General features: G+C 50.1%; 6 protein-coding genes, 2 non-coding genes and 1 pseudogene across 11 annotated transcripts; 5 read left to right on the top strand and 4 right to left on the bottom strand.

Annotated features, from left to right (window-relative positions):
- The first annotated feature begins 11,720 nt into the window (after window positions 1-11,720).
- S1pr2 (sphingosine-1-phosphate receptor 2) lies at window positions 11,721-22,601 on the top strand. The gene is made up of 2 exons (XM_032911034.1): window positions 11,721-11,859; window positions 19,988-22,601. Exon 2 carries the CDS (start codon window positions 20,028-20,030, stop codon window positions 21,084-21,086), a length of 1,059 nt encoding a protein of 352 aa, XP_032766925.1. The 5' UTR covers window positions 11,721-11,859; window positions 19,988-20,027; the 3' UTR covers window positions 21,087-22,601.
- Window positions 22,602-27,491: 4,890 nt separating this feature from the next.
- On the top strand, window positions 27,492-31,937 carry LOC116907285 (annotated as a pseudogene).
- Window positions 31,938-38,324: 6,387 nt separating this feature from the next.
- On the top strand, window positions 38,325-82,999 carry Dnmt1 (DNA methyltransferase 1). The gene is made up of 38 exons (XM_032909689.1): window positions 38,325-38,492; window positions 48,592-48,628; window positions 49,326-49,433; window positions 49,555-49,765; window positions 50,630-50,702; window positions 53,138-53,213; window positions 54,077-54,108; window positions 54,458-54,545; window positions 55,967-56,004; window positions 58,151-58,235; window positions 59,745-59,785; window positions 60,926-61,004; window positions 63,357-63,421; window positions 63,672-63,717; window positions 63,809-63,889; window positions 63,964-64,073; window positions 66,398-66,516; window positions 66,727-66,819; window positions 67,675-67,826; window positions 68,121-68,308; window positions 68,402-68,582; window positions 70,257-70,354; window positions 70,493-70,640; window positions 71,859-71,974; window positions 72,087-72,288; window positions 72,365-72,501; window positions 72,908-73,081; window positions 74,623-74,844; window positions 76,597-76,789; window positions 77,924-78,008; window positions 78,272-78,400; window positions 78,536-78,818; window positions 78,975-79,116; window positions 80,428-80,594; window positions 80,872-81,049; window positions 81,464-81,940; window positions 82,287-82,377; window positions 82,657-82,999. The coding sequence occupies exons 1-38, from the start codon at window positions 38,413-38,415 to the stop codon at window positions 82,695-82,697; spliced, it is 4,866 nt and encodes a 1,621-aa protein (XP_032765580.1). The 5' UTR covers window positions 38,325-38,412; the 3' UTR covers window positions 82,698-82,999.
- Window positions 83,000-90,395: 7,396 nt separating this feature from the next.
- On the top strand, window positions 90,396-94,498 carry Eif3g (eukaryotic translation initiation factor 3 subunit G). The gene is made up of 11 exons (XM_032910525.1): window positions 90,396-90,485; window positions 90,604-90,650; window positions 90,845-90,928; window positions 91,038-91,126; window positions 91,268-91,327; window positions 92,740-92,844; window positions 92,937-93,126; window positions 93,644-93,751; window positions 93,880-94,016; window positions 94,107-94,213; window positions 94,409-94,498. Exons 1-11 carry the CDS (start codon window positions 90,466-90,468, stop codon window positions 94,422-94,424), a joined length of 963 nt encoding a protein of 320 aa, XP_032766416.1. The 5' UTR covers window positions 90,396-90,465; the 3' UTR covers window positions 94,425-94,498.
- A 1,786-nt stretch (window positions 94,499-96,284) lies between these two features.
- On the bottom strand, window positions 96,285-100,265 carry LOC116907690 (suppressor of SWI4 1 homolog). The gene is made up of 12 exons (XM_032910796.1): window positions 100,150-100,265; window positions 99,888-100,058; window positions 99,119-99,220; window positions 98,878-98,928; window positions 98,616-98,786; window positions 97,847-97,923; window positions 97,558-97,665; window positions 97,346-97,469; window positions 97,187-97,265; window positions 96,964-97,093; window positions 96,718-96,884; window positions 96,285-96,636 (listed from the first exon to the last, which is right to left on the bottom strand). The coding sequence occupies exons 1-12, from the start codon at window positions 100,165-100,167 to the stop codon at window positions 96,422-96,424; spliced, it is 1,413 nt and encodes a 470-aa protein (XP_032766687.1). The 5' UTR covers window positions 100,168-100,265; the 3' UTR covers window positions 96,285-96,421.
- Window positions 97,734-97,813, bottom strand: LOC116908431. Its single transcript, XR_004388962.1, has one exon. It is a non-coding gene; the product is annotated as a small nucleolar RNA U105B (small nucleolar RNA).
- On the bottom strand, window positions 98,989-99,072 carry LOC116908427. Its single transcript, XR_004388959.1, has one exon. It is a non-coding gene; the product is annotated as a small nucleolar RNA SNORD105 (small nucleolar RNA).
- A 3,699-nt stretch (window positions 100,266-103,964) lies between the features above and the next one.
- Window positions 103,965-109,962, top strand: Angptl6 (angiopoietin like 6). 3 transcript variants are annotated; one of them, XM_032910059.1, is made up of 6 exons: window positions 103,965-104,075; window positions 105,084-105,638; window positions 107,410-107,587; window positions 108,147-108,334; window positions 108,413-108,683; window positions 109,694-109,962. In XM_032910059.1, exons 2-6 carry the CDS (start codon window positions 105,093-105,095, stop codon window positions 109,882-109,884), a joined length of 1,374 nt encoding a protein of 457 aa, XP_032765950.1. In that variant the 5' UTR covers window positions 103,965-104,075; window positions 105,084-105,092; the 3' UTR covers window positions 109,885-109,962. The 3 variants fall into 3 exon arrangements, 2 of the variants coding, with proteins under 2 accessions (XP_032765950.1, XP_032765951.1); XM_032910060.1 differs by lacking the exon at window positions 103,965-104,075 and having other exon boundaries at window positions 105,093-105,641; XR_004388804.1 differs by lacking the exons at window positions 103,965-104,075; window positions 105,084-105,638; window positions 108,147-108,334; window positions 108,413-108,683; window positions 109,694-109,962 and adding an exon at window positions 105,655-105,769 and having other exon boundaries at window positions 107,410-107,480.
- Window positions 109,498-115,345, bottom strand: Shfl (shiftless antiviral inhibitor of ribosomal frameshifting). Of its 2 annotated transcripts, none has more exons than XM_032910062.1 (8): window positions 115,050-115,345; window positions 114,510-114,633; window positions 114,335-114,384; window positions 112,688-112,726; window positions 112,408-112,557; window positions 110,862-110,965; window positions 110,569-110,761; window positions 109,498-110,221 (listed from the first exon to the last, which is right to left on the bottom strand). In XM_032910062.1, exons 1-8 carry the CDS (start codon window positions 115,068-115,070, stop codon window positions 110,099-110,101), a joined length of 804 nt encoding a protein of 267 aa, XP_032765953.1. In that variant the 5' UTR covers window positions 115,071-115,345; the 3' UTR covers window positions 109,498-110,098. The 2 variants fall into 2 exon arrangements, with proteins under 2 accessions (XP_032765953.1, XP_032765952.1); XM_032910061.1 differs by having other exon boundaries at window positions 110,569-110,723; window positions 115,050-115,343.
- Between the last annotated feature and the right edge of the window lie 21,366 nt (window positions 115,346-136,711).

Genomic DNA, 136,711 nt, shown 5'->3' with positions numbered 1-136,711 from the left:
GTTGTGGAGCTGGAACCTACCTGGTTTCTGAGTGTCCATCTGTACTGGCTGTGGGCATCACAGCTTTTAGGGGTCCTAAATCGAAGATGGATGAACCCTCCCTCCCAACGCCTGGCCTCTCTAAGCTCCCTATCTCCCATCCTTTCATTAAAACCAGAGATTAGAGTTGAGACGCTGGGGGAGGTTAGTCACTCGGTGGGAGGTGTGGGTCTGATGGGAGACAATTTCACCTAAAAGCTCCCTTCCCCCACCAATCACAAGGAACACCTGCTGTGGGTTTGTTCAGGGCTCAGTTTGTGGGTAACTTGCTAAACGTGGGGAGAGGCCTCCTGCAGGCCCAGGAGTTAGGGGGACCTATTTGCATAATCATCTCCACTGGCTACGGTTGTCTGAGCAGCTGGCAAGGCAGAGAGGGGACTTTAAAGGCTCTGCAGTTTTGGGCAGCCAGGTGTCTGCACACAGTCAGACCTAACTGGTTCCAGAAAGTTCTTCTGTGGTACAAGTGCCCACACACCTACACAAATACACACAAGTAAAAATTCTCAAGTGCGTTAACTTTTTTTTGAGACGGGGCCTCGTTGTGTGATTTTGGCTTGTCTGGAACTCACTATGTAGCCAGAGCCCGGCTGCCTCAATCTCCCAAGTGATAGGATTAAGGGGATACACCACCACGTGGTTCCCAACTTCAGCTTTTTCTGCCTTTTGTTTTCTGTTTTGTTTTTTTTTTTTGTTTTGTTTTGTTTTGTTTTTTCTTCAATTTTTAAGACAAGGCATGAACTTGAATACTGTATGTAGTTCAGGCTGGATTCAAACTCACGATCCTTCCTCAGCCCCATCAGGGCTGATGTGCGGCTATACTCAGCTCAGTTGTTTTTATTGGGTAAGGATGGTGGGGATTTACTGGGAACTATGTCTCTGCTTCCTCCGCCGCACCCGCCTCCCTGGGATTGAACACAAAATCCCACCCTTTCCAAGCTCCCAGGGCCAAGATCACATCTGGTGCAGACGTGGCAGCCTCATCTCCACCCGGACTCTCCCCTCCATCCTCTCTTCACTTGAAAATGGGCACCAAGCCCACAGCCGGCTGAGAGAGGCGTCTTCGGCTCTGTCCGCCAAGACCAACATCTGGAAGGTTTCTCTGGAGCCCCGGGCCTCTCTCCCCAAGCCAAGGCTGGGAAGACCAAGCACAGTCTCATCTCCAACCAGTTCCTCCCACCAGAAAACGGAAAGCAGGGGCAGGAGCGCGGTGGAGGCCCACGGATGGAAAACAGACATAGGTCTCATGACTTGAAGGCATTTGTGATATCTGAGCGAGCGTAGGAGGGGACCTGGGAGGCCGAAGGGTTCCCCACCATTTGGTATGTTAGTTACTTTACAAGTCCCAGGGGAAATGCCTGACAAAAGCTTCCTGAGGAAGGAAGGGTATATTTGGCTCCCAGATCAAGGGCATCGTTACCTATGGTAGGTAAGGCATGGTGGCAGGGACTTCGGCAGCCACTATCAGGAAGCAAAGGCAGAGCCAGTGCTCAGCTTGTCTGCTTCTCACCGGATTCAGGATCTCAGCCAAAGGATGGTAGCCCTGACGTCTAGTTCCGGTCATAGGCAAGCCCAGAGGTTTGTCTCCTAAGTGATTCTAGGTCTGGTCAAATTGGCAAGATTCACCACCAGCTGGGCAGTGGTGATATACACCTTTAATCCCAGCACAAGGAAGCAGGGGCAGGCCCATCTATTTGTAGGAGTTCAAGGCCAAAGAAGTCTATACAAGTAAAGCTCCATAAGCAAACAACTTAAAGTAGCTTCAGGAAATCCCTAAAACTGACCAGATTCACTAGGTCAGAGTAAGTAATAAAAACTGCCTAGAAAAGGGTTAGAGCAACTGGGCACTTGGGAAAGACATTGTTTAACCTGCTGAGCTGCCTGTAGGCTGTGCAGTGTGCACCAGTCCCAGCTGTGTTGCCACCCATGCTGGGGTGTGCCTTGGAGATGCAGCTGTCTTTGAGTCACTTTTGCTCCTGCAAATGCCCCTCCCCCCGTATTCCTGTAAGGAACCCCAGTAGAACTCATGGTTCACCAAGGTGACTTGATGGTACTGTATTTTGGTCTGTTGTGGGCTCCCTATCTGGGGAGAGTGGATGTGTGTTCTGCTTCTTTCAGGGAACATTTTTACTCAACATAGTGAGCTTCAGGACAAGGATACACAGTAAGACCCTGTCTCTAAATAAATCAACAAATCTATTAGCCATAAAGCTTAGATTATGACGAACATCCCACAGCTAGTTTAACTCCTGCAGTCCTGAATGTTAACCATTACCTTCCACAATCAACTGGAGACAGACAGGAGCCACCAAATGGGACCAAGGTGGGAAGCAAGGCGGGAAGACAGCCAGCTAGCTGGGGATGCCTGGTGGCCCTTCTAATCCAACACCTCTGTGACACCCACTGTACAAATCACCTGGGACAGGGTGACTTTTTTTTAGGGCCTTGTTCAATTAATGCAAATGCCCTTTCATGCAAGAAAGGGGGCTCATTCTGACACATAATCAGGCCCAAGGCCTGGGCTCTACATGGAACGGCAGCCTTCTCTTCCTTATCTTTCTATTATTTTTTAAAAGTTATTTTATTTTATGAGTATCTGCCTGCACGTCTGTATGTGCACTTCGTGTGCGTGGTTCCCACAGAGACCAGAAGACAGCATCAGATTCCCTGAGTTCCAGATGAACCTCAATCTTCTGCAAAATCAGAATTTGTGAGTATGTGTTTGTGCTATGGTGTGTGTTGATGTCAAAGACAGCAGTAAACTTACGGAGTAGTCTGACTTGGCAGCAAACGCCATACCCGCTGAGTCATGTTGACAGCCCCTTCCCGTCTTATTTTTTTTTTTTTTAAAGATTTATTTATTTACTATATATGAGTACACTGTAGCTGTCTTCAGATGCACCAGAAGAGGACATCAGATCCCATTACAGATGGTTGTGAACCACCATGTGGTTGCTGGGATTTGAACTCAGGACCTCTGGAAGAGCAGTCAATGCTCTTAACCACTGAGCTATCTCTCCAGCCCCCGTCTTATTTTTTGAGACAGGATCTTACTACGTAGCTAGACTGGGATCCACCTCACAGTCATCCTCTTCAGCTTTCCAAGCACTGGGATTGCAGAGTGATGCAGTCCTAGGACATAGGGACTTGTCACACACGCTAAGAGCATGAGTGTGTGTTACCCTTCCTCCTCTTCCTCTTCCAGTTTTTCTCCCTTCATGTGGCAGATGAAGCCCAGGAGTTAGCACAAGCCAGGCCTTTCTACTTTACAGCCGAGCACAACCCCAGCCCCTCGGTGGGAGGTTCTGCGCATAAGTTCTTCTGTTGAGATATTGCCTGTTTCTCTCTTTCCATGAAGTCACTCAGTTCACTGATGGGGACCCTATCCTAGTCACCTCTACAGGTCCCACCTATAGACACCTCAGTAGGACTAAGTGTCTACTCTCTCCACAACTTCTGTGTGTGTGTGTGTGTGTGTGTGTGTGTGTGTGTGTGTGTGTGTGCATTCGAGCTCACCCCGTGCAACTGCATGCCTACCACAGTGCACACATGGCTTGGTGGACAGTTTGTGGGAGTCTGCTCTCTCTTCTTTTCACCAACTTGGTTTTGGTGCTGGAACTCCAGTGTTAGGCTTGAGGTAAGTACCTTAACTCCGAGTCATATCACTACCTCAGAATTTTATTTTATTTTATTTTGTTTTTTTGTTTCTCTGTGTAGCCCTGGCTATCCTAGATTCGCTCTTTAGACCAGGCTCTCTAACCGGCCTCTGCCTCCTGAGTGTTGGGATTAAAGATGAACACCACCAGGCCCAGCCTGTTTTCCTCATCTATAAAGTGGAGTGATGGCTGAAAACATGAGGGGAAGAGGCTGGGCATGGTGATGGTGGCTCAGGCCTTTAAACCCACCACTGTTGAGAGAGAGAGGCAGGTGGACCTCTGTAAGTTCAAGGCCAACCTGGTTTACATAGACAGAGAGAGTTTCTGAAAAGCCTGGGCTACATAGGAAGATCTTGTCTCAAAAAACATTAAAAAGTGGGCTGGAGAGATTTTCAGGGGTTAAAAGCACTGGCTGCTCTCACAGAGGACCAGGGTTTGGTTTTCAGTACCCACATGGTGGCTCAAAATCACCTCTAATTCCATGTTTTGGGGAAATCCCATACCCTCTCTGACATCCGTGGGCACCAGACATTAAAGAGATGCATATATATATAGATATAGATATAGACATAGACATAGATATAGATAGATATAGATATAGATATGCACACTAATATTTATATACAAAACTTAAAACAAACACATATTTAACAAATAAACTACCACATAAAATAAACAAAAAAGGAGATGAGGCAGACATGGCTTCCCACATGGTTCAGTGAAAAGTACTTAAACCTCAGGGTCAATAGTCAGCACCCCATAAAGTAGGCATGGTGCAGCCACCTGTGACCCCAGCACCAGGATATGACGGCAGAGGAACGACGAGTTGAAGATCATCTTTTTTTTAAAGATTTAGTTATTTTATGTATATTAGTACATAGTTGCTGACTTCAGACACACCAGAAGAGGGAATCAGATCCCATTACAGATGGTTGTGAGCCACCATGTGGTTGCTGGGATTTGAACTCAGGACCTCTGGAAGAGCAGTCAGTGTTCTTAACCACTGAGCCATCTCTCCAGCCCGAAGGGCATCCTTTGATACATAACAACCTACTTCCTGATATCATTGGTGATCACTTGATTAGTAGAAGCTTCTGGAAGCTCTTCCTGATTTCTATTGCTCCGTCTGAAAAGTCTTCATGGACAGAGCCCTGCTTGCTTCCCTCTCCTTCATCAGGCCCCACCCGAAAGGGCCCTGCTGCCCCTCTGTCCTTAAACTACCGGAAGTTCACTCAAGTCTCTTCCTGGTGACTTGTGTGACACCTTGATTTACCTACAGGCCACATGAAAGGTGGGGAAGGTTACTGGAGGAAGTGTCTGTCTTCCCCTGAGGACATCACCTTTGTCTGAAAGTCTCCTGACAACCAGCCAGAGGTTGCAACCTTGACATCACCCCTACCCGCTCTAGGCCTCTAGGGAGATAGTAAATTGCTGAGCCAGCTGAGGCTAGCATTGGGGGGAGGACGTGTGTGTGTGTGTGTGTGTGTGTGTGTGTGTATTTCCTCCCTGCTACAGGTTCCGCAGACTATATTTCCGTTCAAATTGTTCTTCCTCCAATGACAGGTCCCAGGGTTTTTGCTTTTGTTTTTTTGTTTTTTTTTTTCTTTTCTTTGCATACCTCTTCCCTTTAGTTAACACCTGGATCCTAGACCCTATCCTGGTAGCACATCTGCATTGGCAGGGGCTGCCCATGTCCAGGGACATGGAAATATGCATAAGAAGTTGTCATCTGACCTTCATGCATGCCATATGCTGAACTACACATGCCCACATGCACACACACAATGGAAAATAAATACACATTGAAAAGAGAGAGTTTAACTTCTCTTGTTTTTTCTAATTTCCATCCTTTCTTTAACAATGTGTATGAACGTTTTGCTCACATGTATGTCTGTGCACTGCATACATGCCTGGGCCAGCAGAGGCCAGAAAAGGAGATCAAATTCCCTAGAACTGGAATTATAAAGAGTTGTGAGCTTCCGGAAGGTGCTGGGAACTGAACCTGATTCCCTTCTAAGACCAGGAAGTTCTCTTAATCCTACAAGCCATCTTTCTAGACCCCTGTCTTTATTTTCTTGAGGCAGGCAGGGCCTTGTGTAGCCCAGGCTGCTCTGGAATGAGCTGAAGCTAATGGACCTTAACTTCTGATTCTTTTGTCTCTCTCACACACACACACATTCACACACATATTCACATACACATTTACACACACACATTCACACACACTTTCACACACACATATTCACATACATATTCACACACACATTCTCACACACACACACACAGATACACACACACACACACACACACACACACACACACACACACACACACACACACCATAAGATCTTACTGTGTATCCCAAGCTGACCTCAAATCCATGGTCCTTCTTCCTCTGCCTCCCTGAATGCTGGGGTCTCAGGGATAACATAACACACTCAGCTTGAAACTCTACCAGGGTAAGGATTAAGGTCTAGAGAGCCACTAGATCCTCCCCCCTCAACAGAAGGATTCTAGGCATGGGTTCTCCCACTCAGCCATGTCCCCAGCTCCTTATTGGGAGATCCATACTGTTAGTGGTGTGTGTGTGTGTGTGTGTGTGTGTGTGTGTGTGTGTGTGAGTAAGGAGGTCCCCTGTCATATATGTTGACACTCTCTCTCAATAGATGCCACGGTCCCTGGCTCTCTCAGTCTTTCCACCCCCTTCTGCTCCCAGAGCTTTCAGGGGGTAGGGATTATATATCGAAGATGCATGGGGGGTTGGGAATTTAGCTCAGTGGTAGAGCGCTTGCCTAGCAAGCTCGAGGCCCTGGGTTCGGGTCCACAGCTCCGGAAAAAAAAAAAAAAAAGAAGAAGAAGATGATGCATGGATTGAAGCTGGGCACCCTGAGGTCAGTTGTTCTCTGCCTTTTGACCAGTTGTGGTTTTCTGTGATGTGCTACGCCTGCTATGAAAAGAAGCTTTGAAGACGGTGAGAGCTTCTCCAGCTTCTCCGTAGGTGGAAGGATAAATGTTTAGAAAGCAGTTAAGGCTGGATGGTGGGGGCTCACACCAGGCCCTTGATAGGTAGAGGCAGAGGCTTCTTTGAGTTCAAGGCCAGCCTGTTTTCCAGAGTAAGTCAGGGCTACACAGAGTGACCAGAGGAGGAGGAGGAAAGCAAGCAGTTAGGAATTACACTATTTTAGGAACATGGTGGTGGCTGGCAGCCATAGGTTCTCCTCTAGAGTCTGAGTCCTCACCAAACACACCAATCAGGTGAGAAGTTAGGTTAGAGTACCAGGCATGAGATCTCTGCTGTCCAGTGGTCCTTAAGACCAACTGGATGGGTATTGGTTATCCCAGGGTAGAAGTGCCACATTGCACCTTGAGGAATAGCTTGCTATTCTGGTCATTGCTGTGGTCCACAGGCTTTACTGCTGGATAGGACTCCGATTGCTTTTCCCTTGGCAGCTTACATACCACCTTCCCATACTGTGAAAACCCAGTCCTTGGGAGGAAACTTCTAGATCAAGCCTTTTGATTCCTTCAAGGCCTGTGTCTGAAGTGCATGGTACAATAGGGACTTAACTTTACCGTCTGGGCAAGCTCCAAGGGACATGACAATTGCTTGTATTTGGGGGTTTTGGACTCCCCAGACCAACAACTTGAAGGGAAGTTTTCCACATCTAGGACTGTTTTTTTGTTTTGTTTTGTTTTTTGTTTTTTAGTCTAGGGCTGTGTCTTCATTTAAACCACATACATAGGTACACGCAGACACATCCATGCACACATACACACATATACACACACGTAATTGTAAGTAAACATAAACAGTATGATTCCCTATGTCTCTTCAAATATCCTTAGAGTGTTTATCTGCCTCCTCCTTCTGTCCTTCTGTGTTGTCCTCCCTCCCAACCCCCTGGGTAAATATCCCCAGCCCCTCCTCCTCCCTGTCCTTCTGTGTTGTCCCCACCCCCTGGGAAATCTCTCCAGCCCCTCCTTCTGTCCTTCTGTGTTGTCCTCCCTCCCAACCCCCTGGGTAAATCTCTCCAGCCCCTTCTCCTCTTTGTCCTTCTATGTTGTCCTCCCTCCCCACCCCCTGGGTAAATCTCCCCCAGCCCTGTTTTTCTTAATCTCATTTCCTTATTGCTTGTTTAATTTTGGGATGTTAAGGACAGACAGAACTCAGGGCCTTTCTTGTCCAAAGTCAGCCTTACCTCAGTTCTTTCCTTGTTAATTAAAGTGTTCTTACCACAGCAAGACCCTGTCTTGAAAATACATAAAATGGATATTCAATTTAAAGGAAAATCCGTTTGCATGTGAGTGTGTGCTGGTATCCTCCGAGGTCAGAAGAGGCCACAGGGTTCCCTGGAACTAGAGTGGCATGTGGCTATGATCTTCCTGATATAGTTGCTGGGCACTGAGCTCAGGTCCTCTGTGAGTACTCTGAAGCACTGAGCCTTCTTTTCAGTTTTAGTACTAGGCTTGGTGGTTGCTCAATGGTAGAGCACTGGCCTAGCATGTGCAAAAATCCTGGGTTCCATCTCCAGCACTACCGAAAAGCTATTCATTAATGTTTGTTATTAATCATAATTGCCACGAATATTTTATAATCGCGTTTTATCTTTTATGGCTTCATAATTTTCATTGTCTACGAAGACATTTTTTTTACACTCATTTACTTATTTGTGCACCTGTGCATGCCCATACATGTACCATTTCATAGTTGTGGGCGTCAGAGGTTGGCTTTTAGCAGTCAGCTCTTTCCTTCAACCACATGGGTCCTGGGCATGGAACTCAGGTTTGGTCACAAGCACCTTTACTCATTGGGTCATCCCGTCAGCCTGTGTTTGTAAAGTCTGGAGTTAGTATACAGAGGTGACCACGTATGTCCTCAGGAGAAGAGGCTCGTTCTCTCCTGGTTTCCGTCCCCAGCGTCCGTGAGGTGACATGTGTGGCAAATGTCTGTTGCAATTTCCCTCGCATGGGTTCGTAGGCAAATGTGGATGTATTTATACCATCCTTATAAATACTCTGAGAAGCGAGGAGAAACAACGCGTATTAGTTTACAGCTCGCTTTTCCCGATATAGTCCTCTCTGCCAGTTTCACTTCGCTATTTACCCTTTTGTGCACGTGAGGATGGAAACTAGGACCCTGCACGTGCACAGCACACGATGCTCAACTATAGTTATTTGCCTCCCAATAAAAAAAACATTTTATTGACTGTTTTGAAAGGTTTATTTTTTTCATTCTATGTGTGTAAATGCATGCATGTGTATGTCGTGTGTGTGTGTGTGTGTGTGTGTGTGTGTGTGTTTGTGCAAGTGTCCTTGCAAGCCAGAAGAGGGCATCATCGGATTCCTTGGAACTGGAGTTATAGGCAGCTGTGAGCTGCCTCGGGGATGCTGGGAAGTGAATAGGTTCCTCTGCAGGAGCAGCCGGTGCTTTTAATGGTGCTTTTAACGGCTGAGTCATCTTTCCAGCCCCTCCCAGTCTTTCTCTCTTTCCCTTTGTTCCCTTCTCCACACACACTCTCTCTCTCTCTCTCTCTCTCTCTCTCTCTCTCTCTCTCTCTCTCTCTCTCTCTCTGTAAAGGTCAGAGGACAGTTTGCAGGAATGGCTCTCTCCTTCTACTATGTGGGTCCTGGATCTAGAACTCAGGTCGTCAGGATTGACAGCAAGTGAACAAATGCCTTTACTCTCCTTCAGTTATACAGCCGGCCCTGCCCATATTTTGGAGACAGGGAATGAAGGTGCCTGGCTTCTAATAGGTTTGGAGCCTAAGATAACCTTGAGCTCTTGGCCCCTCCTCTCTACCTGCTGAGCACTAGGATCACAGGTGACCAAGTCCAGCTTCAGATATTTGGTTTTTTTTTTTCACACCTACATTTGGGAGTGGGTTCATGGCTTTACCTGGATCCCAGGCTGCCTTCGATTCTTTAGTTTCATTTGTTGCTGGAATAGAACATGTATGTGCTTGTCAGCAGAGCAAGCCACACAAAGGATTTCCACAGTGCGGACAGAGCCGCCTTCCTCCCATCCTAGCACGAGCTCTCAGTTCCTCTTCCAGGAAGTCGAGTACTTTCTTTTTCCTGTGCAGTTGTGGACTCTCCCCACTTAAACATTTACACAGGCTCTCGGATCCATGGGGAGAGGAGTACCATGCTGTGCACTGATCTGCCTCCAGCCTTTAGTGTTTGAAGCATGGAGTGCCTGGATGGCCGATGCGGCGACTCTGTTCCACTTGAACTCTGGTACCTATCTATTTTATTTCGTTTTATTTTCCAGGCTGGGGACAGAATCCAGGGCATTGCAGGCAGGTGTTCTATCCCTGAGCCACACCCCCAGCCCTTCAGCTGGGGGATTTTAGTCCATTGTTCTACCACTTCCGGTACCCTTGAGCCTTAATCCATCTAGCAAGTCATAAACCTAGAACCTGCTACGTAACAGAAGATGGCTTTGGACTCCAGATCCTCCTGCTTCCACCCACTGAAGTGCAGGAGACAGAACATGGGCCCTGTGCCTGAGGGGCAAGCACTGTAGCGCTGAGCCACTTGCCCCCACAAATAACTCCATGCCGATATCAGGCACAGAATTAAACAAGCCAAGGAAAAACATTCTTTGCTTTCGTGGAGCTTATGGTTGGGCAGGCAATTTACCCTTTTGTTTTGTGTGTTTAATTTTTCTGTTTTGCTTTTAATTACGTGCAACTGTGGGTATGTGCACGTGAGTGCAAGTGCCCTTGAGGCTGAAAGTGTTGGATCCCCCAGGGACTGGACTCATAAGAGGTTGTCAGGTCTGAGGATGCTGGCGAGTTCTGTCCTCGCAAGAGCAGGAAGTGCTCTTGACCATTTGAGCCGTTTCTTTGGCACCTTTTAACAATTTACTCACTTTAACTTCATATCTCTGAGTGTGCACGCAGGCGTCAGGGCAGCAGTCCTTGGAGGCTACAGGACAATTTGCAGGAATTGGTGGTTCTCGCTGTCCACCAGGTGGGTCCCAGCAAGGCCTTACCCACTGAGGGCTCAGCAGCCTGTTACTCTTTGTTTTTTAATGCACTTGTTGTGTATGTATCGGTGTGCGCATGCAGGTGTAGCAATGCCAGTGTGTCCTGTGGAGGTCGGAGGCCAACTTTGTTTCCAGGAGCTGAACTCAGGTCAAGCTTCCAGGCAAGCAAGCACTTTCCCCTCCCTGCCTCGTGGAGCCAGACAGCTGACCTTCTGTTACTCTAATTTTGGAATTTTTTTCACTCTGACTCGTTTGGAGGGCCAGAGCCAAAGATCATGTGATCAAGACTGGCCTTGAACTCTAAAACATACCTCCTGCTTCTACTTCACAAGGGCTGGAATTAGACGTCCAAGCCACCATTCCATATTCCATATTTTTGCAGCGTTGGGGATGCACGCTAGGCAAACACTCAACGGCCTGAATCCACGGCCCCGCCTGTTGTTTTTCAGAAAGGGTCTTGAGCAGGCAGTACTGGCTACGGCTGCTAGGTACATTAAACTCCTGATCTTCCGACCTTCTATGTGGCAAATGCCGGGATGACAGGTATTTGTGCCACAAACATCCAGTTCGATTTGATGATTCTTACCAAGTCAATGAACAGTTCTATTTTGAGGACAGGACATGGCACAATGTAGGAAGTAATTTCTTGTAGAAACACAAAGTAGGTGCTTAATCCTGAATTGCTGAGTCCTCACATAGTAGGTAAGCGTGATTTCCTCCATTTGCAGGTCCCAGGCGTCAGCCTGGAGCTAAGCCAAATGGAAATACAGTTGTTTCAGGACTAGGCCACCTGGGTTAAGAGAGCTGTGACGTCACGCGGCCGTGACATCATGCGACGGCAGTTCTCACGAGTGGGGGCTGGGAGGAGCAGGGCGGGATGGGGGGGGGGCTGGTGCGGACAAAGGGACCATGCTCTTCCCCCGTGCACGCCCAGGCTAACTGGCGGGCCACATCTGGAATTCATTGCAAGTCGCCGCCGGAAAGAGGAGGGCGGGGCGAGCAGGGAGTTGGGGCCGGAGGCGGCGGCTCTGCCCGCCTCTCTCTTGTCCTGGGTCCCCAACTCCGGGACTTAGACCGAGCACAGCCAACAGTCACCAAAGTCAGCCACTGGCTGTCCCGGGGCGCAGAAGCCAAGGCCACTCAGGCCAGGGCAGGGACCCTGGCCGGCCTAGCCAGGTGAGCGCGCGGGGCAAAGGGGAGGTTCCGATCTGGGCGGGCCGCGCTCCACTGAGACCCAGGGATCCCAGCTTGGGGGCCTGGCCCGGGGTCAGGCGCTCGTACAGGCGTTGCACGCGCTGCTCCAGGTTCTGCTGCACCGAAGGGACCGATCATCCACCATGCGCCCCTGCCCACCACTCCAGGCAGCTCCCCACTAACTCTGTGGCGCACCCCCAGACTGAGCTCCCCGCCTTCCTTCGGGCAGGAAGTTGGCGCTGTAGAGAAAGGCGGAATCCGAGCTTTTTGGGCTGGCGACTTTGCAAGACTGGATGGGGGTTCTGAGGAAGCAGAGTTTGGGGCAGTGAGGTTGTTAGGGAGAGGTGCAGCATCCCTTCTTTCTCCGGCTTGAGCTAGGATGAAAGGTGCTACATACAAGCCGCGGATGCTCGGAGGTCATGGGTGGGGTCCCCGGTCAAGACCATCGCTCTACCGCCAGTGAGACTAGTTTTTTGTTTTTTGGGTTTGTTGTTTGTTTTTTGTTTTTGTTTTTGTTTTTTTTTTTTTGCCTCAGTTTCCCTTAGTTGCCCCTCTCCTTCAGTCTACCTTTCGGGAGAATCACTTTGTTTCGAAGTAAAGGGATTTGAACTGCAAAGTCCTGGTATCTCCTCCTCTCGTCCTAGCCCAGGGATGGGGCGTAGGAGTGAAGGAAGGCACGCGTGGCGTGGAGTCCGCGTCGTCGCGGGCTACACAGCGTTGGAACCTCGCCCCCTTCTACAGCACGGGTTGACTCACCCGGGGATTTCCATCTCCCCCACCCCCGTCCCTATCCTTGTTAGATACCCGAGGCGACACCCGCTGAGCCTACTGTCCCCTGTGGGGCAACGTGGGTGCATCACTGATGGGGGAGGGAATGTAGTTGCTGGTAGCTACTCTCTCCTTTGCCCCGGGAATCTAGATGTGGGGGCCCTCTGGTGGGATGCAGAGTGTCGCCTCCCCCTATTGCCTTGTGCAGGATAGGGACATTCTGCGCGCGTGTCCGGGTCTCGGGAGAGAGATGGCGCCGCCCCAGCGCGAGCGAATGTGGATACCACGCATTCCTCGGCCTGATAAGGAGCCCAGAGAGTGCTGCCTGAGCCGGGCGGGTCTTACTGTCGTCGCTATGGAGACGCTCCTGGCTTCGTGTAGTGGTTGGGTAGGGGTGCTGCCAGGGGACTGATGTCCTCATGCTTTACATGTTAGCCCTCCAATTTGGGGCTCTTTCATTCATTCATCACGGCACGGGAGGCTGAGGGTGAACTTGGTAGCTGGCCTCACAGCGTACTGTGGAAAACAAGATAATTTCCGATGATAAAGCCAGATGCTCTGATAGAAATTGGGGCTGGGCTGTGCTGGACAAGACGCTCGGTTCTTTAATCCCTGTGCTCAAGAGGCCGAGTTAAGGGGGCATCTTTGTGAATTCAAGGCCAGCTTGCTATATGTGAGTTTCTGGTCAACCTGGGATACCCAGTAAGGCACTGTCCCCAAAACGAAAACAAAATGAGAAGGTAGTTCCTGAAGGCCTAGACAGTGACGGTCAAATGAAATCCAAAGATAAGATAGTCTGCCAGAAAAGGTGTTTGTGTGTGGGCGGGGTGTGTGCGTGTGTGTGTGTGTGGGTGTCTGTAGGATATACCAGAGGCAACTATAGCGGGTCTGAAGGCCCTGAGGTCCAGATTCAGATGGGTCTTGGGAGGTTAGTGTGGTGTACACTTGCGCCGTAGGGAGCCCTCGGAGAGTGTGGCGGGTGGGGTGAGGATGAATTTCGGAGTTCTGTCAGTTCTCCCCTGCAAGCTTGGTGGGCAGCAGCCAGGTAGGAGGGGCTACACCCACACAGCAACCAAAGGGGTGGGGGGAGGCTCCTGCAGGGCTGAGCTTCCCCAGCTGCTTGGGAGGGATGGGTGAGCTCTGGAACTGGGAGGGAGTGGAGGGGACCCACCAGGCCTTCCTTCAGCCTTCCTCTCCACTAATCTTTCGCTAAGCAGTCATGTCTGGGTCTATCTCTCTTCCTTCACTCCAAACCCTTTCACTTGCTCCTCTTCCTCATATCTTTTCTGCAGTCCTGGGAACCCAGGGCTTCAAAATGATGCAGTGTCTCTAAGCCACACCAAATTCTCTTCCTTAATTTTATGTATTTATGGACTGGGTCTCATTGGGCCTCACCAGGTAACTCTAACGCCCTGAAACTCACTACGTAGATCTGGCTGGCCTCAAATTCACAGAGATTTGCATGTCTGTCTCCCAAGTCTGGAGATTAAAAGTGTGCACCCCAACACAGTGCTTTTTAATACACATACATTTTAAACTTACATTTATTTATTTTGTGGGCATGTATATATGTGTGGGCATGTGTGTTTCATGGCATGGGTGTGCAAGTCAGAAAAAAATCTTTTGTGAGTCATTTCTCTATGGGGGTAGTGGGGCTGGATCAAGTCTCCAAGCTTGGTGACAAGTCGAGCCACCTCAACATCTCCCAGCCCTCCCATTTAACTTTTACTTGAGTCAGGGTCTCCCTGTGCTACCCAAGCTAACCTCCAACTCATTATGTAGCCTAGGCTGGTCTTGAACTCTCCATCTTCCTCAGCTCCCTGTGTTGCTGGGCTTATAGGTATGAACCAGTCAGGCTCATTTCCGATCGAGCCTAGTCTCTATGGCAACTTCCCCTGCCTCTAAGAGGCAATCTGGACCACTGTGTGGAGGTGGGGCAGGAGACAACACTTGGAGTTTAGCCAGGTCTCGGAGTCTGCACAAGGGAGGAGGCCAGGCCTCTATCCCCCTGTAGAGTGACTCTTCCTCCAAGGCGCCAACCCTTTGGGCTAGCTTCCTCTTTCTGGAAGTCCTTAAACCGCTTAAGCTCCTGTCTTTGGTTAGAAAGGTTCTAGGAGGGAAAATGAGACTGGAGAGAGAGAGACAGCCTGGACCCCCCCTTACCCTCCAGTTTCCCTTCCTTAGCAGGACAGTGTGCCCGTGTGTTATGTGTGGTGTGGTGTGTGTGTGTGTGTGTGTTGTATGTGTGTGGTGTGTATGTTTGGTGTGTGTGTGTTTCTCTGTGTGTCTGTGTTGTGTGTGTGATATGTATATGTGTCTGTGCATGGGGGTGTGTATGGTGTGTGTGTGTGTGGTGTGTGTGTGTGTGGTGTGTGTGTGTGTGGTGTATATGTTTGATGTGTGTGTGTTTCTCTGTGTGTCTGTGTGTGTATGGTGTGTGTGTGTGTAAATATATATATGGGTGTGTGTGTGTGTGTGTGTGTGTGTGTGTGTTTGGGGGGCGCACACAGAGTCTCAGCCTTGGTATAAGCTGTGAGTGTAGCTAGCATTCACTGTCTTCCCCCCCTAGGAAGGCAGACTTTCTGGTTAGTCCCTGGGGTGCCCTGGCGGGGCTAGTCACAGTTATTTCTGCAGGAAATGGCCGTAATTCTTTCTCTTCTACCAGACCAGACTGGAGAAGAGGTGGGAGTCTCAGAGGGGGGTGGGTAAGGACACACCCTGGGCTTCTCATCCACCAGGCTTGGAATTGGAGGAGGGGTTGATTCTCAAATAATGAACCCCAAGAGGGGCCCAGATGATCAGGGCAGCCTGGAGGCGTCTAAGGGAGGGTGACCCGGCGGTCAGGCTGTGGTTCAAACAGCCCCACGGGGACAATCACACAGCTCCTGAAGAGCAGAGCCCCAGCAGCTTCCAAAAGGGAAGACTGTAGGATTCTTCACAGAGCACCCCCGCTCCCAGCTGGGCCAATCGGATGTAGAGGATGCACAGAAATGAGCCAATCAGGCTCCTGGCCACTTCGGCTTGAAGACCTGGCTTGGTAAAAAGGCTGTGTGGCCTAGGCCAAGCTGGCCTGGGACCGGCTGCAACGAGCTGAGGGCATTGGGGCGCCTGGGGCTCTGTCCAGGCTAGGGAAACAAGGAGCCTCTGTGTGAGGATCTGGGTGGGGCAGCTGTCCCCGAGGACACGTACAAGCTCTTCTCTGTTCCCAAAGTAGGACGGATGTCCCCTCGCCCAGGGGGTGGGCAGCAGCTGTCTCTGTAAACCCCCTCAAAGGCTAGGGTGTCCAACCAAGGGGATATCCGGGAAAGGAGATAGTTGGTTGACCCCGGAAGCCCCCCATCATTCTCAGTGTTCACTAGGAACCGGCTCAACCAGCCAGCTTCTGGGACGGCGCTCTTTCTGGGAAACACGTGGCTCTTGTCAGGCCTCTTTCCAAGCCCAGGCTGGGGAGACTTCTTAACATGTGGCCCCTCCCTGTAACCAAGAACTGGAGCATTCTCCTACACTGCTCCAGCCCCTCCGAGATCCCCCCTACCCGACTCTAGCTGGCCACGGTGTATTCAGCATCTCATGTTCTCTGCCCACACAGATCCCCTCCCTTCCTCTATCCCTTCCCGGGATCAGCGCAACCTCCCTTGCAAAGGAGGGGTGGGTGACTCAGACTTCTCATGAAAACAAATTTCTAACCTCTCTCCCTCCCTCTCTGCACAGACTGCTCCAGGGGGCCCCTTCACAGTTCATATACCCCTTCTCCCGGCCCCGCTGCACAGGCTGCTCCATCGGGGCCCCTTCACGGCTCACGTGACTTTAGCAACTATCCCATCTTCCTAGCCAGGACCTCCCAGACCGGATCACTAGTGACCCTCCTCATTATCTCCATTCCCACCCCCAGACTTCCCCCACACCGGATGTGACAGAGGCTCCGCCATGTTTGTTCCAGGGGCTTGACACATCTGGATTGCATCCTGGCACTGGAGGGGGTGCCAGCGCCCTGCCCACCCCCCAGGGACCCAGTGTCCATGGGTATGGTGGGGGATGAAACCAGCTGCTCGAGGGTGGTTTTTTTTTTTTTTTTTTTTTTTTTTTGGCTAAGTCAGCATCTTTTCCCAGAAGATGGAGCGGCTGGTAGCCCAGCGCTTGTGTGTGTTGAGAAAGGAGGCACTGACGACATTAGCTAACACTTGTTGGATATTTCCTCTGCTCTGTGTGTGTGTTGTGTATGTAGGTGCATGTACATGAGTGTGTGTACACACGAGTGTGTGTGCCAGAGCACATACTGCTTCTCAAATTATGTCCCATCTGTGTTTTGTTTTGTTTTTTGAGATGGGGGTTTCTCAGTGGCCTGAAACTGTCCAAGAAGATTAGATCGAAGGACCAGTGACCTGGGGATCCTCCGGTCTACTTGCCCAGCGCTGGGGTCACAGATTTGAGCCCTCACCCTTGGCTTTTTTGTTTGTTTGTTGGAGACATTAGTTTCTCTGTGTAGCCTCGGCTGTCTTGGAATTAGCTCTGTAGACCAGTCTGGCCTCGAACTCAGAGATCATTCTGCCCTGCTTCCTTAGTGCTGGAATCAAAAGCATGCGCCAGCCCCACCCAGCTCAGTCTAGGCCTTTCTGTGTAAGTGCTGGGGACTAGACTCAGGTTCAGTATTTACAAGGAAAACATTCCACCTACTGGCCCAGTATTATCTTTTTCTTTTCTTTCTTTCTTCCCTTTTTTAAAAAAATTATTTATTTATTATGTAAGTACACTGTTGCTGTCTTCAGACACACCGGAAGAGGGCATCAGATCCCATTACAGATGGTTGTGAGCCACTGTGTGGTTTCTGGGAATTGAACTCAGGGCCTCTGGAAGAGCAGTCGGTGCTCTTAACCACTGAGCCACCTCTCCAGCCTCCCTCTTTTTCTTTTCTTTTTAAATTTCTTTCCATTGAGTTTCTAGGGAGCCCCGCCTGTCTCAAACTCCCCGGTTACCACTGTTACCCTTATTACACGTGGGGATCCAACTCAGCCCTCGCACTGAGAAGGCCAGTGCTTTACTCACTGAGTTGTCTCCCCAGCTCCTGTGCAGCCGTTCCCTTCCTTTCTCCTGGGCCTCCCTCCTCCCCTTTTTAAAGTTTATTGTGTTTATTATTATGGGGGGAGGCATGATGTGTATGTGAGTGTGGGCACACCCTTGCTACTGGCACCCACTGTGAAGGTCAGAGGACAGTTCCAGAGAGTCAGCCCTCTAGCTTTGGGGACTAACTCATGGTGTCAGGCTTGGTACATTTACCCATCCAGCCATCTCTCACACCCCTTCCATCTGTCTTTTTCTGCTCTCACTCTTGTCCAGTCATGAACTCCTGGGCAAAAGCTCACAACACCTTGGGGGTGGGTGCTGTGATTGCAGGAACACAGCAGGTTTCACCCACCCTTGAGAAAGATTTTCTCATCCTTTCTGGAAGTATCTTTGTGGCACCCATTGTACAGGTGGGTATGTTGGGGATAAGAGGCTGAGCCTTCAGTAGCTCACTCTCTGAGTGTCGGAGATGGAGTGGGAATAGATGAACGATGCCGTGCTGCCAAGGTCTCTGCCCTTCAGGACAGTACAGCTCTGGGAGACTTGGACCTTAGGGCCGTCCTGGTGTCTCCCCAAGTCCTTATCTTTGGGTGTGCCCATGGCCTCAAGCCTTAGACCCAGCCTGGAATCAGGGCAGTGGGTGGTAATGACCAGGGTTTGGTGCTGGTGGTAATAAGAATCTTGCTGACCCAGGTCAGCAGACAGCATGAAGCCTGAGGCTCCTGGGTGTAGGACAGAAGTGACGGGCTGTCCAAGCCCTACCCGAGGCTTGTTCTATGGGAAGGCAGGTAGATTTCTAGAAGTCCAGAGAATCTTCTACGTGTTCCTTTTTTTCTGAGACAAGATCTAGCTATGCAGCTTAGGCTGCCTGGAATGTGTAGCAACTCTCCTGCCTCTGCCTCCCGAGGCCACCACGATGCCGGGCTATTTTGTTTGGTTTTTGTCTTAAATTTTTTTTTTTTAAGATTTATTTATCTTATGTATATGAGTACACTGTAGCTGTCTTCAGACACACCAGAAGAGGGCATCGGATCCCATTACAGATGGTTGTGAGCCACCATGTGGTTGCTGGGAATTGAACTCATGACCTCTGGAAGAGCAGTTGGTGCTCTTAACTGCTGAGCCATCTCTCCAGCCTTGTGCCTAGCTTTTTAAAAAAAAATAAAATTTAAATAAATTTTTACTTCTTTAAATAAAAAATTATATCATTTCCCCCCTTCCCATTCCTGTCTCCAACCCTTCCGCTGCAACCCCCTGTTCTCTCTGAACTTGATGGCCACCATTTCTTTCTCTCTATATATATTACTAAATATATAAATACAACCTGTTCGGTTCATACAATGTCTCTTGTATGAGTATGATTTCAGGGCTAACCACTTGGTATTGGATTTATTTTTTTCTTTTTCTTTCTTTTTTTTTTTTTAAGATTTATTTATTTATTCCATGTATGTGAGTACACTGTCACTGTCTTTGGACAGACCAGAAGAGGGCATTGGACCCCATTACATATGGTTGTGAGCCACCATGTGGTTGCTGGGAATTGAACTCAGGTCCTTTGGAAGAGCAGTGAGTGCTCTTAACCACTGAGCCACCTCTCCAGCCCTCTTTTTTTTTTTTTTTTTTTTTTTTTTGACAGACGCCTGACCTCAGACTCACAGAGACCTGCCGGCCTTCCTACTGCTGAGCTTAAAGGCACATTTTGTGTAGCCCAGGCTATCTTCCCCAGCTTCCTTCATTCTATAGCCAAGATGACCATGACCTCAATCCTCCTGCCCCACTTCCCAAGATACGAACTACCATGGCTTGTGTATGCTCTCTACCAAGTGAGTTACAGGCCTAGCACTCCGCTTTTTTGTTTCTGAGACAGAATCTCACTATGTAGACCTCACGGGTTTAACCCCCCTTTGATCCCAACACTTTGGGAGGCAGTGGCAGGTAGAACACAGCTAGTTCCGGGCCATCTGGAGCTACCCAGGGAGATTCTGTTTTACAACCAAATGAAGCATCAAAAGATAACCACAAAGACAGACAGACAGACTGTTGCTCGGGGCTTACTGGCTGCATACCCTGCCACTTGGTAGCTTGGTGACCTTGAAAAGCTGAGCTGACTTCTCTAAGCTTCTGCTGTCACATGGAGGGATGGCGATGGCTGCAGCTTCCCCGGGGTCACTCCCTGAGAACTTGGAGTTAGACCCTGAAGCTCTGTAGTCCAAGTTCACAGTCCCTGCAAAAGCCACAGCCGTGACCTACTGTCCCTTTTCTGTCCCTCTCTCCTCTGCAGTGCTCAGCCCCATGGCCCCGGCCGGCCACTGAGCCCCACCATGGGCGGTTTATACTCAGAGTACCTCAATCCTGAGAAGGTTCAGGAACACTACAATTACACCAAGGAGACGCTGGACATGCAGGAGACGCCCTCCCGCAAGGTGGCCTCCGCCTTCATCATCATTTTATGCTGTGCCATCGTGGTGGAGAACCTTCTGGTGCTAATCGCAGTGGCCAGGAACAGCAAGTTCCACTCAGCCATGTACCTGTTCCTCGGCAACCTGGCAGCCTCCGACCTGCTGGCAGGCGTGGCCTTCGTGGCCAACACCTTGCTCTCCGGGCCTGTCACCCTGTCCTTAACTCCCTTGCAGTGGTTTGCCCGAGAGGGTTCAGCCTTCATCACGCTCTCCGCCTCGGTCTTCAGCCTCCTGGCCATCGCCATCGAGAGACAAGTGGCCATCGCCAAGGTCAAGCTCTACGGCAGCGACAAAAGCTGTCGAATGTTGATGCTCATTGGGGCCTCTTGGCTGATATCGCTGATTCTGGGTGGCTTGCCCATCCTGGGCTGGAATTGTCTGGACCATCTGGAGGCTTGCTCCACTGTGCTGCCCCTCTATGCTAAGCACTATGTGCTCTGCGTGGTCACCATCTTCTCTGTCATCTTACTGGCTATCGTGGCCTTGTACGTCCGAATCTACTTTGTAGTCCGCTCAAGCCATGCGGACGTTGCTGGTCCTCAGACGCTGGCCCTGCTCAAGACAGTCACCATCGTACTGGGTGTTTTCATCATCTGCTGGCTGCCGGCTTTTAGCATCCTTCTCCTAGACTTTACCTGTCCCGTCCGGGCCTGTCCTGTCCTCTACAAAGCCCATTATTTCTTTGCCTTTGCCACCCTCAACTCTCTGCTCAACCCTGTCATCTATACATGGCGTAGCCGGGACCTTCGGAGGGAGGTACTGAGGCCCCTGCTGTGCTGGCGGCAGGGGAAGGGAGTGACAGGGCGCAGAGGTGGGAACCCTGGTCACCGACTCCTGCCCCTCCGCAGCTCCAGCTCCCTGGAGAGAGGCTTGCATATGCCTACATCGCCGACATTTCTGGAGGGCAACACAGTGGTGTGAGGGGAAATGTGAACTGATCTGTAACCAAGCCACAGAGAGCTCTGTGGGGAGAGACCAGGTGACCTCATCATGTCCCTCAGCGCCACAGGTCTGGAGGAACTGACCACGGCTCATGGGTCAGGTGGCCAGCGGAGGCACTGACTAATCAGATTGTAGTACTGTGACTGTGGGGACCATTAAGGGTCTAGGGGGACAGCAGGCTGGAGTTTAGGGCTAGACATTTGCCACTTGGTACATAGGGTGTCGGCATCCTGTCTGTCCTATCTTCCAGCTTCCTGGTTCCCTTCCTGCCTCCTCCTTTTAAGGGCCTCTCTACATAGCCCCGGCTGGCTAGAGCTTGCTGTGCAGACCAGGCTGACCTGGACCTCCCAGAGATAGATCAACTGTCTGTGTCCTGAGTGCTGGGATTTTAAAGCCGTGTGCCCCCACACCCGGCTCCTGCCACCTTCCAGAAGCAATCTTAGGCCACTTGTTGAGGAAACACTCTCCCCAGAGGACCCAAGGCTTCTTCCCTGTCTCTCTGAGGCCTGAATCCACAGCTTCCCCATTTTATCAACTGCTGCTTCTTCCCTTTCCTTCTGTGTTCAGGGGAAACCACTGTGGGGGCAGGGAGGGGTCCTGAGATCCCAGTTTTTATGCTCAGATCTCACTGAGCACTTGCTTTATTGGGGAGCAGAGAGGAATCAGCTGAGGCAGTGTGGGGCAGATGTTGAGGAGACTTTGGGCTTCCTGGTGAGAAAACTCTAGGGGAGGCGTTGGTTATTCCTGGAACCCAGCCTCTCTCCCCAGAGCTCTTCGCACCGGCAGCCTTGAGCTGGATGCGGCTGCTTTCAATTTGTCTTTGTAGTTTTGTTTTGTTTTGTTTTGTTTTTTTTTAAATTGGGACAGGGTCTCACGTACCCCAGGCTGGCCTCCGACTCACTATGTAGCCAAGGCTGGCTTTGGACTTCTGACCCTCCTGCCTCTGCTTCTGGAGTGCAGGTATCACAAGGGTGTACCACCACCACCACCACAACACCTGTCTTGAAAACTATCATGAATGACATGGTTCACATAGCCTTGGGTGACCAAGGACATCCCTGATACTCTTACGGCATCTTCCCTTGAAGGACTTTGCTAAATCCTGTGGAGAAGTAGAAAATCCAATACGGTACAAACTGAATTTATGTGTGTCTGTGTATCAGTGTGGGGTCTGTGACCTCCTATCCCAGTGTGGGTGCTGTCTGACCTCTTATGTGCACATCCGTATCCAGACTGCTAGAGAGATGGACGGGGGGGGTGTGTGCTTGTGGGGGTCTGGCCATGATCAGGCCTCCTGGGAATTGCTGAATCATCTCTCCCACACACAGACACAAACCTCCGCCTTAAAGAAATGTGTGAAAGAAAAGGCTGAGGAAGGGGATTTGGGAGGCAAGGAGCCAGTCGGGAGTGTATCTCCCCTCATACAGCTTCCCAGATGTCCCCCTTGTGCTGGAAACCCAGAACTGGGCCAATAAACAGTTCAATTTCTCTTGCTTCTGGTGGTTATGGGTTTTGTGTATGTGTGAAAGGGGTGTAAGCAGACTTTACCCCGTTAGTGTCCTGCCAAGGCACCCCAGCCTTTTCCATTTCTCTATCCATCCCCCACTCTTAGCTCTGTCTGAGCTGGAATTGTATGCTGTGGCTTCTGGGAAAAATGGGTCAACCTTGACCTTTTCCCTGGGCCTGTTGGGAGGCTGTCTGGTTTCTCACAGTGACTCATTAGGCCCAGGGGCACCTTGTTTTCCTTCAAAGGTATACCTTAGCAGGTGACTTTCGACTTTTCTCCATTCCAAGTCTGTGCACAGTCTGGGGAATTGGAGAGGTGGTCTTAAGGGGATAAGCAGGCCCAGCCACCCCTACAGGGTCACCATTTCCCAAAGTTATGGGACCACCATCAATACTTTCTTTTATAAGATTTATTTTATTTTAGATTTGTGTGTGCGCTCTCTCTCACTCTCTCGCTCTGTATGTGTGTACGCGCATGCGCACGTGCAGTGCCTGAGCAGGCCGGGGGCATCGGATTCCACGGCGTTGATGTTGCAGGTGGTTGTAACTGCATCCTGTTGTGGATGCTGGGGACAGAACACAGGTCTTCGAAAGAGCAGCCCATGCTCTTAACCATGGAGCCACCTCTCCAGCCCTCAGGGATTCAACCTAGGATATCAATCAATACACACACACACACACACACACACACACACACACACACACACCACACGTGCGCAGATCAAAGTGGCCTCAAATTCACTGTGTAGCAGCTGAGGATGACCTTGAACCTATGATCCTCTTGCTTCCACCTGCCTTCACCTCCCAAGTGCTGGGGTTTTGCCACCAAGCAAGGTTTATGTTCTCCTAAGGGTGGAACTCAGGGCTCCCTGCGTGCTATGCCATTGCTCCGTCTGCTGAGCCCCGCCCCAGTCTCAATTGTCCAGTTCTTTGTGTTTTCCCTAATTGGGCTCCAGGTGTGTTCTTTCCTTGCTGCTGCTGCCGCTGCCGCTGCCCAGAGGCAAGGGTCTCTAAGAGCCTGTTCTAGGGCTGAGGTTATGGCTCGGTGGCTGAAACTCCTGCTGGGAAAGTATGCGGACCAGACTTTGCATCTGCAGGAATCACTTGATGTTGTAAAAGCTGGGTGGGCCTGGAATCACTGGGGTTGGGGGAGGAGTAGAGACAAACAATCTTGGTGTGGGGGTGGGGAGTCTAAGAAAAAGACCCTGCTTCAATAAAGAGGGATAGAGTGAGATACCCGAAGTCAACCTCTGGTCTCTACACAAGCGTCTGCATCTGTGAACTCAGCTAGTACACACACACACACACACACACACACACACACACACATGGTCTTTCCAGCCTGGCCTCCAACACAATCCTGGTCCCAGACTGGCAGACTGGGTTCAAGTTACCCAATAGTGGTCATTTCTGAACTGTCCAGAGAAGGGAAATTCCAGTAGGGTGAAGGCCTGTGGCTTGTGTCCTCGTGCTGATGTCTCTAACCTTTGGATGCTGCAACAGACCATTGACGGAGTTCATGCACTACAATCAAGCCAGCAGATTAAAACCCATAAATAACTAAACAAACAACGAAAGCCCAAAACAAAATCTGTTTTAATTAAGTTTGATTTTTGAAAAAAAAAAATTATTTAAAGTTTTCTTTTTTGTGTGTGTGTGTGTGTGTGTGTGTGTGTGTGTGTGTGTGCATGTGAGTGTAGGTGTCCAGGAAGTCAGAAGTATCCACTCTTGTGGGAGCTGGAGGTGTAGGTGGTTGTTGTAAGCCGCCTGATGTGGGTGTTGGGAACCAAACCCGTGTCCACTGAAGGAGCAGTAAGTTCTCTTAACCCCTGAGTCATCTCCCGAGGCATGTTTCTGATTTTGTGTGGGTCCACATCCATAGCTAACTTGAAATGCATGCAGCCTTCAGGTCACATATGCCTGGGACCTGCCATCTTGCCTTCCACTGGCTGCCTTTGTGTGTGGGTTGGGCCTTTAGCCCCCAGCGAGAATCTTCACCAAAGGTCTCTCTCTGTCTAGTGCTTGGAGTCAAGCCCAGGGCGTTTGCACATACTAGCTAAACACACACAGAGCAAGTTTAACATACTGACCTCAAACGAATTTTTTCCCAAATACCCACGTTTCCTCTATTTAGGCCCTGGTTAAGTGCCACCTCCTCTGAGAAGCCTGCCCTGACTACACATCCTCTTCAAGATGGCTACTCGGCTCATTGCCTGTCTCACCCATTACAATATGAGCAGCTGGGGCTGGGCGGTGGTTCAGTGGTTGAAAAAGGTGCTTGTTGTCCAAGCAGAGGGACCTGAGTCTAGATCATCAGCTGAAATTCAGTCTCAGACCCGGCTCAGATGGTGGAGTGCTTGCTGGGCAAGCACACTTAAAGTCCTGTACTCCATCCCAGCATTGTAAAAAACAGCCGTGTTGGCCCACACTCTAATCTCTGAACTCAGGAGGTGGAGGCAGGAGGATCAGACGGTCAAGGGCAGCCTCAGCTACTCAGTGAGTTCAAGGCTAGCATGAGCTATGTGAGACCTTGTCTCAAAACAAATGTATATGGCTAAGCTCTTGCTGTAAAAATTTTAGATCAAGAGGGTCTAAGTTGACCCAGGAACATGCTTTCACCAAACATTCCCAATAATTAAAAAGACCAAGGGCTGGAGAGATGGCTCAGTGGTTAAGAGCACCCGACTGCTCTTCCAGAGATCATGAGTTCAATTCCCAGCAACCACATGGTGGCTCACAACCATCTGTAAAGAAATCCAATGCCCTCTTCTGGTGTATCTGAAGACAGCTACAGTGTACTTGTATATAATAAATGAATAAATCTTTAAAAAAAAAAAAAAAAAAAAGCACAGGCTGCTCTTTCAGAGGACCTGGGTATGATTCTCGGTACCCATATGATAGCTCACAACTGCCAGCCGCTCCAGTCCCAAGAAATTCAAAACCCTCTTTTGGGCTCCACAGGTACCAATCACCCACGTAGTGCACAGACATAACATGCAGGCAAAGTACCCAAACACATAAAAATAAATAAATAAATATTTTAAAATAGCTCATGCCTTTAAACTGAGGACTTGGGAGTCAGAGGCAGGCAGATCATCAAGTTCAAGGCCAGCCTGGTCTACCCAGAATGTTCTGGGATGACATGAACCCCTGTTTTGAAAAAAAAAAAAAGTAAACTAAGTAATTAATGAATAATAATTCCCGGGCTGGAGAAATGGCTCAGCGGTTAAGAGCTCCGACTGCTCTTCCAAAGGTCCTCAGTTCAATTCCCAGCAACCACATGGTGGCTCACAACCATCTGAATGAGATCTGGTGTGTCTGAAGGCAGCTACAGTGTACTCCTATACATCAAATAAATAAATAAATAAATAAATAAATAATTCCTGGTGTGGGGGTGGCTCCTTAGGTAAAGGTGGATGGCATCAAAGCCATGACTCACATGGAGGAAAAAGAGAACCTACTTCCACCAGTCCTGTGACTTCATTGTGTATTGTGACACGTGCTCATGTGCACACGCAGAGTGGATAAGTCAGAATGTCATACCTTTCTGAAGTTAATAAATTCCATGGTCTCTAAAAGTGCCTTTAGCCATAATAGCACACCTGTAAGTGATCTTGGGCTAGGATGTGATTCCACGACAGCTCTGAGCACACCCAGCCCCGGGGTCCATCACTACGGTGGGGGTGGACAGCTCTAGAAAGGCTTCAGAGAACCTAGTTCTGGTTCCTAGCACCCACATGTGGTTGGCAAATATCTGTAACTCCAGAGAGACTGACAACTTCAGACCTCTGCGGACCCCTGGTGCACGGGGCACACGTCCTGGCAAAGCCCTCTGCACACAAAATAATAAATGTAAGAGTCCTTTAGTCCTGAGCAGTGTGATTCATTGAGGCTTAAAGCGCTTTTAGCGCAAAGCAAAGGCTGGGTTTTAAATTTTAACTAATTAATTAACTTTTTAAGTCTCGTGCTTGAGACACGTATCCTGTGTAGAACTCACTGGCCCGTGTGCACTGTTTGTCATCCTCTACACCAGAAAAACCGATTCCTTCCGCTCACTCAGCTAGGCCGGTGTCTGTCTGTCTGTCGTGTGTCAGTTGTCTGTCCGTCCCCTCTCCTTTGGAGGCTGCTATTTCCTGATTCATAATTGTGAAGGCTCCTGCGGTGAGATCTCCTGACGGTGCAACTTCCTGTATGATTCAGCCCTTTCTCACCAGCTTCGGCGTCTTCTCACTCACTAGGAAAAAAAAAATCAGCAACAAAACAAAACATGAGAAATGAAGTAATTTGTCAATATTTTTTTTAATTTTTTATTTTGTGTATATGAGTACACTGTCACTGAGCATCGGATCCCATGACAGATGGTTGTGAGCCACCATGTGGTTGCTGAGAATTGAACTCAGGACCTCTGGAAGAGCAGTCGGTGCTCTTAACCTCTGAGCCGTCTCTCCAGCCCCCAACCTTTTTAAAATATCTCTAGAAGATAGCCAACCCTGGGAGAAAAAGAAACTTAACCTCAATACCAGCATCATGGTTAGTATGATCGGAAGTGACTGAGGGGATCGCTAGGTAGAGGCACTTGCCACCAAGGCTGATGACCTTTTTCTGTTCTTAGAACCCACATGCCAGAAAGGAAGAATCGACTATGGTGGGGTGTCCTCTGATCCCCATACCCCCCACACAATAGACAACTTAATTAAAATAGTGTTTGTTTATTCTGTGAAACAGGGCCTCTCTGTAATGCTGAACTCACAGAGATCTTCCTGCCTCTGGAGTGCTGGGATTAAAGGCGTGTGTCACCACTCTGGTCCTAATTAAAATGTCTTTTCAAAAAGCATCAGAGTTTTTTGCATCGTCTGGGTTCGGGTGGTGGCACTAATCATGGGGTCGTCAAAGAAGCACCGTGGAGAAGAGGAGGCAGTCAGGATCATGGCTGTGGCCGGTACCGGGGGCATTACCGAGCAGCCACCACGGCATCGAGAGCATAAGAAACACAAGCACCGGAGCAGCGGCGGCGAACGACGGAAGCGGAGCCGCTAGCGTGGGGCCGAGCGCGGGAGCGGGACGCGTGGGACCGAAGCTGAGGCCTGCAGCCGCCCGCACGGTCGTGAACGAAGCCAAGCGGAGCCCTACGAGCAGGAGAAACTCGATGAAGGCTGTGAGGCCACTGCCAGCTCCAAAACCAGCTCTGGAGATGCCTCATCTTTTAGCATCGAGGAGACCAATAAACTCTGAGCAAAGTTGGGGGTGGAAGCCCTTGGAGGTCACCAAAAATGGGGGAAAATAAAGACACTGGAGGAGGATGACCCCTGACTCGATGACACTGCAACCTGGATAGAGAGGAGCCAGCAGCTACAGGACTACTCAAGCAGTATTACAGAGCAATAGTAATAAAAACTGCATGGTATTGGTACAGAGACAGACAGATAGACCAATGGAATAGAATTGAAGACCCAGAAATGAACCCACACACCTATGGTCACTTGATTTTTGACAAAGAAGCCAAAACCATCCAATGGAAAAAAGATAGCATTTTCAGCAAATGGTGCTGGTTCAACTGGAGGTCAACATGTAGAAGAATGCAAATCGATCCATGCTTATCACCCTGTACAAAGCTTCAGTCCAAGTGGATCAAGGACCTCCACATCAAACCACATACACTCAAACTAATAGAAGAAAAAGTGGGGAAGGACCTCGAACACATGGGCACTGGAGAAAATTTTCCTGAACAAAACACCAATGGCTTATGCTCTAAGATCAAGAATCGACAAATGGGATCTCATAAAACTGCAAAGCTTCTGTAAGGCAAAGGACACTATTGTTAGGACAAAATGGCAACCAACAGATTGGGGAAAGATCTTTACCAATCCTACAACAGATAGAGGGCTCATATCTAAAATATACAAAGAACTCAAGAAGTTAGACTGCAGGGAGACAAATAACCCTATTAAAAATGGGGTTCAGGGGGTTGGGGATTTAGCTCAGTGGTAGAGCACTTGCCTAGGAAGCGCAAGGCCCTGGGTTCGGTCCCCAGCTCCGAAAAAAAAGAAAAAAAAAAAATGGGGTTCAGAGCTAAACAAAGAATTCACAGCTGAGGAATGCTGAATGGCTGAGAAACACCTAAAGAAATGTTCAACATCTTTAGTCATAAGGGAAATGCAAATCAAAACAACCCTGAGATTTCACCTCACACCAGTGAGAATGGCTAAGATCAAAAACTCAGGTGACAGAAAATGCTGGTGAGGATGTAGAGAAAGAGGAACACTCATCCATTGTTGGTGGGTTTGCAGACTGGTACAACCATTCTGGAAATCAGTCTGGAGGTTCCTCAGAAAATTGGACATTGAACTACCTGAAGACCCAGCTATACCTCTCCTGGGCATATACCCAAAAGATGCCCCAACATATAACAAATACACGTGCTCCACTATGTTCATCGCAGCCTTATTTATAATAGCCAGAAACTGAAAAGAACCCAGAAACCCTTCAACAGAGGAATGGATACTGAAAATGTGGTACATCTACTACTCAGCTATCAAAAACTGACTTTATGAAATTCATAAGCAAATGGATGGAACTGGAAAATATCATCCTGAGTGAGGTAACCCAATCACAGAAAAACACACATGGTATGCACTCATTGATAAGTGGCTATTAGCCCAAATGCTTGAATTGCCCTAGATGCATAGAACACATGAAACTCAAGAGGGATGACCAAAATGCGAATGCTTCACTCCTTCTTTAAAAGGGGAACAAGAGGTTGGGGATTTGGCTCAGTGGTAGAGCGCTTGCCTAGGAAACGCAAGGTCCTGGGTTCGGTCCCCAGCCCTGAAAAAAAAAAAAAAAAAAAAAAAAAGGGGAACAAGAATACCCTTGGCAGGGAATAGGGAGGCAAAGTTTAGAACAGAGGCAGAAGGAACACCCATTCAGAGCCTGCCCCACATGTGGCCCATACATATACAGCCACCAAACTAGATAAGATGGATGAAGCAAAGAAGTGCAGGCCAACAGGAACCGGATGTAGATATCTCCTGAGAGACACAGCCAGAATAAAGCAAATACATAGGTGAATGCAGGCAGCAAACCACTGAACTGAGAACGGGACCCCGGTTGAAGGAATCAGAGAAAGAACTGGAAGAGCTTGAAGGGGCTGGAGACCCCATATGTACAACAATGCCAACCAACCAGAGCTTCCAGGGACTAAGCCACTACCTAAAGACTATACATGGACTGACCCTGAACTCTGACCTCATAGGTAGCAATGAATAGCCTAGTAAGAGCACCAGTGGAAGGGGAAGCCCTTGGTCCTGCTAAAACTGAACCCCCAGTGAACGTGATTGTTGGGGAGGGTGGTAATGGGGGGAAAGAATGGGAGGGAAGCCCAAGAAGGGAGAGGGAGGGTTAGGGGGGATGTTGGCGGGAAACTTGGAAGGGAATAATCGAAATGTAAATAAGAAATACCCTAGTTAATAAAGATAAAAAAAAAATGCGTGTGCTACTAGAGAGAGAGAGAGAGAGAGAGAGAGAGAGAGAGAGAGAGAGAGAAGGACCTGGCAGAGAAGCAGGCCAAGCTACTAGAAGAGGTGAACCAAGAGTTTGCTGTGAGCACTTTAGTGGAGGAGGAGTTTGAGCAGAGGCAACAGGACCTGTACAGCGCCTGGGCGGGACTTGCAAGGCCTCACCATGAAACATGCCGTCGATTCCTTTCGAGAAGGGGAGACTGTGGTCCTCACCCTCAAGGACAAAGGGGTACTGCAGGAGGGGGAGGATGTGCTAGTGAGTGTGAGCATTGTGGACAAGGAGCGAGCAGACAAGAACGCTGAGCTTCGGAAAAAGAAGCCTGACTACCTGCCCTATGCGGAAGATGAGAGTGTGGACGACTTGGCACAGCAAAAACCTCGCTCTATCCTGGCCAAATATGATGAAGAACTGGAGGGCGAGCGGCCACATTCCTCCCGTTTAGAGCAGGGTGGGATGGCCGATGGCCTGAAGGAACGAGAACTAGAAGAAATCCAGACCAAGCTATGGCTGTAGGCTCAGTCTCTGAATACTGTAGGGCCCCGGCTTGCCTCTGAGTATCTCAGTCCTGAGGAGATGGTGACTTCCAAAAAGACCAAACGGAGAGTGAAGAAAATCCGAAAGAAGGAGAAGGAGATAATAATACGGGCAGATGACTTGCTGCCGCTTGGTGAAGATCAGCGGGGGACTTTGGATCCAGGCTTCAGGGCCGGGGTCGGTGCCGAGTTCCTGGGGTGGAGGAGGAGGCTCTTGAGGATGAAGAGAAGGACCCTGTGGCCCAGCCGCCACCATCAGATGACACTCGAGTAGAGAACATGGATATCAGTGATGAGGAGGATGGGGGAGCTCTTCCATCAGGGTCCCCAGAGGTGCTGGAGGGAGATGAAGCAGGGCTGGAGCTGCAGAAGCAGCTGAGAAGGGGCGCCGGCTGCGGCAGCTGCAGCAGCTGCGAGGCGGCGGTGAGAAGGTGATTGTGAGGAAACTGGAGTCTCACAACGTGGCTGGGAGGAGGAAGAGAATCCTGAGCGGAAGTGGACCATCGTGTTCAATGCCACTTCTGAGTTCTGTCGCACTCTGGGGGAGATCCCCACCTATGGGTTGGTTGGCAACTGAGAGGAGCAGGAGGAGCTCATGGACTTCGGAAGGGATGAAGAGTGCTCGGCCAGTGGTGGCTCTGAGTCAGAGGGCAGAGGGAACGTTGGCTGGAGCACCGTCAACTTGGATGTGGAGAAGCAACATCAGGATTTCTCTGCTTCCTCTCTCACCATCCTGGATGAGAAGCCCATTGTGAACAGAGGGCTGGCTGCTGCCCTGCTCCTGTGTCAGAACAAAGCACTGCTGGAGGCCACCATACAAAAGGTGGCCCGGGGAAAGGCTCCCAACAAGTCACTGCCCTCAGCAGTGTACTGCATAGAGGATAAGATGGCCATTGATGACAAGTACAGCCTATGGGAGGAGTACAGGGGCTTCACCCAGGACTTCAAAGAGAAAGATGGCTGCTACAAGCCCGATGTTAAGATTGAATATGTGGATGAGATGGGCAGGAAACTGACTCCCAAGGAGGCATTCCGGCAGCGGTGCCACCACTTTCATGCAAAGGGTTCAGGCAAGATGGAGACTGAGCAGCAGAAGAAGAAGCTGGATGAGGCGCTCCTGAGGAAAATGAGTTCCAGTGACACGCCCTTGGGTACCGTGGCACTGCTCCAGGAAAAGCTGGAGGCCCAAAGGACACCGTATATTGTGCTCAGTGGCAGTGGCAAGAGCATGAATGCGAACACCATCACCGCCTTCTCTGTGTCCCAGATGTAATGTTTAAAAAAAATTCTCGGGGTTGGGGATTTAGCTCAGTGGTAGAGTGCTTGCCTAGCAAGCGCAAGGCCCTGAGTTCGGTCCCCAGCTCCGAAAAAAAGAAAAAAGAAAAAAAAAAAAAGAAAGAAAAATTCTTGGGCTGGAGAGATGGCTCAGCGGTTAGGAGCACTGACTGCTCTTCCAGAGGTCCTGAGTTCAATTCCCAGCAACCATATGGTGGCTCACAACCATCTGTAATGTGATCTTGGCGCCCTCTTCTGGAGTATATTCAGGCAGAACACTATATACACAATAAATAAACCTTTAAAGCTTAAAATAAAAATTCTCACCATTAAATAAAAAAATAAATAAATAAAAAGCATCAGAATTGAAAGCTCCCTCCCCCACCTCACCTCTGTCCCTGTGGGGACTTCTTGTGAAGGGGAAATGGAGCTGGGCATGGTGGTCACATATCTGTAATTCCAGTTCTTGGCAGATAAAGGCAGGAGGGTCAGAAGGCTCAACTGGTAGAGAGTTTGCCTTGAGTGTACAGGTCTCTGGTTTCAGTCTCCAGCACTGAATGAACCTAGCATGCGGCAGGCTGGGTGGTAAAGTAGCTGACCACCAAGGAGGACTTAGGTTTCATTCTTCATGGTGGAAGGAGAGAACCAGCTCCCAAAAGTTGTCCTCTGACCTTCCCATGTGCTCTGGGCTCGTGGAACTCCCACCTCTCACAAGTGAGAAGTAAATGCTTCCTTTTTAAAGTTTAGGGGCCGGAGAGATGGTTTGATGGTTTGAGTACTGGCTGCACTTCTGGACAAATCAGCTTCGGTTCCCAGCACCTACACAGTGGCGTACAGCCACTCGTAACTTCAGTTCTAGGGCATCCGGTGCTGCCTTCTGGCTTCCGGGGGCCCCAGGCTTGTATGCAGGTAGGTAAACACACACACACACACACACACACACACACACACACACACACACACCCTAAAAATAAGTCTTTCTTTTTAGAAAGTTGACTAGATAAACCTGGAGAGGCGTGTACCCTAGACATCCCACAGAAGATGGTAGCAGGAGGGTTAGGAAGTTTGTCTCATGTGATTCATCCCTACAGCCATTTGCGGTGTAAAATTGCCTACAGCCTTTCGAAGCCCAGTAGTGTTAGGCAGGCTACCTGACAATGGACAGCTGTTTTCCCTTTTAAAAGAAATGAAAACAACAACAACAACAACAAAACCTAGCTTTATTGTGTTGTTAAGGCTGGCTGGCCTTGAACCTGTAATCCTCCTGCTTAGCCCCTAAGTGCTAGGAGGACTGCCACACTTAGCTTGGCTTGTTTTATTCCCTGTTCCCAGTTCATCAACCCCTTGACCCCACCCCAGACCAAGGGTCTCACGTAGCCCAGGTTGACCTTAAACTCACTATGTAAGGGAGAATGCCCTCCCACTGTACCTGCCTGTCTCCAGCTCCTCAGAGCTGGGGTGACACACGCCACTAAACAGGGCTTGGGACAGAACACATGGGCTTGGGTATCCTAGGCAAGTCCTCCATCAAAGGACCTACATCCCCAGTTCCCATCCTCTTTCTGTTTGCTCTTGAGATTCAGGGTTCCCAATCTAAGACTGGAACAGAGGAGGAAACTTCTAGAAACATCTCCAATGCCCTGATTACAAAGTATGGCCCTCATTCTCAATGATTGGTGACTGCCTTGGGCTCATCTGCTGGGGTTGATTGAGGATCGTTGGAGAAAGGAACCATCAGGTGGGAGCCCTCTCATTTGATGGCCAGGGTGGAGCCATTCCTTATATCTACTCGCTGCTGCTCTCAGACTGAGCCACTCTTTGATGCTCGGGACCAGACAGTTGCGGCTGCTGCGTCTTCACGTTTTCCAAAAGGTGAGCCACTCTCCATTCTCCGAGCACCCATGGCTACTCCTCTCCAGGGCTATAAGTGGGGGAAGGGGCATGGCTGTGGGCCCAGGTGATGGGAGAACAGCCCTGTGTAAGTAGAAAGGAATGTCACACTTAAAGTGAGGAAACACTGGGGTCAGTACTGGAGATTTAGAGCAACACAGCTCTGGGGTGCGCTCTCTGCCCTAGTTTCTCCCCTGGGCACCGCGCATTGTAACTCTATCTTTGATTTCTGCTACTGGGGTTTCCTATGTGCTAGGCAAGCACTCTGTCACAGAGCTATGTCCCCAGTACTGTCCGTATTTCTGACTGAAGCTGTAACATAGTCCTTTGTCACGCTGCCATCCATGGGTCAGATCCACTCTGTTGCTTTGGTTGATTGGTTTGTTTTCACAGCCTAGGCTGGCCTAGAACTCCTGGTGTAGTCAAGAATGACTTTTACCTCCTGGTTCTCCTGTCTCCAACACCCACTTCAGTGAGCTTCTACACTTGTGGTTTATGTGGTGCTGGGATGGACTCTGGGGCTGGCTGCATGCTAGGCCAGCATTCTCTTCACTGAGCTGCGTCCCCACCCCTTTTAGCTTATTGTCACAGAGACAGTAAACTTAACTAGGAATGGTTATTCCATTTTTAAGTTGTGGAAAAACAACCACCACCCCACAGTCTTTGTGATCCCTGGGAGCAGCATGAGAAGCAGGTCTAAGTGCTTACAAAGTTTGTTGGCACATAGCGCTCTCTGGTTGTCTCGGGGCTTTGGTATCCTCATGGACAGGGTTGGTATTTGAATTATAACAGTACCTGTGGCTCCCACACATTGTAAAATACTTGCTGCTCAACCCCTTTGTGAAAAGTTCCGTGGGGCTGGGGCTCAGTAGGTGCTTGCCCAGCATGCACAAAACTTGAAGTTCCATCCCAGAACTGTATCCACCAGGCACAGTGGTGCATGCAAGTCACTGACGCCCTGGGAGGTGGAGGCAGGAGGATCAGGAGTTTAAGATCCTCTTTGGCTGTGTAGCATTTTACATAGTGAGCTCCAGGTTTCCCTGTGCTACCGGAGGAACTATCTCCACCCTGAGATACCACATTCCATTGAGCAAAGTAATTGGCTTGGGTTTGGGGCTGCTGTAGGGAAACTGCTTCGAACATTTTTGCATATTTCATTCTGTTACTAGGCAAGTGCTCTCTGTAATTGTTGGGTTCTAGGGTGAGAGTCTACTGCACGTTAATAAGTGTTGCCAAACCAACTTCCGAAATGGTTTATTAACATTTTCAATTAGGAAAATTGATCACTTTTTTTGAGTGTACACGCAAGTGCATGGGTAAATACATGTCATGGTGTGTGTGTGTCTTGGTCACAGGACACTAGGAGGGAGTCAAGTCTCTTCTTCCGCCTTGTGGGTCCCAGGGATTGAACTCAGGTCTTTGGGCTTGGCAGCAAGCCCCTTTACCTGCTGAGCCATGTGCTGGTCCTCACTTTTCAGTTATATGTATAGGTTGTGGTTACCATGGCACACACCTGTGGAGGTCAGGACACCTTTAAGAGTTCTCTTCCGCCTGAAATTGTGTTCCAGGGTTCAAACGCAGGCTGTCAGGCTCCTGTGGCAAGTGCTCTTACCCACTAGACCAGTGGTACCAGTTTTTGACTTGTGCTAAGTATTCTGATGTTGCTAACATTGAAATTTCTTTTTAAAATCTGACCCATCCTGTGGTGTGTATATGTTAAGAGACTGAGAGAAACAATATGGAGGTTTTAGTCTGTGTCTGAGATGGCTGAGCTTGGCTAGTTTCTTTCACCATCCTTGTGAGTGAAGGTCTTTTTATACCTGACCGTCCCCACAGGCCCATATCTATGAGTTTGGAGTTCTGACTGAAGGCTGTAGTTAGCTTTTTATCGGGCCGGTTGGCCGCCATGGAAGCTAAGGGACCCCCATGAGCTCTGAGAAGCCATTCAGGTGTTCTGAAGCGTCTGGCTTTTCACAGCTTTCTCTCTGTGCCTAGAGATGAGGCCAGGCTGGCATCGAGGGAAAGTCAGGAACCTAGGGATAGGGAGAGCACCCAGAGGGGCAGTTTGCCAGCTGCTTCAAGGGCTTTGATTAAAATTGGCAGGTACAGGAGCCAGTCCTGGTGATTCCAGGCAGAGTTCTGGGCTTTGCTCAGATAGTGGTGTCAAGAAGGTGGCTCTGTCTAGCATACTCCAAGGTACTTGGCTGTATTTGGGTTCCTGACTTGGACAAGTTACTTGAGCCTGGAGAAAGGTGCAGGTGCAAATGACATCATAGCCAGCTTAAAAGTATCTTTTAAAATTACACTTGTTAGCCAGGTGGTCCTGGCATGCCTTTGACTCCAGCACTGGGGAGGCAGAGGCCAGAAGTTCTGAGTTCAAGGCCAGCCTGGCTTACAGAGGGAAGCTCCAGGATAGCCAAGGCTACACAGGGAGATCTTGTCTTGAAAACCCAAAAAAACCAAAGCCAACCAACCAACCAAAACCCATTTATTTGGGAGTGTATGCTGTTGTATTTGTGTTCTTTGGTGTGCTGGACACAGAATCGGAGGCAAGGGTCTTACCACTGAGCCACACACAGTCCTTTGTGCGATTTTTAAATATCCATCAATTGATCAAGTTGTATATACTATGGACTGTAGACTGTAAACCTACTTTTGCATCTTGATCCAGTTTGGGCCCCCCATCTTTCTTTGTAAAATGTAGTGACACTATGGTGAAACAAAAATCTTTATTTTGGAAAAGCACTTTTATCACTGACTTATCTAAGTATCGGGCACTTCTGGTGGTCTTTGTGCTGATTCAGCAGATAGCTGTAATTGGCCCACCATGTGTTTGCACTAATAAAGTTTTATTGGGACAGCTCTTTACTATGTGGTTCACAAAACCTTCAATATCCCCTTCTCTATGAAAGTTTGACCTCCACTCCAGTGAGATAGATGGTAAGAAAGAGTCTCTGGCCATGGCTACCAAGAATGGCATCTGGTAGGAGTAACAGGTGGTTTCCATGTGGTCCGAGGGAGTTTTGGTGGAAGTATTTGGGGCTGTACAAATCTTCCCAGAGAAATGTTCTGTAGAAACAATGGAAGTCCTGGGGCACACAGGCTCGAGAGAAGTGGTCAGTGGGGCCGTGCTTGGTGGAGGATGTGTTCATCCAGATAGCGCTCGCTCTGCAGATGAAACAAATGCTTGTCTGATTCCCCTTTATTATATGTATTTAAATCTGTTGTGGGAGGGCTCATAACACATGCTATGGTGCATGTGTGGAAGTCAGAACAGGTTGGATGGAGACCTTCCTCTCCCTCTGCCATGGAGCTCCAGGACATCAGGATAGGCTTGGCAGCACCTTTACCGATAGGGCTGTCCTGCCAGCCTGGATTCCACACTTCTCTCTCATCTAGGTAGCAGTTGCTAATAAAGCAGATGTCCCTGAAGTCTGGCTTGGAATATGGCTGGTGAGGGACTGGGGGGCAAAGCTTAGTATTACCATTCTCTAGCATGCATGGAGCCTCATTCCCAGGACCCTGTTCCTTGACTTGAGGCAACTCAACAGGGAATCTGCCTGTCTGTCATCTGTGCTCTTTGCTTCTTTCCGATTCGACTCATGGGTGGCAGGGCTAGGTTCTGGCTGGTTGATGGTTTCCCTCTGAGATGGCTGACTGTCCTGTTCCTGTCCTTTTATCTTTCCTGCTTTCCCCAGAGGTGTCCCTGTGGCCTGTGATAGGCTGAGGAGCATCTTGTCCAACCTGCAATCCAATTACCCATTATACACGAGGTGGCACTGCCGTAGAGATCTACATTTTGGGCCCTGGAACCTGTTCGTCTCCGTTTCTCTCTGGTATTTTCTTTCTCGTTGGTGCTGCTCACTCTTTGGGTCTCTTTCACAGACAAGCCCACCCTTGTTTTGTTTTGAGACAGGGTTTCTCTGTATAGCCCTGGCTGTCCTAGAACTCGCTGTATAGACTTGGCTAGCCTCAAATTGAGATCTGTCTGCCTCTGCCTCCTCAGTGCAAGGGATTAAAGGCATGTGCCACTGCCGCCTGGGTTTTTTTTTTTTTTTCCTTTTTAAAAAGACTTTGTTTTTAGACCAGGCTGAACACACAGATCCTCCCACTTCTGCCCCCAGAGTGCTGGGATTAAAAACATGGTGCTACAGACTCCACCACCTCTGCCCGACTCAAAAGATCACTTTTTTAAAAAAATTGTGTTTGTGCATGTGAGTGCGGTGCCCATAGAGACCAGAAGAGGGCGTAGGATCCCCTGGAAGTGGCTTGGAGTGCCTAGATGTGGGTGCCCTGTGAAAGGGGAGTACTACCTGCTCTCAAGGGCCGATCCACCTCTTCAGGCAAGGGGGAGGTGAGTGGCTCCAGTCACAGTACGGACGAGCCCACTCCAGCCAGGAGGTGTGGGTGCCTCCGTCCTGCGCATGCGCACTCCCTTCGGGCATAGCATTGTCTTCCCCCACTCTCTTGCCCTGTGTGGTACATGCTGCTTCCGCTTGCGCCGCCCCCTCCCAATTGGTTTCCGCGCGCGCGAAAAAGCCGGGGTCTCGTTCAGAGCTGTCCTGTCGTCTGCAACCTGCAAGATGCCAGCACGAACAGCTCCAGCCCGAGTGCCTGCACTTGCCTCCCCGGCAGGCTCGCTCCCCGACCATGTCCGCAGGCGGTAGGTGCCACACAAAGTGGGGGCGAGGGGCGGGACCGATGCAGAGGCATTTATTGGGGTATCTCGGGGTGGCCCTGCGGCCGCTGACAGCCAGGGCGCGCATGCGCGGGGCAGCGTTTGGCGCGGGCTGTGCTTCCGGTCGCGCGCGCCTCTGGCTGTTGGCGCCAAAATGGGTGGGGGCCTGGTTGCTGGCAAGCCCATTGACTGGGAACTTGAGGGAGGAAGGGGATGGTCCCTTCTAGCCTTCTGGAATAGAACAAGCTTGGGGACACCTTCAGGGTTTCCCCTCTTCGGCTAGCCAGGCTCCTGGGTTGCAGGAAGTGCCCCTCTCAGGGCCTGTGGACACCCTGAAGCCCCCACCCCTCTCCAGCCTTCACTTCCGGTGCCCTGCAGATCCCGCCGCGCCCACCCGAGGGTTCCTCTGCTGGGATCCCGAAGGCCCTCGTGCAGAAGGGCTCTGCATTTCCTCCGTTCGAGCCCCGTTGTCAAGTCCTAGGAGCTTTTCTCTCATGGTGCGGTGCTGGGCCTGAGCAGCTTGCAGCCCTCGTGGGTTTTTGTTTTGTTTTTATCCTAAAGGAGCTCCTGCGATCCTGGAGCTATCAGAGACTCTCTGCCTGGAGAGAGGTGGTTCAGAGTGGGCCCTCCACTTTGGCAGTGACATAAACTGTCCCGAGATCCCAGAGCAATCGAGGAAACCTTTTAACACTGTCCAAAGTGTGTATCACAGGGAGGGAAAGGTGGATGATAGTAAGATGTCTCCGCCCCCGCCCCGTTATTTTAACCCCTGTGAACCAGTTCCTTCGATTCTGCCGCCATCGAGGAAGCTTTTTACATTGTCTAGTGTTTATTCCGAGGAGTGAGAGATGGCAGATAAAACTCCCATTTCAGAACATATGAATTCCCCCACACTCCCGCCCGAGCAGTCAAGGAAGCTCTTCAACTTTCAATGTTGTGTCACTGGAAATGAGGGATCCTACCACTAGTACCTTCCATGCCTCCATGGGGAGGTCTGTGTTCAGGGATTGGCGGGAACACCGGATCTTGCTTCCTGTTCCAGAAGGGCATCGTCCATCCGTTCAATCCTGAAAGCTTGTCCCACGTGTCACTGTGCGCTAGTTAGTCATAGGTTCCCTGACTTTTGCTGCACATATTCCAACCCGATAATGAGTTTACTTTTGGTATTTCCATGGGTTAGTTTGCTGGGGTGTTGCCAGGCCGGTTGCGGTTTGAGGTTTAGGGGGATGAAGTGGGAGGAGAGCCTGAATTCCCCCTTGTCAAACACTCCCCACCCCCAGTTTGCCCCCGGGATTGGACCTGAAACTCTGTGAACGGTTTCTACCACTGAGCTATACACCTCCAGCCCTTTCACTTTTTCTTTTCTTGGAGATGGATTCTTGGTGAATTTTCTCAGACTGTCCTAGAATTCTCCATCTCCCTGCCTGTGACTCCTCAGTGCTGGGGGTTACTGACATGTACCACCATGATGGTTTGGTTATTGAATGCTGGCTTTTTGATTATATAGACACAAACATTCACAGCCTTTGACACACCTCAACAGATTTTTTTACCTTTACAATTTACTACCAAAAATACATACCTATTAAAGTATTTCGTTCTTTGAAGTTAGACAGTGCTGTAACCTGCCTTTCTGTCTTGTTTTTTCCTGTTCTTTGGTTGGTTTGTTTACGTGTGTGTGTGTGTGTGTGTGTGTGTGTGTGTGTGTGTGTGTGTGTTTTGTTTTCATTTCCAGGAAAGGATTCCTGTAGCCCAAGAAGGCTAGCTTCAGGCTGACTGTATAACCCAGGCTAGCCTTGATCTCTTGTATCTACTCAAATGCTGGGATTACAGGAATATGACCCGGGTTAACTTTTGATTTAGAAAAACTTAGTTGCAAAGTATCTACAGTGTGAGATAGAGAGGTACTGACATTTGGTGGGATAGTCCAGGAGCTGACTTAGGCCTTGTTGCAGCTTCCGTCCACGCTGTTTTGTATTTAAATGGCAGTTTAAATAGAAATGTGCATAGTTCTGCCAGCTGTATAAAATACAGGATTTTTCAACCTGTGGATTTTAAGTCTTAGTGTGTATGAGGGGAGGGTATGTGCTACAGCTTGAATGGAGGTCAGGACCCCTTGTAGGAACTGACCTTTCCACAAGGTCCTGGTTATGGAACTCAAGTCGTCAGGCTTGGTAGCTTCCCCTCATCGGCTGAATTCTCTTGCCAGCCCCAGACTGACCATTTCTTTGAAATACAGTAAACCCTGCATCTTTGAGGAATTCAAATCATGCTTTTTAGTGAGATGTGGCGGCCATGGCCTATAACCCCAGCCTTTGGGAGGCAGGAAGGTCGTGAGTTAGAATTCAACTAAGGCCTCATTTCAGACATTCACACCTTGCAGGTGAGGGATATCTTTTCCTGAATAGGTGGCATCCTCTTCCATAGGGAGGTTCCTTTGACACGGGTGTCTAACTTCTTTCCATTTTTTACAATTGAAACTCGTTTTCAAGGCATGGTCTGGTCTCTATGTAGTTCGTCTGGTCTCGGTCTTGCTGTTGTTCCTCTTGAGTGATGCGTGTTACGTGCCTGGCTGACTCATTTTTGTTAAACTTACATATATATAAATGGTGTGTGATACATATATATGTATATACACATATACACACATATATGTATACACACATATATGTATGCACGCTGGTATGTGTTAAGGGGACAACTTTTTAACTTTATGTGCATGTGTACCACAGCGTATGTGTGGCAGTTAGACGTTTTCATGGTGTTTGTTACACTTTCACCATGTGGATTTGGGGTCAAACTGAGGTAGGTGGTCAAGGATGTGGGACACGTGCCCGTCTCCCCGAGCCATTTATCTGTCTGCGTCTGCATGTGCATATTTAGCAGTATATTATGGTGGTCAGAATACTTTTCCCGAGTCAGTTCTTGGGCAGTACTGGAGATGGAGCTCAGGCCATCAGTCGTGGTAACGAGAAATGGAGCCATTTCATCTGACCCTATAAGTTTTATTTCATTTTGAGACAGGGTCTTACTATGTAGCCTCAGCTAGCCTGGAACTCTGTGGACCAGGCTGCCCTCGAACTCTGATATCCACTTGCCTTTGCCTCTTGGATACTAAGCTGCCACCGTGGCAAGTTAGGAAAGCTGCTGCTGCCTTTTTAATTCCATTTGAACTTTTTGGAATTGGTTTCTTGCCTCCCCCCTTATGCTGAGGGAGAGGGAGAGGCAGGTATAGGTGCTGGTGAGTGCCTCTGTGCCCACATCTGTGCCTGATGCCCTTGGAGGCCAGAAGAGGGCATTGGATCCCTGGAGCTGGATTTTCACTTTCAACCTTAATTGCTTTTTTGTTTGAGACCAGTTTTCACTCCTCAGCCCCCTGCTACTCTAGCATTTGATATGTAAACTAGGCTGGCCTGGAGCTAACCACCCCTCCTCCTACCTGAGCCTCTGAGTAGGAGACTAGTAACCTTTCCTTTGAGACCACTTGCTTATAACCTTGTAACTCGCTGATTCATTAGTCCGCCTGGCCAGCAGGCGTCGAAGTCCTTTTCTACGTCTTTGAGATCCAAACTCCGGCCCTTGTGCTTCTGTGACAATCGCTTTACTGACTTCCTCCGTCCTTTTTTGATTTTTTTTTTTTTCCCCTTAGGCGGTTGGGTAGCCAGGGCCGGCCTCACATACCCTGTGTAGCTTTAAGATGACACGGACTCCCGATCCTCCTGCCTCCACTTCCAGGTGCTGGCGTCCATGTGTTCACACTGATTCCTGTGGTGCTAGCGATGGAGCTGGGAGCCTTAGGTGAACGAGGCAAGCCCTCTAGTTGCTGACTTTCTCTCTTCTGTGCACTTACGATCACTCCTCAGAAAGATGACACAGCCTGGCTTAACTCAAGTAGGAAGTGTGAGTTCTGTGACTTAAACTTTGTTTTTGCTGTGCCGAAGTTGAACCCAGGCCTGTGTCCGTTTGCTCTATGTTGGAATGGGTGGAGAACTGGGGAATACCCCTCATTGCAGCTGACCTGGAGCACACTCTTCTTAGGACAGGTGTTTTGTTGTACACTGTCTCTTACAGCTCTGTGAATGCCGTCTTAATCTTAGTACCCTGTCCATGTCCAGTTTTTGCTATTTTTGTCTTTCCAGAGCTGAGGACCACACCCAGGGCCTTGTGCTTGCTTGACAAATGCTCTACCACTGAGCTAAATCCCCAACCTAACTTATCTTTGTCTATTTGTCTATGAGTCATGTGCGTGCATGTGCCCGTAGAGACCACAGGCGTCAGACCCCACAGAGCTGGAGTTACATGGGGGGAGAGGGGTCTTGTTGGCTGCCCGACCCGGTGTTGGACAAAGTCTTCTGTAAGAGCAATGCGTGCTGATAACCTCCAAGCCGTCTCTCTAGGGTACTGGGGGGAATAGAACTCAAGGCAGATAGTTTACCACTCAATGTGCTATCTGAAAAATGGGGCTGGGGCTGACTGCTCCTTGGGGTTCTGTAGGCTATACTCATGTTAGGAGTAGGTTAGCGCTCCATTCTGGTGGTCTCTACTCTGGGCCATCATGGCATCGAGGGGGTAGGGGTGAGGGTGGGGGTTTTACCATCCAGGGTACCAAATACTCAGGTACTCTGTGGAATGGGCTTTAATTTCAAGCTTGCTTGTAGAATCATCTAGGGTTGTTCTCTCTGCAGTTTGCCTAGGCATTTTGTATGCCAGGTCTCAAGTCCCCCCTTCTGTTTTAAAACCGAGTCTTTGTAGCCCAGGCTAGCTTTGAATTCTGTCCTTCTGCCTCAGCCTTCTGAGTGCTGCTGGATCGCCAGCACAAGCTGCCAAGCCTGGCTTAGCTTTTAGATCTTTCTCAGGTTGAGGTGACCTTCTGTGTATCTTCTTAGGGCTGGCCATGGATCTGGGGCTCTTGGACATGCCAGGCAAGTGCTGTGTCTCTCAGTCCCACCTTGGGACAAACACTGCTATTCTCTAGTACCATTCTATAGGTCAGGAATGAGGGATGGGATGGGATGGGTAGAGAAGAGACCAAGGTTTCTTCTGGAAATGGGTAGGGAAAGTGTCCTCTCCGGGAACTACTTAGTTTTTTTTTTTTTTTTTTTTCTTTTTTTCTGTTTTTCGGAGCTGGGGACCGAACCCAGGGCCTTGCGCTTGCTAGGCAAGCACTCTACCACTGAGCTAAATCCCCAACCCCAACTACTTAGTTTCTTGCTGTCGTGTGTGTAAATTTTTTGTTGTTCATGGCAGTGTTTCTCTGTGTAGACCTGACTGACTATGTAGACCAGGCTGGCCTTGAACTCAGACTGCCTGCCTGTTTGCCGCTGCCTTCCAAGTGCTGGGATTAAAGGCATGCACCACCAAGCTCGGCCCTGATTCTTGTTTGTAATTTCAGTTGTATACTTCTGGGTGATCTTGAGCTCAGTTTCCCTTCTGCAACCTTGAGTACTCTGATAGGTGTGTATTATACCTGTCATACATATGTATACGTATGAATGCGGGTGCACTCCTCAACATGCATACAGACCTCTGGGAATGATTAATTTTTATTCTGTAGTGGTTATGTGTGACAGCAGAGGTCAAATTGTTGGCATTGATACTCTTTCCACCTTGGTGTGGATTCTGGGGATCAAATTTAGGTTTCTAGACGTATGGTAAATTCTTAACTGAGCCATCTCACTGGCTATATATATGTATGTATGTGTGTGTGTGCGCGCGCGTGCGCACATGTATATTTTAAATACATTTGTGTGCACAAGTGCATGCGTGTGCGCTGGCAGGCCAGAGGTCATTGTTGGTTGTCTTCCAAAATTATCTCCATTTTATTTTTTTGCGATCTTTCTTTGCTGTATACACAGTAAATCAATAAATCTGTAAACTCTCTCAGGGAGCCTAGAACTCCTCTTCGGTCCGATCGGCTGGCTAGCAAGCCTGGGATTGTTCGCTGCACTTGTAGCTTTTCCTGTGGGTCCCAGGATCCTCACTTGGACCCTTGCTGACTCATCTTGCAGCCCTCCCGACAGAACAGAACGGTGGCTTCAGACTTGTTATGTAACTGGGGGATGACCTGAAACTCGTGATGTTCCTGCCTCGGCCTCTTGAGTGTTGGAGTTGCAGGTCCCACACTGTCTGGCTAAGGCCGGACTGAGTAGTCTCCAGCGTCTGGAACGGTCTGACGGGTTGACTCCTACCCTCTTGGTCTTCCCTGCCGCCATGTCCACTTTTAAAGCCAGCCTCCTGGGCCAAGCCTGTACCCCTGACCTTCCCTCCCAGGCTCTGTGCTGAGGGAGTTAAGCGATCAGCTCCTGCCGATTGCCCCTGATAATCTTCTTCCCATCTTTCACTCGAAAATGCTGGAATCTTCGTCACATCTGCAGAGTCGCTGTTGCCAAACAAGTTAGTCACAGGTCCTGGGGTCAGAGCAACAGCATCTTGTGAGGAGGGAACAACATCATTGTGCTACCCAAGACATTTGATTCATCAGATGACCTCGCCCCGTCTTCCTGGTCAGAGGCAGGGAGCTGGGTACAGCTGGGTGGGAGAGTTGTGCCTTCAGCATGGCCCTGGTTCCATCCCCAGCAGAGAGAAGGCAGGGCTCTGGAACAGGCCCTGGTGTGCTGCCAAGTTATATTTCAGACCAGCATTTCTGGTTTAGGATGTTGAAATAACTTAACCTTTGCAGTCTCTCTAGTTCATGTCAGACAAATTTTCCCTAAAAGTATGGCTCTGATATCGTGGTCTTTCCTCTCCCGTGGTTCTTTTGATGGCCTTGGAACAAGACGAATGCTTCTGAGCACCTCCCACTGTTGCTGGCCCCTCTCTGGACTTACCTTTTCTGGCAACTGTTAGGGCTGTTTTGGGGGGGGGGCGGTCTTAGAAGCAGCTTCCGCACTGGAAGGCTCCCTCTGCCTAGGTCCCCCTTCATGCTGTTGGGCTTGCTCTCCAGGGAAGAGCTCAAGTTTGTTTTTTTTTTCCTCTTGAGACAGGGTTTCTCTGTGTATCCCTGGTTGTCCTAGAACTCGCTCTGTAGACTATACTGGCCTTGAGCCCAGATCTGCCTGCCTCTGGCTCCTGAGTGCTGGGGTCAAAGGCATGCGCCACTGTGGCCCTGCTGAAGAGGAGTTTTAACTGTTCATGTGTTAGATGTGTTAAGATTAGGTCTGTCGTGTGCGTGTACGGTGTGCATGTGGAGGGTCAGGACTGCCAGTCCTCCCCACACCCTTGGTTGCGCTTTGGTCAGGCTTGATGGGAGGTGCCTTTACCCACTGACCCCTCACTGGAGCCCTCCGTTGTCTTGTTTGAAATAGAGTGGAGCCATAAAATCCAGGCTGGTCTGGGACTTGCCATCTTCCTGCCTCTACCTCTTTTGAGTGTTGGGATTCCATACAGCGCTGTGCCTGGCTAAGTTTGCCTACTTTTTCAAGGTTTGTGCATAGTTTATCTTCCTCAGACGGAAGCTAAGCTGTGGGAGTAGTTTCAAGTGAATCGTAGCCCATCGGGCTAGCGTGGGGCGGAGGTTTCCAGTTCTTCACTGGAGACCTGGGCTTTGTCGTTTCGCTCACTTTGTTTGAGACGCGTTGGTTTTTGTAGCATGGGCTAGCCTGTGAACTCTCCGTTCTGAGTGCTAGCATTCCAGGCCTGTCCTACCACACCTGACCGAGTCTTCCTTGGAGGAATGTCGGGATCTAGAGACTGTCGAGCGGTGGTCACCGTAGCTGTGGCCCGTCGTGATTTTAAGGGAGCATAGCTGGGTTTGGGAGTGTAACTCCGTAGTAGGCCTCTTGCTCAACACATGGTGACTCTCTGATTCCATCTGTGCTCAGGTGGGGCACAAAAGGGACAAGACGGTCACGTGGGCTGTGGGCTGTCGTAGCAGCTGCGTTTATGCCTCTGGCTACAAATGTCCACTTCTGCAGCTGCCTTTCTTTGAGTCTTGCCTTTGGCTAAGTTACTGTAGGGTAATTTACTGTAGGGGGATGACTGTTGCCGGGATAGCCCTCTGAGTTCCTAGAAGAGTTTTCTTTTTGTTTGAGTGCTGGGGTAGGACTCAGGGCTTTGTGTATGTTAGGCTCTGTCATACTCCAGCCTGAGCTTAAAAAAAAAAAACAAAACACCATTCCAGAGCCGTATTTATTTTTAGTTGTTTATATGGAGCCAGGCTAACCTTAAACTCGTTATGTAGTCTAGGCTGGCCTTGCACTCTTGGATCTCTTACCCCCTAACTCCCAAGTGCTGGGCTCACGGTGTGCATTATGTGGTAATTACCTGGGTTCCTGGGTGCTGGGGTTGGAACCCAGAATGTGCATACCCAGTAAGCATTCTCAAGGCCCCAGCTGCCAAGACCTTGAGTCCCTGTGGTACTGTAGTTAGCTGTGAGTACATCTGCAGTGTGTAGGGCATCTTTCCTAAGCGAAAAGCCCCCTGAGCTGACTGCCAGGCTGGTAGGCAGGTCCCTTTCTGCTAATGTTAGTCTCCTTACCCAGCGTGTTGCCTGGGACAACAGTGTCTAGCTCCTCACTGTGTTTGCCTCCTTTCTCAGGGTTCTAGCACGCGCGTGTAGGCACCCATGTATAGGAGCGGTGCTAGGAGGAGGAGACAGGGTCTGCCAGTAAGAGTAATTGGAGTAACCATGGTGACCCTAGTCCTGCAGCTGCCGGGAAGACTGGATCTGCCCTCGAGTTACTGAAACCTGAGAAGCCAGACTTGGGAGCTGCTGGGATGAGGCAGAGATGCACAGGCCAGACTCCCGTAGTGCCCTGGCTTCTGACACCTACCTAGCTGGTTAGACCTGTTCACCCTCCACTGCCCCCAGGCTCTCACACTGAGTAACAGGTGGCCCCTTCTGTGTCTTTTCCTTCTAGTCTCTCCCTGACCAGAGAGGTAAGGACATCTTCAATAATCTGACCAGTTCTTTTCAGACAATTCCAATAGAATTCTGTGCTTCTGAACTTAGATACACATTCTGGAGGTTGAGATTTCCGCCTGCTGTGTTGTCACTCCCCATGTAGTGCATGGGATTCAGGGCCTTCACATTCCAGGCTGGAACTCTACTCCTGAGCTTCGTTCTCGGCTCACCAGTTCACCTCTCACTTCATGTCCAGCTCCTCCTCAGGCTGTGTGGGCATGCCTGATCCCCTGGACCCCTCACTGCTCCCATTTCTTCAGTTCTTCAGTGAAAGGTGGCCAGCCATACATGGCCTTCAGGAGCCATCAGCTGGCTGATCCCGACAATGCAGCCATGACTCATGCTGACATCATGCACGCTGTGGCAAGCCTTTTAGGAGCTTACCCAGTTAGGGAAAACAGTTGTAGGTCATCCAGGGTATAGGAGGACCCTGACTGACAGCTCCCCACTTTTCTTGTATATTTTCCCTCTGCTTGGAAATAGCTTCCTCTAGTCCAAGCTAGCCTCAAACTCACATTGTACAACCCGATGACTCTGAAGTCTCGATCCTCCTTCCTCTTCATGCTGAGTCCTGGAATTACAGGAGTGTACCACAATACCCAGGAACCCAGTGCCTCATGCATCTAGGCAAGCAGTCTGCTGGCTGAGCCACATCTCCAGCCCTGTTATCTGAGGTGTGGTTGCACTATGTAACCCAGGCTGTCAGTAGGGTGCCGGTCTGACGGTGTGAGCGGCTCTCTGATGCAGGTTTTTAAGGACATCGTGGGAAACCATAGTAGAACATACTAGAAATTCAGGCGGGGTGGGGCATGGTTGTAGTATTAGCACTTGGGAGGTGGATGCAGGAGTAGGGGTTCAAGGCGTTCTCAGACACCCAGCCGTGGGAGACTCTTCTCTCTAGAAAACAGCCAAAGAGAAAGTTGATGCTACACACCGGGGCCAGGGGCCTAAGAGGTGCTGTGTTTCCCCAGTACTCAAATACTACATTGATTCCCCCTCTCCTTTCTTTTTCTTGAGGATACAATTCTCATTGCGTTGCCCAAGTTGGCTGCAAAGTTATGGGCTTGAATGATCTCCTGCCTTAGGAGGCTAATACTATACCACAATTCGAACCCCCTCCCTCAATTTTTGTTTTAAAGATTCTCAGATAAATGAAATTGCTCATTTATTTCCTTTACGCAGGCTCAAAGACTTGGAAAGAGATGGCTTAACAGAAAAGGTAACTGCTCTTCCTTCATATTAGTTGTGTGTGTACTTGTGTGTGCTTTTGCATGTGTTCACGTATGTGTGAGTACCTATGTGCATACATGCAGAGGTCAGAGGTTGACCTCAGACAGCAGTCGCTGTGCACTTCATTTACTAATCTAGAACTCACGGGTTCTAAAACCCGTGTTTAAAGTGTTGGTTTGGTCTAAGAATCCTGTCTGCCTGAGTGCTGAGATTGTAGGCTGGCTACTATGTCTGCCAAGCTTTTATGCTAGCACTGGGCATCTGAACCCTCGTCTTCATGCTTGCATAGCAAGTGTCCAAGCCAACTCCCTAGTTTAGTTTTTGTTTTTTTTTTTTTCGGAGCTGGGGACCGAACCCAGGGCCTTTCGCTTGCTAGGCAAGCGCTCTACCACTGAGCTAAATCCCCAACCCTTTGTTTTTGTTTTTAAAGGCAGGGTTTTGATCCATAGCTTGGGTTGAACCTGAACTTAGTACATAGTTCAGACGGGCCTTAAATTTACAGCAGCCCCTGCTCCTAGGCTTCCTGAGTTGATCTTGGGCATCCTACACTATGCCTGGCTTGTATTTAGTTTTTAGCAGAGCCAGGGCTGCCTATCACCCCAGCTCCTGGGGCAGTTAGGCGTCTTTGTCCTGTATTTTAATTGCTAGCTTGGAAGCTTGGTTCCTCAGCCATGTCCTTCCCACAGGAGTGTGTGAAAGAGAAATTGAACTTACTGCATGAATTCCTGCAAACAGAAATAAAAAGCCAGCTATGCGACTTGGAAACCAAACTACATAAAGAGGAATTGTCTGAGGTAAGTCTGCTCTTTCCAAGTTTCCAGAAAGCTGTCTGCTTCCAGGTCTGAGGAAGGGCAGCAGCCCCTGTGTCCTACCTACCGTGATGTCTTCCTCCTAAGTTCTCCTTTCCTGTTGTAGGAAGGCTACCTGGCTAAAGTCAAGACCCTTCTAAATAAGGATTTGTGCCTGGAGAACGGAACACTCTCTCTCACTCAGAAAGCCAACGGTTGTCCTGCCAACGGGAGTCGGCCAACCTGGAAAGCAGAAATGGCAGACTCAAACCGATCCCCAAGATCCAGGCCCAAGCCTCGGGGACCCAGGAGGAGCAAGTCGGACAGTGAGACCATGAGTAAGGACGCGAGACCTAGTGACCTACGGTTGGTTGTTTTGGGTTTTCTGGCTGTTCTTGAGACGGACACCTCTACCTGTCCGTATAGCTCAGCCTACCTTAGTCTGTCCTGCTTCTGCCCCGAGTGCTGGCATGATAGGCTGTGCTGTCTGACTGCTCTCAATAGACTGTTTTGCATCTTGGAGGCTGTGGTTCATTTGAAGAGACAGTCCTCTTGAACCATGGTATGCACCACATGTATTCTGGTTGTTTCTGGTGCTGAAAAGGAAGCTTGAGGCCTTGTGAGCACTAAGCCCACACTGACACTCCCCTGCACCCTTATTCTCTGGTTTCTTAACTTCCCTTTCCTTGTCCATCTGTCCCTGCCTCTGGAGTGCTAGGGGTGTAACCCAAGACCTGCGTATGCTAGGGAAGGGCACATCATCTGTCAAGCCAAGCCCTGGCTGTTTGTTTCTCAAGGGAGGAATAGTGGTGCTGGAGAATGGAGCCCAAGTGCACAGGTGCTCTGCCAGAGAGCTGTGCCGGGCCTCTGGCTGCTTTTCTGTGCATGTCTACCTCGATTAGACTGCCACAGATGGTTCCTACGTGAGGTTTCAGTTTAGGGTTTTGAGTTTTATAACGGTGTAGACATGGTACGTGGTCGCTGTAAACCGTTCTTGGATTCTGGGCTGTGTGATGCTGTTGCCAGCCGCTAAGCAGTGGGAGTTCTAGGGGGTATCTGTTGCCCTGTGTAAGCTGGTACGCAGTTCATAATCCAGACTGAGAGCCAAGAAATGTGCGTTCTTACAGCGCCTGCAGTTACTTGTTCCTGAAGTGACTTGAAGTGTTCCCGAAGCCATGTCCTTTTCTCTTGTTTTTACACAGTCGAAGCTTCATCTAGCTCGGTGGCTACGAGGAGAACCACCAGGCAGACCACCATCACGTCTCACTTCAAGGGGTTAGTAACGAGTGGCTGGCCAGCATTCCTGGGCCTAGTAACCTTGGGGAAACAGTGAGTCCAAGTGAACTTCCCTGCCTTCCGTAACTCATGTATCTTTCTTGCCTCTGTTTTAGTAGTGAGGACAGAACTCAAAGTCTGGTTCATGTTAGGAGCTCTACCACTGAGCCATGCCCCCGCCTTCTTCTCCCTTGGGGATTCTAGGCAGAGGATTTCCCACTCTGCCACGCTTCGGCCTCACAGACATTCATTTTGCAGGTTTTTGTTCACTAGACCTTGACAAACATTACTTGTGAGCTTTTTTCACCTTGTGAAAAAACTTAAAGCATACATAATCACAAAGCTCTAGGATACAGCCCTCAAGAACCCTTACGCTGAGTTGGAGAGATGTCTCGGCACTTAGAGCACTGCTGCTCTGGCAGAGGACCCAGGTTTGATTCTCTCCCCTGACATGGGAGGTAGCGACCCTCTAACTCCAGTCCTGGGTCTGCTGCCCTCTTCCAGCCTCCTTAGGTACTGCATGCATGTGGTGCACCGTCATACATGCAGGCCAAGGACCCTCCTCCTCGCCACCACGCGGAAAAATAAAGCGTAATGCTACTCTTCTGCCTTCAGCAACTACTTTGTAGCAGGACCTGGCTCTATAAAGCCGTGTCCGCCAGCTTCACAGCAACATCAACATGTAAAACATACGCTGGGTTTTAAAAAAGATTTAATTCCATGCGCACAGGGTTTTGCCTGCGTGTGTGTCTATGCACCACATCGTGCAGTGCCTCTGGAAATCCGAAAGAGGGTGTCAGATCCCCTGGAATTGAAGTTACCAATGCTGGGCCCTGAACCCAGGTTCTCTGCAAGAGGAGCAATTGCTCTCAGGCACCACCAGGCCATCTCTCCAGCTGCACACACATGTTCCTATACATACGGTGTGTATATGTCATCCGTATACACTTGTGCAATGTGATCACCCACCCGGCCTAGGTGGAACTCAGGTCTTTAAGAGCACTGGGCGCTCTTCATCAGTGAGCCATCTCTCCAGCACACAGTGTTTCTCTGAAGCATTAGACATCGCAAAATTCAAAGACATGAATCTAGACAGCAATGGCTTCTTACAAAAATAACAGATTTTTGACAGAGGTAACTGTTCTTTGAGTCAGCCTCAAAGTACGAAGCTGGGCAGCTCTTTTAAAGAAGACCTGGTTTTAATTCCCAGAACCTACATGGTGGTTCACAACCGCCTGCAACTCGGGGATCCGACGTCCTCTTCTGGCACCAGACACACACAGTTCATAGATTGCATACAAAATAAAACCTCCTCAGACCCTTAAAGCTGGAAACAGGGAGGCGACCTGGTAGGCAGAGTGTTTGCACAGAACCTGTGTTCAGATCCCCAACACTCGTGTTAAAAGCCAGGAATTCCAGTGCTTGTTTGCAGTCGTAGCATGGATCAGGTGGACACAGGTGGCACTGGCTGGCTAGGTAGTGTGACCAAGCCAGTGAGCTCTAGGATCCGTGAGAGACAGTTGTCTCAATAAAGTGGTGGGCCATGGCGGTGCACACCTTTGATCCCAGCATGCAGAGGCAGAGGTAGGTGGATCTCTGGAGTTTAAGGCTAACCTGGTTTACAAGAGTTCCAGGATAGCCAGGTCTACACAGAGAAACCCTGTCTCCAAAAAAAAAAAAAACCCCAAAAACACACACACAAAAAAAACCCCCACCAGCTTCATCCAGTTCCAGGTGGCAGTGCTTAAGAGCACTTGCTGCTCTTGCAGAGGACCTGGGTTCAGGGCTCAGTGCTCCACAGCCAACTGATAACTCCAGTTCCAGGGGATCCTACACCTCTGACTTCCACAGGCACTGTACAGTGTGGAGCATAGACGCACGTATAAGCAAAGCACTCATAGGCATGAAATTAAATCTAAATTTTTTTGTTTAAAAACAAATATATGGATGTGTGATCATTGCCCTAACAACTGCCTGTAACTCCAGCTCCAGGAGACCTAACTCTCCTGGTTTCCCAAGAGCACATGCACACATACATTAAAATAATACAAGTAACTATTAAAACCCTTCACGAACAGGCTGGAGGGATGGCTCAGTGGTTAAGAGCACTGACTGCTCTTCAGAGGTCCTGAGTTCAAATCCCAGCAACCACATGGTGACTCTCAACCATCTGTAATGGGATCCGATGCCCTCTTCTGGTGTGTCTGAAGACAGCTACAGTGAGCTCATATACAGAGTTCTTTTAAAAAACAAAAACAAAAAAAAACTTCAGTCCTGGATGGATTGGCCTCTCCTGGTAGGGAGGATACCTGGACCTTTAAGATGTCTTTTGGATACCTGGACCTTTAAGATGTCTTTTGTGAGAGAAGGGAAGTTTGAGGGCCACTGGACCACTGGGGACTCTCAGATCTAACATTCTCCTCACTGTGTGACAGCCCCGCTAAACGGAAACCCAAGGAAGTCTCTGAAAAGGGAAACGCAAATGAATCTGCTGCAGAGGAGAGAGACCAGGTGGGCCAGCCCTGTCGACTCCGGACACTTACTTTGATTTATTTGCTGACAGAGTGAACAAAGGTCGTCTATCTAAAGTTTCCTTATAGTAGGGGCATTTCAGTGTGGGTCACAGGAGGGGGAGGAGTGACCTGTTAGAATGTGTTACATGGTGGTGGAACCTGATGGGTTTGAAAATGGTAGCCCAGCAGGCTGGAGTCCTGGGACTGCTGACGGTAGTTCTTGTCTGACAGCACAGGGAGGCAGTTCTGTTTTTTTGTTTTCAAACCCAGGGCCTCACCCATTTTTTTTTTCACACTGGGCCCCAGTGTTTGAGATATTTTGAGACTTTTTTTCAGAGCCCAGGCTGGATTTGAACCTAGGGGCATGTTGTGAGCCTAGGCTTGAAGTCTTGATCTTCTATACCACTGAGCTAGGATGAAGGTGTGGACCACCAACCAGCTGGCTGGCATTTCTATGTATGTTTTGGAGTTTGTGTGTGGGTGTGCGCGCATGTGTGCAGGTGCCCAAGGAAGCCAGAGGTGCCTGGTACCTGGAGCCAGAGAAGTTAGGAGCCACATGAGATGGAACTGGGAACTGAAGTCTGGCTCTCTAGGGAGCGATATGCACTCTAGTGGCTGAGCCATCTCTCCACACACTCTGCCCCTCTTTGAGACAGGATGCCACTGTGTAATCCAGGCTGCCCTGAAACGGTAGTTCAGGGCGGGCACAGTCTTATGGTGGTCCTCCTGCCTCGGTTGCTTGAATACCAGGTTGCAGGTGTGGGCTAGCACGCCTAGCTCTCCCCACTTGTTTAATTTGCGTGTGTTGTTGATCTGCCTTTCGAGCCAACATTGTCTTCTTGTCTTCCTCCCTCTGCCCAGGATAAGAAACGTAGAGTCGCAGGCACAGAGAGGTAAGAATCCATAGTCTCGTCTTGGGTTTATCTGTTATACAAATCGCTTTCTGAAATGTCGAAAGGGGCTCTGTATTAACTATAAACCCGTCAGGGTGCTGAATTTGGGGCCAAATTATTAGTGTTTCAATCCCTCCCTCTTCACAAAAGGAGGCGAGGTCTCCTGGTATATTAGAGGCCTGGGTTGAAAGCCCTCTCAATTCAATACTTGATGGTAAGAGAACACTTGACTGTCAGAATTCTGGGGTTGCTGCTGGTGTAGGAAGTTGGATTCATGAAGCCCCTGGAACCTGAGCTGCCTGGGTCTTGCCAGGTCTTGCTGTGTGTAACATTCTCCTTTGCCTGGCAGTCGTGCCAGTCGTGCCGGAGAGTCTGTGGAGAAACCAGAACGAGTAAGGCCGGGAATCCAGCTGTGTCAGGAAGAACAAGGTGAACAGGTAAAGCCCTCCCCTGCTCTTTCCTTGAGCATGGCACTCTGGTTCTAGGAGTGAGGTAGGGGTGGGGAGAGCACAGGGCCGACTTCGGAAGCCTTGACTGAAAGCCTCTATGGAGGTCTCCTTCGTGAGCATAGAGGCGGTGCTGGTGGTACCATAGCAACATCCAGACACAGGGCTGCCTTCTAGGCTGGGCTGAGCTCAGTGGCAGAGTATTTGTATAGCGTGCTTGACGCTCTGGATTCCATCCCCGGTGTCCTCAAAGAAAGCCTACCTAATGTTGCCCCCTTGACTGGGATGAGGTCTGTTCTTTCCGTCGAGCCAGCACTGCCAAGATGTGAAGGCTCTGAGCTGCACAGCTACTGTTTCCCTTTAACAGCGTAGCTTGGTTGTGGAGTACGGTTGCCTGCCGTGCATATGTAGCCTTGGGGCTCATCGTCTTCAGGAACAATAAAGATTTCTAGGCACTTAGTCCTAGTACTTGGGAAATAGAGGTCCTCCTGTTTTCTACATGGCAAGTTCAAGACCAGCCTGGGCTACATGAGACTTATCTTAAAAGGCACCCAAAGAAACCCAAACAAAAACCTGGGTTACTACATTTATTGCGTCTGTTAGGGTCCACACATGCGGATGTGAAATACAACTTTTAGGAGTTCTTTTTTATCATGGGGCCCAGAAACTCAGGTCATCACTCTAGATGGCAAGTGCCTTCAGCCACAGAGCATGTCAGTGGCCCTGGGTTTGGCTTCCTGTGTTCAGGAAACTCCAGCTTGGGTCATTAGGCCTGTATGGCAGCCTTTGTGCCTGCTGAGCTATTTGCCTAACCCTTGAAACCTTACTTTTGTGTGTGAACTGCAGCACCTCCCCAGCCAGGGGTTTGCTTTCGATTTTCCTGCCCCCCAGGGTTTGCCTCTGCTGTCTGCTGACTCCACCAAACAGTTTTGTTTTGTTGGAGATGGGGTTTCTTTTGTGTAGAAAAGAACTTGGCTATCCTAGAACTGGCTCTGCAGACCAGGCTGGCCCCCTGAGTGCTGGGGTTAAAGGCCTGTGCCACCCACGCTGGGCTTCTTAAATATTTTTAAGGAAGCAGAGTTGGGATTGAATAAAGGTATTTTAATGTAGGCTTATGTGTGAGTTGAGAAAGACAGCCCCAAGAATCAGAGCAAGACAAAACCAAGTGCGGCCTGGGCCCCAGGAAGAGGCACCCTTCGGTGACAGCATCCACCTTACCGGTCTTACTGACTAGAATCTAGTAGGGCTACTGTGGGTCTGTCAATTCCATAGCAGGAATTCAGGACAAATTAGGGGATTAACTTTTTTTGGTGGTGGTGCCAAGGGTCTCGGTATGTATGCATATGTGGCTGACTCTGACTCCATATGTAGACCAGACTGGCTTCTTTATCAACTCTTATTTCCTCTCTTAGGAAGATGACAGGAGACCTCGACGTCAAACCAGAGAGCTGTAAGTGCAGCTGTCATGCCTCTGTGCCTTACAGTGGTGCCTGGTTGCAACATCATTGCTGTCAATAAGGGGCTGGGACTGAGTTACTAGTGTGTAGTGTGTAGTCTGGCAAGTTCTACTGAGAAAACCCAGACCAAGCCGGGCTGGAGAGATGGCTCAGCAGTTAAGAACACTAGCTGCTTTTCTAGAACATCCCGGGGTAGGTTAACTCCAGATCCCAGGGGGTCAGACAGTCAGTCCTCTGGCACACTCGTGCAGATACATGGTGACTAAGCACCCATATGCCGAAAAGCAGACCAAGGGCCAGTGCAGTGGCTCACTGGGTGAAAGGGCTTGCTGCACAAGTCTGACAGTTTGAGCTCAAGCCCTGGAGCCCACATGATGAAGGTGGTCTCCTGACTTCATACATGACTCATAGTTAAACTATAGTCAAACCGAGCTGGCCATGATGGGGCACATCTGTAACCTCATCTTGTATTGGAGGCTAAGGTAGAAAGGTTTCCATGAGTTCAGGGCTAGCCTGAGCTATAGTGAGCCACTGTTTCAAAAAGAAAAGAGAAGAAAAATCAGTAAGAAGTATGAGCATTGTGGTGCACTCCTTTAATCCTAGCACTCAGGAGACAGAGGTGTATCTCTGAGTTCTGAGTCAGCCAAGTTTCAGGCCAGCCAGGACTAGAGACGTGCTTCAATAACAAAAGGTAGTCTGCCTACCCTAGCAAAGGCTAACACCACTACTAGCCTGTGACCTTCTCTTTACTCGGACCTTGCCTCAGTGGTCACACTGCCGTCCATCATGTGACTGAGTGGTTGTATAAGTTAACTGACACTTCCAAAGCCCAGCCACCGTTGAGCTCACAGAGGCTCACAAACTGGTAGCTGATCCTGGTAGACGGTGGGCTGACTTAATTGTCCTGTGACTTAGTCCACCTGAGCACATCTTGTGGCTGTAGGAGGGCACAAGCAACTAGTGCTGGCCTTTAATACTAATTTTGATTCTGTTTGTTTTGTTTTTGAGGCTGTGTGTAGCCCTGGTTGTCCTAGAACTCTGTAGAACTTAATAGAGATCTGCTTGCTTCCGCCTCCTGAGTGCTGGGAATAAAGGTGTGCACCACCACCGCCTGGCTTGTTTGGGGGGGTTTTAATAGATAGGATCTCCTATATAATCCAGGCTGGCCCCAGACTTGATCTCCTGCCTCAGCATCTGGAATACAGGAATCTCAGGCCAGGCCTCCACATAGGTGATCCTCTTTTTGACGTGTGCCTTAACACGTGCGTGTGCAGTAGCCAGAGCCTGACATAGGTGCCTTTCTTACTGGCATGCTTATGCTCATTCAGGCAGGAGGTCACTACAGGGCTGGGCTCACATGCTCCTAAACACTGGAGTCACGGGAGGATGCCATGCAGGCCTTCCCAGCCAGTGTTCGTGTAGATGCTGGGCAGTCTGAACTCGTCCTCTTCTGAGCTGTTTCCCAGCCTCAGAGATCGTGGGGTTTGTCTGTTTTAAAGCTTCTATTAATACCCACCGAGTTGTGCAAATCTAGAGGATAGCCTAGTACAAGATGACGCCCCCCCAGATGGGTGGGTGCAGAAGAGTAAGGACCACTGGGCTCCTGATTGAGGCCAGCCTTCTGTGTTGCTGATGCTGGCCTCCATCCACTCATTCCGTCTCAGCAGCGTTCACAGGGCAGGCTCAGGATTGCCAGTGAAGACCTGCTAGTGGTTTGTCTTAAACCCCTGGCACCTCCGCTCATCATTCCCTTGAAGAGCCAGGCGGTGTGGTTGATAGACTCAGGGTGTGCATGGACGCACAGGAGTGTTTATCTGAGTATATAGACATGCTCCGTCTTGCCTGCAGAGGTTAGAGGTGAGCTCCCAGGATTCAGTTCACTCCTCCCATTGTGGATTGTGGGGATGGAACTGAGATCGGGCTTCTGTGGTACAATGCTTTTATCTGCTCAGACATCTGGTGGGGCCTGCTTGAATACTTGTCATCAGCCCTGGTTCACAAATAATATAAAACCATAAAAGATGAGCAGGTGAAGGGTAGGAAAGGTGGCAGGTCTTGAACTGAGAGGAAACATTTAAACCCTCATTTGACTGTGTTCATGTGAGATCTTAATTTATTTTGCTTTTTTTTATGTGGCAGAGTATCAAGGCGGAAATCCAGGGAGGACCCAGACAGAGAAGCAAGGCCAGGAACTCACTTGGATGTGGACGATGACGATGAAAAGGCAAAGTCTTTATCTTAAGTGGGCCTCGCTGTGTGTGTGCGCCATTGGATTGGCAGAGTTGGTGCTGGGCAGGGGTCTGGGTGCAGAATCTACCTCTCACTACCCGGGCAGGTTTGCCTGGTCTCCTTCGGGTGTTGTCACTGCACGTCTGAGCCTGTCAGTTCAGTAGGCCTGCCTGCTCCTTGAAGTCCTAAGTTCAGTTCCTGACTCTGTCTTTCTCCCCTCTACTTGCTCAATCGAGCTCGCATCCTCACAACCTAAACAAGGCAGGCGAAATGGAGCACTGCAATCTCAGCAGCAGTAGGCAGGAGCAAGACTTCATTTCTTAGGATCCTAATCATGAGGATCAACCGAGCTGTAAACTGTTCCAGAACAACCGAAATCCTCCCTGCAGCGCTAAAGCCTGCACTTAGACGGTGGTGCAAGGGTTCTCAGTAACGAGTGCGGAGATCAAACAACCCAGTGTTTGCCTGGGTCCTCACACCCTCCGTAAACCCCTCCAGTGCGCATGTTACCCAGCACCCAGTAAATGCTGCTTACTCTGTTACAGTGCTGCTTAGGAGATGGGAAAGGACTGCCTGTGTGGGCCCAGGACAGTTTTCTGAGCCTCTCGCAGCTGCGCTTGGCTGAATCTTCAGGGACATGGAAGACTGATTGCCCTAGATGCCAAGGCCTCTGATAGGCACCCACAGTGCTCAGTCTGGGTTCCTGCTCCCTAGATCCCCAGGGCAGTAGGCGAGGCCACATACTCATGTCTCGGGTTGCCCACCTTAGATGCCTGAGAAATGCCCACCTGGTTTCCTCCCCATGGAGATTTGTAGAGTGGAGCTTGAGCCCAGGTGAGCAGGCTTGTGAGTGTTCTCGCTGCTTGTCTACGAATGCAATGGGAGAAGCCCTGGTAATTGCCCAGGTGCAGTGATGTTTGTCTGCCCAGATGCCGTGGGCACTGGGCACGGTCAGTGTTGCCTGCCTCAGGGCAGAGAGCTTTTGTGTCCCATCTTATTTTCATGGTGTGTGTGGTTCTTGTCCACCGTGTGGATCCCTGCAGTTGTCAGGCTTGTTTGCAAATGCTGGGTCTTGTTGGCTGGCTCTCGGTTTGGAATAGGTGCTCACTGTGGAGCCCTCAGTGCCTCACAGCTGCCTTGTGGTAGGATGGGAGGATTGAGACTAACATTCAAGTTACTGATGTGCATAGACCCACTCATACCTCCCAAAGGATATTAAAGATGCTGTCACTGTGCTCGGCTGTGGTTTTGTCTTTAACGCAAGGTCTCAGGCTTCATCCTCCGAGTGCTAGGACACAGCATGACCACGGTGACTAGAAAGTTCTTTAGTGCCTGTCGATCTGTGAGAAGTAGGAAGTACAATCCTGCAGCCTCTGGTCTCACCATTTTGGCCCAGGAGAGCATGCGGTTTCTGGTGTTGAGCCTGCGCTCTTCTTACGTTCACCCTGCTTGGCCTCTGAGTAACGATGTCATTTTCTCTGTTTCCTCCACTGTTTGCTCTCAGGACAAAAGAAGTTCCAGGCCCAGAAGCCAGCCCAGAGATCTGTAAGTGTCAAAAGTGCTTGTGCCTTGCTGTCCTGTTAACAAAAGGCTCTGCTAGGGAGAGTACTTGAGTAGACAAGGAGACCAGGGCAGCTGGGCCCAGGTCAGCCTGCGAGGGTTCCCCAGGCCACTTGCAGGCCCTTCAGAAGGAATCCTGCCTTCAGAGTCCTTATGATCATTGGTTTAGGGGTGAGAGTGTTGAACTGTCTCATGGAGCCCATGCTGACCTTGAGTTCCTGATCCATAGCCTCTACTTTCCCTGAACTGTGATTACAGGGGTGCACCACTGTGGACTTAAGTCTACGTATATGGACATTATAGCCGCATATGTCTATGCACTGTGTATATGCAGTGCCCTCCGCTCTTCCACAGCTGGAGTTAGATGGACGAGATCCCATGCAGATGTTGGGAATAGAACTCATGCCCTCAGAAGAGCAGCCTGTGCTTATAGCCATTCTTCAGACCTCTGAATTTAAAGAAAAATGTTTTTATTTGTATGTACATGATGGATTTGATAATGCGCATGAAATGCTCTCAGGCCCCAAGAGTTGTTGGATTTCTTGGAGCTAGAGTCACAGGCTAGCGTGAGCTGACTTGTCATGGGTGCTGGGAACTGAACTTGGGTCCTTTAGAACAGCAGGTACTCAATGGCTGAGCCATTTCTCCAACCTCTTGGTTTGTGTTTTTTCTTGTTAGTACTGAGAATCTAATGCTACCAAGAGGTCCCAATTTGTTGCCCAGGCTACCCTGGAACTCATGATCCTGCTTTGCCTGCTAAGTATTAAGAGTCGAAAGTGTGAACTACCATAACATGACAGTGCTTGCTTGTGTGCTCGTGTGTGTGCGCGCGTGTGTGTGTATGTAGTCCAGGGGTTGGCACAGGCTCTCACTCAACCTGAAGCTCATGGATGTGCTTATATTAGCTGGCCAGTAGATCTGTGGGTCCTCCTGTCCCCCTCTCCAGCACTGGGATTATGGCAATGTGCCCGTTGTGCCAGCCTTTGTGGATGCTGTTAGTCAAACTCTGGTCCTCACGCTTGTGAGGCACCCTAGGCTCCGTCTCACCTGCCCGTGCCATTCTCAGGAGTGGGCATGCCAGAGTTGGTTTTCAGAGCTAACTTCTGGTGTCTTCCTTGTTTGTAGAGCCACCAAACGGAGACCCAAGGAAGAAGTAGAGCAGATCGCTCCAGAGCCTCCCGAGGGCAAAGATGAGGATGAAAGGGTAAGCGCTCTGGCTCTTAACGTCTTAAGTGAGTGTGAGTGTGTGTGTGTGTGTGTGTGTGAGTGTGTCTTGCCTACATACGTCTGTACACCACATTTGTGTAGTACCCACAGAGGCCAGAAGAGGGCGTCAGTTCACCTGGAACCGGCTGTAGGTGCTAGGACTTGAACCTGGGTCCTCCAAGAGAACTGCCAGTGTTCTTAACTACTGAGCCAAGTACTCAGCCTCACTGCTATTTTATTCTTTTGAGACACGGCCTGGTTGACCTCAAACTCCAGCAGTCATCCTTCGGTTGCTACATGCATGCCACAGTATATGGACACCCACATATATACCCGTGCACACACAATAGACAAAGTAATTTTAAAATCTCTTTAAGTGAGAAGAACTTGCTCTGAAAATACATGCATAAAACACCAGCACATCAGGTCCGCTCCCACACTCCTGGTCTCAGGATTTGTGTTAAGACAAGGTCTCCTTTGAACACACCTGGCATTTCCAGTGTTGCACACAGGTGTGTCCCATGTCAGCTGGCTTCCTGTCTGCTGCATTTCACAGCATGAACTCAAGATCTCTAGACTATGTCCAATTATGTGCTACTTCCAGGAATGTTCCAGGAAATTAGTCTTTAGGTGATTTTTTATTTTTTTTTTTAATTTTATTTTTTTTTATTTTTTTTTGTCTCCGACAAGTAAAAATGGTGGCATATAGCTGACAGAAACAAAGTTGCTGGATGACCGGAGTCCATACCGCTGTCATCCCTATGGTCCACAGCTGACCAGAGCATCATTCTGTGGCTGGTGGCTGTAATTTGTGGAACGTCCTGTGGTTTTCCAGCTGCATTGTTGCTTCTCTGGCTTATCTCTTGCTGTTGGTGCTCTCGGGATTCTGGAGGCGGTGAGCCAGTGCTGAGGGTTTAGCCCAGGCTCGGGCACAGTGGCTCCTCATCGTTACCTCTGGTGTCCTTTGTCTTTAAGTACGGGGATGAGAGCCATTCTCTGCTACCAAGCCGCAGCATCCATTCTGACTTCGAGTTTTCATTCTTCGCTTTCGGTTTCCCCTGTAGTCCGGGTTTACCTCAGGCCCCACTGGATGTGGACAGTGTTGTCACTCAAGCTGCAAAGGGCAAGAAGCTCTTTCTGCCCTTCCTTGTTTGTGGGGATTTATTCTACACCTCTGTCCTCGTGTGCAGCCTGTGTTTGAAGTTTGAGCCATATTTATCTCTTGCTGCTTGAGATGGTGGGTGTCTGGGGTCAGCAAACCTCCGTGGATAGTTACTGCTAGTGAGGCCACTCTGGTCATCTGGCCTATGCAAGGGCTCTGGATTCCAGACCCAGCATTGCAAAGGGGGAAAAGTGAGGGGAAAGCAGCTGCAGTCCCACATCCGAAGGGCAAGAGGCAGGCAGATCTCTCAATCTGGCCTGCTCTGTGTAGTTTGAGACTCTCAAAGAAGCCACCTGACTTCTTTACATATGAAAGGAATTCTGAATTGAACTGATTTCTCTGCATCACCTTGCTCTGATGGGCATCTCCAGGAAATCGGGTATTTTGAACTTAATGATTTCAAGAGGCCCTCATTTAGGAGAACCCCACAGGTAGCTACTGGAGAAGCTGCTCTGGCTCCCAGACCACACCCTGTTGCCATGTCTCCTGTAGCCTTGCCTAGCATAGGAAGACACTGGGCTCTGATGTCCTTCCCACAAAAGTGGGTTTATCTTCGCTGTCATTGTGCACACCTTTAATCCCAGTATTTGGGAGGCAGAGGCAGGCCAGTCTCTGAATTTGAGGCCAGCCTGGTCTACAGAGTGAGTTCAGGGCAGACAGAGCTGCACGAAGAAAACTGTATTTCAACCAAACCAAACCAAAGGGTATAGCTTTTGGACCAGGGCCTCTCTGCTTCACCTTGTCAAACCTTGCTTACCTCCCTAAGTGCCCTGGCTCCTAATGTGTCCATGCTAGGGGAGCTTGCCTGTTCTTTCACTGTTTTTTGAGACAGGGTTTCTCTGTCCCGGAACTCACTCTATGAACCAGGCTGATCTCAGACTCTGATCCTCTCTCTGTCTCTGCCTCCCAAGTGCTGGGATTAAAGGTATGTGCCACCATTGCCCAGCTTCTTTCTTTGAAATAGGGCCTCACCAAGTATCCCAGGCTGACTTCAATTCCGCAGTCCTAGACTCCTGAGTGGTGGTGGGGTTAGGGCAGACTTTTCATGGATTTGGACCTTGGCATAATTTGGGCCTCATTACCTGACTGTTCTTCCTGAGTTGTGTGACAATCATGCAAGTTCTTAACCCTAAAGTGCTGTCCAAACAGATGTCCTGACCCTCTGTTCCTCTTGCTCCCTTTGCTTAGGAGGAGAAGAGACGGAAAACGACACGTAAAAAGCCGGAACCACTCAGCATTCCCGTACAGAGCAGGTGATGATCTTAGTCCCAGAGAGAGGGGCGAGAGATGGCTGTTAGTGAACTGCCGCAGTGTCTTGAGTTTCTTGTGGGACTGCAGACCAGCAGGAGTCTCTGCTTCTGCTGGGCACGTTGGCAGAGGGTCCCTCAGGCCTTACTGACGTGCAAGTGGGGGGTGGGGGGGAAGTTAGGGAGATCGTGCAAGACTGTGGTGTGGTGTATTTCAAGTTGATGAAGTGACCAATAACCTTGCGCTTCCTTCCAGAGTGGAGAGAAAATCCTCTCAGGGCAAAGCAAGTGCAATCCCAAAGGTAAGGGTATCTGCAGGAACTGGGCCAGCAGCCGGGCAGCAGTTCACTGATGGTGGGGGCTGCTCTCAGGCTGTACCTGTTCTTTCCACAGCTCAACCCGCCACAGTGCCCTGAGTGTGGCCAGTACCTAGATGACCCTGACCTGAAGTACCAGCAGCACCCTGTGGATGCTGTGAGTCCCTTTCTGCCCTTACCCTTCATCCCCTGCCGCCTGGTGCCCCTGTCTCACTGTCCCCTGTCCTTCAGGTGGATGAACCCCAGATGCTGACCAATGAGGCACTGTCCGTCTTTGACTCCAACTCGTCTTGGTTTGAGACCTATGATTCCTCTCCCATGCATAAGTTCACTTTCTTCAGGTAATCACCAGCTGCCTGTGGTGATGTCCTGGTGCCTATATTCGGGGCATCCAGGTATAATCCTTGGTCCTAACCACAGGCCTTCTCGTGATGCTCGTCCTTTAAATAGCCAAAAGGCCCGTTAAGGTTGGGTAGACATGAGCCACAAGAGTCCGTTTTGTTACTGCTGTTTGGGTTTTCTGGTTTTGTTTTTGAGATAGGGTTTCACTTACGCCCCCCAGCCCCGCCTCCCAACTTGATAGGTAGTCGGGGATAATCTTGGTCTCCTGATTCTTCTGTGTAGTTCCGGGGAGCCAGAGCTCACTTATGCTAGGCAAGCACTTCACCAGCTCAGCCACATTTCCAGCCCGATTTTGTTTTGGTTCTTTTTTTGTTTTGTTTTTCCAGATAGCATTTCTCTGTGTAGCCTGGCTGTCCTGAAACTCATTTTTGTAGACCAGGCTGGCTTTGAACTCCCAGAGATCTGCCTGTCTCTGCCTCCCGAGTGCTGGGGTTGAAGGTGGGATTGAACCTCCAGACCTGCTTTTGGTTTTTGAGACAGGGTCTTTAACTGTGTCATCCGGTTGTCTGTGAACTCCTTTCATCCCTAGTGTTGAATTCCAGGTGCGCCACCACTGAGCTTAGTTTTTCTTTTTCTCCCCTTTCCCCTTTTTGTGTTTGAAACCAGGATTCAGACTATGTAGCCTTGGCTAGAATTCTTTAAATTGGTCAGGCTAGACTCAACTTGGATCTGCCTGCCTCAGCTCATACTAGCATTAAAGGTTTGCAGCACTGTGCCTGGCTACAAAACTTCGTCATTGTTCTGATGCTTTTTCACTGCTGGATCAGGAACCTAGGGTCTTCTGGGCCCTAGGCAAGCGAGCTCGTCCTAAGCCACGCCCCCAGGTTTGCTGGCTGCTTTGTGGTTGGTCTTTAGTCTGTGCCTTTCTGAAGCTCATCCTTGTGCTCACACAAGAACAGCTCTGTGCAGAATGCCAGATCCACAGACGTAGCTCCTCAGAGCCTTGCCTTGTCACAGAGAAACAGCGAGTGAGTGCTCACAGGTGACTTAATACTTGCAACCCCAAGGCACTTTGGACTTGGGTGACTCTGCAGTGTGTGTGTGTATTATCACAAGATGGGACCCTCATCTTGAAATGATGCTCACTGAGTTCAGATTCCCCTCCCTCCGACACAGCCGTCCAGGCCAGACTGACTGAATTTTTGGTTGTCCTCCTACCTCTGCCTGTCAAGTGCTGGCGTTACAGGCGTGCCCGCCATCTCTGGCTCAGACAGCATCTCTTATTTGTTTGAAAGGAGCAGAATGGCAGTTCTTGTGTGCTATGTATTTTTCATGCTCGATATTGGGATTGTGGGGTTTTGGTTAACAATACTCTGCCTAACAGCTCAGTAGTAAGGAGAGGCTGGGCCTCGGTGGGGAGGGGATCAAGGAGTGGGAAAGGGGGAGACAGAAATGGCAAAAGCAGAGTTGCAGTCAGAATGGAGGCCTGACGTGGAGGAGGAGGAGGCAGCCGCCTTGGGTGTGCTTAGTTTGCCTGAAGGTTCGCCTGGGCCTGAACTGAGCAGGCAGTAAACGTAGAGGCCATAGTGGCTAGCAGAGAATCAGGGCTAGGATGTGACCAGGCTGGACACAAGTCCTGGACTGTTGTGGTGGAAGAAGCACCCATTGGCATCGCAGTAAGCATTAAACTCCTGGGTGCTCTGATGTTGAACACACCGTGGGCTGAAGTACCTAGAGCCATTTGAGTCAAGATCCCCCAGTGTGGCTGTGACTGTCCTCCCTACCAGTTGGATGGTGACTGTTCTCTCCCTGCCGCAGGAGATTGGTTCCCATAGAGGATTCTGTCTGCCAGTAATCTAGAGGGCTAGGCCCTCACAGGCAGGAGACCTCCGAGGGGCCATTTGAAGCCTGCCCTGTAGATAGCTGTGAGTCTCACTGTGGCGCCCTCAAGCTGAGCCCAGGCTTTCTCCCTCAGTTGAGTTTTATGGCCACCTCCCTGGTGCGGGAAGATGCTGAGGGCTTTGCAACCTTTGTGCTGGAAGCCGGGAGACATAAGGGACTCTGCATTGGCTGAGGACAGGCCTGGTACTACGGGTGTTCTTTAGTCTGGAGAGTAAACTCCAGTTTCCGATCCCTACATAGGGCAGCTCACAGCTAACCGCTTACAGCTGCAGCTTCAAAGGAACCCTCTGACGTTACCGTGTGTGCTTGTAGTACAGGAGAGGGAGTGAGAGTCACCGTTGGGTGAAGACCAGTGTTGGCAAAGACCAACATGGCCCTCAGTGTTGGTTGGGTGGTAAAGTGATGTCTGTTGTCTGTTCAGTGTGTATTGCAGTCGCGGTCACTTGTGTCCTGTCGACACTGGTCTCATTGAGAAGAACGTTGAACTCTACTTTTCTGGTGTTGCCAAAGCAATTCATGAAGAAAATCCGTCTGTGGAAGGTAGGTGAAATGTTCAAACAAGGGTTGTTTCAAGAAGCAAGCAAATTTGGAGGCAAGATATCCCATGGGAGGTACTGCTTCAAGGGAGAGCTCAAAGTTCTGCAGAATGATCTTGGAGAGGCAGCATGCTGGCTGGGTCTTCCTGGCAGGGATGGGAGGTACAAGTCGCCGTGTTTAGTCTGTTTCTTATAGAAAGACTTTTTCCCACAGGTGGTGTTAATGGCAAGAACCTGGGGCCAATCAATCAGTGGTGGATCAGTGGCTTTGACGGTGGCGAGAAGGCGCTCATTGGCTTTTCCACCGGTGAGTGTTTGCACAGTCACGGGTGTCCTGAAGCCTCCTGCCTGCCTGGGCTCAGTGGGCTTTGTGCAGAGGGGTCATTAGCATTGGCAGGATCTGGTGACTGGTGTTCATCGTAACCGGCCTGGAAGTGGATCCTCTGGTTGTACAACAGTCAAATGCTTACAACTTGAATGGGTCCCAGCCCTAGCTAAGTTCCCTTTTCTTCTAGCCCGAGTGGTACTAGCTAAAGGAGAAGTTGGGCTTTTGGGGTTTGGTTGTGGGTTTTTTTGTTTGCTTTGTTTTTTTGGGTTTTTTTTTTTTTTTTTTTTTTGTTTTTGTTTTTGTTTTTTGTTTTTTTTTTTTGTTTTTTTTTTTTGTTTTTTTTTTTGTTGTTGTTGTAGGACAAATTGTAGACTGTTCTGTTCTGGAAACTCGGTAGATTCATGCTTGCCCTGTGTTCAGCTTGGAGGCCATCAGTTTTGAGACGGCCTTAAATTTTTTTCTACACTTACTATGTGCACCATAGCATGCATGTGGGTCATAGAGGACAACTTGTAGTTGATCTTCCTCTACCTTGTGAGTCCCTAGGATCAAACTCAGGTTGTCAAACTTGCAAACTGGCGCCCTTGTCTGGTGAGCCATCTCATTGGCCCTGAAACAGCTGTTTTTAATGTTTTACCTGCTGGACAAAGCTGATACCTGTTCTCCTAGATACTCAGGAGGCGGAGTTTAGGGCTAGCCTAGGCAACATGGCAAGACCCCATTATTTAAATCAAGCAGCTGTCTGTATAAACAGGTAAAATGCTAACCATCCTAACTGGACTGATCATTCATCCATATTCTCTAAAAAACCCAGGTCATATGTTTTCTTCCCAGCATTTGCTGAATACTTTCTGATGGAGCCCAGCCCAGAGTATGCACCAATATTTGGGCTGATGCAGGAGAAAATTTACATCAGCAAGATTGTGGTCGAGTTCTTGCAGAGCAATCCTGATGCTGTCTATGAAGACTTGATCAATAAGATCGAGGTGGGTGAGAGCTTTGCCTTCTCTGGTAGGTTTGGATCCACATAAAAATCTGCACAGCCTTCTGTTACCACTAGAAGGGTTTTGATTGACGGATGAATGAAGCCGGCCTGGGGGCGTGGCTCGGTTGTAGAGCCCCTGCCTAGAGTTGCTCAGTGAGGGGCTGAGGTACATTGTGGCTTAGTGGTACAGTCGTACATTGCTTGCCTAGCCTGCATGCTGTACTAGGCTCTCCATCCCCTAGTGCTACAAGGATGTGAAATACTAGAAACATGTGATCTTTTCTTCCCCGTACAGACCACTGTTCCTCCTTCTGCCATCAATGTGAACCGGTTCACTGAGGACTCCCTCCTACGCCATGCCCAGTTTGTGGTGAGCCAGGTAGAAAGTTACGACGACGCTAAGGACGATGATGAGACGCCCATCTTCTTGTCTCCCTGTATGAGGTCCCTGATCCATTTGGCCGGTGTCTCCCTGGGACAGAGGTAAGGATGTATCAAGACTCGGGTCGGAGGCTTGAGACCAGAGGAGGCAGTCCTCTGCGTCGGGGTCCCTGAAATGGTGGTCCTCTCCCTCAGGCGAGCAACAAGGCGCACGGTCATCAATTCTGCCAAAGTGAAGCGCAAAGGGCCCACAAAAGCCACCACCACCAAGCTGGTCTATCAGATCTTCGACACTTTCTTCTCGGAGCAGATCGAGAAGGATGACAAGGAGGACAAAGAGAACACCATGAAGCGCCGCCGGTGTGGCGTCTGTGAGGTGAGTGGGCCGTCCTTGGCTGCTCTTCTTAGATGTGAAGAAGGAGCAGCCCATGCCCTGGGGTAGCTGCCTGCCTTGAGGGCCAGACAGGCAGATGGAGGGAGGGTTGAAGTCGGTGTCCAGGGCTTTTGGTCTGGATGACGCTGTGGCTACAGAAGCTGGGTTCCCTGAGAAGAACTGAATGAGCATTTTTCTCTCAGCTTAGACTTGTGGCTACGGAAGCCTCACTGTGACTTCTAAGAGCTGGGTTTCCAGACCTGTGCCACCATGCCTGGCTCTTGTGAATTGTGAATCCTTCTTGTAGACGTAGCCTGGAATCCACCTACATCACACTAAACAAGCAAACCCAAACTTCAGATGTGGTTAAGCTACACCTGGAGGCACAAGCCTGTGATCCTGGCAGACAGGAGACAGGAGGATCGGGATTTCAAGGTCATTCTCAGTGTTCTAGTGAGTTTGAGGTCAGCCTGGGCTGTCATGTTTGAAAAATTAGAGAATGAATTTGTCCCGAACCATAGCCTAAGACATGCACATATGTTCTGAGGCACTTAATGTGTACAAGACTGACCTGAAACTGCTGGTGTTACCTACCTTGTGTGCACTGGGCACTCACATGTGCACTGCCATGCACCTCTGATGTTAGCATGTCCTGACAGCTGCTTACAGCTCATCTTGTCTCAGACTGTACAGGGACTTGGGTATCCTGGGCCTTCGAATGGGAGAGGAGACGCTTTCCTACATGTGCTGCTCTTAGCATCCAGGGGGCTGCTGGGGTTTTTTCTTCAGAGAAAGTCATCTTTTACAATGTACTGTCCTGACTTTCCCTGGGTACAACGGAGCCTGGATGGATTCCACACCCCACAGTAGCAAGTTCTTTTCTCTCATGATGCCCTGTCCTTGCCATTCCTTGATGCCCTGTCCTTGCCATTCCTTGATGCCCTGTCCTTGCCATTCCTTGACTTTTCTCAATGTCCTTGTATCTGATTATTTGTTTAAAGCTTTTTTTTTGTTTTGTTTTGTTTTTTGTGGTGGCAGTGGTGGTTTAAATGGAGCTGGGTGCTTGGTGGCCCTGTTTGGTTACCTTGTTTACCTTGTTCTCACGGTCTGTTAGGGGTTGTCCCCACATGCCTGTTCAGGCCATGTGTGTATGTGAACAGCTGGCTGACTTGATACCTGACACAGGTTCAGGCCACATGTGGCTGCCATGCTGTATCGCTCAGAGGGAAGGGTAAGAAGCTGTTCAGCACAAATGCCGTATGTTTCACACTTCTAATTTTTTATTAGAGTGTCTCTATGGGGCCACAGTGTGCATATGAAGGTCAGAAGAAACCCCGGAGTTGGTTTCGCACCTTTCTGTGGGTCTTGGGTATTGAACTTGGGTTGTAAGGGTCGGCACCAAGTGCCTTTCCCCACGGCCCTGAACATGCATATCTTTGAAAGTTATGAGTAAACGTTCCTGGGCCTGGATGTAGTAGCACAAACCTTTAATTCCAGCATTCGGCTGCAGAAGCAGGAGTATCTGAGTTCAAGGCCAGCCTGGTCTACGTAGTGAGTTCCAGGACAGCCAGAGCTTTGTGTAAAGAACTCTTCTCAAAAACAAAAACAAATAAAGCCAAACAAAATGAAAGCTGCCAGTTGAGAATTTGCTGATTGGTCGACTCTTGGTATTTTCAGGTCTGTCAACAGCCTGAGTGTGGGAAGTGCAAGGCGTGCAAAGACATGGTTAAATTTGGTGGCACCGGACGGAGTAAACAGGCTTGCCTCAAGAGGAGGTAGGCTGTGCTATGCTCTGCTCAGATAACAGAGGGGCCAGGGTGGCTAAGGCAAGTGTGCCATGTAGCGTCCTGCAGGGACGTGGTATGGAGCTGACTTGGCTTTTCGCTGGGTTGACTGCAGTGTGTGTTCTGCAGGTGTCCTAACTTGGCCGTGAAGGAGGCAGATGAAGACGAAGAAGCTGATGATGATATACCAGAGTTGCCGTCACCCAAAAAGTTGCACCAAGGGAAGAAGAAGAAACAGAATAAGGATCGCATCTCCTGGCTCGGGGAGCCTGTGAAGGTGTGACTCCTTCCTCTTGTATACCGGTGTGCCCTGCAGCCAGGAGCCTGGCGGCTGCTGTCCCCTTCCCCTCCTTTGTTCCTGACACTGGGAGGGAAGCACAGGGCCCCAGGCATGCTGGGCTAGAGCTCTGTACCTGAGCTGTACCTCATTCCTCATGGTAAACCCTGAGCTGCGTCTGTAGTGCGGGTAGCCCATACACTGCACCCTTTGACGCTCAGTTCCTACCTCCCAAGTGCTAAGCCACGTGCTGCCCTGTCAGGCTGTGTTCCTGTCCTTGTTATAAAAATGAAGCCTGATAGAGGGGCACACAAACCTTTATCTCTGCACTCGGGAGGCAGAGGCAGGCAGATCTTGAGTTCTAGGCTAGCCTGGTCTACACAGCATATTCCAGGACAGCCAAGACTAGGGAAAGGTCAGAAGCCTTGGGGTCTTTGTTTTGTTTTGGAGATAGGATCTTACTGTATAGCCCCGGATGGGTTAGAACTTTTATTTTCATTAGATTTATTAGATTGATGACCGGGGTAGAAGAAGGTATGGAATAATCACCCAGAATTGCAGTTAGGGTTGGCTGTGAGCTACTATGAGTTCTCTGTAAGAGCAGTGAGTGCTCTTCAGATGTTAGGATCACAGACAGGCCTGTGCTACCAATCCCAGCAGCCCAGGCCTTTTCTTTGAGTCAGGGTTTTTACTGTATTGTTCTGACTGGCCTGGAACTCAGTGTAGAGTAGGTAGGCCTGCCTGTGCCTCTGGAGGGGGGTGTGTGTGTGTGTGTGTGTGTGTGTGTGTGTGTGTGTGTGTGTGTGTGTGTGTGTTACACCTGGCATCATCATCATCATTATTACATTTACTTGAGGATGCTGCAGCACAAGTGTCAGCACAGATTGTATAAGTCACTGTTCTCTATCTTCCATCCCAGATATCAACCTTGGGTCATCTGTCTTGGAGCCAAGCTTCTTTACCCACTGAGCCATCCCATCCTTCATGACTTAGTAGATCAAAAGTCATGTTTGTTTGTGGGTTTTTTTGTTTTTGTTTTTGTTTTTTAAGGGTTGCTAGGGATGGCGCCCAGAGTCTGTATCTGTTAAGTACAATTTGCACTGCTGACCCACATACTTAGTCCCAAGCAATTTTCATAGGAAGTTAGCCGCCACCCAGGTTAAATCCAGTGAGACCATCGGATGTGACCGTCACCTGAGCTCCATTGCTTGCTTTCAGATTGAAGAGAACAGAACTTACTATTGGAAGGTGAGCATCGACGAAGAGACTCTGGAGGTGGGCGACTGCGTCTCAGTCATTCCGGATGATCCCTCCAAACCGCTGTATCTAGCCAGGTGTGTGTGTCCGCCTTCCTCTTGAACACCTCAAGTCCAGCTGTGTTGGAATGAGACCCAGGTTGTGCTGGTTACATGAGAGGTCTGTTCCCTGTCTCGTCTTATGCTACAGGGTCACAGCACTGTGGGAAGACAAGAACGGGCAGATGTTCCACGCACACTGGTTCTGCGCGGGGACAGACACGGTCCTCGGAGCCACCTCTGACCCTCTGGAGCTGTTCCTTGTAGGCGAATGTGAAAACATGCAACTTTCCTACATCCACAGCAAGGTCAAGGTCATCTACAGAGGGCCTTCCCCAAACTGGGCCATGGAGGTGAGTGCCTTCTCTCGACCCATACTCTGTCTGCCCCACTGTTAGAGCCCGGACCGACACAAGTCTGTTTCCATAGGGAGGCATGGACCCTGAGACCATGTTGCCGGGGGCCGAGGATGGGAAGACCTACTTCTACCAGTTCTGGTACAGCCAGGACTACGCAAGGTTTGAGTCCCCACCCAAGACCCAGCCGACCGAGGACAACAAGCACAAGTGAGTGTGGGAGCCAGTCGTAAGCCCTCCCTGTGCCCCGCCTTGCTCTCGGGCATCAAGAAAGGTTTACTTCCCAATTGCGTTTTGCTCACCAAAGAGGCCTAACGTTTTGGAAATGTTTAAATGTGTTGACCACTTGGAGATTACCTTGAGCAAGGTGTGGCCTTCTGTTTAAACATACTCATTGCCGTGCTGGGTTGTAGCCCTGGGCCTGGGGTGTGCTGGCCGAGCACACACACAGCCTCTGGCTTGTTTCTAGTGCTCATTTCTGCCTTTGAGCCGTGATCCCCAAGAATGTGGACCTAAAAAAGGGGACACTTCTCCAGACACCTGCAGATATGTTCTTGGATCTCAGTAGTTGCCACCTCAGAACCTTGAGTTTCTCCTCCGGCTTTGGCTTCTGCAGGTTCTGCCTATCTTGTATCCGGCTGGCTGAGCTGAGACAAAAAGAAATGCCCAAAGTCCTGGAACAACTTGAGGAGGTGGACGGCCGGGTCTACTGCAGTTCTATCACCAAGAACGGTGTTGTCTACCGACTGGGTGACAGTGTGTACCTGCCTCCTGAGGCCTTTACTTTCAAGTGAGTGACCCGTTCCACACCAGGTTCCACACCAGTTCCACACCAGTCGGCTGGCTTTGTGATATCCCCAGCTGATCCCTTAAGCCAGTGTTAGACCATCACTCTGGTTTCTAGTGAGACGAAGATAGCCTAATGACTACATTTCAACTTCAGAACTGTTAGCTTTATTACCATAACAAAATGCCTGATGTAGCTGACTTTTGTAGTACTGGAAGCCATATTCCAGCTCATTTTGGAAGGTCCTGTACAAGGTTGGGCAGATCACCCTAAGCCTGGTGGTAACAGTGCATGTCATCCGGCTAGGAAGCGAGGGAGAGAAGAGGTTCTGTCCCTCCAGGGACATTCCTCCCTTGTAAACGCTCTACCACTTGCTGATAGTGCAGCCCTGGGGACCTGGCCTTCCGCACACTGCCTTGGGAGCCTTTCAGCATCTGAGCTGTGATGTTGTGAGGCTGGGTGAGACCCTCGATGCTGGACAGTCTGCTCCTGCCTCAGCTCTGCCTCGAAGAATCCGTGAGGCCTCGGGCTCAGATTTCCTCCCTGCAGTCTTTTTCCTGAAGCCCATTGGGGTTTCGCCTCCCAGAACTCGAAGGTCTGAACCTGTTGAAAGTGCAGTGCTGGGTTGGGGATTTAGCTCAGTGGTAGAGCGCTTGCCTAGCAAGCACAAGGCCCTGGGTTCGGTCCCCAGCTCCGAAAAAAAAGAAAGTGCAGTGCTTTACCCGTGGTCTGGAGAACGAGATCTTTTACTGTGAACAGGATTTCCTCATATCAGGGGACATCATCACCTTCACCTTCCATCCACTGTGTCCTCTGCACTAGAACAAGTTGAAATCGCAGTTCATGTGTACCAAACCATACCTCAGGATCTTAGATTGAAGGTCCCACCGAGCACTAGGGAAATGGGGCCTCAATCCTCAAATTCAGCTTAGTGTTTTGACCCATGGAACTGAGAAGTTGGGTGGGCGCCTCTGTGTAATGGTGCTGTGTTTTACCGGTCAGCGGTGCTTGTCTTTGTTGCCCTCTATACGGGTCTCCCTGGGGTGTCATGTACCAAGTAGAGGCACAGCATGCAGGCTGCACACATGGCGCACACGCACACAAGTGCATATACACGCGCACATTGACTTTGCTGACACCTGGGGGGGATGGTGCCCTCCAAGAAACTGCTGTTCTTTGTGAAGCCCCCATCCTGTGACGTTGCAATTTGTGTTTGCTGACAGGATCTTGTCCCATACCAATAAGTTCAAGATGCCACATGGCTGGGGGGCAGGTCCAGGTGGGCCTAAAACTCCGGTATCCCAGGATAGCCTGGAACTCCTGATCCTCCATCAGCCTCCCAAATCCTGGGATTCCACGTGCAAATGTCCACACCCACCTGAGCGCTGGGAATTGGGTGGCGTTTTAAACTTTTCATGAGATTTTTGAGTCCCTTTTCTTTAACGGTGCTTGGATGTGCCAGCTCGTGATGAGGAATCCGCCCGCTCCCAGTCATCTAGACTCTCGCCCCAGCTCAGTTGCGCCCTTCCCTGTCCCCTCTGCAGCATCAAAATGGCCAGCCCCATGAAACGCTCTAAGAGGGACCCTGTGAACGAGAACCTGTACCCCGAGCATTACCGCAAGTATTCCGACTACATCAAAGGAAGCAACCTGGACGCCCCCGAACCCTATCGGATTGGTCGGATAAAAGAGATCCACTGTGGCAAGAAGAAAGGTGGCAAGGTCAACGAGGCAGACATCAAGATCAGGCTCTACAAGTTCTATAGGTGGGCGTGGCTCTGCGGGGGGCGTGGCTCTAGGGGTGGGAGGTGGCTTCTGGTTATCCTACGGGTACAGGTGTGCTGCATACTTGGCGCTCTCAGGCTTTCATAGTTGTGGGCCAGTGGGGAACCGATGTCTGACAAAAACCGAAAGCTGGTTTCAAGGAATGTATCCTGACTTGTGTGGGTCCTCCCTCCCAAACCACAGTCCCTTTGTCTGCTCCCATTGCCCTCCCAGTCCTGCTCTGTGCACACTGTCCTTGCTGGTTCTGGAGTTTGTTTTCCAGCCCTTGGCTTAACTCGGAAAACATGCACACACGCACGCGCGAATGCATGCACATGCACACCCCAAACCCCTCTGTGCATGTATGTGTGCTTTCGGCCTCTTTGAGAATGGGTTTTAGCTGATTGACAAAGGCAGATGGATCTCTAGGGTTCGAGGGTAGCCTGGTCTGCATAGTGAGTTTCAGGACAATCAAAGCTACACAGAGAAGCCCTGTCTCTGAAACAAAACAAAACTGGGTTCTGGAGTTCGGGCTCTCTATGTCGTCCACTCCTGCCTTGAGACTCTATCGATCCTCCTGCCTCAGCTCTCAGTCTTTTTCTTATAAAAATCCTGTAACTGGAAGTGAGGAGGGGCCACTGTGAAGGAAAACTGTCCCAGATGGACCAGTAGGTGCTTCACCAGCGCAGCTGGAACTTGAGACCCCTGTCTCGGCGTCCCAGGTGACGGGATACTGGAACCTGCTATACACCTGAGTCTTCTCCTGGGGTCTTTGTGATACTCAGCGAGGTCACAGATGGGCAAGGCACCCAGCAGTGATGGCAGATGAAGGCAGGGAGCAGACCAGTCCCTGATTTGGAATCCCATTCCTGCTGTGGCATTGGGGCCGAGTAAGGGTAGTGGTCACCAAGCTGACTGGACTGGGATGTTGTCTTTTCTTTCTTTCCTTTCTTTCTTTCCTTTCTTTCTTTCCTTTCTTTCTTTCTTTCTTTCTTTCTTTCTTTTTTAGAATTATTTATTTATTTATAAGTATACTGTAGCTGTCTTCAGACACACCAGAAGAGGGCATCAGATCTCATTACAGATGGCTGTGAGCCACCATGTGGTTGCTGGGAATTGAACTCAGGACCCCTGAAGAGCAGTCGGGGCTCTTAACCACTGAGCCATCTCTCCAGCCCAGTGTTGTCTTTTCTGTGGTGCAGTTTATAGGTTGAACTTCCTCAAACCAAAATACTCAAGTCCTACCGCTGACCCCTTACAGGCACACGGGTATACTTCTGCTACGCAGAGGCTGGAGAAGAGGCTTCGAGCTTAAGATTTGATGGTTTCCAGCACCCAGATGGCGGCTACAGACATCTATTAAGTTTCACAGGACCGGATGCCATCTGTGGCTTCCATGGGCACTGTACACTCCCATAGCCAGACATACATGGAGGCAAAGTACCCATACACATTAAACAAAAATGAATACATCTTTTTTAAATGCTGCCTGAAGTAACCTGTAGACTGGGATGGCTGCTTGTAGTCCTAGCCCTTGAGGTGTTGGCGGCGAGGAGCACTGAGCTGGAGGGGCAGCCTGGGCAGCAGAGCGAGACACTCTCAAAAAATAAAATGCCTTTAAGTTACGGTGTGAGGCTTAGACTAATAAGGTTCCTGTCAGCACCCAGTTGCCGTCTAGGCACTGCAAGTGAGGGAGCTCTGACCTGTGATTACAAATCTGTGTTAACGTCCTGACCCTTGGCGTCCTCCTCCAGGCCAGAGAACACCCACAAGTCCATCCAGGCAACCTACCACGCCGACATCAACCTGCTCTACTGGAGCGATGAGGAAGCCGTGGTGGACTTCAGCGACGTGCAAGGCCGCTGCACCGTGGAGTACGGAGAGGACCTGCTTGAGAGCATCCAGGATTACTCACAGGGCGGCCCCGACCGCTTCTACTTTCTCGAGGTGGAGCCAGGCTTCAGGGGCAAATGTGCGAGAGCAGGGTGCCCGAGAAAGTGGCTCAGGGTGGGGCAGGGCTCAGGGGTAGACACGAGGCTGGGTCCTGGGTGTGTCTTAGAACAGGAGATACAAGATGGACTAAGGAAGCGGCTAATGCGTGTGTGGCTTCTGGTTTTGGCTTAGTGACTTTTAAAATTTTTATTTTCATGAGAATTGGCGTTTTGCCTGTGTGGAGGTTGGGGGAGGTAGGAGTGTGTATGTGGGGTGTGTATGTGTGAATATCTCAGATCCCCTGAAACTGGAGCTACAGACAGTTCTGAGCTACCATGTGGGTGCCGGGAATTGAACCTGGGTCCTCAGAAGTCAGTACTCCTTTTCTGCAGTCCTGTTTGTCTTTGTTCTGTTTTCTTTTTTCTTTTTTCGGAGCTGGGGACCGAACCCAGGGCCTTGTGCTTGCTAGGCAAGCGCTCTACCACTGAGCTAACTCCCCAACCCCCTGTTCTGTTTTCTTTGACTTGGGGTCTCACTGTGTAGCTCTAGAACTCGATATGCAGATTGGGCTGACCTTGAACTGATGGAAATCCTCCTGTCTCCTCCTAGTGCTGGAATTAAGACTGAAAACAGTGCAGCTGGGGCTCTGGCTGGATGTGTAGAGTTCTTGCCTGGCACACATGGAGCCCTGGGTTGGGCCTCCACACTGTGTAACTGCCGTGATGCCTATCACTCTGGCTATGGAAGCAGGATGGGGCATTGATGAGGAGAGCTGATGGCTAGCAGGCTGATTGTTGACTGTGTGAGGTGTTAGGGCAGAAACATTGTATTGTCTTAGCACCATTAAAATGTATCTGAGACTGTTGTAGGCTTCTAGGGTTTTGATTTGCTGAGTGTCCCCCTTCTTGGAGTACACTTCAGTCCCACGTAGTTTGTAGATGGCCTCTCTGCCCTCAAGTTCGTACTTGTGCCTTAGCACCTCTACCAGCTGCCTGTAGGTTTGTCTGTTTGCAGTGGTGAGATCAAATTCCACTGGTGGCTAATTGGCCGTGGGTCTGCTCGGAGATTAAGAGACTGTCGGTCAGTTCTTAACCAGTGTGAGGGGATCCATGCATTTCTTCTGTGCTAACGTGGCTTCTCCCTGTGCAGGCCTACAATTCAAAGACTAAAAGCTTTGAAGACCCTCCGAACCATGCCCGCAGCCCTGGGAACAAAGGCAAAGGAAAGGGGAAAGGTGTGTGCTTGTCCTGTGGTCCTCCTTGGTGTCCTTGTCCCGTCATCCTCCTCAGTGCAGTTCTGTGAGAAGGCGCAGGCTGGCCAGGCAGCACTGGAGCCTAGAGATTCCTGCCTCCACCTCCCAAATCCTGGGATCCCAGTGCTTGGGGGGCTGACTCAGGAAGGTCTCCCAAGAGGCCGCTCTAGGTCTCATCTCTGAATAAGGCCTGAGGCGAGCAGTCTGGTGGCCCTTCTGGTGGCTGATATCTATTCCTCCTCCAGGGAAAGGGAAGGGAAAACCTCAGGTACCAGAGCCCAAAGAGCCCGAGGCAGCCATCAAACTGCCTAAGCTGCGGACCCTGGATGTGTTTTCTGGCTGTGGAGGGTTAACAGAAGGGTTCCACCAAGCAGGTAAGCACACGCTGGGTCAGACTCTGGCCCGTCTTTAGGGAGGCTTTAATGAGGTCCGCTGTCACGTGGGACGATGCATGTCTGATCAATAGAATTAGAACCGATCTAAAACAGCCCTGGCTTCCTGCCTTCCAGGCATCTCGGAGACGCTGTGGGCCATCGAGATGTGGGAACCGGCAGCCCAGGCATTTCGGCTGAACAACCCTGGCACCACGGTGTTCACAGAGGACTGCAACGTGCTTCTCAAGCTGGTCATGGCTGGTGAGGTGACCAACTCTCTGGGCCAGAGGCTGCCACAGAAGGGCGATGTGGAGATGCTGTGTGGTGGGCCGCCCTGCCAGGGCTTCAGTGGCATGAACCGTTTCAACTCTCGTACTTACTCCAAGTTCAAAAACTCCCTCGTGGTCTCCTTCCTCAGGTAAGCACAGACCACCACCCTGTCAGCTTGCTGTCGGGTAACTCCCAGTCTGGGTGCAGGCTTGGGGGAGCATCCCCCAGGGGGAGCTGCCCTCACCCTGTTGTTGCCAGTTCCCTGTAGGGGTTTGCAGTGATTATGTCCCTCCTGCTCCTACAGCTACTGTGACTACTACCGGCCTCGGTTCTTCCTCTTGGAGAATGTCAGGAACTTCGTGTCCTTCAGGCGCTCCATGGTGCTGAAGCTCACACTGCGCTGCCTGGTCCGCATGGGCTACCAGTGCACCTTCGGTGTGCTCCAGGTGGGCCCCTCACAGCAGGCAGAGGGGCGGAAGTGGCCTCCCCTAGTTCAGTCCCTGGGCTGCTGCTCCCCGTCGCTAACCAGGAGACGGTCGGGCTCTGAGCAGCGGAGGTCTGCGTGCCCAACAGTGTGGATGTGAAGATAGTGGCTCAGCTCAGGTGGAAAAGCATAGGTTAGCCAGGTATGGAGGCCCACACCTCTAATGCCAACTCTAGGGGCACCGGTAGGCACATCTGAGTTTGAGGCCATCTGGTCTACAGAGCTCTAGGACGGCCAGAGCTACACAGAGAAAGCCAGTCTTCTCCAGTCCTGGGAGGCTGGAGAAGCGGGATTCCATGCATTGAAGGCCGGCGTCTCAGGATTTAGAGCTAGGCCGCAGCTCAGCGTGGTGCATTGCCTTGGTCCTGTCCCCAGCACCCAGAGTGGTCGTGGTTAGCTGGGACCCAGTTGATAGAGAGCTCATTTCACCTTCAGGAAGCCTGGGTTCCATTCTTGCCACCACACAGACGTGGTTACGCACACTAATCATCCCACAAGTAAGGGGATTGTAGGTAGGATCAGGACTTGGTTTCTTCTTTGTCTACATAGCAAGTTTGTGGCTAGCCTGGGCTACAATGAGACCTTGATTCCACAATCAGACAACAGAATTAGCTGTTCAGTGGGTGCTGAAGTAACAAGTCATGGGAGGCCACCTGGGACGAGCTCGGTGTTCCCAACCCCCCTCCGCCTTGTGCTCATCGTCTTCCATGACTGTCAGGGGTGGAGGGAGGGCTCTTGGCCTCCCAGTGCTTTTAATCGTCTTTGCAGTGTTCCCTGGGAGGGCTGGGATTGACCGGTGTAAGGTCAGTAAAGCACAAGAGAAGCGGCCCAGCAGAAGAGGATTTATCCAGAGCAAACTCGGGATGGGAGCTTTCCTTCTAGTCACACAGAGGTCTTGTCATCCACTTACAGATGCAGGAGGTACTGTGAGGAGACAGGGAAGAGTCGGAAGACAGTGATGGGGTTAGCATTCCCCGGGGTCAGCCTTCACTGAGCTTGACAGAATCGGGATGGCAGGGGCCTACGCAGACGAGTGACTTTGCTTCTGTAAATTCAACTTACTGTAATCTTGGGGGTTGTCCCCATTAAACCAAAATGAGAGTTTTGCAAATGGCATGGCCCTGGCTGACTGGGGCAAACTGTTACTGCTGGCCAGTGGCCGCCATGCCACTTGGTGAGTTGCAGGTATGCATTGCTGCTTTCCAGTCTGGCTCTCTGAGAAGAGCCGGCTGGGCAAACACTGCCTAATGCCCTCTCTCTTCCCCTGTTGCAGGCTGGACAGTATGGTGTGGCCCAGACACGAAGGAGGGCCATCATCTTGGCTGCAGCCCCTGGAGAGAAGCTGCCTCTGTTCCCAGAACCTCTACACGTGTTTGCCCCCCGTGCCTGCCAGCTGAGTGTTGTGGTGGACGACAAGAAGTTCGTTAGCAACATTACAAGGTAGGAGCTGCGCTCGGCCCCCACGTATGGGAGAGTGGCTGTGACAGTGCCGAGCCCTCCATGTTTTGCTCATGTTCCCTGGCTCACTGAGGAGATCTGTGTTGGACTCTGGCTGGAATCTCAAGCCCGGTTGGGTTTGCCTCACTCTACCTTAGGTCCTGCCTGACGTGCAGGCAGCAGACTTGAGAGGGGCCCATACCTCAGCTGCCCCTCACATCCTGAGTTCCAGCAGAGGCCACCACCCGCTTGACCTCTAATATAGCACCTTCTGCTGCAGGCTAAGCTCGGGTCCCTTCCGAACCATCACGGTGCGAGATACCATGTCTGACCTCCCTGAGATCCAGAATGGAGCCTCAGCCCCCGAGATCTCCTACAATGGAGAGCCACAGTCCTGGTTCCAGAGGCAGCTGCGAGGGTCGCACTACCAGCCCATCCTCAGGGACCATATCTGCAAGGTAGCTAGCTTCCCTGCGGTCTTGCGAGAGCCTGGCCCAGCTTCTCTCCTAGGCCTGCTTACATCTCCGTAGCCTCAAGGCTCAACATCTCTGATCTCCTACCCGCACAGTGTCATTTTCAGATGGTCCAGGTTGACATCCAAATGTCCCCACAATGCCCTCTTAATAGCGTTTCTGTATGGGCTTTTCCTACATCAGTCCTCGTGTTTGTGCTTCCCTGACTGACTTCACACGGAACCTCTTTGTCCAATGCGCTCACCTCACATGTCCTCCGGACATGGACCAGGCGTCCTCGTCTCCATTGGCCATCTCTCAGCTGGGGTTGGGTGGTTCTCATCCTGATGGAATCCGAGCCTCTGAATCCCCTTTCGTGCTCCCTGAACTGGGTTTCAGCTGGGATTCCCTGTGTTCTAGGACATGAGCGCGCTGGTGGCTGCCCGCATGCGGCACATCCCGCTGTCCCCAGGATCGGATTGGCGTGACCTGCCCAACATACAAGTGCGGCTGAGAGATGGCGTCATAACCAATAAACTCCGCTACACTTTCCACGACACGAAGAACGGCTGCAGCAGCACTGGGGCCCTGCGTGGGGTCTGCTCCTGTGCGGAAGGCAAGACCTGCGACCCCGCTTCCAGACAATTCAACACGCTCATCCCCTGGTGCCTGCCGCACACTGGGAACCGGCACAACCACTGGGCTGGCCTCTACGGGCGTCTGGAGTGGGATGGCTTCTTCAGCACCACCGTCACCAACCCTGAGCCTATGGGCAAGCAGGGCCGGGTGCTCCATCCTGAGCAGCACCGGGTCGTGAGCGTGCGGGAATGTGCCCGCTCCCAAGGCTTTCCAGATACCTACCGGTTATTCGGCAACATCCTGGACAGACACCGGCAGGTCAGTCCATCCCAGAGCTTGTCACCAAGTAGCCTCAGCCTCGAATTGGGAGTAGGGGGCCACAGCTTGTGAGTCAGGTTGTGTGTGTAACTGTGGGTCAACAGCAGCAATGCAATGGCACAAATGCCCTTCCCAGGCTTTAATGCTAGCACTAGGGAGGCAAGTACGTGGATCTCTGATCCCAGTCTAAAGAACTACATAGACCCTGTCTCGGACTGAGCAAGCAAAAACTGTCAGTGCCTGTGGTGTGTGGACATCTCAGTGTAGACCAAGTCCACAAAACTCAGGTCACGGTCAGGCCCCTGAGCCTGGTGTCAAGCTGACGTTACCTCCTTCCTTCCTGCAGGTGGGGAACGCTGTGCCACCACCACTGGCCAAAGCCATCGGCCTGGAGATTAAGCTCTGTCTGCTGGCCAGCGCTCAGGAGAGTGCCTCAGGTATGTGCCACCTTCCTGGGAGGCCGCTCCAGTCTCTGGGGCCTGTGTATACACAAGATGAGAGTGGTAGAGCCGGGGCAGATGGCACAGTGGCCTTTGAGGCAGTGTGAGCATTCTGCTGACAAAGCCAGCAGGCACTGGGCTCGAGGACCGCCCCAAGCACTGGGTGCAGGGACCACGGGGAGCTGTCTCAGCCCTGAATGTTGCCAGCCGCATACGGGTTCTCAAGGCGGCTCGAGCGTCTGTGTTCCCCATCGACTTCTTTTCCTCTCTCCTCAGCTGCAGTTAAAGGAAAGGAGGAGACTACTACCGAGGACTAGTGCTCTCACCCAGAGCCCCACGTGCACTGATGTTTTTTAACCCGTCGAGCCCCATCATTTGAAGTGTTGTGCTCAGTGTCTGTGACCATGGCTGACACTAAGCTGTTCGAGGTTTGTTTTGTGACCAAGCCGTGTAGCACTTTGTGCATTCTGAATTTTAAGGTTTTGTTTTTTTGGGTTTTTTTGTTTTGTTTTTTTATTCTGTATTCTATCAGATCTGCCACTGTGTGGGTGGCAAGTGAGACTTGATGTAGTTTTATATGTTGTAATATTTCTTCAAAATAAAGCGCTTCTATAAAGCACCCAGCTAGTGATCGATGTCTCTGGCAGCATCCCCACTATCAAGGGATGGGCGAAGGGGCTCGTGTCCATGGACCCTCCACTGCAGCTACCTCGGTGGGATACATTTCCGTGACTCCTTTCTGCCCAGTGAAAAGCAAACGGAACTTTCTAGTAGATCTTTCCAGAAAGCCCCTTAAAACCTCTTGGCTAATCTTCATGGACACTTTGCCCTTTTTGTCTTGGAGTTGACCTTTTCTTGTGGTGTCTGGTAACAAAGCAGCCGTCCTGGGATCGTGATGTCGTAAGACCTGGATCATGGAGCAGGAAGAGACCATGGGAGCATCTGCCCATCTGCAGAACTCCAAGTTTAAGAGACACAAGGGGGCTGAGAGACCATGGTTAAGAACTGACTGCTCTTCCAGAGGTCATGAGTTCAATTCCCAGCAACCACATGGTGGCTCACAACCATCTGTAAAGAGAATGCCCTCTTCTCCAGCTACAGTGTACTTATATATAATAAATGAATAAATATTTTAGACACAAGTCTACAAAAGTCTCCTGGGTCTTTGGATCTGACTCAACACACATAACTTTTTGATATATTGTGAAACCATGTCTGACCATTATATCCACTGTATAGCTCAGTTCTTTCTCCTATGTGTGAGTTTGCCGGGCTCGCACACCAACACTCAACCACCAAGCCACCTTGTTGCTCCAGGAGTAGGAGTGTGCTATGTCTATTGAGTTAGTCTCACTGTGTCCCCTGGTGTCGGCCCTACTACTGTGAAGACACCATGACCAAGGCAACTTTAAAACAATTTTGGGGGCTTAGTTTCAGAGTTGAGTCTGACAATCATGGCAGGGCAGCAGTCTGAGCACAACGCTGGAGCAGTAGTTGAGATCTCTGCAAGTGGGAGGCACCCCACAACCCCCCATGACACCTCCAATAAGGCCACTCCTTTAATCCTTTCCAAACAGTTCCACCAGGTAAGGACCACACATTCAAATACAGGAGACCATTCTTTTCTCTTTTTTTTTTTTTTTTTTTTTTCTTTTTTTCGGAGCTGGGGACCGAACCCAGGGCCTTGCGCTTTCTAGGCAAGCGCTCTACCACTGAGCTAAATCCCCAACCCCCAGGAGACCATTCTTGTTGCGGTTAGAAAATGTTCCTTTTTAATCTTAATTAGTTCCGAGAGCCAGATCCGCTCACTCCTGCTACTCTGCCACAAGGTCCTCGAGCCACCCTCTCCTGGCTGTTTCCCTTTTAGCCGCCCTCCACACAGTCCCCTAGGCAGCAGTTACCATACCTGGCACACAACCACATTTCGTTCTTCCTGACCTGCCTTGTTGCGTAATGACGTCATCCTACACATTCTCATTCAAATCACTACACCCTGGCTGCTATATCAACAATTCAGGTTGATACAGGTTGGCCACACAAGATCGCCTGCCCCTGCCTTCCAAGTACAGGATTAAAGGTATCCTTTGTTACACCTGACACTTTTTAATTCATTTGAGGGTGTGTGTCTGTATGTAGCGGGGTCTGGCCTGGAACTCACTATATAGATCAGGCTGGTCTCAAACTCAGTGATCTGCCTGCCTCCCACATGGCTGGGACTAAAGGTGTGTGCCATGTCCGCACTGCTGCACTGTTTTTATGTGCCTATGTCGTGGCCTCGTGTCCCCTGGTACACATGTAGAGGTCAAAGGGGCATTGGTTTTAGCAGGTTCTTTTACCTGCTGCATCACAGGGACAGTCTGAATGGTTGCTGTAAGTCAAACTTCCTCCTTTTTACCCTTGGAAATGTGCGGAAGTTGCTTTAAAGTTATTCATTAAAAGGAACAACACGAAGCCTTTTCCTGACTTCTTCCTGTCAGTTGTGCCTAAGTGTAACTTTTTTGGTTTTTCGAGGCAGGGTTTTTATGTGTAACATCCTTGCCTGTCCTGGAACTTGCTCTGAAGACCAGGCTGTCCTCAGACTCACAGATTCACCTGCCTCTGCCTCCCGAGTGCTGGGATTAAAGGCGTGCACCACCAGGGCCTGGCTGTGTAACTTATCGGTGAAGAAACTTGTATTTTCCACTAGTCGAGTTGACCAAGCATAGAAGCAGAAGTGGGAGAGACAGCTCAGCCGTTAAGAGTAATGGCTACTCTTACGAATGAAGAACCTGGGTTTGGTTCCCAGCACACCACATAATGGTTTACGACTTACCTGCAACTCTAGTCCCCAGGATCTGGCACCCCTTTCTGGCGTCTGTGGGTACTGCAGTCATACACATACAGATGCAAAACATAAACATTTTCAACTTTTCGAGCAGCTGAATCTCTGCGTTTGAGGTCAGTCTTGTCTGAAGACTGAGTTCTAGAACAGCCAGGGCTACTCAGGGAGGTCTGATCTCTAAAACAAACAACTCTGAGATAGTCTCACAGCTCAGGCTGGCCTTGAACTTCTACCCACTCCTGCCCAGGCCATCTGTGTGGTTACAGATCAGGAACTAGCAGCCTGGTGGCCTCAACCTGGCAATGATCCTCCTGTCTCAGACTTTCTTCCAGTGCTGAGGTTGCAGGTATGAGCCACTGTTCCCAGCTGCATCTATACTGTCTGTTTCAAGGGATTCGTCCAGTATACAGCAAAGAGCTGGGCCAAACAGTGTCTGCAGCAGCTGCTGTTTCTCTTTAAGGTAAATACCTAGAAGTGGGTGGAATGCCACAGGATCTGAGATCCATCAAATCCCTGTGCATGCCGCAGAATTATATTCTGTCTTTGAGATCGAGTCTCCTAGAGCCCTGACCATTCTCAGACTCTTTATGTAGCTGAGGCCAGCCTTGGCCTTTTGCCTCCACTTCTCAAGTACCGAGGTAGCAGCCATGCCTCTCCACCCCCACCACACATACACACCCAGCCTCTAGAGGAGTTCGAAAGGCAGCCAGGCACGGAGGCAAAAACTCAAGCCTCGAATCTGCCGCCTCGAGGGTAATGCACGGTGCCAAGATGAAGGTGAGGTTAAGCCACAGTGAAGGGAAAGGCATCAGTGGTGGCGTGATGTTCAGATACGGTGCAGGGACCATGAAGATGGCTCTGTGATTAACACAGTGCAGCTGAGCTAATGGTGTGACTTAGATCCCTTGATCCCAAATGGTGGGAGATGAGAACCAATACCTGAAGTTATTCTCTGATCCCCACATAATTTCACACAATATTTAAAAATGTTTTAAAAATTTGTTTTAAGGGTCAGGCATGGAAGGTGCCCTTGACCTATACTCTGGAGGCAGAGGAGTGTGGATCATTGCTACGAGTTCAAGGCCAGCCCGGTCTACACAGTGATACCTTGCTTTCTTTTGTTTTTTAAAGCTTACTGAAGGACTGGACATGGCGGCTCATGCCTCTAATCCCAAATCTTGAGGAGCGGTTGGATCTCTGTGAGTTAGAGGCCAGCCTGGTCTAATGAGCCAGTCCCTGGACAGCCAGGAGATAGACTCTGTCTCCAAAACAAGTCAAAGGCCAGCCGTGCAAGCCATAGGTTATAGTCAGTAGGCAGCACTCCCCCATGGCCTCTGCTTCAGGCACTAAGTTCCTGCCCTGACTTCAGTACAGGACTACAAACTGTAAGATAAAGTGAGCCCCTTTCTCCCTACGTGACTTTCGGTCATGGTATTTATCACAGCGATAGAAACCTGCCGTCATCCCAGCACTGGGGAGGTGGAGGCAGGAGGATCGGTAGCTTGAAGTCGTTCCTCAGCTACCTAGTGAGTTTAGGGCCAGCCAAAGCTACACGAGACTCTGCTCCCCAGAAAAAGAGCGACACTATTTTTTTTTTTAAGATTTATTCATTTATTATATATAAGTACACTGTCGCTGTCCTCAGACACACCAGAAGAGGGCATCAGATCCCATTACAGATGGTTGTGAGCCACCATGTGGTTGCTGGGAATTGAACTCAGGACCTCTGGAAGAGCAGTCAGTGCTCTTAACCACTGAGCCATCTCTCCAGCCCGACACTATTTATTTAGTGGGTTTTTACTGTGTAGTGCAAGCAGCCTTTGGAGGTTCACTGCTGCTACCTCAGCTGATGACGGGCATATGCAGCCCCTCCCCTCCACTACACACACAGCCTTCTAACAGTCATACCTTTGCATACAATTTGTCATAAGTTGTACTACTAGGTTCCAAGGAAAAAATCCTATCAGTACTTTATTTTTGTAACCTTTAAAAACTGCCTGGCCCGGGGTTGGGGATTTAGCTCAGTGGTAGAGCGCTTGCCTAGCAAGCGCAAGGCCCTGGGTTTGGTCCCCAGCTCCGAAAAAAAAAAGAAAAAAAAAACTGCCTGGCCAGTTTTCTTTTTATTTTGTTACAAACAGGGTATTGCTCTGTAACCCAGGCTGGCCTCAGTCTTGAGAGAGCACTCCTGTCTCAGCCGTGTGTGTGGCCCCGTGGGTCACTTTCCTAAAAGGCGGCTTTGCAGCTGGGATTCTTTCCTTGGATCCCCAACCTCCTTCCTTCTCTGACTGACTGCTCTACTCTGCCCTCTAGTGGCTACTGAGAGAAGCTTTCTCACAAGAAAACACAGTAAGGTACCACAGAAAATCTTAAAGTGACTTTGTTCTCCGGCGTGGAGGACAGAGACCTCAAACTGACTCTTTAGTCTGTTTGTCTGTTTGTCACTTGAGTCACGACTCCACTCTGTTTCATCATGCCCAGCTGAGTTCAAACTCTCAGATTTTCTGCCTCTACCTCGCTAGCATTAGAATTGACCATTTTGTTTATTGCATCCTTAGAGAGAATGACAGTAAACGCCAAATGTAAGTTGATTATCCAACCTGCTTTTACGGCCACACCACCCATCCTTAGATGGTGCCTGACCTCTTCTGATTCCATTACACTTTCGTGTTGGCGTTCTTGGTCCTGAAGGTCCACTGAAGAAAGAGAACCACTTGAGGATGAAATAAGGCCTTTCTGGGCGCAGGGAAATCCAGTCTCTATGGACTGAATCTTGAACATCCTCACAAGATTTCTTCAAGGTCTTAGTGCTTCTAGAAAACAGCTATCACGCTGGTGTTTACCCTAGACGCCATGATTCTACAAGAACTCCACTCCAGTTCAGTGTGTGAGAACACACCACGGCATACGTGTGGGCTCAGAGAACAACTTGCTAGAGTCAGTTCTCTCCTTCCCCCAGATGGGTCCTGGGGTTGAACTCACGGCAACAGGCTCGTGGAAAGCACCTTCACCCACTGAGTCACTGGCCAGCCCAAGATACAAGTTCTAAGTGCGGGGAGTATTGGCCATTACACACGGAGCTTGGAATGGGTATCCCTGGAGGCAGAGAATCTGTTATAGTCTTCATTTACTTGACAAGAGCTTCACATGGGAGATAGTTTAAGGTGGCAGGAATAGAACTTACGACATGCTTTTGCAGCTAAGGAGGTATTGGGACCTAGGTAAAATATTTTAAGGCCTAGATAAAATGTTAGGGCCTAGGTGGCTGTTACCTGGCTAGCCTACCATTGTAAGGAAACTTTCCCATGTCTCTGCTGTTACTAAGAAACTTTCTAATGCCAAGATTGATTACATATTTTGTTATGCTCTGTGCCCTTGGAAACCAATCATGATAGAAGTCAGTAGAACGGGTTTTGTATCATGACCCACAATAAGCCTGGACCCGAACCAGCCACCCAGCAGCACTTCCTGAACCATACATAAGTTTTTATGGCACTTGCCTTTGTAAGCTGCCCCTGGGATGGACCCCAACATAAGAGAGACACCTGCACCAGCGTAAGAAACTATTTGGAACAAGACTTCCATTTTGAGTAGGAGTCGAGTAAAGATTCATTCCCAAGACCTTCCTGGGAACTGACAACCCTCAGAGAGCAAAAAGAGACACGAGCATGGATAACTGACATCCTGGTTGGCAAGTTTTTTGGTTTTTTTTTTAATTAAAAGATTTATTTATTTATTATATATGAGTATACTGTAGCTGTCTTCAGACACACCAGAAGAGGGCATCTGATATCATTACAGATGGTTGTGAGCCACCATGTGGTTGCTGGGATTTGAACTCAGGACCTCAGGAAGAGCAGTCAGCGCTCTTAACCACTGAACCATCTCTCCAGCCCCCTGGTTGGCAAGTTAAGACTTGAATGTTAGACAAGGCAAGTCCCCTGCCACAGTTGAATACCCCAACCATTGAGAGCAGGGTAAGTGTACAACAAAGACATGATCCCAAGGAAATCCCCCTATCCCTAAATCCTGATTGGTGAAATAACTTGGCACAGATGTTTGTGGATTTGGGGCTTAACAACCCTGCAGGATCTTAGCTTGGGGTTCAGTTCCTGAATCTGGAGTGTGACCTTGGTCAACCAGTCCTGGGATGTATGCTAAATAAACTGTCCGTGTCTGTCAGAGATTGGTGTTCATGTGGTTTGTGAAGCGATTCATTGACCCCAACAGGAGGCCAAGACTGCGGGCCTGAGCTGCAGGACCCACATAGTGGAAGGAGAGGCCTCCTGCAAAGTGTCCCCTGACCTCCACACGTGTACTGTGCATAAGGGTTTGTGAGTGCACAAGCACGGTGTCTTCAAACACAGTACAAACACACACACACACACACGCAAGTTTGCATGATAAAACCTAGCATGCTTCACAGAAAAGGAAGCACAGGAGACCAGGTGGTCTGAGTCTATATCTTCTTCAACAAACCAGAGTCCTGGTATCATCCAAACAACACGAATCAAGGGCATTCTTGATACATGTGCTTTTCCCCCGGGCTTGTTGGTACACAATTATAATGCCAGTTATTTGTCAATTGCTTGCATTCGGGAGTTCAGGGGCAAGCCTGGGGAACAAAGTAAGGGTTTTAGTTTTGGATACAGAGTCTCATGTAGCACAGGCTAGCCTGGAATCCAAAAAGTAGCTGAAATGGCCTTCAACTCATGATTTTCCAGCTTCCACCTCTAGCACTGGGTGATAATTAAAACTAATTCTCCAAGAGGAGGGAGAGAACGAATCAGTTTCCGGTGTGGTGGTTTCATGTTCGTATTCCCGGCACTTGCTAGAATGAGGTGGAAAGATTGCTATGAATTCAAGGCTAGCTGGGGTACATACACCACAAGGTTCAGGACAGCCTTGTATTCAAGGCCACCCCGGGAATGATGTTCATGAGCCTTTTGGAGTTGAGACAGAAGGATTGTGGGGAGTTACTGATTATCCTAGCTATAGAGTGAGACACTGACATCTAGTCCCATCAGCCTAAAGAGGGAGTAAAAAGTTTAAAACGCTCTTAGAAGCTCTTTTCTAGACCCCCTTTCCAGGTTGGATGCCAGCGCTTTGCGGCACGCGAAACATGCATGTCCACATTTGTCCACAGGGAGGCGCTGTGGTCACCGCGGTCTGGCCGCTCTAGGCAGCGGCCACAGCACCGGAAGCCTCTTCTACACGGGCTTCCGGTCTTTACCCGGGCTGAGAGCTGCGTGGAGTAGGACTTCGAGATGCCGACTGGCGACTTTGAGTAAGTGTTCGGTGGCGGTGGGGTCGCCAGAGAGGCCGTGTGGGGGCAACTCTGGGGTGTATGGTGGTTCGTGTGGCGCGGGGCCCGGGACCCGCTCACCGATCTCCTGTCCCCGCAGCTCGAAGCCCAGCTGGGCCGACCAGGTGGAAGAGGAGGGAGAGGACGGTGAGTGCTTGTGCGCGGCCCCGCCCGCTGCGAGACCCGGGTGCCCACGCACAGGCTAGGGCCGCTTGTGGCCAGTCCCACCCTCGCTTTGCGCTCTGCCCCTGGAGCGGGTCCCCCACCCCCACCCCCGCCATTGGCTTGAAAGTTCCAGCGCTGTGGCTCACTTACCTTCCTCCCCGAATTCCCTCCGGCAGACAAGTGTGTCACCAGCGAGCTCCTGAAAGGAATCCCTCTGCCCACCGGTGACACCAGTCCAGAGCCGGAGTTACTGCCTGGAGGTGAGCACCGTCCATCCCTGCCTTCTTCTCCCTTCTCCCTTCCAATTCTCAAGCCTACTTTCCAGCCAGTCCCATTACCCAGGAGTTAGTTTCTGTGATCTTCCTCCAGACCCACTGCCACCTCCCAAGGAAGTCATCAATGGGAACATAAAGACGGTGACTGAGTACAAGATAGAGGAAGATGGGAAGAAGTTCAAGGTAAGGGTGAGGTGGGCATATATGGTCAGCGTGCCTTGTTCAGGGGCTCTTAGATCGGTGGTGAAGAGTGTCAGTGTTGCTTTGGATGGCTGAGGCAGGCCTGAGACTCGGGAAGCACTCCTAACTCTTTCCCACCTTCAGATTGTCAGAACCTTCAGAATTGAGACCCGGAAGGCATCAAAGGCTGTGGCCAGGAGGAAGGTGAGAGTGTACTTATTTGGAGGATGGGGGTGTTCCCCAGGACTGACCCAGAGGACTTAGGAAGCCCCTTTTTGTTGATGTAGAATAAAGGTTTAGTATTAGGCCTTGAAAGTTTAGGGCCCAGGAGTAGACGAAGTTAAGATTTTTTTTTTCTTCTCCTTTTGTGCGCAGGTGTGCACACTTTTGGTTTGAGATGGTCTCTTTATATTAGAAACTAGACTGGGGGGTTGGGGATTTAGCTCAGCGGTAGAGCACTTGGCCTAGCAAGCGCAAGGCCCTGGGTTCAGTTCCCAGCTCTGAAAAAAAAGAAAAAAAAAAAAAAGAAAGAAAGAAACTAGACTGGGCTTGCTGTTCCCACATAAGTACATGCCTCTGTTCTCAGATCTTCATTGGGATCAACTCTGATGGGCACTTCTGTGACAAACACTGTACTGAGACATATCCAGCCCTCTTGGTTTTTCTGTTTGTAGTTTGTCTGTTTTTTCCAGACAGGGTTTCTCTGTAGCTCTAGCTGTTCTGAACTCTCTGTAGACCAGGCTGACCATGAACTCAGAGGTCTACCTGCCTTTACCCCCCGAGCCTTAGGATTTAAGGCACTGCCACCACTTCCTGGCTTGTTATTTTTGAGAGTCTTTAGCTCTGCAGTCTTCATTCAGAATGCGTCTGCCTCCCGAGTCCCCACTTAGATTCTTTCTCCTTTGTCTACATGAAGAAGCGAGCAGCCTCTACTTACCAAGGGCAAGGGCGTCCAGAGGAAGGGCAGCACTGCCTGAGAGCAAGCACCCCCTCCCCCCGAAGTCATCTAGCTCGACATGGCTTCTCAAACCCCACGCCAGTTTAGGGAGGCAGGGGGCTTTGTGGCCCCCATGTTACAGGAAGGAAATGAACCTCAGGTCTAACTAGCTCAAGGTTCCTAAGATCTGGGGATTCCTCCTTCATTCCTGGTGGGAGCTGGGCTACTGACCTGCCCAGAAACTGCAGTGGCACAGTTGAGCCCCATGCTCAACTTTTTGTGTGACTTTGGGATCAAGCTCAGGTTGTTACGTGTATAACAAGTAAACTGCACTTTTTCACACTGAGCTACGGCACCAGCACCTTTTCCTTTTCTTATGTATTTATTCATTTATTTAGATGGGGCCTCATACAGCTCAAGCTGGTTTAGAGCTTGTGTCTCAGGATGGCCTGCAGCTCAGGATCCTCCTGTTTGCACCTGGCAGATGTTGGAGTGATGTCATGTGCCGCCATGTCTAGCTTAGGAAGTGGGTATTGTCACTGTTACCACATGGAAGGCCTCTAGGGAGACTAGAACATAGGAGTCAAAGCCCCGGAATGGTTGTCTGTCTGGGATGCTGCACTGTGGGATCCTTCCTGCCTTCATCCTCACTTCTCCCCATCTTTTCCTGGGAGCCCAGAATTGGAAGAAGTTTGGCAACTCAGAGTTTGACCCGCCAGGGCCCAATGTAGCCACTACCACAGTCAGTGATGACGTCTCCATGACATTCATCACTAGCAAAGAGGTGAGCAGGGTGAAGCTGGAACCCGAGAAATGCAGAGGGAGTGGGGTGGGTAGGACATAGCAGCCCCTTCTGAGCCATCCCTTCCCCACCAGGACCTGAACTGCCAGGAGGAGGAGGACCCAATGAACAAGCTCAAGGGCCAGAAGATCGTGTCCTGCCGCATTTGCAAGGGCGACCATTGGACCACCCGCTGCCCCTATAAGGACACACTAGGACCCATGCAGAAGGAGCTGGCTGAGCAGCTGGGCCTGTCTACCGGGGAGAAGGAGAAATTGCCAGGAGGTGTGGGCATGGGGCACCTGGGAGGGGCCTCAGCTGTTCCTTTTGTAGTGTACTGTTTTCTTTCCCTATATCACCTAGGGACAGCTTTGGGCATGGTGGTCCTTCTGATGCAAGTGTGACTGATGACTTACTCTAACTTGGGTGTGCGTGTGTATATGTATGTATGCACACATACATTCAGGTGACACTCGCATATGTGCTGGGCTCAGTAGACCGAAATCTAACATGTCCTGTAGGGGTAGCTGCCTTCTGTGACTTGATTCTTGCTATCATGGATGCATAGCTGAGGGACATCCCTCACTGTCTCTGCCTGTAGTCAGGATGCTGCCAGCTGGTGTTCTCTTGCTTTTAGGGCTCTGCTCGCCCGGATCACGTCTGCCCTGCTCACCTTGTCCATGTCGTGAGCAGAGACTCTGAAGGGTTGTAGCTTCCTGGATGTGATGTGGGTCACCAAAGGACGGCTGGACGACTGTCCCCAGGGGTAGGCTGAATATCACTTTTGTCTGCTGCTTTCCAGAACTGGAGCCTGTGCAGGCCGCCCAGAACAAGACAGGGAAGTACGTGCCTCCTAGTCTCCGGGACGGGGCCAGCCGCCGTGGGGAGTCTATGCAGCCAAACCGCAGAGGTGAGGAGGGTAGGAAAACCCAGGGAGCAGGTGGTACCTAGACACCCTGTAATTACTCCTGCGTTGTGGGCGTGGGTCCGACTACGGCATCCTCCTCACTGCTACCTCTCCCTGCCCTGCCCACAAAGCTGATGACAATGCCACCATCCGTGTCACTAATCTGTCTGAGGACACTCGTGAGACTGACTTACAGGAACTCTTCCGGCCTTTCGGCTCCATCTCCCGAATCTACTTGGCCAAGGACAAGACCACTGGGCAGTCCAAGGTGGGTGAGCGGGGCTGAGCGATGGGTAACTGGAGAGTAGGCATCCCGTGACCCACTTCTCACCACCTCCATGTCTGCCCCGGCCCACAGGGTTTTGCCTTTATCAGCTTTCACCGCCGGGAGGATGCTGCGCGTGCCATTGCAGGGGTGTCTGGCTTTGGCTACGACCATCTTATCCTCAATGTCGAGTGGGCCAAGTAAGAACCCTTCTACCCTTCCCACATTCTCCCTAGCCCTGTTATGTGGTTGCCAGGCCTGTCTGAAGGAAGGTCCTTGCCAGGCATGAAGCTACTGGTCCCAAGCAGGCAAGGCCGGGGCTTCCCTGGTATGAGGTAACCTTCAGCATCACAGGTCCCCACCTGCATCCTGACCACCTCCCTTCCTCTTCCCAGGCCTTCAACGAATTAATAAGACATCTGCTGCCTGCTGCTGTTGTCCAGATCCTCAGGGACAGAAAGCTTCCAGTAAACAGACTCCAAATACACTGTGTCCTGCTCGTTTTCATGGGTCTCCCTGCGGGGGTGAAGCTGGCCCCTCCCTCAGCCTATGGTTTTATTAAAGGACCTGCCCAGGTGGGAGGCAGCTGGCACTGGTGAGGCACCAGCCTTGAGGGTAACTGGAGGACCCTTGGTACTTAGGATCTGTTGTCACAACCCAGCCTTTGGCAACAAGGGTCAGCAGTCAGGTCATGGGTTCAGCTGGGTTTGGTGAATGGTCGTACCTTCTAGAGGCAAGTCTTGGTGAGGGCTCTTGTCCTCAGAGTCTCAGTGACATGGGTGGCAGCACATGCTGGGTACCACAGCCGTGTACATCAAGGGGTGCATGCATGCAGCCAGGGGCACAAGGATGTGTATTGTCAGCCAAAGAAGGGCCCCAGCTCCTGCTCAGCCTGCGCCTTATTGGGGAGGCTGGGGCAGTGAGCCAACCAGCACATCTTGGCATCCACATGGAGCACTTTTGTGATGTGGTAGGGCGCATAGTAGCAGGCATGGAGAGCCACACCACTGGCCACCAGCACTACCACACGCAGCTTCTGGGCTGTGGTCGAGCCCTGGCACCACCAGCCCCAGGACACTGTCGGCATTGGTGTGAGCAGCAGAGGCAGGAAGCCACCCAGGCCTGCCAGGATCACGCTGTAGGCTCTGAAGGCCTCTGGCTGGCTGTCCCCCATTTCTAGGCACTTGACAGAGGCATTGAGATTGTTGTTGCTGCTGTTGTGTCTGTTGGGCAGTTTCTGGTAGGAGAAAGCGTGGGGGCAGCACTCAGGATGGCCATGACCCAGCTGACAACATGGATAGCCCAGGCGTGCTTGGATTGCAGGTGACAGGTGTCTGTGTAAAGAAGGGGTGCACAACCACCGTGTATCGGCTGAAACCGAGGCAAGCAGAGGATGCTGCTGCTGAGCAGGTTGCAGGCCCAAAGCCATCCCCAAGCTCCAGTTTTCAGGCGGGTGGCAGTAGGCAGCCAGAGAGGCAGTGTTCGTGCATAGAACATGTTGCTGACTGCTGGCTGCACAGAGAAGGCCTCTGTACTTGGGTGATAAACTTCCGTTGCCCACTGTGGCCAGGAGGAGCTCTGCAGTCAGGATGAGCCAGAGGAAGTCCTGAAGACGGATGTACTTGCCAGTAGCTCCCTGTGAGCAGAGTACCTGACTGAGCCACCCGCCTCAGGCCTACTCCTCCATTTCCATACACCAGTTCCTACAAGTGACATGCAGCCTGGCAGACCCCTTACTGACCAGACCAACCTACCTTTAGGTGGAATGGACCGGGGCCACACTGATTTGGAAACAAGGCTGGGTAGGCATAGGACTCTACTGAGACTACAGAAGCTTGCAGTTGTGAGCTTCAGAGCACTCCCCTTCTGAAGTTGCTAGGTTCCCCCAAACCACCTAGGGTACCTAGGTACCAGTGAGGAGGTATCCACTTTGTAGCCTTACCATTCCAAACAACCCCACCCCCAACTTACAAACTCTGGTAGCACCCTCCCACCACTCCCTTAATGTCCTGAGTGGGATATAATTAGCCCCATAGAGCACATGTCCCACCTCAATGAGCTGAGTGCTGGCTTAGGAGGCAGACATAATCTTCACAGCAGCTTCTGGCTATCCGAGGTCCCACCTGGGTTCCCAGGAGGCAGGTAATGAGCCAGTCTCTACCTGCACAGCCAGAGTGACCCTCCCACCCAGCCTGCTTCCTCCTCGTACTATCCAGGCTGGGCCTGTCTCAGTGAAGTAGCTGTCCCCACCCCAGCCAGAGAGAAGACTCAATGTGTCATGTTCAGGTTTATTGGAGGTAACTGGGCAGTTCCTTTATGAAAGGAAACCGGACTGCACTGGGTCCCAGGGCAGCTTCCGGGCCCCAATCTGGGGCATCCACACATGGTCCACCCACTGACAGGCAGGTTCAGGGTCCTTTCCTTGATGGTGGACCCAAGTCATGGGACCTGGCTCTGGGTCCCAGCTTGGTCTTGACTCTCTGGGATCTGCCATGTGGCTTCAGAGCCCGCCAGTTGCCACCCTGACCACGGCCTTTATTTCCAGGCCTCTGCTCCTTCCCTTGCCGCTTCTTGCCCACAGGGCCCCCCTGCCGTCTCCGCTTGGCCACTGTGGGGAACAAGTCTGTAGGGAGAGAAATGGTTGTTAAGTTCTTCAGAAGTAAAAGGCAGGACCTCAGGTGTGGCCAGCACAGACCCTGCCCACCTTCATCAGGCTCCTCGCCCACAGCCTGGCGGAAATACTCCGCATCATCCTCTTCCTCCTCCAGCTGGCTCGCCCCCACTGCTTCTGGAGGTGCCCCTGGGTCCTCAGCATCACTGTCGCCATCGGCCTTTGCACGTGCTCGCTTTATGCCTGCCAGGCTCTTCTTCCTGGAGGACAAGTGTGTCCCGGGTCAGCTTGCCCTGGTGACCAGGATCCCAGCCCTTTCTATCCCATGCCTCTGCATACTTGTGGGCCTCACGCAGTTCCTGCTTGCGCTTCAAGTTCTCTGCCTGTTGGTTCTGACGCTGTGCCTTGAGCCGTAGCTTCTCCTCCTTCGCTGCCAGGATGGCCTGCAGCTCCTCCTCGGTCTTGTGCACTGAGGAAATATCAGACTGTCAAGATCAGACTATGTCAAGATCACAATGGGATCCAACATTGCTCTCAGGCTGGCCTCACCCTGTCCCCTCACCAAAATTGTGGAAGAGGACATTGCCGTTCCCAACGCCCTCCTGGATCTTAATGAGCTGCAGTGTCATCCGGGGCCCAATCTGGCAACACACAGACAGGGAGAGAGTCAGGCTAGCCTTGGGACTGGAAGTTTTGAGGGCCACCACGAGCCACTCCTCACCTCTGTGAGTCGGACGGCACTCTGCTGGGCCTGCATGTTCCCGCGGCCAGCCACCGCCTGGGGCAGTTCTGTGGTATTGTGTTCTCCGTCCGGCTCCACCTCACTTTCGGACAGCCCCACACCCCTGTGTGGGACAAGAGGTTACATTGGGTGCGCCACAGGCCAGATCCGGACCCCTCTGAGCTGCAGCCGCCACCCACCCGCTTTCTTACGAGGCCAGCAGCTCACTGATGTCCTGCAATCGGCTCATGTTAGGAAACTTCTCCTGTAAGAGCTTTTTCATGCCACGGCTCGCACCCACAGGGACCACTTTGATGCTGCTGCAATGGTGGGAGCAGAGGGAGAGGTGAAGCGTCCCAGGGTCCCAGGTTAGCTCCTTGCCCTCCGCTGCGCATGCATCAGGGCGTTTACTTTGAGTCTGAGCAATCACACAATCTCAGCAGCAGAGCTCTCATCAGATGCATGGGGTGTCCTACCCTGAGTCCCTCCCACAACACTCACTAGTGCCGGAAGTCCAGCTCCTGGGAGTCGGGATTGTAGTTAATGAGGAGGCAACGCTTGATGGTGTTTAGGTTCACCTGGGGCAGAGGCAAGGGGGCCTGTGAGCTGCCTGTGGACTAAGTGCTGAAACCAGGGGCTGCAACTGGGAAGGAGGAGCTCTCTTCAGCAGTCTGTGCCTGCAGAGCGCACTGGGGTACCTCTGGTGTTAGGGCCTACAACCAAGGTCCTCAGACTGTCTGGAGCACTGGCTACAAGTCACAGGTGCAGGGGCCACCAAAGCCAACCACCAGCCCTCGTAAGGAGCCTAATCTGAGAGCTCCTGGTGCCAGGACCGCAGTTGACACTCTAGTCTTGCTAGGTGGCTAATGCAAAAAGACCTAGCCTGGTCTAACATACCACCTTGAATGAAGAAAAAGGGGCAGACATATGGCTTAGTTGATAGAGTGTTGGCCTACAATGCGTGAAGCCCAAGTTTGATTACCAACACCTAAAAAGTAAGTTGTACACTTCTCAAGGTGCACTAAGCATAGAAGAGATGGAAGATCAGAAGTTCAAGTCCAGCATCAGCCACAAAGTTGGAGGCCATCTTGAGATGCATGAGATCCTCTCATCAACAAAATCACATCAACTCTAGCCCTGCCTTTGAATTTAACGTTGCTTTATGCCAGTAAGTCTCTCCATACAATGGAGACATAACACATGGTCTGCGATACCTGCTCCCTCTCCAAACACCCAACCGCACCCAGCAGCTGTCACTCGATCAGCTCACCGTGTGCACGTTAATGGATGGGAACAGGTTCTGGAACATGGTGGCCATGAGTTTGACGTGCATGCCTGGGGTGCCAAAGCTGTTCAGAATCAGGAGGGGCGGGTGGTTAAACTGCTGCTCGTGCATCCGGTGCCGACGAAGGGAAGAGACAACATCCCGTATCAGTGTGTACTGAAAGGAGGGTAAAGAGAGGCTAAGGACCACCTGTGTGACTAGGGCCCTCTCCAAGGCAAGCCCGGCTCTCACATCTACCCTTCTTCACCTTGTTTATCTGGAAGGTCAAAGTGGGGCCTCCTGGGAGTCGCATCAGCTTCTGCCAAAGAAAGGTTGGGTGAGGTTGGGGGCTCTGGCTAGTGGGTGGGGCAAAGGGAGAGCCTTGCTCCATTGCTTCAGAGCGTTTACTTTGAAGCCTGCATCACAACAGCTCAGGGCAGTGGGGATCATCATGAGACAGGAGCAATTGGGGCCCAGGGAGGGAACGGCATGGTATGGTGCCCACTCACCAAGTATACACTGCTGTCTGTTTTGCTCAAAACAAGAAAGTGTGTGACCCCCAGGGGACCGGCCACTGCCACACAGTCCTTCAGTGAGTTCTTCTTTCGAACCTGATAAATGGAAAAAGAAATGGATACAGCCGTTTCTATTGAGCAACTGATGATTCTGAGGTATTATTTCCGATCACACCTCCCCTGTCTAGAGGTATTGGGGTCTTACCTGTATCCCTAAACTATAGCCCCAGCACTCAAAAACTTTTTTTAAAAAAGTATTTTTGTGGGTTGGGGATTTAGCTCAGTGGTAGAGCGCTTGCCTAGGAAGCGCAAGGCCCTGGGTTCAAAAAAAAAAAAGAAAAAAAAAAAAAAAAAAAAAGTATTTTTGTACAATCGTGTAGGGGTGTACAGATGGAGGTCAGAGGACAACCCTTCAGGAGCTGGTTCACCCCCTCCACTACGTGGGGCACAAGAATTGAACTCTGACTTAGCAGCAAGCCCCCTTTCCCGCTGAGTCACCTACCGATTGCTCCCCAACGCGCGACGTTATTATTATATTTAACCCGAGACCTCACTATGTAACCACGATGGCTTCTAAGGTGATCTCCCCCTCGTTCTTCTTCCCGATTTCGCCTGTACACCACTATGCCTGGATCAAGCCATGCTGAGGATTGAGCCAGGGCCTCCCACATGGAAGGCAGGCGCCCTGCTCAACTTCTGGCCCCAAGTCCTTGCCAAGATGCCGAGCCCCGAGACTGGAGCTGAAGGGCTAAGGGATGCAGACCTGCAGCCGTGTGGCGGTGAGAGGTTCCAAGACCCGCCGCACATCCAGGCTGAGCTGCTGGACACTGCGACCCGCTCGGCCTCGCGTGAACACGAATGAGTGCGGCTGTGCGGCGTAGGCCTCGAGGTTGCGGAGCTGCGCCTGGGCGCGAGCGCGCTTCTGATGTCGGGACTGCGGGGATGACAGGCAGGCGGTGAGCGCCCCGGCTTCGGTCGCGACCCCACCAGCGCCCCATGCCCGCTCCCCGGTCGCCGCGCCTCACCCGCCCCGACTGCCCCATGCTGCCTGCTTCTCCACGAGGCAGCCCCTGTAGTCGCTTCCGGCGCACACCGTTCACTTCCGTGCAAGGGACTCAGAGAACACGGAGCTTACGCACTGCGTGGCCAATTTCCGGCGCCGCGCGGTTTGTAGCGCTTCCCACTTCCTGCGCGCCGGCCTCTGAGGTCATCCAGCGGGCCTTAGCGCTGGTTAGCTTAAAGGACCAGGGGATCTTTACCGGGCTTGTAAAAAACGATGCTATGCCCCTTTTACGGAAATGGGAGGGGGACGCACAGTCATTTGAACGTTCAAATCCTTATCCTGCACGGTTTTGCAAGGCGTGCGACTCTTTCCTTTATTCTCTCTTTTTTTTTTTTGGCCTTTCAGGCAGGTTTTTGTTTTTTTGTTTTTTTAATTTAATTATGAAACAGGCTCTCGCGCAGTCCACGCTGGCTTGCAACTGACAGAGATCCGCTTGCCTATACTGAGCACTGGGATTAGAGGCATGTGCCACCATTCCTGGCTGCCTAAACTCAGATCCGTGAGCCTGTGCCTTCCAAGCACTGGGATTAAAGGCATGTACCACCATGTCCACCCCTTCTCCAAATAAATTGTATTTATTTATTTATTATCTGTGGTGGTGCATATGTGGTGGCACACATGGGAAGGTCAAAGGATAACTTTTTTTTTTTTTTTTTTTTTTTTTTGGAGCTGGGGACCGAACCCAGGGCCTTGCTTGCTAGGCAAGGGCTCTACCACTGAGCTAAATCCCCAACCCCTAGAGGATAACTTTTAAGAGTTGGTTTCTTTTGTCATATGAGGCCTGGAGATGGAATTCAGATCCTCAGACTTGGTGGCAGTAGGCATCTCTACTCACTGGGCCATCTTGGCAGACTCTCTAAAATGTTTTAAACTATTATTATGCTATGCCCACAGGTATTTTCTTTTTTTTTTTTTTTTTTTTTTTTTCCAGGAGCTGGGGACCGAACCCAGGGCCTTGTGCTTTAGGCAAGGGCTCTTGAGCTAAATCCCCAACCCCTAGAGGATAACTTTTTAAGAGTTGGTTTTTTTGTCATATGAGGCCTGGAGATGGAATTCAGATCCTCAGACTTGGGGCAGTAGGCATCTCTACTCACTGGGCCATCTTGCAGACTCTCTAAAATGTTTTAAACTATTATTATGCTATGCCCAGGTATTTTCTTTTCTTTTTTTTTTTTTTTTTTTTTTTGGGCTGCTTGCCTGGGCAAGTGCTCTACCGCTGAGCTAAATCCCCAACCCCGACCACAGGTATTTTACATAAATAACTGTTTGGGTGCCTGTGGAGGCAAGAAGGGAATCCTGAAGAGGAAAGTGGAGTTACAGATGGTTATGAACTGCCATGTAGGTGCTAGAAATTGAACATCCTGAGCCATCTCTCCAGCCAGTTTTAATGTAAATCAGCTTACCAAGTTTGGATTTCTTTTTCATTTTCTATATATATTATATGTATTATATATAAATATATATTATATGTATTATTATATATAAATATAGATCTCATTCTAGATGGTTGTGAGCCACCATGTGGTTGCTGGGATTTGAACTCAGGACCTCTGGAAGAGCAGTCAGTGCTCTTTACCACTGAGCCATCTCTCCAGCCCAGCTTCCTAGCTTCCTATCCAACTATCATTGTAACTCCACATGCCCAAGCTATTTTCCTCTTTCTTCCCCGAACCCTCTTGGGGTTTTGGAGACAGGATTTCTTTGTATAGTCCTGGCTTTTTTTTTTTTTTTTTTTTTTTTGGTTCTTTTTTTCGGATCTGGGGACCGAAAGGGCCTTAGCTTCCTAGGTAGCTCTACCACTGGCTAAATCCCCAACCCCAGTCCTGGCTTTTCTTAAATTAGCTCTGTAGACCAGGCTGGCCTGGACTCACAGAGACCCACCTGCCTCTGCCTCCTGAATGCTGGGATCAAAGGCATACACCACCACTGCCTGGCAGCTTTTTTTCATTTTAAGGCATGCAGTATATGCAGGAAGGTGAGCCCACCAATCCTTCTGTTTTTCTTATTTTTTTGAGATGGTTTCATTATGTAGAGGCTAGCCCAGAACTCACAGAAATCCATCTGCCTCAGCCTCCTTAAGTGTTGAGATAAAAGGCATGTACCACCATACCCAGTGAATAGTTAATGACTGTGGTGGTTTGAAGAAGGCTCATAGATTCCAACTTTTGGTACCCACTTGGTGGAACAGTTTAGGAAGAATTAGGAGGTGTGGCCTTATTGGAGGAGATGTGTCAGTTTGTGGATTCAAAAATGATAAGTTATTTCTCTGCCAATGAAATGAGCCAATTAAAGCCAGATTAGATTATATTAAATTATTAAATGCAGGTTTCTTGGGAAACTGCTCCCGGGTGAGTTCACTGGCCCCAAGGACTGAGGCCAGAGATGGCACCATAGGGGGGTAGGGGGAATAAAGAGAGAAAGGGCACAGGGCAGGAAGAGAGAGAAGGAGAGGGTGGGGGCAAAATGTCTAGACTGTATAGGAAATAGCCTTTTGGGGAAGGGCAGCCCAACCCCTGGGCTGGAAAGATCAGGGTTGGGGACAGGGTATGCCAGGTTGGGACTGAGGGATGCTGGGAGAACCTAGAAGCCAGGTCTGCTTTGGTATACAAAACATGCATCCCAGTCCCCTGTCTCAGAGTCTGAAACCAAACAGAAGGGTCACTCCTCTGCTTCCTGCTTTTGGATCCCATGTGAGCTCCCAGCTACTGTTCCAGGATCATGTCTGTCTGTCTGTCTGCTACCATAATGGTTGTAGACTCACCCTCTTAAACTGCGAACAAGCCCCCAAGTAAATGTGCTGTTGTGTAAGTTGCCTCTGCCATGCTGTCTCTTCACAGCAGAACAGTGACTAAGACAAGGATCTAAAACAAAGAGTCTCAGCCAAGCTTAGAACCTGGCTGGGTAGCAGAGGGACAGATACATCTTGCTGACAAGAGAACCAACATAGTTATGAGAGCATCTGCAGGCTGGAGACTAACAAAGTCAATATATGATTAAACATCAAAGGACAACCCTCAGATAGAAGTTCCCACCCCAACATTGTTCCCTTTCGTGTCCTCTAAAACCCTAACTCCCCTGCACCTTGCTACCATCTCTGCTTCCTTGTTCTGTTCAGGTCAGTTTAGGCTTTCTTTTATCTTCATATTGCCTTCATTAATCCAGATCTAACCCAGCCCCCTTTAAGATAGGGGCTTCCTGGCTGGCTTGGGACTCACAGAGATCCAACTGCCGCTGTCTCCCAGGCACTGTGATTAAGCTTGTGCCACTTCATCCTAAAGTTTTTTTTCTTCTGGCAATATTGGGAACCAACCAAGGACCTTGCATGGGCTCTACCACTGAGTCACACCTCCAGCCCCTCACTGGGGGATTCTAGGCAGGGGCTCTACAGTTGAGTCACACCTCTATTGGCTGCTAGGATTAAGTGAGAAACGAGTTTTACCCCTTTAAGGGTGTCCCCAGCACCAGGCATCAGGATGTGCACCAATACATCATCATCTTCATGTCGTCTGAGTCTGGATCCCACAAGTCTACAGGGCCCAGGCCCTCCCATGCTCTGCGAGCCTGAGAGAAAGAAGAAACTCACAGAGGGCACTGGCCTCTGTTATCATGCTCTGGAGGCCTGGGCAAGGGGATCTGGCTTTTCTGCTCAGGGTTCTCACACTGGAAATACTAAATATTTACACTTGCTGTGCTCCCAGGCTCCATCCATGCTCTGGGGGATGGGTGCTTTCCAAGTCTCTCAACTTTTAGCCTCCCTATCTAGACTGCTCAGAGGCTCTCCCAGTCCTCCATCCTGGTCCTCTATCCCGGTCCTTCAGGCTTTACTCGGAATTTTGTGGGCTTGCGGCAAACCTCACTGGCGCCAGCACCCGCGCCGGGCCGTGAGAGGTGAGATCGGGGTAGGAGCGGACATAGGTAGATACTGTTTGTAGAGAGCATCTGGTCTTGTGTGTGTTTGTGGGGGCGGTGGGGAGTATAGGGAGTCTCCCAGGCCTCTTGTTTACTCCAGGCTTGCCAGTGAAGGCAGCCACAAGTGCCAAAGAGAAGACTCTACCCAGTGCTTGGGAGCTCATGCCTGCTGAGCGGCCGCTGTAGCTAGTGCACCTTGCCTCTAGCTCAGAAATGTGCGTGGTTTTCCGTGCTTCAGAGCAGAACCTCCTCAGCTGCTCCTATTTGGTGCTTCCTGTCTCCCGGCTCACTCAGCCGCATTTCCCTTCTATGCCACCCTCACCGGCCTCTTTGCTATTTATTCTGTTCAGCACATCCGAAATGAGACCCAGGACCTTTGCACTCATGCTTCCTTCTGAGCAGGTCCAAGTGTGTGACCATGAGTGCCTGAGAGTGGTGGCATGGGGTCCTGCGTGTGAATTCTTCGGGGCACGAGTGGGGAGTCATGAATATTAACCTGGCTGAAGACACTGTGTGAAGCATGATATGGTAGCACATACAGGTCATCTAGGGACGGAGAGGCTCAGGCAGTAGGCTCTCAACCTAGTTCCGTAATGGCCTGGGCTAAATAGTGACACCATGTCTCAGATTAGAAATGAGGGGCCCAGCATGAATAAGGTCCAGGGTTCCATCCCCTGTTCGCTCCTCACCCCACACAAAATGGGGGTTTTCTCCTTAAGTGGGAGCCACAGAAGGTTCTGAGGGGAGAGGTGACCAGGCCCACACAGGTGTCCGGAACAGAAAGTGGAGAGGGATTTGGGGAGTAAACAGTTGTTGTATCAGCTGTGGTAGATGGAGACTCTACGCTGCGAGATGCAGCTCATCAGCTCGGTTGTGGAGCACTACCCTGGAGGTGAAGCCTGGGGATCAATACTTTAGTCCTTCTTCGCTACCTGGAAGTTTTGGTACCTGTCTAGGCTAAAACAGTAATCTCCCTCTTTACTGCAGGTGGCGGCCATGGGGACTGCTGTGCTGCGGAAGCTGCAGCTGCTGCTCCTGCTGGGCGCTTGGAGGGCGCTTGGAGATGCCGCGCGGTGCCGCGTCACCCTTGTTTTGTCCCCGCAGATGGCGACTAGCGCCGTCTGCAGGAGCTCAGAAGCTTCCCAAGACAGCGAACTGGCCACGCTGCGCATGCGCCTGGGCCGTCACGAGGCGCTGCTGCGCGCGCTGCAAAGGCGTGCGGCCGAGGGTGGTGCGCTCGCGGGCGAGGTGCGCGCGCTGCGCGAGCACAGTCTCACCTTAAACACGCGTCTGGGCCAGCTGCGCGCGCAACTGCAGCAGGAGGCGGGGGCGGAGCCTGACCTGGGGGCGGAGCCTGCTGCGGCGCTTGGTTTGCTAGCAGAGCGCGCGCTGGGTGCGGAGGCCGAAGTGCGCCTGACGACCGCGCGCCTGCAGCAGCTGGAGGAGCAGCTCCGTGAGCATGCGCAGCTCATGAACCAGCATAGCAGCCTCCTTGGCCGCCTGCAACGCGCGTGCGCGGGCCCGGAACGGGGCCAGCAGCAGGTAGCTGTTCCCAGGATCTCAGATCCCAAATCCTAAACAGGGTGAATGGTTGGGAAGAGCCTCATTCGCTGCACGAAAATATTCACAGCATCTAGGCTTACATGCACTATTACCATACACAAGGACTTCAGGTTTTTTTTTTCTTTTTTTCACTAGACAGGGTTTCTCTGTGTAGTCCTTGCTGTCTGAGAACTCACTTTGTAGACCAGGCTGACCTAGAATTCAGAGATCCGCCTACCTCTGCCTCCCGAGTGCTGGGATTAAAGGCATGCACCACCACACCGGGCTTGCAAATCCTTTAAGGATTTATTTTCATCTTAATGTAGGTGGACCCATGTGTGTCTGCATGTGTGTCTGTGCACCACGTGTGTGTACAGTGTGTATACAGGCCAAAAGTGATCTGGAACTAGAGTTACAGATGGCAGTTGAGTCACCTTGTGGGTGCTGGGAATTGAACGTGGGTCTTCCGGAAGAACAGCCAGTGCTCTTCCCCCCAGCTGAGGACCGAACCCAGGGCCTTGCACTTGCTAAATCCCCAACCCCCAGCCAGTGCTCTTAACTGCTTGCTGAGTCAGCTCTCCAGTCCCTAAGACAATATATTCTTGTAACTACATGAGACTTCTGAATTATCAGCTATTTCTGTCACCAAGCCATTTTGGTTTTGTTTGCTTGTTTTTCATTTTTGTTTTTGTTTGTTTGTTTGTTTGTTTTGAGGCAGGGTTTCTCTGCACAGCCACGGCTGTCTTGGAACTCACTCTGTAGACCAGACTGGCCTTGACTTTACAGAGATCTGCCTGTGTCTACTTCCTGACTGCTGGAATTAAAGGCATGTGCCCCCACTGCCTGACTTTTTTTCTTTCTTTTTTTTTTTTTTTAGTTGAGATAGGGTCTCATGTAGCCCAGGCTGGGTTCTAGCTTCTTGTGTAGCTGAGGATGACCTTGATTCTCATGTTCTGCCTCCTCGGTGCAAGTGACAGACATGGGACGAGAAGCTTGGTCAGCTGGTTTTTCGTTCCGATTGGTTTAAGGGTCCCTGGAACTTCCTGTATGTGACATAACTGCCCTACTGCTGAACCACATCCCCAACATTGGGCCTGAATTCTGGATTGATGATGGATCTGTAGATTTTTCCTAAATTGTCCAAGGTCCCTGTGCTCAGCAGTGAAGCTGTGATCAATAGCACACTGGGAGTTGGCCCAGCATTCTCTGAGCTCAAAAGCACAGAGCAAAGGAAGCATGGTGTCACGCAATGACAATGACGCAGTCCCCAGCTTGCAGGAGGCAGAGGCAGGAGTGTCTTTCAAGTTCCAGGCTAGCCAGTTGGCGTGAGACCCCGCTTGTTTCTCAAACAAAAAGTGACAAGAAGATAAGGTTGGGCAGGGAGGTGGCTCAGGTTGGAAGAGTGCTTGCTTTGCAAGCCTGAAGGCCTAAGTTCCATCCCCAGCACCATGGAGGCCCCGGCCTGGGTGCATGCGCTCTGTGTCTGCTCCAGTGCTGTGCTGGGCAGACAGGGTGACTGGGGCTTACAGCACAGTAAGACACCCTAAGACACCCAGTCTTAAGGGAGCAGGAAGGGTGGCAGGGCATCCTTTGCCCTCTGTGCTTCTCTTAGGACGGGTGACAAAGCTGGGACATTGCCTTGCCTGATTTTCTGTTTATTTGGTAGGGGATTTGATCTACGGATCCTGCCTATCCCGCTGCCTGTGCCAGGGGAGGTCTGGCCTCCTTAGCTGAGGGGTTAATGTAATTATGTCTGACTGTATGACCGCAGGTCCTGCCACTGCCCCTGGTGCCTTTGGTTCCTCTGAGTCTAGTGGGAAGTGCCAGCAACACCAGTCGGAGGCTGGACCAAATTCCAGAGCGCCAGAGAGAGCAGAGCTTGAGACAGCAGGGGCCTCCATCTTCTCCGCTGCCCACAGGGCACATTGCTGTCCCCACCAGACCAGTGGGTAAGTTAAAGCAAGCCTGCTGGGGGTGTGTGTGTGAGAGAGATGAGGACCCAGGGGTTCCAGTGCCTTTTGGATAGATGGAAATACTGGAGTTAGGATTTGGCTGGAAGTTTGAGGACTAGGGGAAATGACACTCTTATTCTGACGAGGGGATAAGAGAGGACTATGAGTCTGTGAGAAGAACAGGCTGGAGATGTGCTTTGGTGGTAGAGCACCCAGGTTTTCAGTTGCCTTCCAACAGTACAGAAGCAAACAAAACCAATCCTCTCAGTCACTAGGAAGAGAAAATAGGACTCACTCTGTAGACCAGGCTGGGATTAAAGGCGTGTTGCTACCACACGGGCATGGTGGTGAGGGCATGAGAGATTAGGACTGCTACTTTGTGTGAGATGTTGGCTCGTAGGATCACGTTTTTGGAGAAAAGAGGGACTGGTCAGAAAATGGCTCTCCCTCCAGTGGATACAGAAGGTGATGACTTTTATTTGGGTAAGGGGACTGATGAGAACCAGGACTCTGATACAATGAGGGGTTGGTTGGCTCGGTCTGTCTCTTGCCACAGGCCCATGGAGGGATTGTGCGGAGGCCCAGGGGGCAGGTCACTGGCAGAGTGGAGTGTATGAACTGCGGTTGGGCCGTCGTGTGGTGCCCGTGTGGTGTGAACAGCAGCAGGAGGGTGGAGGCTGGACCGTCATCCAAAGGCGGCAGGATGGCTCTGTCAACTTCTTCACCAACTGGCAACATTACAAGGTGGGTGCTTGGGGTGGGGGAGATGGAGACTGCGCTGGGCAGAAAGGAAGCCCCCGCCTCTTCCTCCTGCCCTTCTAGGTGGGCTTTGGACGGCCGGACGGAGAATACTGGCTGGGCTTGGAACCCGTGCATCAGGTGACTAGCCGCGGGGACCACGAGCTGCTGATACTCTTAGAGGACTGGGGGGGCCGTGGGGCACGCGCCCACTATGACAGCTTCTCCTTGGAACCCGAGAGTGACCACTACCGGCTGCGGCTTGGCCAGTACCATGGTGATGCTGGAGATTCCCTCTCCTGGCACAATGACAAACCTTTCAGCACTGTGGATAGGGACAGAGACTCGTATTCTGGTAAGGAGAGCTTTTATTCTGGTGGGAGGGCAGGGAGGCGGGACTGCTAGTCTTGTTAAGAGTAAAAAGCAGTAAAGCTAGGTTTTCCCTTCTGGGAGAGGCTGAAGGTGGCTTAGCAGTTAAGAGCAAGTACCATTCCTCCTGGGCTCGGTTCTCAGCACCCATCAACAGCCTGTAACTTGAGTGCCAGAGGATCTGACGCTTCTAGCCTCTGTGGGCATCTACATTAAAAATAAATGCAAAGTTTCCTTCTGCTGAACTGGGTGTGGTGGTCCAGGGCTCCAGTCCCAGCTCCAGGAGGAGGAGGAGGACTGAGGGGCAGGAATCTCAGGTCATCCTTGGGATAGCAAGCTCAAGGTCAGCCTGGGCCACATAATACCCCGACTCAGAAAGAAACTCCCCTAAGGTTAAGTACCTCAGAGTAAGAAGGCTTCTCTGCTAGAGAACAAGGCGCTTTTATTCTGATAGGGGAGCAGGGATTCCAGAGTTCCCCTCTGCTGACTAACTGAAAGATATAGGCACCCTGTTTAGAATGTGGGGGGACAGAGCTGGGCCTACAATCTAAGCACACTCTACCACTGAACTATATCCCCAGTCTATTTGTTTATTTTTGAGACAGGATCTTACTGTGGAGCCCAGGCTGGTCTAAAACTCCAAACCCTCTTGTTCCTCTCTCTCATGTACGGAATAAACCTCGAAAGGAAACAGAGGCCCTCTCCCCCCCCAAAAAATGACAAATTATTACTTTGCAGAAAATATAGGAAAGGCATGCCTCGTATTTTGGTGAGGAGATGAGGAATTAAGGCTATTACTCTGAAGAAGAAAGTGAGAAGCCACAGCCTTTTATTTTGGTGAAGAAATGGAGTATCAGGGCTTCTATTCAATAAGATATGGAAGGTTGAGGAATGCTTGCTTGCAAAAGCTTTGCACAAAGAAGTGCTGGTAGATACTTTTATTTTGGTGGGAAAACGAATGCTGTCTCTTTCTCTCTCCTCTCTCTCCCCCCTCAGGCAACTGTGCCCTCTACCATCGTGGGGGCTGGTGGTACCATGCCTGCGCCCACTCCAACCTCAATGGTGTATGGTATCACGGAGGTCATTACCGGAGCCGATACCAGGACGGGGTCTACTGGGCCGAGTTCCGTGGTGGGGCGTACTCTCTGAAGAAGGCTGCTATGCTGACCCGGCTTGTGCGGTTGTGACTGTCCCATGAGTACCCCCCCAAGGGTGCTCCTATCTCCTTGAGCTGGTATCTTATAGCAACAGGAGGTGTCCATTCACTGTGTCTGTCATTCCTTCGTGCACCTGGCCAGGGTCACTCTCGGGGCCCACCATCTTCCTCTTCTTCCTCCTCCTCCTCCTCCTTCAGGTCCTCCAGGATGAGGTGGTCCAGGTCATCCAGGAGGCCTCCTTGGCTCAGGCATGTGGCCACTGTGGAGCCGCTGCTGATGTGGGGGTTGCTAGGGTGCAGGACTTTGGGGAGGTGATTCTGCTTCCGGCTCTTGGGATGGGCACAGGAGGTCCCAGGCACATGGGGCTCTGGGGGAAGGAAGAGTTGCTGACGTCCTGAGAGACCCTGGAGCTAAGAGGGGACTGGGGCTCTGCAGGAAGACCCATTGGAGCCCAAGAACACAGAGGTCAGAGGTCATAAAATCTACAGGTGTTGAAACTCTCGAGGGAGGTGGGAACATGGTCACAAAAACAGACTCACAGGTAGTGAGGACCACGGGCCTAGCAGGCTGGACACCACAGAGCTTCCGGAAACTCCATGGGAGGAGGGAGAGAGGAGCCATTTCTAGGGAACCATAGAGGATTCGTGGGAGGAGGGAGCAGCCCCCGGGGTCGATGTGCAGGGGATGCAGAATGTAGGGTGCACACCAGCTCACCTCTCCGGTTGTAGCAATCTGCAGCTGAGCAGGAGTGGGTGTGTGTGCTGCGGCGATCCAGGTCACGGTCCCAGCGTGGGGGCAGGATCCGAGTGGGATACACAGGGAAGCCGCACCCGTAGCAGGGTGATGGGGACCCCATCTGTGCCCAGCCCCTGGGGGCCAGCAGGGCTGTAAGGGGCTGAGGGGATGGCTGGGCACAGGGGACAGGAGGAGGGGACTAGGCTGGGGCGGGGCTTAGGGTGGGCTGGGCTGGGGCGGGGCTGAGGGTGGGCTGGGGTCCGGGCCCTCACCGGAAGTTGTGGCGACACTTTGGGCAGTGGAACTCTGCCAGACCCCACATCTTGTCGTTTGGCACTGGTTCATAACGCTTCCGACATTTTCGACACCGGGACACCTGAGAAAGTAGGAGGAGCCCATAGCTGTCGGGGCCAAGGTGCAAGGCTCAGGCAGGTCTCAGTCCAGGCTAGCTTTCAACTCCTGGCCCTCCTGTCTCCGCCTCTCCAGTGTCAGGCAGGCCTGTGCCTGATAGGTGGTGCTTCATGAATGCTAGGTTGACACTGTACTAATGGAGCCGCGGCCTCAGCTTTTAGTAGAAGCCCCTAATTTTTTTTTTTTTTTGGTTCTTTTTTTCGGAGCTGGGGACCGAACCCAGGGCCTTGCGCTTCCTAGACAAGCGCGTAGAAGCCCCTAATAATCAAGAGGTTAGGAGGCCGAGCCAGGCATGGTAGCACACGCCTTTAATTCCAGCACTCAGGCAGAGACAATCGGACCTCTGAGTTCCAGGCCAGCCAGGACTACGTGAGACAGACTCTCTCATCAAAAAGAAAAGAGGTTAAGAAGCCAGATTGGGGTTTGGTAGGTGTGAAAGCCAACAGTTCAACCTAAGTTCAAGGGTATTGACGTTGGGCTTTCATGGCATGCATGAAGCCCCTAGTCCCACATGAACCAAGTGTGGAGGCCAGAGGATGAGGGGTTCAAGGTCATCCTCAGCTACAAACTGAGTCTGAGACCAGCTTGGGCTACATGAGACACTCTCAAAAACAAAAAACCAAGGGGCTAAGGCGGTGGTGGGGTATGACTTTAGTCTTTGCACTGGGGATTTGGGGGGGGGGGAAGCAGATGAATCTTTGGATAAGAGGCCAGCCTAGTCTACAGAGCAAGTTCCAGGACAGCCAAGGATACACAGGAAACTCTCTCAAAAAACAAGGAACAAACCAACCAACCAATCCAAAATGAAACCAAGGGGGTAGGGAAATGGGTCGGTGGTTAAGAGCACTTGTTATTCTTGCAGAAGACCCAGGTTCAATTCTCAGTACCCATGTAGCACTGTGGTGCACAGACATACATGAGCAAAATAATACTATGTATAAAAACACTAAAAAATGAATAAGAATTAAACACAAAGCCAAAGGGGTGGAGCAATGGTTCAGTGGGTAAAGTGGCTGCTGTGCTCATGGGACTGAGTTCAAAACCACAGCGTACATGGAAGAAGAGCCAGGCACGGCAAAAAGCACTTATAACCCTAGTTCTGGGGAAGCTGAGGCAGGAGGTTTCCTGAGCCATGTTGGCCAAGACATTAACAGATGAGCCCCAGGGCTCAGTGAGAGGCCCTGTCTCAAAAGATAAGTTGGAGGGCAAGTGAGAAACACACCTACCACCAAACTCTGACCTCCACTCGCACATGTACATACACACAGATACACACAAACACATACACAAACGTGCACATAACATGCCCCTCTCCCCCAGCTGATGGCCTTCAGTTAGAAACATAATTGCTGGACACGGGTCAGGAGTGGGGTGTGGGAAGGAACCAAGCTAAGTCTGGGCTGTCACCTCCTTCCTCTGAGGCACACGGCGCCACCAGACATGGTCACAGGAGGAGCAGGCAAACTGTCGGTCCACGGCAGGGATGAGGTCATCTTGGGCTCTTTGGAACATTCGAAGATTGGCTTGCGTCAGGGGCAACAGAGAGGTGGCTACTGCCTGTAACGTGGATAAACATGTCACCTTGCCTCGGAACCCCACAGTGAATACATCATCACTCCTGCCCTGTGGACAGTACCATCCCTGTGTCTCCTCCATCCACACCGTCTCATTCCAGCCACCAACGCACCTGGATATCTTGGTCCTGCTTCATGTCCTCTGGTGGGTCCTGAGGGGAGACATGGAAGGGAAGGGCAGAAACCGGAAACACTCTCAGGGTGCTACAGCCACGGCACCCATGTTTAGAGGGGGAGAAGCCCCTGCATGGGGCTCCTGGACGGGAGACAGGACTCTGGCTCTACAGCTCTACCAGAGATGAAACATTATTGCCTGTGTTGAGAGCTTTCCAGTTAGTCATTGAAGTTGGGTCAGCTGACACAGGCCAGTCATTCAAGCCACTTGGGAGGGTGAGGCAGGAGGATTACAGTAGAGAAGGCTGGGGGCATGGCTTAGCATTAGAGCCCTTGCCTACTATGAAGTCCCAAGCTCAATCCCTAGTACTGTAGAACTAGACAAAAGCACAACGTCCCAAGTGTCCTTGGGCACAGGATACATTTGCTATTCTCACTTCCTAAATGGCCCAGAATCTGAATTCACTCAGTGATCAGCCCATGGAAACCAGAGCCCTGCGTGACCTCTCCATCTGTGGAGGCCACACATGTGACACTCAGCGTCAGATGTCACATGGCTTTAAAGACTAAAAAGTTTTTAAATGTTTGTGTGTGTCTTCCCATGCACATGAACACACGTGCAGTGCCTATGGCGGCCAGAAGAGGGTGGCAGATCCCTCGGAGCTGGGGTGGTTGTGAGCTGTCCCATTTTGGAGCTGGGATCCTTTGTGAGAGCAGCAAGCGCTCTTAACTGCCGAGCCTTTCGCCGCCCCCCGCTTGGTCACCTGGCTTTAAAAAGCTCTAGACTTTGGGACTTGCAAGCAGCTGGTTGCAAGTCTGGGTGGCTGCTCAGCTGCTCCCTGCTGAGGGACGGTGGGCAAGCCTGTCTCTCTTCGAGGAGCCTCACCCACCGAGGGGCCTCTCAGAGGCCAAGTTTCATGCTAAGTGGTTAGAGTTTGAATCCCTGAAGTCGGGACACGACCCTGGGCTGTGTTTTTGTGTAACTGGATTGCCTCCTGGGACCATGAGCAGAGGTAGGAAATGAACGCAGGCCTGGAGGCCATGGGAGCGCTCCATGAAGGCTACTTCCTGTTACTATTATTATTTTGTCATATTGTTTATAGACCTAAACCTAAACAATATTATTGGTAGGATTCTTTCGGATGCCCAGCACGGTGGTGCATGTCTTGATTCCCAGCTCTTAGTAAGTAGAGGCAAGTGGACCTCTGTGAGTTCAAAGCCAGCCTGGTATAGAGTGAATTTCAGGGCAGTCCAGGGCTGGGCTACATAAAGACTCTGTCTTAACACAAAACAAAATCCGGTATGTTTTTCAAGCAAACCGAATGCTCAGGGTACCAGCTACAGAAGGAGAAGCAAAGCGACCATATTGCCTTAATTCCCTCATCTCTCCATTCAGACTTCTTTCCTGCCTAGGTCTGCCCAGCCAGCCTTTCTTCTAATGCAAAGCTTTGAGCTTTCCTGTACATCCAGGACCTACTTATTCTGCTGTCCTGTCTCCTCCATTTGAGGTAATCAGCACATGTAATGAGCACCTACTGTTTGCGGGCTGCTTGAGAGAGGGAAGAACCCTAGACGGTGAGTTCCCTTCTGCTCAAGAGAAGTGGGGATTCTCCCTTTCCTTTGGGGAGAGGGGAAGGATAGGTTACCTGAGCGTCCAAATCGTTGCTCAGCTCCTGTCCATCTTTCTGCTTGACACCTAGTGGGAGAATATGGGAGGGGCTCTTGAAGGGTGTAGGAGTTCCGGATGGACAGCCAGGGTCGCTAAAGCGCTACAGCAATTCTTAAACCACACCCACTCAGTGTCCCCCAGGGCTGACTCACCGTACACGATAGAGCGCCCAACTCCAGTGTGGTCGCTGCCAAACTTCCTCATAAGAGCCCCTGCCTTCTTGGGGGATACTTTTCCATGAAACTTCTCCCGGAGGCGCCTGACGCTCTTCTCCAACTGGGATGGAGGGGGAATGAGCTCTGATGTCGGGGGGCGACGGGAAGAAGCGCCTGCACCTTCATTCTCCTGAACTTGACCCTGGCTTCTGGCCTCCGCATCCCCATCCCCCCACCTCCCTTTAAACCATTTCCTGGAAAAATCCAAAGTTCTCCAGGCTTTGGGGGATGGTGGAGACTGCGGCGTGTCCCAGTCTCCCCTATGCGAATTTGGGGTCTGGCGGTGTGTGTGTGTGTGTGTGTGTGTGTGTGTGTGTGTGTGGCAGGATGCAGGCCAGGTTACCCCCTTTCCTTCTGACCCCTGACCCTAGAGCCCCCCTGTGCCCAGGGATGGAGGTGGGAGGCAGCCCGGGAGGCAGGAGTGTTCCCGGGTGCCCTTTTCCGCGGGGCTTTTCGCCGGTGGCGCGGCTGTCCTACCTCCACGCCATCCTGAGCCATGGTGGCTGGAGCACACCTGGCCGCGCCTGGGTCCGGGCCTCGCAAGCCTGGGTGGCGTCGGCGCAGCTCCGCCTCCCTCGGGCCCCTCTTTCAGTTTCGTTTCTGACCGAATCTGGGGACCCTGAGGAGACCCCGCCCAGGCCTTGTGGCCACGCGTCTGCTCGCGCGCCCTGTAGTGCTCCCGGCTGGTGCTCCCGGGCCTCGGCGCGCGCCTCACCGCGTCCTGCGCAGCAGCGCGGCCGGGCCGGGGATGCAGCGCGCGGCCTCTGCAGTCGGTCACATGTCCCCACGCTGCGCGGGGTCCGCGTCTTCACGTCCCCCGTGGGGGCGGAGCCGCACCGCAGCTTGGTGCTCCCGCGCTGCTCCTCCTATGCAGAACCCGAAGCTTCTTCGGACCCCCCGGGGCGTTCTGCTAGGCTCAGCAGCTCTAACCCTCACAGGCATCTCTCTCTCTCTCTCTAGCTCCCCTACTCCCAGCCTCAGTTTCCTCTTCTGTAAAATGGGCATTCAAGATAGGCATGGTGACACACACCTGTCACTCCAGCATTTGGAAGGTGGAGGCATAAAGATCAGGAGTTCAAGGTTGTCCTAGGCTATATGTGACCCAGTTTCAAAAAAGAAAAAAGAAATACCCTAGGATAAAATGAAAGAACCTTTTTTTCCCCTTCTTTTTTTGACAAGCTTTGCAGACTTCTCCAGAGAATGGGCCCCAGATTCTAAGAGGTCTGGGTTGTTTTTTTGTTTGTTCTGTTTTGTTTTTGTTTTTGTTTTGTTTTTTTCGGATTTCAATGCCTTCTTCCCAGTGTCCTCCTTACCCCCTGGTACAGGGGTGGGGTCTCACTATGATCCAGGAGCACAGAAATCTTTGCTGGGTGGTCTGGTTCCCATCGTCAATAAAGGTGGCTGCCACAGGTGCAGATATGGTTTAAAGGTGAACCGGAAACCAACTCCAGAGAGGAGGAAATGGAAACTGATCTACCCTCCCCTTCAGCCTCTTCCCCAGGGCCCTGACGTTTTCAATGGCGGCCCCTACACTCCAGGTTACTCTGGAACTTTCTATGTAGCTGAGGGTGACTTTGAACTCACCATCCTCAAGCTTCCATTTTCTGAATGCTGCGGGTCTCATTGTATAGCCCTGGCTGTCCTTAAACGTATGGTGTGGGGGTCCTCCATACTCCCTAGTAGTCTCCCTAGTACTGAGATTACGGATGTGAGCCAGCATACTTGGTTTTCCCACATAGCACAGTGTGGGACATAGATATTGCATCAGTCACTGGGTGACCTTTGAAGTGTCATGCAGGTTGGAGGCAGAGTCAAAATGTGAAGAGAAGCTGACTCCTGGCCCCTAACGCCCTTGTAGACTTCTGACTCCAAGGAATCCACATTGCAAATCAAAAGGCTGAGAATCATGTGGGCAGCAGGCCCTGGTTTCCACCCAAGCCTGAAAGGAACACGCCCAAATGGAAAGTCATCGATAAGTTATACTGAAATACTATCACTGTTATGGAAAATGGAATCGAAGTTCCTCGCAGAATAGAATGAGTGTAAGATCTGACAACTCTTGGGGAACATGCCTGTAGGAAGGGAAACCAGCATGTTAAAGAACGCCTGATGTATTGTTCACAAGAGCCAAGACATAGAATCAAATGCCCATGAATAGGTGGACTGGATAAAGAAAACATAGCATGTGCACACCATGAAATATTCCTCACCCACAAGAAAGAGGAAGCCTTATTATTTGCTGTAATAGGTATAAGGCTGGAGGACATTATGTCAAGGTGCATAAGATCTCAGTCAGTGGAAACTAAAGAAAGTGTTGGAGAAGCAGAGAGAGGTGCAGGGCAGAGGTGGGAAGGTGGAGGCACCTGGTCAAGGGTTACACTGTTGCAGTTATAATGTAAGAGTAAATTCCATTGTGCTGACTGTTTCAGAACAGCTAGAAGGGAGCCTGCAGAGTTCCAGGAAGAGACACCTGCTGGCCGTGATGGCTAGGTTAACACGCCATTTCTATCATTACTCCATGGTCCCTGGTGGCAAAATGTCACACTGTAGCCTAAAAAAAAAAAAAAAAAAAAAAAAAAAATCGGGGTTGGGGATTTAGCTCGGGGGTAGGGGCTTGCCCAAAGCCAAAGGCCCTGGGTTCGGCCCCCGACCCCGAAAAAAAAAAAAAAAGAAAAAAAAAGAAAAAAAATGTGCTGACATGTGTCAATCAAAACTAAAAATCAGAGCCAGGAGGTGGTGGTGCACACTTACAATCCCGGCACTCCAGAGGCAAGTGGATCTGTGAGTTTGAGGCCATCTTGGTCTATAAAGCGAGTTCTAGGACAGCCAGGACTACAGAGAGAGACTCTGTCTTGAGAAACCAAAAACCAAAAATAAACAAACAAACAAACAGTAATAAAAATCTGGGCCAGGCTGTAGCTCGGTTAATAGAGCACCTGTCCACCCTCCTCTCATGCCCTGTCTTCAATCCCTGGCACCTCCTAACCTGGTGGCATGGTGGCCTGTGCCTGCAGTCCCAGCGCTTGGGAGGTAGAAGCAGGAAGATCAGTTCAAGGCCAGCCTTGGCTATATAGTGAAGAGGAGGCCAGTCTGGGCTGTGTAGCAAGACCATGTCTCTGTCTGTCCATCTGTCAATCTGTCTGTCTGTCCATCCGTCCGTCTGTCTGTGAGGATGTTACATGTTTAGGTATGAGTTTGAGGAAGTGCATGAATGCCATGATACATGTGTGGAAATCGTGTGGAAGTCGGATGACAACTTTTAGGAGTTGGTTCTCTCCTTTTACCATGTGGGTCCTGCGACTCGAACTCAGCTCTCCAGATTGGCTGCAAGCTCCTTTACCCACTGAGCCAACTAAAGGTCTTGTGTGCTGGCTGCGAATGAACTGTGCATCTGGTCTTTCTAGAATATCCAATATGAGTTAGCAACAACCAACTGGAAGCTGAATCACCCCCTGACTCAGCTTCTCAGGTTGTGTGGCCTCACTCCCACTGACTCTAGAAGTTAAAGCCTGTTAGTGGATCCTGCCCTCAAGGGGAGGATAGGAGAGATTCTACCTTCTTTTCTCCTTTGAGCCCCAGGCTGCTCTTGTGGAGGACCCAGGTTCAATTCCTAGCACCCACATAGTAGTTCACAACTGTCTGTACCCTTTACAAGGGATCCGATATCCTCTTTTGGGCTGCATGGGACTGCATACATGTAGTTCACAACATACACACAGGCAAAACACCCATATACATGAAACAAAATAAACCAATCAATAAACAAACCTTAGAGCTGGTGGAGCACACCATTAATCCCAGCCCTCAGGAAATAGAGGCAGGTGGATCTACATAGAAAGTTCCAGGGTAGCCTGAGCTAAACAGTGAGACCCTGTTTCAAAAAAATCAAACGACAATGACGACGAAGAAGACGAAGAAGAAGCTCCAGGCTGGCAAGATAGCTCAGCTGGCAGTTGGTAAACGTGTTCTCCAAGCCTCACAACCCAAGGTCCATACCCTGAACCCTCACAATAGAAAAAGAGAGCAAATGATCTCATTATCTTCTGATCTCTGGCATACCCTGTGGCACTTGAGAGCACACACACACACACACACACATATACACACACACACAGGCTCATACAGAGACATACATAGAGCATAGAGGTACACACACAGACACACACAAACAGAAGCTCATACACATACATACATAAAGACAGGCATACACACACAGAGGCACAAGCACACACACACACACACACACACACACACACACACACACAGATAAACAGAGACTTAACCAGAATTTTGAACTGTGCCGTGCACAGATGAGCCAGAACACACACCACACCACCACCACCAGCCGCACCCCGACACCCAGGCTGCCTCCATCGTTTGGAGCTTTAGCCATCATCCTGAGTAGACACAGACACAGGAGGCTTCTGTGTCCAGCAGTGTGTGCATGGCCCCACACACTCTTTTATTTTGATAAAGAGCATGGAAAAAGAAAAAAATACATTTGTCAAAAAAGTGGGAAACAAGGGAGCGCTACTGACACACGAGGATAAATGATTCAGAGGAGGCTCTCACTAGTTCTGTGTGTTGGTCAGTGTGTGTGTGTGTGTGTGTGTGTGTGTGTGTGTGTGTGTGTGTGTTTTGTTTATCTGGAGCTCCATAAGCTGCAGTGGGAGACCGTCTCTCTCTGGTTTGCTTTTTTCACGATCTCCCCCAAGAGAGAGGGTTTCTCTGTGTAGGCCTGTCCATCCCAGAACTCCCTCTGTAGACCAGGCTGGCCTCGAACTCAGAGATTCATCTGCCTCGGCCTCTCAAGTGCTGGGATTAAAGACATGCACCACCACCACGTGGCTGAGGTCATGAGCTTTCAAAATTTACTTTATTTTTCTTCCAGGGTCTTATGTAGCCTGGGATGGCCTTGAAATCCCTTTCTAGCTGAGGAAGACTTTAAACTCCTGGCCTATTGCCTCTACTTCCACAGTGTCGGGCACCGCCATGTCTGCCTCACAGCGAACCTTTCTACCACCAGACATTCATCAGTTTGGATAGGCAACTGAACGAGACAAATCAAAAAACTTTTTGAAAATAGCAAGTAAATCAGTTAGGCAGTGGTGGTGCAAATCTTTTTTTTTCCTTTGGTTCTTTTTCTTTTTTTTTTTCCGGAGCTGGGGACCGAACCCAGGACCTTGCGCTTCCTAGGCAAGCGCTCTACCACTGAGCTAAATCCCCAACCCTGTGGTGCAAATCTTTATCGCAGCATTGAGGAGGCAGAGGCAGGAGGATTTCTAAGTTCAAGGCGAGTTTGGTTTACAGATCAAGTTTCAGATAGCCAGGGCTACACAAAGAAACCCTGTCTATTATTATTATTATTATTATTATTATTATTATTATTATTATTATTAGTAGTATTAGTAGTATTTTCATTATCTTTATTTTTCTTTTTTTCTTCCATTTTTATTAAATTGGGTTTTTCTTATTTACATTTCAAATGTTATTCCCTTTGCTCAGTTTCCTATCCATAAGCCCCCTATCCCCTCCTCCCCCCCTTCTATATGGATGTTCCCCTCCTCATCCACCCCCCATTATTGTCCCCCCAACAATCCCCTACACTGGGGGTCCAACCTTGGCAGGACCAAGGACTTCCCCTTCCAATGGTGCCCCAACAAGGCTATTCACTGCTACCTATGCAGTTGGATCCCAGGGTCAGTTCATGTATAGCCTTTCAGTAGTAGTTTAATCCCTGGGAGAAACCCTGTCTTAAAAAAGAAAAGAGGAGGATTGGGGATTTAGCTCAGTGGTAGAGCGCTTGCCTAGGAAGTGCAAGGCCCTGGGTTCGATCCCCAGCTCCGAAAAAAAAAAGAAAAGAAAAAAAAAAAAGAAAAAAAAAAAACCAGGGGGTTGGGGATTTGGCTCAGAGGTAGAGCGCTTGCCTAGCAACCGCAAGGCCCTGGGTTCTGGCCCCCACACAAAAAAAAAAAAAAAAAAAAAAAAAAAAAAAAAAAAAAAAAAGAAAGAAAGAAAGTAAAGAAAGTATCCTGACAGTGTTACTAGGTAAGGAGTTAAGGCGTATGTAACAGTTTCCTGTCTAACTAGCGGTTTTGTGCTGTTACTAATGTTACAAGGAAACTTTCTCATGTGTTGTAACTAGAAAGCTTTCTCAAGCTTGAGTTGATTGCATACTCTGTTATGTTCTGTGCTTTGGTGCTCTTGGAAACCAATCACAGTAGAGGTCAGCTAGAACTGCCTTGCAGGGTTAGCCTCAGTGTGGACGGGAACTAACCACCCAGCAGCACTTCCTGCACTTCTATATGAGCTTTTATGGTTTCTTGTTTTTGAAAGATGCCCCTTGGATGGACCCCAGCATAAGAAAGACATCTGCACCAATATAAAGAGCCACTTGGAATAAGACTTCCATTTTGGGACTGGAGAGATGGCTCAGCGGTGAAGAGCACTGACTGCTCTTCCAGAGGTCCTGAGTTCAAATCCCAGCAACCACATGGTGGCTCACAACCATCTGTAATGAGATCTGATGCCCTCTTCTGGTGTGTCTGAAGATAGCTACAGTGTACTTATATATAATAAATAAATAAACCTTTTTAAAATGTATTTAAAAAAAAGACTTCCATTTTGAGTAGGGGTCAAATAAAGTTTTTTTTTTTCCTTTTTTTCGGAACTGGGGACCGAACCCAGGGCCTTGCGCTTGCTAGGCAAGTGCTCTACCACTGAGCTAAGTCCCCTACCCCCCCTTTTAAAAAAATTTATTTATTTATTTATTTTTTCAAATAAAGTTTTAAGTTCCCAAGAGCACCCTGGGAACTGAATACTACTTGGCAGAAAGAGACATGTACGTGGGTAACTGACATCCTGGTTGGCGAGTTAGGACATGAATGTTAGGCAAGGTAAGCCCCCCACATCCCAACCAATGAGAACAGGAGAAACGTACAGCAAAGACATTTTCCTAAGGAAATCCCTAACCCTAAATTCTGATTGCTAAACTAACTTGTCACAGACGTTTGTGGATTGCAGTTCACCTCTAGAGTCTGGGCTGCGTCCCTGATGGATCAGTCTTGGGGTTTGCATTCAATAAACCAGCCCTGACTGACTGATGCTGGTGCGTGAGTGGTTGCTGCAGCAGTGCCCAGACCCCAGCAGGAATAACTCAGGAGGCATCTACTTTGTGGTCCTCGGTGACCACCACAGATTTGGGACCTGGACATTTGACAAATGGCCTTGGTAGCCCACATATCTGTGCTTCTGATTTTGGCAAATCCTCGGCATCAAACCTTTCCCAGAATGCATCTCCAGGCAGAGATGGAAAAAACTGTTCGGGGCTGTGCTCAGGTGAATTTGGTGAGTATGGAAACTGCAGGCTGGGACTGGGCTCAGTAGGGAGAGTGCTTGTCTAGCATGGAGCCCTTGTGCCCATTCCAACACTGGACTGGGTGAAGTGAGAGGGGGAGGCATTTAAAATTAGCCCACTCAGTGAGAACCTTTATTCTTAGGAAGGAAGGGAGATGGAGAGATATGGACTCGGTGGGAGCAGTCCTTTTCCGATCTCCATGGATCAGTGTGTTTTAATGGGCTACTTTATGACAGGTGAGGTGTTTGGAACAGTCTGTCTCTGACTTTTACATGTTTTCTTTTGTTTTGTAAAATGACTGACCATGTTGTAGGGTGTGTCATGGCAGGAGTATGGGAGTCAGAGGAAAACTTGGGGGAGCTGGTTTTCTCCTTCTACTACATGAGGCTCAGGGGTTGCTCATAGGAGTTCAGGTTTGCCAGCAGAGGAGTCTACCTGCTGAACCCTCGTGCTACCCCCCCCCTTTTTTTTTTTTTTTTTTTTTTTTCGGAGCTGGGGACCGAACCCAGGGCCTTGCGCTTCCTAGGCAAGCGCTCTACCACTGAGCTAAATCCCAACCCTGTGCTGGCCCTTTTATGTTCTTGCCTTTTTACCACGTGAAGCTCTGGGCTGCCAAGGATTCAGCCAGCAGAGAGGTCACTAGATGGGCATCTGCCCTTTGACCTTGGACCAGACTCTATGCCAAGATAAATCTGTAGTCTTTTTAACTTACTCTCTGCCAGTGAGTTATCAGCAACAGAAAGCACACACGGACACCCATTGTCCCCACCATGATGACAACGGAGAATAAGAAAGCCATGTATGTGTGTCCTATTTTATTTATTTATTTTTTTAAATAAGGGCTTGGTATAATTCCAGGACCTCACACAGGCTACACAGGTACACTCCAGCTGAGTCATGTCCCAAGCCCCTCATTGGAGGACTCTAGGCGGGGGTGGGGTGGGGAGATTTACCACTGGGCCACACCCCCAGCTCTACATTTTAAAGGGAGAGGTCTTCGAAGTGGCGACCTTCAAGCCGAGCCCCATAGATGAAACGGCTCGAGCTCTGCAATGGGCTGAGGAATGTGTCGCTGGCAGAGGGACCTCAAGTGCAAAGGTTCTGTGATTGAAATCAATATGGGGGGGTGGAAGGACACAAAGGCCTGGTAAGTCCAGATGGTGTCAGACAGTGGTGGGCGACAGGCAGGCCATGCATGACACCCACTGGAAACTGAGGTGGAAAGGAATGTCTGCACTTTGGGTATCACATGCTGTAGTCTTCGTTTGAGGTTTAGCCGACAGTCCAGGCTTCCTTGCAGATCTCTCCTCTCTCCCTGGTCTCAGGACTCAGTGTTAGTGTGGCCTGGGTGGAGACTTAATACTTCAGCTGGTCTGGTCAATCCCGAGGTGCCACTCCCAGGAAGGTGGGCTCACCTTAAGCCGTGCTAGAGAGATGTGTGGGACAGTTAGTTCTTTAGTGAGATACTCCACCTTTTCTCCCAATATCCCCAATCCCGTTGCGGAAGCTTTTGGGCAGCAGCCATGTAGAAGCCCAAGTCTGCCCTCTTGTGGTGGTTTGGGTGAGATGGTTCACACAGGTTTATATATTTGCATGCTTGGTTCCCAGTTGGTGGCTGTTGGGAAGGGTTAGGAAATGCCTCCTTGTTGCAGGAAGTGTGTCACTGGGCTTTGAGCTTTCAAAAGCCCAAGTCAGGGCCAGTGTTATTTTCTCTCTGTCTTCGGCCTGTGAATCAGGGTGTAAAGCTCTCAGCCACTTCTCCAGCACCCTGCCTACCTGCAATGCCACCATACTCCCTGCCATTATGATAATGGACAAAACCTCTAAATCTGTAAGCCAACTCCAATTAAATGACTCCTTTTTCCTATAAGAGTTGCTGTGGTCATGGTGTCTCTTCACAGCAACAGAACAGTAACCAAGACACCATTTTTCTAAATTATTTTAAAAAGTGTAACTTTTCTTCTATGGCTTTTCTAGACATGCTTTCCTGAACCTTGGGATCTCCCCTCAACATTTTCAGCATCCACACTCTTTCTCTCAAGCTTCTGTCCCCACCAAGTATCTGACTATCAATGACATGGTATTTCTCCTTCTCTCCCCCATCCTCCCTCTCTGAGCCACAGCGGAGGCTGACAGCTGGCTTTCACTGGGGTTTTCTTTTTAAATGCTGACAAACTGTTTTCATTTGAGTCCATTCTTAAATTATTTTATCAATGAGACTAATAACCCCAAAGGGGGACCCCGGCTTTCTTTGGTCATTGCAGCCGTGGGTGGTCATGTATTCTGAGAATGTCTGCAGTGGTCCAGTGGTGCGTTCTCTCCCACATCCCTTTTCTGTTCACCAAAGCATGAGGAGTATCTCCTTGCCCAAGAAGTAAATGTACCTGTGGGTGGGAGACAGGGAGATAGAAGACCAGGAAAGAAGAACCTGGTGCCCCCTCCCACCTCACCCATCTGTCCTGCTTCTCTGACTGAGAAACTCAGCTTTGAGACTGGGATGGCCACTCATTCAGTTAAAAGACTTGTCAGGTGTGGGAACTGGCCGTGCTGGGTTTCCACAACCGACATGAAAGCCAGGAAGGCGTGGTAACTGCCTGGAATCTAGGTGCTCAGGAGGCAGGGATGAAATTCTGGGACAAGCTGGGCAGCTAGACTGGCCAGAATCAGGACATTCTGAGTTAAGGGAAAGGCCCCACCTCTGTGTACAAGTGGAGAGGAGTCAGCCTCTGGCCTCCAAAGGTGTATGTACTCCCCACTCCATGGATCCACACATGTGATCCACATGCATACAAGAAATCCGTCCTGGAGTGTGTCCATTACGAAGTCTCTTTGGTCTCTCTGTTGCTATCCCCTGTGACTGAAGATCTAGGGGAAAATGTCCCCTTTGGGCCATTCACTGCCCTCTGCTGGATAACTGGATTATAACACATCCATACCATCTCCACAACTTAAGAGAGTCCTTGGAGTTGTCCAGTGCCCAACCTGTACCTCCATTTTGGGCAGCACCGATACTGCAGACCTGTGGCTGACAGGTCCAGTGCAGACTTCCTCATATTCAGCTTCTGGGACTCATCACTTGTGTTGGGATGGGATATTTGATGACTCAGCTTCTTTGAGCCATCCCTGCTCCACATAAGTAACCCCTCACCCCAACTCCTGTTAGTTGGTCTGTCATTGGCTCCCTTTCTAGAGTGAGGTGTGTGTGTGTGTGTGTGTGTGTGTGTGTGTGTGTGTGTGTGTGTGTGTGTGTGTGTGTTGTGTCGTGTCTCTCCAGGAAAAATTTCTCACATAACCTGTCCAATGAGGAGGGGTATTTTTCTATCTTGTGGAAATGCTTCCACGACCAAGAAATGGCCCAACATGTAACTGATGCTCATAAGTGTGAGTTGAATGACTGAACAAAGCGGTGGCTATTTCAAGTAGGAAGCAGTTAACCAATAAAGCAGTGTCTGGAGGCTGGCTGGGCACAGCTCACGGGCAGGGGCATGTTGCAGAGTCACATTTAGTCAGAACAGGTTACAGATCTCCTCTAAGGTTTCCTTCCAGGCCTCTGGGGATGTGTAGTACGTCATTAGAATCTACCAGGCAGAAAGGGGGTATCAGCAGTCCTCACCGTCTCCTCCCTGACTTCCCATGGTTGTAGCCATGTGGGAATTCAACTCAAATTCTGTTCTCCTTGAGCACCAGCCGTAGCTCACAAATGTCTCTAATATCCAGAAGACCCATAAGGGACAGTGGGAGGGCTCAGTGGATGCTGGCATTGTTCCCAAACCTCATAACCTGTTTGATCTTTGAAATGTGCATGGTGGAAGGAGAGAGTCAATTCTACAAAGTTGTACTCTGATTTCTACATGAGCACGTGGGCACTTGTGCACACATGCACATGCACAACCACACACCCATACTTGAGTGTAAAAATGAGAAAGAGCCAGCCACGATGGTGCACACCTTTAATCCCAACAACTCAGGAGGCAGAGGCAAGCAGATGTCTGAGAGTTTGAGGCCAGCCTGGTCTACAGAGTGAGTTCCAGTCAAAGCTACGTAATGAGACCCTGTCTGGAAAACAAACAAACATCTAAAAGAAAGGGAAAGGAAATGAAAAAGGAGGAAGAGGAGGTACCGCGTGTGAAACGAATGTCAGTGCCTGCATCCCGGACTGCCTGCTACAGCACAGTGAGGAGAGCGGCTGTTGTTAAAGACCCTCTTAACTCTGTGCTTTTGTCGGTTTGTTTTAGCCACAGACAGAAGCTGTCTGCTGAGTTAACCTTCAGTGAGCACACGAAAGGTTGTGGAGATGTCACTTACCTGATGGTGTCTTTGCTCCTGCCACTAGCCTTGATGGCCACAGTTCATCCTCAGCTAAGAGCTGAGAGAGAGAGAGAGAGAGAGAGAGAGAGAGAGAGAGAGAGAGAGAGAGCGCGAGCGCATTGAAGGATGAGGAAACAATGCAGTCAGTCATTGGGTAAAGTGGAGAGGTGCACACTCCAGGTCTTGGGCCTTTGGGTATTTTCCCAACCTAGACTTCACTCATTTCTGCCTTTCTCACATGAAGCCTTTTCTTCCTCTTTCTTCTTTGTTTGATAGCGCTTAGGACCAGACCCAGGACCACCATTATCAAGTGCTGGATCTCTGAGCCATGTCCCCCGTGACTCGCTGGGGATTCTAGATACACATGTTACTGCTAAGTCAGAAGTCAGGCTCCCAGCCCCTCATTGGGGGATTATAGACATGGGCTCTAGCACTGAGCCAGGCTCCCAGCTTCTTTTTTAAAACAAGGTTTCTCTGAGTTGCCTAGGCTGGCCTTGATCTCACTCTGAATCCCCAGGCTGGCCTTGACCTCACTCTGAATCCCCAGGCTGACCTTGAACTCATGATGCTTTGTCTCAGCCTCCCACATAGGCAGGGTGGCAAGCCTGTCACCAGGCTGGGCAGTGTCTGAGGCTTTACAGAATCAGGTCATGGAAGATTTCTTGCATGAAGGAGTTCACACAATCTCCTCCTTCACACATGTAGTCCTCTAGTCTTGTATTTACAATGCTCAAGATGGAATCTATTACCATGGACTGTTGTGTCCTCCCAGGTTGTATGCTCTACAGTGACAAGGGCTGTGGGAATTTTCAAGGTACTGTTGGGGACACTGATTTCAGCACAGAGACAGTCATCACCCTCAAAGGAGACATCTTGTCTGAAGTGGATCAAGGCTTCAAGGGCCACCACAGTCATCTGAGTATTGGAACATACAGACAGCAGTTCAGTACCACAAAGAGCAGTCCACTCAACCAAACCTCTGTCCGGCATCCCGCAGGACTCAGTATGGGTTGGGCACAGTGCTTGAGCACCATTGGGCTTTCTCGGTTCAGAACCATGGAGAGATGCCCTTGCTTTGGACTGGGAACCTTAGCACTGGTTGGGAGCTGACATACCGGCACCTGGTTACCCTTTCTCCAAGGTTCTCAGCACCATGGACAGATTCCTTCTGGGTTGTCAGGCTGCCCACAGCCAGGCTCCTCTATACCCTTACTCAGAATCTTATACACATCTGCCAGGCAGCTCCCTTCAGGTTAGGCTGCTTGAGTTAGCGTATGGGTTAGACCCTCTTTCCCAATATTCTTGTCAGCACTGCGGACAGCTCCCACAGGGCACCTTGGGTGCTTGATCAGGACCACGGACAGCACCTGTGCCTTGGCTCCACTCTAGGTGCGTTTGTCCCTGGCTTCCTGAAAGCTACCTCTCAACTCCTGCTTGTCAACCAACCACTCTACAATGGCATTTGTCTCACTGCGCACACTCAGCTGCATTAGTGTGTAGGCTGCTGCCTCAGCTTTGTGCAGGGAGATGGGATTTTGGTTTGGCTTGTCCATTGGTCAACAGGTTTTGTATACAAGAGGCACATTCGGGCTGGAGAGATGGCTCAGTGGTTAAGAGCACCGACTGCTCTTCCCAAGGTCTTGAGTTCAAATCCCAGTAACCACATGGTGGCTCACAACCATCTGTAATGAAATCTGATGCCCTCTTCTGGTGTGTCTGAAGACAGCTACAGTGTACTCATATATAATAAATAAATAAAATATTAAAAAAAAGAAAAGAAAAATAAAAGAGGCACATTCATTTAAACTGCTTGTGTGGAGTTGGGCTACCAAGCCCAACCTGCTCTTGAACCACCTCATCTCATTTTTTTCACCTTTTTCTTTTTTCCTTTTTCTTTTTTTGGAGCTGGGGACCAAACCCAGGGCCTTGCGCTTGCTAGGCAAGCGCTCTACCACTGAGCTAAATCCCCAACCCCTTTTTTCACCTTTTTAAAAAAAAGTTGGAACAGGGTCTTAAGTAGCTCAGGGTGATCCCAGACTCACTGTGTAGACACCGTGAACTCTTGACCCTTCTGCCCCCACCTCCCAAGTGTTGAGATTACAGGTGTACACCACCACACCCAGTTCATTACATTTTGGGAATGGAACCCAGGGCTTTATGTATGAAAGGCACACACTCTATAGGGTGATCCACATCTCCAGCCCTGTTTTAGTTTGTTTATTTTTATTAATTTATTTTTGTTTTTTGGGGCAGGGTTGCTCTGTGTAGCCCTGGCTCTCTTGGAACCTGCTCTGTAGACCAAGCTGACCTTGAACTCACAGAGATCCACCTGCCTCTGCCTCCCATGTACTGGGATTAAAGATACGTACCACTGCTGTCTGGCTAAGGTTTGTTTTTTGTTTTTATTTGTTTTAGATTGTTTTAACTTTCAAAATGGGTGCGATCTTGAGTTTCATGATAATATTATTTCTCTGGCAGAGAATACAAGATCCAAGCTTTTCTGGTTGCCAACTAAAGGATATGCTGATTTGGGAGAAAGGTTTTGTCTCTGAGTTTTTAGAAAAGGTGGTTAGGCTCTGGACATCTTCCAGAGCTAAATGGGTCAGATTTGATAGAGGGAGACCCCAGAAGAACATAAACAAATAAAGAGAATAAAACAAAAAGAAAAAGAAAAGAATTTCGTCCTAACCAGACTGTACACTGATACAATCCATACAGATCTCTCTTTTTTTTTTCTTTTCTTTTTTTCGGAGCTGGGGACCAAACCCAGGGCCTTGTGCTTGCTAGGCAAGCGCTCTACCACTGAGCTCAGATCTCTTGATGATACTAAAATTTTGTTTTGAGATTTGTATATTGCAGAACGTACAGCTTCTGTGAGTCTCATTGTCAGACACGCTGAACTGACCTGCTTGAACTCCTGATCTCAGGGACTTTTGGCCGGATCCAGTCAGGACAAACATCAGAGACCACAGTGATCATTGGTGTGGCCTTCTTAAGGCTCAACCTTACTTTTCCTACCCCCACCCCCAAGATATCCCAATGCCCATATTCAGTCTGAAGAAGTTGTGAAGAGTCGTTGGCCCAATGTTCTGAACTTGGGGGACTAAGGGTGGTTGTTCTGAGGTTGTCTTTCTGGGAAATTTAGAAATAGTCATAATTTAACAGGGAGGAATTAGCTAGAATTGATTGTGCAGCCAGAATCTCATTTTGTAGAAATCCTTATATTTGTTACTAAGTTGAAGTTATAATCTTACACTGTTACAGAATTTATATGATAAAAATTTAAGGTTTTCAATGATATAAATTTCTTATTGATATAAAATTGGGATTGATACTGTTTCTCTCATATAGACATTGTGCCTATACAACACATCTAAGAATACAAGGCTTAGACCCAATCCTATAACTGCTATTATAAACTGACCTGAGACGATTAAACTTATGCGTTAAGGGCCAGATAACAAATTCATGAGTTTGAGTTTACTGTTAGGGTGTTTTCAAGATAATTTTATTAGAAATAGCTAAAAATAGTTAACGGACAACAGTCCAGATTACTTTACATAGATGTTTTTCAAAAATGTTAGAAGTCCACAAAATGTGACAGGTAATTTATTGTGACATTTATTCTTTTTTCTTTTTTTTAAAGATTTATTCATTTATTATATATAAGTACACTGTAGCTGTCTTCAGATACACCAGAAGAGGGCATCAGATCTCTTTACAGATGGTTGTGAGCCACCATGTAGTTGCTGGGAATTGAACTCAGGACCTCTGGAAGAGTAGTCGGGTGCTCTTAACCGCTGAGCCATCTCTTCAGCCCTCGACATTTATTCTTTTGTTGTTGAGACATATCTGCTTCTAGCAGTTCCCCTTTTGTGGATTCAAAGAAGAAACTAAGCATCTCTACCTCCAGGTGAGGTAATATGTTGTGGCTAGGTAGCCACTGGGCAGAAATTGCCTATTTCATCTACAGACAAAATACTGTCCAGAAAAGGACACACTAGGCAGAACAGACGATTGATAATCTCTGCCAAGTCAGAATAATCAGTCCTTCAAAATTCTGTGTCTGTCAGGGGGTTGGGGATTTAGCTCAGTGGTAGAGGGCCCTGGGTTCGGTCCCCAGCTCTGAAAAAAAAAAAGAAAAAAAAAAAAAGGTCCATCAGATGGTCCTGGGCCAGAAGGCTGAAGACTGATGCTATTATGTGCTGCTAATAGGGGATTGTATAGGCAAGCAGTTTTCTCTACAACTTGTCTCAGTTTGGGAAGCCATGTTAGGCTTCCTATATTTTCAGATAATATTGGTCATTCTTAGATTTCTGACAGGGTTGAAGACTAATTATAGTCTCATATCCTACCCAGGCTATTTAACATTGAGAACATATACTTAATTAGATAGTTTTCAGGCATTATACAAGCTAGCCAAGACACAACATATAGATTTTTAGCCTTTCTTAAATTAGGATAACAGAGTGTTCTATTTAATTGACAAGAATGATGTATGTACGGTATATTTTATACTTTATAATTACAGAATGGTAACAGCTGTGCTCAGTTTACATTTGAGAGAAAAGTTCTTGTTTTAATTAGACAGAAAGGGTGACATGTGGATTGATGTCTATATGCAGGTGAGGGCAGGCACAAGATAAGGCAAGGCCTGTGATTGGGCAGTGAAAAAGAAAGGCAGGGACAGAGTTTTTGTAAGGTAGGAGAGATGAGAAGGGAGAAGAAGAACCAAGATAGAGGCAGAGAAGGACAACCCAGATCTGTGTGGTTTTAAATGGCCACAGGTAGCTATGAATATTTCATAAGGGATGGATTTTTATAGGACAGTTATCTCAGGTGGGCAGTTTATATCAACAGCAAATGGTTGTGAGTTTATTGTGTGGACGTTTTGAGGAGTGAGGATTTACTGATATAAATCTGATTGATAAATTACAAACTCATTGAGTTTTGATTTTAACTGGCTACTGGGAGTTGTGACTATAACCACAGGGGGCAGATGCTGGGATTGTGAACAGAATTCACAGCAGAGAGTCACAAGAGGGCAGCTGCTGCAGGGCCCAGAGAGTAGCTGGCGCCCATGTGGGGCTACCATGGAGGCAGAGGGACCGCCAAGACAGAGAGTAACAGGAGGCAGTGTGGTGTGGTGTTGGTGCCCAGGATCAGCTTTTAATTATTTACCGTAACAGTTTATATGTTTTTATGATGTTTATGAGACAAGGTTTCACCATGTAGCTCAGGCTGTCCTGGAACTTTCTGCATAACCCAGGCTGGCCTTGAGTTCACAGCACTCCTCCTGCCTCAGCCTCTTGAGATTGGGATAATAGGCGTGCTCTACCAAGCAACCAAAATCCCGTTGCTCAACAACAGATCATACCAAGAGACAGGGCTCCAAGGACTTAGGCTGAGGTTCAACAGAGATTCTTGAAGTTCCTTCATTCCAATGAAAGCATGCGTCCCATTTCACCCTGGACATGAGGATGGAGACAAGAAGTAGATATTTAGGGGTCATGGGGACCGGTGCATCTGGACAACCTGTATTTCATGGCTTGCAGTCTACGTTTGACTGTATCATGTTTTTTCCTTTCCACATCTCTCCTTTCCTCTTTCCTTCCCTCCCTCATCTCCTTTCCTTCTCACTTATATTTCTCTCTACTCCCTTTCATTCCCTCCCTTTGATAGGGCATCCCTATATAGCCCAGGCTAGCTTTAGATTCATATTCTTCTTGCCTCAGCCTCCTGTATGCTGAGATGGCTGGTGTCTGCGATTGTGCCTGGCCGCGTCTGTGAGTTTAATAGTCACTCGGCTTCCAGTCTTTACACCCCTCCGTGTTATCCCTCTCAGCCACTCTGTTCACCACCTTACCAGTGTTTATCTCAGTTTGAAATTATTCACTGATGACTTGGTCCCTGGTTTGCTTCCCCTGGAGAAACTGGGACCTCAGAGGACGGGCACCCCATCTGTCATGCTCGTTTCTCTCTCTCAGTGTCTGAGCTCAGGAGTTGGAGCGTAGAAGTTCCTTGGTGAGCACTGACAGCTCACACACTGCTGTACTTGAGGTCATGTTTGTGTCCAACCTGTGACTTTTAGCATGGATAGTCACCCGCCATGGCTGTCCAGGTGGCAGCTGGCTTGGGGGCTGTAGGTGAGCACCAGGCATGAGGCTATAACCGCAGTGAAGGTCATTTGAGTGACGGGGAGCTGTGTGTCCAGGAAGCCACCAGCTCTCTGGATGTTGCTGATCAAGTCCTAGAGCCAGAGGGAGGAGGTTAGAAGAGGTCCCTGGAGAGAGAAGGAGATCCAGAGGGCCTAGAGGTTGGGTTGCGACGCCTACTGCCATTTTTGGGCTTCCCAAATCGATCCCTTCATTCAGGGTAACCAGAATGAAGGCTGTGAGGGACACATCTGCTTCTGAGCCCTGGTACCCGTCCTGTGTAAGGAGAATCACACATCATCCCCAGAGCATTTCAGAGATAGAGAGAAAGAAGGAGATAAAGAGAGAGGGGACACACACACACACACACACACACACACACACACACACAGAGAGAGAGAGAGAGAGAGAGAGAGAGAGAGAGAGAGAGAGAGAGAGAGAAAGAGTGCACTCAGGGTGTGCTTGGCTGGAGTCTGTCATTCTAAACAAAGTACTAATGGCTGGCTGGGTGTGTAACTTCATGGTGACAAGTGCCTAGCATGTGCAAAGGTCTTAGGGTCCTTCTCAGCTCTCTATACAATCTCACAGCATCCTTAACACAACCATATTTGACCAGGACACTGAGGGCTAGAGAGCCAAAGCTCAGTACAGTTTGTAAGTGGAGAGCCTAAGTTTCAAACTCCTCTTTGGTTCCAGCTTTAGTCCTCAGCCTGAACCGAATTCAATATGCCCCCAGTGGATTCCCATTCACCCCAGAAGGCTTTATTTGGAAGTAGAGTTTCTGCGGGTGGAGTTAGAAGTCATACACGATTGTGTGGACGCAGAGCCAACATCTGGCATTCTATGAGAAGGGTTGAGTCTACCAGAGAGGGGCTGGAAAGCGTGGCTTGGTGGTAGCGCCTGACTGGAAGTCCCCAGTGAAGGGGTGGGGCCTTGGCTAGAGCACCTGCCTACCATGTGGGAGACCATCTCCAGTTCCATAAAAATGTTGGCACACACCTGTCGTCCCAAAACTAGGGAGAAAAGTTGAGCTAGTACCCTTGACGTTGACCTCCACCTTCTGTGTCTCATCTTGTGTGGTTCCAGTCAGATTCAGAGGTCCTGTTCACAGGGCCTCTCTCCACGAAGTGGTGTGGGTCCAAGTTCCTCCCCCGCCACTGGGCACAGCCACTGGGGGGCGGGGCAAAACGAGGGGAGTTTGACTGTGTCTCCCATCAGGCTCCTGCTGGGTTTCAGGGAAGCACCGAGACGCTGTTCAGGGGGTGGGAAAATGCAGTCTAAGGTGTGGGAAAAGCCAATGCTGTTTTTCCCTTCTAGCCTCCAGCCGTTGCTGGAGAACCACACTGAGAAGTCAGGAACGAAGTGTCAGGGGTCCCCGGACCTGAGATGGGGGCAGGGCAGTGGTTGTTCTCAGACTCCTTGACATCCGGGTCCAAATGGGCGTCAAGGAGGAGCTGAGAACGGAAGAGGCCCAGCGAGCTGAAGATGAGCCTGGGGCCAGGGGAGGGTGACGTCCTTAGCTTGGTGAAGGTTGTCTGGAAGTGCAGAGAGGCCTTCTTCAGGAGGCTTAAGCTGTGGTAGTCAGAGGCCTTCCCCATGCTCCCTAGAATGGTTCTTGATGAAAAAGAGTCCTCGGTTCTAAGCTGTTCATTGACTGTTCATCGTAGAAGATGGATGTTTACCCAGTTCTCAGGGTGAATCAGAGATTAACTACTTTTGCGGGGAGGGATGGGAGCTTATTGGCTAAGCCCTCAGGGTTGCTAGGTACCTGGTTAGCATGGAGCACTCTGTTCTGGGGCTACATGACGACAACATGATGGGTCACATTTCCTTATGTGGGAAGTGTGGTACATGCTCCAGGCCAGGAGTCTGGCAGGGAGCAGGGAGCCATCTACCGTCTCAGGTGTGTCCCCTGGGTTTCCAGGGACTCAGACCCACTCTACCTTACCAAGTTTCCTGGCAGGGTCTACGGCCCCACAAATTGCCTCTATTTCTATCTCTGTCTTTTTCTCCCTCCCTTTCCTTTTCACCATGTTTTTTTAAAAAAGATTTATTGGGGTTGGGGATTTAGCTCAGTGGTAGAGCGCTTGCCACTCCCAGCTCCGAAAAAAAGTAAAAAAATTTATTTATTTTATTTATATGAACACACTGTCACTCCCTTCAGACACCAGAAGAGGACATCAGATCCCATTACAGATGGTTGTGAGCCACCATGAGGTTGCTGAGAATTGAACTCAGGACTTCTGGAAGAGCAGTCAGTGCTCTTAACCGCTGAGCCATCTCTGTTGTTGTAAAAATATAAAAATAAAAAAAAGTATAGTTGTCTTTTACCTCTCTGGGTTGGCACCGCGGAGTCCCAAGATGTCTGCTAGATATCTCTGCGGAATCACATCCCAGTGTCTCCAGCCAGCGCACACTTTCTTACACTCAAACCCTCACATAAAAGAACACACAACACAATAATCTTTGACCTAATTGATAAGATATAATTGCCCTCTTAAACATACAAAGCCTGGTGCCATCCATCCCTTGAGGACATTAATAACAACCTGTAAATACACAGAGCGGAATCTTTACGTCAGCCTCCATTGTCCTGCCAAGACTTCTCTCTCTCTCTCTCTCTCTCTCTCTCTCTCTCTCTCTCTCTCTCTCTCTCTCTCTCTTTCTCTCCTGTCTCTTCCTTTCTGTTCTAGTATCCTCCTCTTCCTTCAAACTTCTCTCCCGCCCATCCTTCCTTCTCCTCCAATGACAGGCCTCCTTCTATCCTGAACCTGCCCCTCACCTGTATTTTACAAATTCAATGGGGAGAAGGTTCTGGTGAAGTCACCTGAGTCCTGAGTACACGTGACTAGGCAGCTGTCCTTGGGGCAGTGGAATTAGCATCAAAATACAGATAGCTCCAGGGCAAACCACAACACATCTCCCCAGCCTGAGTTGATATATTTAAAGAATTATTTGTTTTTATTTTTATTTATATGTGTGTGACTGTGTGGAGATCCAGATGCGGAGGTCAGAAGAGGGTGTCAGATCCCCTGGGGACTTACAACATAAATGCCTGATGTGGGTCCTCAGGCTGGAACTCTGCTCCAATGCAAGAGTAGTCAACGCACTTATCCAGCAAGCATCTGCCCAGCCCAGAGATGGCGCCTTAGGACAATTATATCTGCTGGTACGGAAGGAAGGGTTTTTTTTTTTTAATTGGAAATTTTATTTATTTACATTTCAAATCCCCCTTCCCAGTTTCCCCTCCACAAACCCCCTATCCCCTCCTACCTCCCCATGAAGGAAGGGTTTATTTAGGGAGATTCGGCTGGCCTAGGTAAAGAAGGCATGGTGTCAGAGGTTGAGGGGTCACGTGTCTACTGCTGGGAAGCGAGGAGAGGGACATGCGGTGGCCAGTGCTTGTATTTTACATGTGCTTAAGTAGATGTGTGTGTTATGGTAGGGTCTGCCTGGTTTGAGCTGCAGATCTGACCCAGAGCACTGGGAGGCAGAGGCCGAGGTCCAGGAGTTAGAAATCATCTTGGTTATGTGAGTTCAAGGCCAGGCTAAAATACAAAACAAAACAGAAATACCGTTATTTATTTATTCTTAAATCAAAGGCTGGGCTGTGTGTAGCTCAGGGGTACAGTAGTAGAGTATTTTTGCTTTGCATGCAGAGGGGTCTGGGTTTGATTCCCAACATCATCAGTGCAATAAAAAAAATTCTAAATTTCTACTTGCTGGCATTAAATTTAGCTTGATTTGACCCACAGCTCTCTGACCTTTCTGTGGATGACATGATTAACCTGGTCTTATAAGTGAGGAAATGGGGGCTCAGAGAAATACTGTAAGTCACCCAACGTCACACAGCGAAGGTAACATTTGAACTCACGGCTTCGAGGTGGAGCTTCATGGCCTTCTCAAGCCAGCCCATTGACAACCTTCCCATCCTCCTCCCACATCTCAGATCCATCACAGAGTCTGTGACATGTGGAAACCCTGCTGTCCATCCCTTAAACAGGGAATTCTGCAGCAGTGGGATTTACCAGTCAGACCCAGACAATCTTCACGCAGTCCTGGGCCCCAGGGTCCGTGGTCTCAACTCCCACATCACATGAGTGAAGGGCACAGTTCTGGTGGAGGTGTGGGGCACAGCCACCACTTGGTTGAATGGGGGCTCCTGGCTTGGATGCTTGGTGACTCCTTGTGGGGGAGTTCCACATGGTCCTAGGGCAGGAGTGAGCTCACAAGTGTCATATACACTCTCAGTGTACCGCTTGGTGTAGGTCTGCTTCCACTGTGTCATGCTTCCTGCCTTCAATTCCTCAACTCAAACC

This window comes from Rattus rattus, chromosome 8, assembly GCF_011064425.1.
Source record: "Rattus rattus isolate New Zealand chromosome 8, Rrattus_CSIRO_v1, whole genome shotgun sequence".
Taxonomy (NCBI): Eukaryota; Metazoa; Chordata; class Mammalia; order Rodentia; family Muridae; genus Rattus; species Rattus rattus.
The sequence above is the reverse complement of the archived record's forward strand: the minus strand, read 5'-3'. Positions and strand labels throughout refer to the sequence as shown.

What these genes read in the sequence shown, in the direction of transcription:
- S1pr2 (XM_032911034.1), top strand. Translation starts at nt 20,028, where the DNA reads ATGGGCGGTTTATACTCAGAGTACCTCAATCCTGAGAAGGTTCAGGAA.
- LOC116907690 (XM_032910796.1), bottom strand. An exon ending in TGTCCTCTTCCACAATTTTG is followed by an intron (nt 97,094 to 97,186) that starts GTGAGGGGACAG and finishes ATATTTCCTCAG; the next exon opens with TGCACAAGACCGAGGAGGAG. An exon ending in GGGCGAGGAGCCTGATGAAG is followed by an intron (nt 96,637 to 96,717) that starts GTGGGCAGGGTC and finishes CTCTCCCTACAG; the next exon opens with ACTTGTTCCCCACAGTGGCC.
- Eif3g (XM_032910525.1), top strand. Translation starts at nt 90,466, where the DNA reads ATGCCGACTGGCGACTTTGA. An exon ending in GGAAGAGGAGGGAGAGGACG is followed by an intron (nt 90,651 to 90,844) that starts GTGAGTGCTTGT and finishes TCCCTCCGGCAG; the next exon opens with ACAAGTGTGTCACCAGCGAG. An exon ending in GAAGGAGAAATTGCCAGGAG is followed by an intron (nt 93,127 to 93,643) that starts GTGTGGGCATGG and finishes GCTGCTTTCCAG; the next exon opens with AACTGGAGCCTGTGCAGGCC.
- Angptl6 (XM_032910060.1), top strand. Translation starts at nt 105,093, where the DNA reads ATGGGGACTGCTGTGCTGCGGAAGCTGCAGCTGCTGCTCCTGCTGGGC. An exon ending in AACGGGGCCAGCAGCAGGTA is followed by an intron (nt 105,642 to 107,409) that starts GCTGTTCCCAGG and finishes GTATGACCGCAG; the next exon opens with GTCCTGCCACTGCCCCTGGT. An exon ending in GGACAGAGACTCGTATTCTG is followed by an intron (nt 108,684 to 109,693) that starts GTAAGGAGAGCT and finishes CTCCCCCCTCAG; the next exon opens with GCAACTGTGCCCTCTACCAT.
- Dnmt1 (XM_032909689.1), top strand. Translation starts at nt 38,413, where the DNA reads ATGCCAGCACGAACAGCTCCAGCCCGAGTGCCTGCACTTGCCTCCCCG. An exon ending in TGGACGATGACGATGAAAAG is followed by an intron (nt 58,236 to 59,744) that starts GCAAAGTCTTTA and finishes GTTTGCTCTCAG; the next exon opens with GACAAAAGAAGTTCCAGGCC. An exon ending in AAACCGCTGTATCTAGCCAG is followed by an intron (nt 71,975 to 72,086) that starts GTGTGTGTGTCC and finishes CTTATGCTACAG; the next exon opens with GGTCACAGCACTGTGGGAAG.
- Shfl (XM_032910061.1), bottom strand. Translation starts at nt 115,070, where the DNA reads ATGGCTCAGGATGGCGTGGAG. An exon ending in TGGCTCAGGATGGCGTGGAG is followed by an intron (nt 114,634 to 115,049) that starts GTAGGACAGCCG and finishes CCTCCATCCCAG; the next exon opens with TTGGAGAAGAGCGTCAGGCG. An exon ending in TGGGCGCTCTATCGTGTACG is followed by an intron (nt 114,385 to 114,509) that starts GTGAGTCAGCCC and finishes TTCTCCCACTAG; the next exon opens with GTGTCAAGCAGAAAGATGGA.